The sequence below is a fragment of the Phalacrocorax carbo genome, chromosome 1, assembly GCF_963921805.1.
Source record: "Phalacrocorax carbo chromosome 1, bPhaCar2.1, whole genome shotgun sequence".
Lineage (NCBI taxonomy): Eukaryota > Metazoa > Chordata > Aves > Suliformes > Phalacrocoracidae > Phalacrocorax > Phalacrocorax carbo.
In genome coordinates, this window is record NC_087513.1 from 67,344,581 (window position 1) to 67,466,476 (window position 121,896).

The following is a 121,896-nucleotide window of genomic DNA, read 5'->3' on the forward strand; positions in this document are numbered from 1 at the left end:
ATTTTAATGCTTCAAATCATAAGTCATTGCTGGATGCAAATGAGGGGATTTCTGAATATATCTGGAAAGTTAATAAAAAGAGAAGCATGAAAAGAGATGCAAGACCCTACATTAAAGATTAGCATTAAATGTAATTGGAGAGAGAGAAAGATGTTCTATTAAAAGCCTACTGAAAATATTAGTGTATATTAAGAGTCTACTGACAAATGCTTGTCTAAATAGTGACAGCATGACATTTTAGGGCAGTCTGTTTCCAAACAGAATAATGAGGGGTGAAAGAAAAAACCCACCAAACTTTCATGAAATAATTAATTTTTATTATTGTCGCCATCAATTAGGACTCAGTCCTGCACCATTTAATTGCACTTTTGATATTGCCTCCTAGAAGCATATTTCAGAAAATAAAGTAATACGTGGTAAAGAAAAATTTGCACTGAAGAATTTTCTTTAATAAAAGCTCATTCCTGCAGAGTTAGTTTCAAGCTGGAAACAATTTTTCATCTTTTCAAATATAAAAACTAAATAACAGAAATCAATATTCCCTGGGAATGAGACTCACCTCTGTGAGAAGAAGTTAATCCAAACTCTTTGCTGTCAATGGCAAGCTCCTATTTTAGGATTTAAGTGGGTGTTCAAATGGCTGGGTTGTGTGAATAATTGATTATTTAATTCAGTTGTTGAACCAAAAAATTAAACTGTGTTTTTTTCTGAAGCCAATCCCAAACCACTGTTTTCAGTGTATTTGGTAAATAGTAAAAACTCCATAGTTCTAGGGTAAATTATTTGCTATTTGTTTGGTTGGGACCAGCTTTAGTTCTGTCCTTTTTTTCCAGGTATTTGCAGTAAAAACAAAGGACTAGGTTCATATTAGAGCTTAGGCATCACTTTCAGAGATGTTTTTCCAATTTTTACTCAACTGGAAATCTAGTGAAAAATTGAAATTCTTACCTGAAATATTTTCTTTCTGAATGAGCAGTGAAATACATGTTAGCATTTCCAGTGACATTATTACTCTTGCATTGCAATCTTTCAGATGCTTTCTATTGCTGTTAAGTATTCACGTGAAGTTATTTCATTTCAAAGCTTACCATATAAAGCTATTATAATTCCTCTGTGCTGCAGGCCAAATTTCCTGGTGGTCCTTAAAATTATGCCATATTAACTGCCTTGTAATAACTGCATACCAAGGTGCCATGTTAATTTCACAAGATTTTTCTCCAGAAACATGAATTTATTTTGCATCTGTATGATAACATCAGGTCCCTACTTAATTCTGTCTCTAAAACCTACAGATGTAGTCTTCCTTTTAATTTACAAAGCAGTAGGATATATATCTCCCACTTCAGCCTCTAATTCCCCCCTCCGTTTTAGAGAGGGGCAAGAATAATACTGTGTGCAACACATCATCTGTTTTAACAGTATCTGTGTCATTGTTTCCTGTTGTTTCAGTGCATTTATTTAATAAATATTTCTAATAGTACTTCTATGTGCTAGCTAAACTGCATAGTTAATTCTTTAAAAAAATCGTAAAGTTAAGCATCAGTAGATAACTACTCCAGGTTTTATTTTTCCCTGTTCTTGGGAGAAGAAAAAGGGCTTAGAAAAAAAGAAAACACCCTCAAAACTCACAAGTCTGGGGAGTTTCATACAAACTGAAGAGCGTGAAGGGGATGTGCCTAATGCTCCAATGGTAAAGCCTTTTCTCTGAGAAATAGGCTACATTTGTGCACCTCTGTGGCATGCGACATTGTTCTGTTGTGGTCCAGGTGATCATCCTGACCAGGAGCTGCTGAACAGAAGGACGGTAGCTGCTTGATGGTGTAGGGCTCCCCTCTGTCCCTACCAGCTTATGACTTCATCTACGATGTCCAAACAATTTGTTTAAAAATACACCAAAAGGAAGCATTTTGTCACTCTTATTGTAATGTTGTCCTCATTGTTTTAAATGTCAAAAATGTTCAGTGGTTGTATATCAACTTCACAAATAATTTTGCATTGACTGAATGTTTGTTTTGGCAAATAAACAATTTATGACAAATAATTCACTACATCCATTTCAACATGGCCTTCGGCAGTCGGTGAGCACATCCACTAAAAAGAGCCAAGAACCAAGATTTTTCAGCAGGAAGGAAGACAGGACCACAGCCCAGCTCCTAACCTCTCAGCTCAGGCTGAGCTTCAGTCAATAACAAAAGATGTGTTCTCAGATCTATACGGATCATGAATAGACCCTTGAATTTCCCATTGAATGCAGAGAATCAGGATTGAGCCCAGAAATGGCATAAGTTTGTTCAAGGGGGCCTCTCTCTCTATTTTTGTCCAAGTATTTGGCTGCCAGGCAGAGGTGCTGAGCTGGATTGCTAAAGACAAGCTAATCCTGCTCTGAATGATGAGACCGCACAGGTCTCCTCTGCCCACAGAGCCTTGGGGTACTGCTGCCTTTAAAGAGGGCGGTTGTGGATGTGTCTGTGCACGGTGTGGGGGACTTACAGGCTTGCCCTTTCCAGCATGCAGGGAAGTAGGCCAAGCACAGAGATGCCCAGGACAGGTAAGTCACACAGCATTAGGAGCAAGAAGCTGGCTCGTAAGGAAAAGGGTCAGAGGACTCGGGGGCCTTCACAAAACAGCTGCTGCATGTGGGAAAGAATATCTGAAAGGATCCAAATATAGAAATATAAAGGAAGAGAATTTTTTGGGTGTACCACAAAATGAGTAAGTAGGACTTATCAGAAAGCAAATTAAAATATAAACCAGCTACAAGAATTAAAATTCCTTAAAATTCAGACTGGCCTGGCAGTGATGGCACTAGCTCCAGTGGGGAGCAGGAGGAGCACCTACCTCTTATTGTGCTGACTGGTATTTACGGTTGAGAGCTTCTGATTTTATTTTAGGCTTTATCCCCTACAGTCATGCAAACTGTGGCACAATTCTGCACCTTGTCTCTATCACTGCAAAGTACTTCCTATCCACCACTACCCCAGAACCACTAGAAGAGCAATGTAGATGTTATGCAGGGTGAAATCTTGGCTGCCACTACAGTCAAAGGGAGTTTTACTCTCTGACTTTGAAAGCATGTAGTGAACCCTTGCCTTTAGCTCTATGTAGCTCGACTCTTAATCTTAAGAGAGGGTTTTAATTTTTCAGGAGCCCACTGAACAAACAGTCTGCTGGCTACAGCATTGCTGTTTAAGCAGGACATGTTCCAACCAGGGCTACCTACCAGTTCAGCTGAAGCAGCAAGTGACACCACTGGAAATGCCAGCAAGGATGAAGAGGGTTAATTAGCATGGTGGGTGGTAAAAACGCCAGCAGTTGCCAGAACATCATCTCCACTTGGGCTCCCAGCACAGTAACTCCCTGGGTTTATCTGAATCCGCACTAGCAGTGATGAGGTAGTTTTCCCTCCTACTCTTCTTTGGAGACCCAGCCAGCACAGGCAGGCTGTCACGTTATGAGTTCCTCCCTTCCCTCTTTGAATATATCCGTGTGGAGGCAGCAGGAGCTTGGCCTTTAGTAGGCACCATTACATTCATAGAAGGGAAGGAAATACAACAAACTAATGCCAAAACCAATATTGTTTCAGTCACATTCAGTATTTTATAGGCCTGTTTTGTCCAGTTTGGTATAATACTGTTTATGTCCTGAAATCTATGCTGTGAAGCATACAGAATGTACGTTATGGAAGAATTCCCACTGCTCCTACAACCCTAACCTCTCCATTTCCAGAAGCTCAGGACTGTACATCCATCACCTGCATGATGCACTAGTGCCAAGTTTGCATTAAGAAACGACTGGTTTTGTTTAGCTCCTCCTGCAAATTAACGTTGGTTCACGTTTTAAACTGACTAGCTTCATTCTGCAACCACCAGAGTCAAAGAATAAATATTCTGCCACATTTTTTCATGACATCAAAACCCGTGCCATATCAACAAAACATTATCTGCATCTGAGAGACTGCCAAAAGGAGGTAAATGGTAACTGCAGGCTCATGCACTGGCTGGACAGATTTTTGTGCTTGGCTTGAACCCACTGATTTCACAATGAGGCCTCATGCACCTGCTTGCCTGGAGCAGCTTATAGGATTGGGGTCAGAATTGCAGCTACCAGGGGAAGCCTCTCCCTCAACCCTGCCTCCAGTTTTTTCTTACAATTGTCATGCTTATATCATCTTTAGTAGCACTAATGCAGCCTGATCTCTCTTAAACTATGTCATACTAGTAGAAGAAAAAAAAAAAATATGCTTGTCTGCTCTCTCCTTCTGTGTACTCTCTTTTTTTTTTCTTTTAAATTTGTTAGGTATGATGACCTCTGTGAGAGTGCCAGATTTATTTTGGCAGATTTGGCTGCTAATTCATATCTACTAGGACTGAAAGACATGATATGAATTTGGGATGTCTCTCCATTAATAATCTGTTTGTTATCTTAATAAATATTTGTGAATTGTTTATCTGACACAGATGACATGTTTATTATTACAAATATGCTTATTGGTCATGATTCACATTGGCCTCTATTATTTTGGACTGTTTTCATTTCTCTGTAGGCAGCTCATGCTGTTCTATATATTCTGTCACAGCTGGTTGTGTTTTGCCTTTTTGTGCTGATCTCTGGAAAGAACACAGCATATAAGAAATTAAAAAACAATGAGAATGTTTCCAAAATCATCACTCTTCCACATCCATCCAGCAGTAATTTAAGTGTGTATGAAACAGAGCACAAACCTGAACAGATGGGAAGCTTTTAAACAAATCATAACTTAAGACATAAGCAAATAACTCTGGCTCCTTTAGCCACTCTCCTGAAACCAAGACAGAGTCAATGGAAAGATTGGCATTGTGTTTTGACCAAGCCCCAGGAACCTACGTCCTCCTGCACAGTGACATCTTTGGAGAGAGGATTCTGTTTGCTCGTGTGGCCTCAAGCCCTTGTTCAGGTAAGTGATGCTGTCCTTGTCCCTCAGTAGTGCGTGGGAAGAGTGTTAGGTAAGTACAGCTGGAGCACAGATCTGATGCTCCTGCTACAGGATGATGTGAACGCTAAAAATTCAGACAGGTTCAAGGTGAGACCAGCCAGGCTGATAGAAGAGAAAACCGCTGAGGGTTTTTTTTAATGCAAGGGTATCACCTCTGACTCAGGAAGTGTAGCTGGAAGTGTATCTTGGGAAAGTATCACTTTGTGTTGCTCCTGCTGTAATTTCTCTTTCCTCCTGTTATTTATAAGCTTTTAAAGTTTTACACAGTGGATTTCAACCTAACTTTAAAAATTTGAGTTTTGCTTTCAAGTATACTCAGCATGTCTTTATAACAAATATCCAGCCATTCTCTTCAACCTAACTTTCAAATGCTGAGCTTTCCTTTCAACCATACTCAGCACGTCCTTATAAAAATATTCAGCCATTCTCTTTGGTTTACTGAGAAGCACTTCAGATACTTCCTGCCCTCACACCTTTCTGCCTCCTTGTGCACATTCACTTCTCTTCAACAAGGTCCACATGAGTCTTGCCTGCCGACCAAACACCAGCCTTCCCCCTGCCTCAGACCTGCCCACCCCAGTGACTGACAGCCTATCCATCCTCAGTCCCCTGCCCCCTGTCACTTCTCAGCGGCCTCCCTCTGTGTCACGCCTCCCAGTTCACATCCATTGTCTCTCCCTACCATCCAGTCACTACTACTGCTTCTGGCTCCTAAGTCCTCCCTCCCTCCAGGGACAACACTCCTTATCCTTTGCCATTTTTCTCTCCACCTTCCCAAGGTGAGCACTGCAGAGAGTGCTGCAGAGGGAAGGAGTAACTGAACTGTCATCTCTGCATGGGATAGAAAGAAAGAGCAGTGCTGCTGTGAGCTTTGGGGATTTTTTTTTCTTTTTTCCCTTTTAAAAATGAATGTAGTGCTGTTTGAGAAGATACTTCTGCTCACTATCTGAAAAGGTCTGCTAGGCTGCTTTTACCTGGGAGACGGGCAAATATAGTAGCCAGGAAATCAGTGGGGAATTTCCCTCTGGCCAAGTTAAATACTGTGAGGTTTCAGCTGCCTCCCTTGTCACTAGATGGGCTTCAACCATTGCCAAAATACTGTCAGTTGTGAAGACATTCTCAAGACAGAATGGCTTGCACCCAGACCTTAACATTTTGTTAAGCTAATGTGTGCAACACAAAAACGAGACCTGTGATCTGCCACCATTTCACCTATTTCCTGCTCTTTACATCTGGGCCTCCTGAAACAGAGTGGTCTTTTGTGTCCTTTGCAAGAGGCCATGTAGACAGAGGTCCTACCATATGGAGTTGGTTGCAGGAATGTAGATGGTGGTAGCTGTCTGAAGCAATTCCACCATGTTCCTCAAAGAAGTCTGGAGCAAGTTCTGTTGGTTTTGAGTCACAGGATCCTTTTTGTCTCTTAATTTGCTCCTTAAAATTTGTCCTTTCAGACACCAAAATAGAACACAGAAGTATTTATCACAAGTCAGCATGTCTGAGCACAAGGGATCCTGTCTGTAAGCAGATTTGAAGGCAAAGGTTAACCTGGGCAGAAGCCTGACCCCATAAATAATGAGCAACATGAGATAGGAACACGTCTGAGCAGCGACCTCTTCAGCAAATATTTGGCCTGCCTCTACTTGGACCACACTGTTTATCAGCAAGTCTGAAGGATTACCTCAAAAGCCAAAAGAAAAAAAAAAAAGACTCAAGTTTTAAGGAAGCTGCATCATTTAGAGTTCAGACCATTTAGCTTACTAAAAATAATATCTGATCAGTCACCTTCAAGGAGAGAAAGGCTTTTGGGCTAAAGAGCTCTTTACCCTAGTGGAGAACAGCATAAATACTCACAGCAGGAAAGTGAAAAGGATAAATTCAAATGAGAAAATATTCCAACCTGTCAACAGTTACAGAGGTTAACTATAGTGACGAAATATCAAGGAATGAGACAAAAGCTCCACCTTTTACTGTCTTCAGAGTGGTACCAGAGGCATTTCAGGTTCAGTAGCTGTACGAGATTATATGGCGTGTAACACGTCAGGCCAGATGCGGTTATTGATTTGTCCTGCCCTTAATTTCCCTGAGAAGTCAGCATCTCCTTACCCCTGTTATGTCACGGGAGCACAGACCAAACGAGCCATGCTTTCTAGGTGAAGCAGGATGCCACGAAGGGTCTGTAATCAGAAAGTGCTCCCTCTGCTTCAGGTGAGGATTGAGTAAAGGCAGGAGGAGGCCTCTGGCACCTTCATCCTTAGTCCTGCCAGGTGGCAATGTCTGCAGACTTACCTTCTTTAAACTGGAATCTGCAACAAGGTGAAATCTCATATTGGGGCTGTTGAATAGTTAATTGCTACTGATGTGGTAAGGACAAATACCTCAGTTTCTTTCAATGTATTTTTTTTTTACCTCTTCAGTGGAACACAGCTAAGTTGACATATAAATATTTTAAACAGCTGCTCATCAGAAAAATGGCGCATCATGGCTTAGCTGAAATGTATACTGTTCATGCATGTTTTTTGTTTTCTTGACAGCATTTGATCTCTGCCACTGCAGAAAAAGCTTCTAGTTGGAGTTTGAGTTTAGACTTAACATTATTGCATTTCATCTTTTTTTTTCCTCCTTTTTTCCTGTGCATCTTATGCAAGGTCAGATCACACAAACTTGTCCCAGCTGAAAATCCCCATGTAATTCAGTGGGACTAGGCAGGTAAGATTTGGAGACTCAAGCTCATATTCCATTTTTTTCATTTTACTGCAGTATTTACAAAAGACTGAACAACTGTCAGTTCAAACAAAAACCTGACTGACTCTGAGGAAAATGTCTCTGTGTAGGTTTTGCCATCTAGAATTAATCAATTAAGTGGTCAAAGCTTAATTTCATGAAAAAGACAGGAGATAATGTAACATTTAGCAGCAGTAAAAGGGAAAGTGCATTCTGAAGGGAGACCTTGATTCCTTTAAATGTGCAGTAAATAATGCAAGGCTGCAATAGCACAGTTCAAATACAGTCAAGATTTTAAAATGTGTCAAAACTACGCATCTCAGCTAAGGCTACAATAGAGAGTTTGTACCTTTTTCCTGATGAGCACCTGTTTTAAAATACCGATCTGTCAGCTTAGCTCCACTGAAGAGAAAAAAACCACCCTGACATTGAAAGAATCTGAAGTATTTGTCCTTACCACATCTCAGCTCATTATGTTTGATTTATAGAACAAGATATTTTCCCTTTGCTTCTGATTTTGTGATATCAGTGTGAATTAACAACTCAACAGCCCCAACATGAGAGAGAGCTCTTTGTTGCAGATTTCAGTTTAAAGAACGTAGGTAGGACTGCAGGCCATGCCACCTGGCTTTTACGTGCCAGACTGAGGTAGAAGATGCCAGAGGCCTCTTCCTGCATTTGCTCAGTCCTCACCTGAAGCAGAGGGAGCACTGCTGTTGACTCCAATGCTTTCTAATTACAGACCCTCAGTGGCGTCTGACATGATTGTGGGCAACACACTTTGCTTAGTCTTAGCTTCATTTTATCCATCTGTTTAACAGGTGTAAGCAGATAGTGACTTGGCTTAGGCTCAAGATGGTGAAACGTCTCATTGATCTGAATAGTTTTGGATGAGGCGTCAAGTGAAAGAAGCCGGAGTGAAAGAAGCATTCAGGAGATGCAGATTTTTTTACCCATTCATGAATTATGCATGAGTACATTGTGATTGTCTTCATTCTATCCTCTATTTTGAAATTATTCATCTAATTCCTGCAGATTTTTTTTTTTTTTTTTTTGTCTGTAAGGCTGTTTGCATGCAGTTCTGAGAATCTCTGCTCAAGCAGCTGCTGACTTCCAGGTGGGGCTGAAAATGCCCCGTCTTCTCCCAGAAATCAGAATGGAAGGTGGCAAGACAAGACTGTGATTCTTACATCTCTTCCCTCACATCTTCTACTCTAATTCTGTCTTTTTTATATGACTTGTGTTATGCTTCCTTGTGCGCACTTTTTCAGAACTGGATGAGAATGGATCTGGTGGGAAACGCTGGGTGTGGGTGTTTCACTCAAGATTCTGCCATGGTTTTGAGAGGGAAAGGAAGAAGGGGAGAAAATGTTAGGTTAATTGGGATGGGTCGGCCAATATTAAATCTCCCTTTCCTTGAGTACTAAGGACTTGACCTCAAATAATAATAATCAATACACCAATAATTTTTGGTGTATTCAGGTGCGCTTGTACATAATTCTTCTTCTCCTAAAAGAAAGACAATAGAAATCTACGTTTTACAGAAATACAAAAAACTTTACCATAAGCACATAAGCTTATGATAACAAGATCGCAAAATCATAGCTGGGAAACTAAGCTATACGCCCTGCATCTCAAACTGGTAGCACTTTGGACATAGAATTACAGGGAGAAGGTTGTTTCCTTGCAAGGCCTGAGTGTGAAAAGTGGAGGAGAACAGGGTCAAATGCATGAAATGGGGGGAAGGCTGCCTGGAGTTGGTGTGAGGAGCCCCTGTCAAGGAGAAGGAGATGGAGTGTAACTGAGAGGAGGGAAATGCCATTTTCAATTTCCATTTGAAACAGAATTTCAAATAGAAAACATGGGAAGTCTCTACCTGTCAGAAGGCTGGAGTGATTTGTTCGCATCAAGTTTCAGTGAGCTGTTGCAAATTAAAGTGGGATTAAGACCTCTCAGAATATGTTGCAAGAACACTCTGCAGTGAAAATTTTTCTGCACATGAAACAGCTGAAGATGTTACTACCTTCCCTATCGTGCATGCTTATTAGTATACTCTTATTTATGGATTCGTTCTCCTCTGACTGCATTAAATAGCTAAATAAATATAAAATTAAATCATGTAGTATTAGACCTTTCCATTAAATCCTGAGGCTTGACTCATTTGCATTTTGTTTTGTTTTTATAATGCATGCTTATTTTAATTACTACTGCTGCACTTTATATGTAATTGTCTGTGCAATGCCCAAGCACCTTGCTAAGTGGATAAGGGAAGCACTTTATTCCATAATAACATAATGAATCCATTATTCATTATTATTTTTTCTGGAATGGACTGAAAAGAATCAGGACTCTGAAAAATACAATACCAACAAATTATCTATGGCAAAAATAATTTTAACAGAATTCATGCTTTCCTCATCTTCACCATTGTTTCCCTCTAGATATCATCTCTCCTAAAGAGATGCAGCAATCTGAAGATCGGGCTAAATGCCAAAAGTGTTTGAAGTCAGAGATCTGTCCCCCTGGCTCCCTGCATGGCCTTGGACAAGACACTTAATAACTCCGTGCCCCAATTTCCCTATTCCTGATAGCTACGATCCTAACATTCACCTTCTATGGCACACTAATGCTTGCTTCACTGATGTGCAGAGCTTTGAAAACGATGTTTGCTAGGTACTGTGGCAGCATAATCAAAGGGACACAGTGATGGCTGGATAAAGGAGGAGGCGTTCCCTAGCTATGCAGGATTCTCGCTCACGGAGTGAAAGAAGACATTCAGGTTCTTCTGATACCCTTGCAGATTCGTCCTGAATGAATACCCCATCTTCACTGAATTTTCTTATTACAGAGGATTATGCAACTCTATTACCCCTTGGAGTTTTGTAAGGAGATCCCTGCATAGTCTTTCATATTAGGCACAAAAGCATTCTGCTGCATTTTCTTTTGGCACATGCTCTCTGTTAAAACCTGGAGGGTCAGGGCTGGTCTTACCATTTTTGTCCACCAGACACCACACCCACACAGAAAATGGGTTTCTTTCTGATTCTTCTAGCCTGCTTGTTTTTAGCTTACCAATCCATGGCTGTAGGTCTCGGTTTAATTTATGACAAAGATGTATTAGTAGAAACTAGGCTAATGAGGCTGGTCAAGCAAATTAAAGGTGCAGAAAAAGTGAACAAATATATTGGGTCCTCTCTAGGCAGTAAGAAGTCACATCTTCTGATAGGTATTCAAGCACCAGACACAAGACTTCCAAGCTGGTTTGCGCCAGCCCAAATCATCCAAACCAGGATGATTTTTTCCTTTTAGCATTCCCTTATGAATACATGCCATGACCTGGCTGACTAAACCTGGATAGGCCAGTACAATGTCTATGACCCTTATTTCTTCCCTGCTTTTATCCAGCTGAGCTGCAAAGGAACATGGTGTCCACTGCAAAGACAGAACACTGTGCAGGGCTTGCCTTAAAGTTGAATCAGCCTCCTCTATTCTGCAAGATAAACAATCTCTGCCTGAAGTCTCTCCTGACAAGGACAAGGTAGCTCTATGTACGTGTGTGTGTACATGCATCCGTGAGCATACCAATAGCCATCCCTGGTTGTTTCCCAGAATATACTGATGCCAAAAGCACGTTATTTCTATTGGTGTCCCTAGACTCTGTTCCTGTGAGGCAAGACTGGAATGATGCTGCTAAGAAGTGTCTCTGAAAGGAGGCAGCATACCAGCGCAATTTCCCAAATGATCACTTCCACTCTTCCCCAAATATAGCTTAGGTGTTTTCACCTCCCCAGTCTTTCTCTGCGTGCCTTTTTTCACATTCTCCTATAACCATCTCTCTCCTTGCTAAATGCCAGTTCCTGCTCAGTCAATCCCCTGACAGGAGACGTTAATGACACACTAAGCAATGAGCTGGAGGAAGGTCTCCACTAAAACTTTCCAATATAATCATAAGTGTGGGGGATTTGAATGCTCTTGCTTCTTAGAGTTCACGCTGGGGTCTTCCCCCACCACACGGGACATACGGCAATGTTTCACAATCCCTAAAGCCATTTCTAAGTGCTTGCAGGAGAACTGTGAATAGCAGTTCTTTTTTAGGAGGAGTCTGTGAACAGCTTCTAATCCTGGTGATCCTGTTTGCATCAGTTTACATTCCCAGGGCTATCTGTGAACAGAAAAGACTGGAAATACACCTTTCAGCTCATCTGAAACAGAGATTCTCCTTTACATTGCTCGGTTCCTCACTTCAGGAAATCCTTGCTATGGTGCAGGTTTTGCTGATCTGAAAAGGCAAAATGAGAGTAGTTCTACACTGAAAATCACCTACTTAAAAACAGTTGGGTTTTTGTTCTGTGTTCAGATTCCGCCTTTTGTACGCTCAGTCGGATCTACTGACACGCTTGCCTAAAACCAGGTCTAATGGCTTGTTACGTGTCCTGGATCTTCAGCACCCACAGTGATTGGAAAGGATGCCGCTTTTTTACCCTTTACAGCAATCATCAAAATTGTTCCCGAAAGCAATTTCATTGCTCTCAGCCAGGTTACTTATTGATGAATGCACTAGAAAGCACGCAGTTAGTTTCTGAGACCCAAGGCTGTAAGTTTGTGAACTCGTAAGGCTGTGGATGAGGAAGGGCAAGGAAAGGTCTTCCCTGAGAAATGAACAAAACCCGCACAGAGTCTGACAGTGAAGGCCCTGCCTGTCACTTCTCTGGTATTACATCCACAGCCCCCAGCAAAACTCCAGAGTAAATCCTAGTTTTCTTCCCAAGAACCCAAAGGACACTAAAGACTCAAAGGAGCGACAGACTTGCAGGGAAGCAGCAGATTCCTCTAACATCCATTTTACTCGGTAACTCTTTCCCTCGGGTTCAGATTTAGCCCTGAGGCTAAAATCATGCTAACCGCCACGTCCCGGTGGGTGGAACGGGAGGGTGTTCCTGAGGGGAAGGCTGAGGCGGCGGGGTACCCTGCAGCCCCATCCTTCCCCTCAGGAACACCCTCCCGCCGGGACGGTGTCCCCCGCCCGTCCCCTCCTGCGCCTGCGCGGCCCGGCCGGAGCGGGGGGGGACGGTGGGGGTTGTAGGGGGCGGAGCCTCTGAGGCAGATCCCGCCCCTCTCCCCTTCCCCCGCCCTCGCCGTGCCCGGCGCGCGGGGGTAGGGGCAGGCGCGCGAGCCCGCGTTGGTGGCGCAACCCCCGCCGCTCTCGCCGGAGCACCGGCGGGCCGGGTAAGGGGTGTGGGGTGGTGGTGGTGGTGGTGGTGGTGGGGGGGGGGGACACGACCCCGGGCCGGCAGCCGGGGAATGGAGAGCCTGCTTGAGAACCCGATGCGCGCCGTCCTCTACCTGAAAGAGCTCACCGCCATCGTGCAGAACCAGCAGAGCCTCATCCACACCCAACGCCAGCGCATCGACGAGCTGGAGCGGCGGCTGGACGAGCTGAGCACCGAGAACCGCAACCTCCGCGGGCAGCAACCGGTCTCCGCCGAGCCTCCGGCGGTCCCCGCGGCGCCCCAAGGCCCCCCCGCCGAGCAACCCCCGCCGCCGCCGCCGCCGCCGCCGCCGGGCCAGCCCGACCCGCTCCAGCACCACCAACAGCTCCCGGCGCAGCAGCCGCAGCCGCCGGCGGCGGCGGGGGGCAAGCAGCCGGCCCCGGCGGGCCCCGGCGGCAGCGGCCGGGCTCCCGGCCACCAGCACCCCCCTCTCCAGCCCCACCAGCACCCCGCGGAGAAGGACGGCAGGGAGAAGGGCTGCTGCGCCGCTCTGCTCCAGCACAAGACCCCCCCGGCCATCGGTAAAGGCGTCCTGAGCAGGAGACCGGAGTAAGTGAGAAGGGGGAGAGGGGGGCGGGCAAGGGGTGGCGGCGGGGAAGCAGGAGCGTAACGGGCTCTTTCTGGGCCCAGATCCAAGAGGAACTGGGTTATACCCCCCTGCAGCCTTGCACAGAGAGAGGCAGTGTGTGGGTGGGTGGGGAATCCCTCCCGCGATGCATTCCCGGGGAGAGCAGGCAGTGCAAAGAGGAGCCAGGATGCTGCTTCCCAGAGGCATCTGCCTCCTAGTTCACTGCTTTTATTTTTACGTGCAAGTGCCTGTGGCCCATTTGAACCCACTCGGGCTGGTCACCCGTGCCGCTCACACGCAGCATGGTGCTCTCATTTTCTGTCATAAATAAATATGTCTTTGATCAAAGATGAGTGCGGTGTAGCTGAGGCAGGGAGAAGCTTTGCAAAGGGCAGCAGCATTGTGGCAGCTTCTCTTGCCTTAAGTCGCTGGTATCTGTCAGAAAAACCCATCATCCCTGGAACGAGCTGGGATTTTCCTGCCTTCACTGATGTAAGGGGTCTAGGGTATGCATTATACTGCACACGATGTATATATGGTCATAGAGATACAGATGCTGTACATATGTTTGACATTTAGGATGCTTATCACACTTGTGTGTGGGTTGTCTTCTTCTTTGGTTTTTGTTGTTTTTTTTTTTTCTTTTTTTGGTGAGTGGCACCTGACACGGATCCAGCTTTTCAAAAGGACAAAGTATTTTTTGCTGGTCTTTCCACTTCAGTGAAGAAAGCATGACTGCTAGTACTGAATACTGATAATGGTCTATGTGCATGCATGTATAGTAAACAAGGATGAGCATTCCGGCACTATAGGTGGTGGAAGAGGCTACTATTGAAGAGTCGCATTTTCTTGGATTACGTATCCAGTATATGCCATCAGTTCACCAGCTGGTAATTACAGCTGCACTCAGTATTGTATTGTCCTTTGTTCAGGCACTTTGAAGGCAGGGGAATGTTTTCTTGTTGAAAGCCAGAGTTAGTGAAGTTAGAAAGAGGAGCATACCTTCTGATGTGGCTTCTTTTATGTAAGAAAGAAGTTAATATAAGTAGTAAAACTAGATTGGGATTTCTTTCCTAGAATGAACTCTGGTTTTTTGGTTATAGCAATGTCCAAACAAATGAAATATGCAGCACTCTGCATAGCCCAAAACGTCTTCCTTGTCTCTTTTGATACTTTAAATAAAAGGGCCCCTTCTCCCTCGTGTTTGTCGTGAATATACAAGCATAGTTACAACACGGAGCTGGATTTTCAGCTCATGTAGGTAGAGTTACACCACTTCATAACAGCAAAGCATCTATCACGTGATTCTATGAAAATCCATGGAGAAATTCCTATTGAAAGAAATACTATTAAAGGAATATGCACGGCCAAGGTACGCTCGAATCCCAAAAGGCAGATCCATACTTCTAAAATGCTGCACCGTGAGACTCAGTTTTGCAATCACAAGTTAAAGGAAGTGAGTGGGCTACTCAGAGTTTTAATACAGGTAGTAAGAATTTGCAGGATCTGGCCCTTATTCATCATGCAATAGATGGTGTTTTCAACAGACGTAGGGCCAGATCCTGAACTCAGGTCAATTGGTGTAAATCCAGAATAGCAGAGTTTAAGTCACTGAAGTCGAAACAGTAAGAAACCCGTATAAAAATGCATAATCAACCTCATTGATTTTTCAGTAGTGAACCCCTGCAGTGAAGGCTCTGTTAGAAACATCGTATCGGCAATGTCTTTCCTTTCTTCTGAACAGAGTTTCTAACATACGTCATTACACAGATTGAAGAATCAATTTCTGTGCATAAGTCTAAATACCTCCTTCTTATCTGAGCTTTTTTTGCAGTGGGGTTTGATTGGGGGAAGAATTGTAGATTTTTTTTCTTCATACCAAAATGCACAAAAGAAGTGCATTAAGAACACAGCTGATCGCTGGTATATCATTTGATAATTTTTATATTTCACATGGATGGATGGATGGATGGATGGATGGATGGATGGATGGATGGATGGATGGATGGATGGAGTGTTTTTGTGGGAAGTCAGGGCTGCTGCTGGGGATAACAGAGCAATCCCTGCAGTGTTCTTCACTCAGGAAGATTAAAATAGGCTGCTTCTGTTTCCTTCTATAGCTTAGGCAAACCAAAACCTTTGTATAGCAAGGGAAATATGAGAGATGCAAATATATTTCACACTCCTGCAGGTTCTTTTTTTTTGTTTTTTCCTCATTGATTGTATATACTGGGTTTCATCCTCTCTCATCTCTGACTGTTAGAAGGAAATCAAAGACTGCAAAATCTAACTTAAAGGCAACTTGGATGGAGGGGGGGAACCTTTTGCCACCTATTGACAGCATGCCCAATATCCCTTATGATCCAGCTGGCCAACCTGAGAGTTGTGTTTTTGCTTTTGTGTGACAGCAGGGGACGTATACTTTAATACCTGCACAGACGAGATATCTGCACTCTCTTCCTCCCTCCCCACATCTGAACATGTTTTTCCCTCTATTATAATCCTGAAATTCAATGTTACCTAGATTTTTTTTCTCTTAGCCAAGACCATAGGAGCTGACTGTTCACTACAGAAAATGGCCACTCTAAACAGCACAGAAATGATATTTTAGCATGTCAGGATGCAGTGGCTGAAAGCAAGGGTTAAAGCAGCACCCAGGCAGTGCCTGACTGTCACTGCCCAGCAGTGGAATTTCCTCTGCCTCTCACAAAACAGGAGGTTCTGGCAGCATGTCCAAGTGTACTCGTGCTGGCCCTTTTCACCTCAGATACAGCCCAGGGATTTTGCTCATTTTTAGTCAGGATTGAGGTTTTTTTGCAGCCCAGCTCACCTCAAGCCCTGGATAGAAGTCAAGACCTGAGCTTTTGGACACATGTGACTATTCTTGTCAACTGGGGCAGAAGAAAAAAATAACTGAAGCATTTCTAAAACTGATAAGTTGTCTTTTATTTTTTTTTTTTTTAAAAGCCTACATTTTAAAAAGGGACAAAACCGAGCCCATCTCTAGAAAGGGAAGAAATCCTGAGTTATGCAGAGGCCTGCTAATTGTTGCTGCATGTTGTTGTGTGAGAAAGGTAGGACTGAGCTTACCTATGAAAGGAGAGGCAAGGAGAAAGATTTTTGCAGAGATTCTCAGCAAGAATTAGGCTGATTATTATTCCGCGGCATCTGTCTCTTTCTACCTTAGGAGTCTATTGCATAAGCACTTCACAGCTTTAAAAACAAAAAAATAAGGTCATTCGTCATGGAATGTTTTGCTTCAAAAATACAGGTTACCAAATTAGCATAGCTTAGATCACCCTCGCTAGGCGGCCTCTTGTCTTAAGGGACCATTCCAATGTATCGTCAGATCCTGTGAGTATAATTTTCCCCTTCCTTCTTTATCAGAATACTACCACCTTTGCCAATCCCCAGTACCCTTCACTGAGAGGCAGGGAAATGCCACAGGGTTGCATTTAGCAGATTAAGTCTAAATGGCCCAAATCCTGCTGTTTTTTATCAGTGAAACTCTCAGTAGGAGCTCTGCCTATGGGAAGGACTTCAGATTTTGAGCCCATGCATTAGCTGGAAAACTCACTTCAATAAATACAATTAGAATAATAGCTAATAATCTGTTATAGTTCCTTCCATCAAAAGACATGGGTGCAAGCTACGAACATTCTGCATTAAAGTGGCATCAAAGTCTTCTTTTAACCGTGTCACTAACTGTGATAACAAGGCATAGAAACACTATTTGTCTAGCGTGATATAAAGATCTAAATACTGTCTTTAAATTACTAGCCTGCGCTTGCTCTACAGGATATCCTCAAACAAAACAAACTCTAAGAACTCTTGGAAGAAATTTTCTAAAATCCCATTTTCCCAGAGGTCTTAAAGCTCATTTGGATTTGCATTGGGTTGAAAACTATTTTATTTTAATTTATTTTGTATTGGTTTAGGGTAGTATTTTTTATCCTAGTAAAGAGGCAAGTTTTAAAAGACAATGTTAGAGTCACTTAGCTGCTGTTGTGGTCTGAGGCTGTTTGCTATATTTTTGTTTAATTTCAAAAGCTCAATTATGTAACTTTAAAATGAAGATATTGCATATGCAGAGGTGCTGTTTTCCATAATTTTTCTTTTTAACTATGCATTAATGTTCTAGTCTATGGATTATCTCCAGGGTAAAGGCATTAGACAAAATTCCACTGATTTCAATGGATACTAACAATAACTGTAAATATTATGGCTTACTATTAACATATTTTGCTATATTTGCGCATTGCACCAGCAAAAAAAAAAAAAACCAAACCACCCCAGACATCCAGAACAACTCTGAATGGCTTGTGTACCTCAGATACCCATTCCTTTCACTTTGGGTGCACAAGGAATGCTACATTTGCCCTCTGCTTTCATTCTTTCAGATTTCCCCTAGCCTATTTCAGGGTTTAACTCCCTTGAGCTTTCACACACCAGAAATAGTTGCATTGGTGCTGCCCTGGGTTCTGCAAATCCCTGCTAGCAATGTACCGTTTCAGGATCAAAAGTTATTTGGAGTGCTGTAAGCTAGTTTCAGATGACAGAGGTCTGCACTGGCATAGCTACACAGATGCTAAAAGCTCTGCTTAGATGATTCTGAAATAAAGAGCATAATGAGAGGAAAAAAGGAAGTAGACTCTCTGTGACTATGTCCCATTTAAAGATATATCCATACTGGTTCCATTCACATTGTAATCAGCCTGAGACATACTTTATGACATGAACATGCCTGTGTGATGTCTACATCAGGGCCTGTAAAATCCCGGGCAGAGGAATAAGGAATTAATGATTCACAACAATATTTAAGAAATAACAGATGAAGTGAGAGAAGGTAAAGCTCTCAGCTTAGGAAGTGTTCAGCATGAAGTTCTAGGAATAAAATTGCTGAGTAAAGACGGCACGAGGAATTCCACCCACAGGGATAGCACCTCAATATGATGCTGTGTAAAGTCCCGGCCAGAGCAACACAGTGTCAAAGCTGAAAATAGTATTATGGGAAATCTCACTGGTGGGATGGGAGCATCAGGAAGTAATAACAAGGAAGGAATCTATGAGAAATACTGCCTAGCAGTGCTCTGGACGGACACTACCTGTGTATCTGTGTCCTGAGCCCAGTTAGAGCAGTACCTGGAGTAACAGAGACTCATACTACTCTTTTCACGAAAGAAGTCAAGGGCTGAAAGCAATAGAAAAAAGGTGATTTTTTTTTTAATTCGTAGATGAGGAGGGATGCAAAAGCATTATTTTGTCTTTCTGATAAGATGGTGATATTTTTACGTCACTCAGCTACATGTTCTGTTGCAGCCAGGGAGCTCTTCTCTGGTGGCAAGGGTACATTTCTTCCATACACTTTGTATTGGCCTATTTGGTGTCCCTTCCCCAGCGGATCCAAGGCAATACTCCATGAGAGGATTTTAGGAGCAATGAGCTCACATGACAACACTGTTAGCACTCAAAAGAATTCAGGCATGGCTGTTTGGAAGAGGTATAAAGGGAAAAATGTCCCAAATGAGTATGTATTAACAACGCTCTTGAGCATTTCTGCCAGGGACTCAGTGCCAGGTGACTCTTGGGCTGCCTGTCCCATTCTTTGCATCACATACAGCATGGAAGGACACCTGTTCTTCTGAGACTGCAACAAGCGACTGATACTTCTAGGTCCTTCATAAAATGATGTGCACGCAGGAGTATACAATTTATGCATAGTTCATACAGTTTATGCATGCAGCAAATGGCTACTTGTATGAGGCATAGACTGTACACATTCCCATCTACACCATACTTGAAACTATTTGCGCTTTTAGTCAGAGCAAGCCAGAGAAATCTAACCTTGGGATGCTCTTCTAGTCCTTAGATGGTGCCAGACCAGAGCCTGTCAACTAGAAGTCCGGTCTTTTATTAATTATGGCTTCTACCTACGCATTCAAAAAAGTATTCATGTGATAAAAAGAAGTACACTTCCGCACTCTAGACAAACAGATGTATTAGACTGTAGAAATTTCCCGGTTTTATTTTTTTTCTTCTGCCTTGGAATCCAAGTAGAAACAGTAAAAAAGAGCTACTGTCTCCCTACCTTAATCTTTCTGTACATCGGGTTTATTCATCTTCTGCTTTCCTGATATTTTCCCTATAAATGCCTTGTTAGGTTGCTTGTTTTCTCCTTCCTTTCCTAGTTCAGCAATGGTTTATTTCTCTTTTCCATTCTCAGTTATGAAACCTTTTATTGTTTCTCCCTTAGGAAAACATTATAGAAAGCCAGAAATATTCCTCTGTTTAACAGATGGAAAATATTTCATTTGTTATAAAATTACCTGTAGCCTGTGATCATTACTTGGTCCACATTCCATGGAACCATATAAAAGCAAATAAGGAAAAAAAAAAGAGTCATTTATGAAGACAGAGCCTGAAATGTGACCGTTTTCCCTTTCTTTTTCATACTTTTAAAAAAAACTATATATACATTTTTCCCTCAAAGAGGTGTATCTTGAAAGACACTAGTAATATTCTTGTATTAATCTATTCTGGAGTTTGTAATTTCATTTAGCTAAGCCCTAGGTGAGGAAATGAGAGTCTCGGTTATTGGATTTATTCTGCCCAATGGCTCTGTTTAAGATCTCTTAGTTAGAGCATTCGACTAATAGTCTTAAGATCGAAGTTTAATTCCTCCTAAATGTATTTTAACAGACTTGTGATGCTGGACAGTCCCTTTTGGCTCTGTGTATTTTAAGATCTGTAGCAAAGCAGTTGGAGATCTATTGTTACAGATAAGAGTAGGCAGATAGATCAGGAGCAATCCTTTTTATAAATTTCAGCATAGGAAGCAGCATAAAGCTCCTGTCATTACTTGCAATGTGTACTGCAAGGCAATATGTATATTTGCACATAGAAGAGAGAATGTATTTGCATGAGCATTTGTCTACAGTAAGTGTCTAAGAGCAAAGTTGAAACAGCACCTATTTTCTGTGCTTTTTACATACAGAAAAGCAAATCATCTGCTGGAGGAAATCAGTGTATCTTCACTGACGTCAATACAGCCATGACAATTTACATCACCTGAGGATCTGTACCAGATTTTGTGTATCTATCTGTCCTCACACACAAATACACATACATCCACCAGTGTAAATGAGCGTCGACAATAGCAATGGATAGCAACTCATTACAGAAATAACAGTGAACAATGAGAAGACCATTAACTAGCATTCTGATTCTTCATACAACAAGTTTGTAGTGTTTTATTATGGCATTTTAATATAAGGTGGTAGGAGTTTTGTTGCTGCAGGGTTATAAAGACATATTTGCTCTGTTTGATAATGTTTTTTCTTTTCTCTACCCTGTGCATGCACACTCAGTCTGCTGCTCACACAGGTATTATTTTTATTGCTTTTGCCATGATTATGCTCATTGATCAGCTGTTATTTTCAGGTACTCTGAAGTTGCACTTTCTGAGGGGGATAGAAGGGGATCAATATTTTCCATGATTAGTCACATCTAAGATGGGGACATCTTGGTGAAATCGAAGTTATTTTGTGTAAGAAAATAAAAATGGCAAACCTTATCCTTCCTGCCGTCTTCTAGTTGAAAACAAAGGGGTCTGTGAGCTGCAGAGCTAATGAATCTTGGCTTCCAGAAGATTTGTGTCACAGTTACATTTTCTGATGCCTAACAAGGTGTGAGTTCTGATCTAAGCTTCTCCTGGTGTTGAGGCTTTTACAACATCTCTCTCCAACACGGAGACTTTTCTGTGGAGTAATGGCTTCAGTTCGCTTAGCAGCCTTTCTCTCAGTGGAGAACCTACAAAGTCCTCTCTTTTACACCCCGCCAGCTATCTTCATGGAACTTGTAAAAGGTTAGTATCTCTGAGATCACTGTTACTCACTCAAACTCGGTTCAAACTCTCAGTGGGATCTGCCTTTACAAAGTAGGAACCAACATAGACACACACCCACACACACACAAGAAAGAGACAGACACACATGCATAGAAGGAAAAAGGAAAAGATCATATGGTCACAGAAAACATATTGTGCTTAGGAACGCAGGGAACAAAGACCAAGTCCTAGATAATTTTTTGATTTAGCTCATCAGTACATTAAAATGGCTGAACAGTCCACTCCAAATCTGTGACCCTTTCTTGGAGCTGGCATTCTGTGTGTAATATCCTCTTAAAAGTCTTGGAATATTAAAGTTATAAATAATTGAGAAATTACTGTAGGAATTCAGGAGGTGCCTAGGTGTAGGTTTACCATTGGCAAATGGAGTCTTGCTCCTCCTGGCTTTGTATTTAAAGTTGGTGGATCATCTTAATCCACCTGTCAACATTTACGAGAGCATGGGCTGCTGCTGAGACAGTTACTACTAGAGAAGTTAATTTATATTTGCTGAAACACACTAAAGCATCTATGTCATTCTCAAGAGTAGTAGAAAATTGACACTGAAATTATTATAGATCTTAAGGAGGCTTGGGATTTTCTTCAGGTTTTGTTGTACTTTGGATGTTTGTTCAAATTCTGACATTTCTATTAAAATTAAGGACCTTTCTGTCAATCTCTTTGTCTCTGTGATGTTGATTTCCAGGCAGTCCTCCAAAGCGGTTCATGCTATCCTGCTCCAGCAGAGGAGTTGCTCTGACAGCACCTCCTTCAGCCACAGCGTCCAGCATCTTGGCGTTGCTGTGCCTGGGGGGGCACTGCCTGCATGGAACATCCTCAGATCTGCCTCCCAGAGCCATGTGGTTTTGGTCCTGAGGTTCTTAAGGACTTTATACGTGAAAGCATTTTCCAAAAGAGAGAGCACCTCTCTTTTCTACTTCAGTTATGGAACCAAGATCAGACCTGTCTTTCCTTGCTTTTGCCCCTCTATAAGCAATACTGCTTCTGCCTCTGTTGGGCTGTTCCAGGAAAAGTTTCAGCTCTGCAGTCAGTTCAGAATTCTTACAAATGTCCTTGTCTTTCATTTACTGGTTTTTAATTTGCGAATCCATTCCCAGCAGGAGACCAGTATATTGCTTGTGTCTGCCTAGGTACTCACATAGCCCCCTTCACCATAGTAACTGAGTATCTGGATATGTCCTGAGGGACCATGCTGATATCCATGCACACTGGACCACTAACCTTTGTCTGAACTAGCAAAGAATCTGAGGAACCTCCTCCCTTTTCTCTGAGCATTCCCTGGTTCTCATGCCAAAGACCTCTCTTCAAACAGTTTTCTTCTATAATGTTTTGTGTTAATAAATCTATATCCAGTCAGACTCCTGAAGTAGATGGCCTGCACGGCTCTGATCAGTAATTTGCACTATTTTACAATCTAGGTAAGTCTAAGAGTCAGATTCTGCTACCACTTTAAATCTCAGTGGCTGAACTTACTTAACTAAGTGGCTTCAAATTTGAAGAGACATGAGTTAACGCTCATATGTAACATCTGGTGTTACGGATCTTCCTGAACCGTCTTCTGTCCCGCCACTGGAGCTAGTTAGTTTGAGTTAGCTATTAGCTTATTAGATTCTGTGCGTACTCGCCATGGCAATCATTTGGGATGGCACAGCCAAGTGCTGTAATGCTTCCCCCAAGAATTCTTTATTACTCATTTGGGAAAATACTGATCTCCATGTTAGCTGCAGCAACATCCGCTGCTGCTCCCTTGTTTCTGCCAAGAAAGGAGTTTCTCATCTTTGTCAAGCTGCATATATAAATATTGACTTCACTAGACATGCTCTGACTGGAACTATTATACCACCTTTATCACCTCATTTACCGTGGCTCTTACACAGCCAAGCAGATAGGGAATACCAGATTGCATCCTTGATGGATGAAAAGCATTGGCAAAGAGTTTCGGTCTCAGACATTTAAAGTTATTAAGCCTCCCAAAAGTAAAAAAATAAGAATCTACTTTCTTTTTAAGGGAGGGACCAGACTTCTGCCAAACTCCATTTGCTTTCAGCAGGTTATTTTACAGGTAGGCAGAAGAAAGGAAACACTGGTGACGGGGAAGACAAGAAGAAGAGGAAGAGAGGCATCTACCGTGTGTCTCTGCTAAGGGCAACCTTCAGGCTGGTTTTAGGTCTATATTAAACTACTCTTCAAATCCCAAGCATGAAAGCATGGCCAGAGTGTTGCCTCAGGACTACAGCCCAGCGGTGTGCACATCTGCATGCTCTCCAAAGCCTCTGCAGCAGCCATAAGATAAATATACCATGCTTCTGGGTTCTGCAGAGGTTGTCCATGCAGGGAGATACAAGCTGGTGGAAGACTGGACAGCAGTGGGGGAAGTTACAAGGGGGAGGGTAAAGGGCCCAGTGGAAACTATTGAATGCAGGAGGGCCAGGAGCCCCATAACCTTATCCTGCATAGGCTGTGAGGTTTTTGAATGCCTGGTTCATTTACATGTGTGACTGTAATGATACTTCAGTGTAGCTGAGGGGGAGGGAAGGAATGACAGGGGCTTATGTTCTAATTTTAGGAAGCTCCTTACTCAGGAGAAATTAATAATAAGCAGCACACACTGAACATTATCCTTACAGATACTGACTGGTTGAAGCCATCTCCCCAGCAGGCAAGTCCTGGGCTTAAGGAAGGAGCCCACTACCGTATGCCCAGAGTGTATGTGACTAGTTCTCATCACTGTGGGATGGGAGGTTTCTCAGATCGCATAAAACAATGCAGTTTAACCTGGTCAGGCAGTGTCTGGGAGATCTCCAAGGGGTACCCAGAGTGCTAGGAGGGGACAGTGGAGTATGTCTTCAGGTAACATCCTTTTCAGGGTGTCTCTGCCTGGCATTAACACCTCTTTTTTCAGATTAGATATTGAGGACCTTAGCCACCTGCGTCCCTTCACAGGATATACATGCATAGCAAATGTGTTATCCCTGTTCACATGCTGATGTAAATGTGTCATCACATTCCTCTCACTGCCTTGCTTAATTGACAACAGGCCCCATTCTTCATTTTCTTCGTCCTGTGGTTATTTTCTTTTGTGTGACAAGGGTTTGAGATGACAGCAAATCTTCACTGGGCAATTCACATCCCACTACCTCAAGCACAAATGATAATATCACTTATAAAGCATAAGGAATCAGGGCCATTTTTCTGCTGCAGTTTTTTACGAGGCTTCATTGCAGGCTGCTATGGCCAACTCTCATATCTAACACCAGAAACAGCTGCATTTCAGAGATGAGCATATATACAAAGTGACATAATGTTTTTTGAAGTGCTTTGGGAAGCAGTGCACTTATTCACAGGTGGAACTTTGTTAGTGTATGAGTGTTAACTACCAATATCTAAGAGTGCAGCAAGTAGCAGGTATGTAAGCTTTTCCTCTAGTACACCTCTAACCATGGCAAGATCTTACTGCAGGAAGAATTATATAAGTTCCTTGCAAAAATAAGTAGTAGTAGTAGTAATAATAATAATAATAATGATGATGATGATGATGTCTGTTCTGCATTATCAGTAGACCCTTCAGTGCTTACAAAGGTAGTCCTCATTTTACAGAAGGAGATGAAGACATGGATAATATTTTGCTTGAGTTCACCCAGCTACTCAAAGCTGAGAGTAAAACCTGTGTCCCAGGGCTCTGATCTGTCAAGTAAGCTACAGTGCCTTGAAAGAAGGAGACAAAGAGGGCACAAAGTGTATAATGTTACGAGGTCACTCCTATGGCATAAATAACATTGCTCTAAATCCTGAAATCTGATTCACTCCCATGATAGCTTAATATCAGGAAGACTTTTGACCAAGTAAAGATCTATAACTCGGCCAAAAGTCCTTAAAGCCATTCATGATTGGTGTCAGTTATGTACACTAGAAAGAATGAGCAGTGGAGACTGGAGATAGAATGGAATACTGATTTCGAGGAGGAATTGAGACATGGGGTTTCAGGTTGGCAGGGCTGCAAACGTGTATTGCATGCAAGTCCAGCAAGAAAATGTGTCGGAGTGAAAAAGTGGTGTAAATGTGTTGGAGTAAAAAGGTGCTAGAAACCACACAGGCATCCTGGAGAGCGTTTTGTTTCTTGCAGCAATGAACCAGTTATCAATTGCACAGAATGATGAGGGGAGGGGGGTGGTGAGAGAAGGTAGTTAAGAGCCTGTAGTCTCTGCTGTTTCGGTCTGGTTTCATGGGAGAAAGCTCAGCAAGCACATGGAAGACACAAAAAATATTCCTCTCGTGGGAGCAAAAGGAAAAGCCTCCCACAGAGGTAGGCACTGCATGTGAGCTAGGGAAGCGGAAAGTAATTATCACATCTGTGCATGTGAATAAGTTAACAGAGTACCTTCTCCAAAAACCACTGCCTAGTGAGACAGTTCCTTCTTCTCACAGCTATATTTTCGCTCCCCCTGGTCTCATATTAAATACAAAGCCATAGCAGGGTCAGTATGGGACCCAGTGAATTAACAAAATCATCATCAATAAGGGAAGATGGAAGGGAAGATTTGCCCAGTAGTTTTTTAAAAGATCTTAACATTTAATTGTTTTCTTTAGTGGTGTGGTGATGACTACAGAAAAAAAATCGGCTTTTGACTTGTGTTCTGTGCTTCAAAGAATAAGTGACAACATTCTGAACGTGGGACTAAGAAGCTTCCGGAGATAGCTTAGGAGAAGCTCTGAATAAGCAAAAAAGAAGTCATGATAGAAGGAAAGTACCAATTAGAGGCTTCTAAGCAAGAGAAAGTCTAGCTTGGGAACCTTCTGACAGTGCGCAAAAAACAAGAGCTCGGGAGGCAAGCAAAATGCTGACTGTCTACCTGTTACCCAGTTCCTGCTACACATTGAAACAAAGGCCATAGTTACGTATACTAGTAAAATCAAGCATAGCCTTCCTCAGTATCAACCATCAGACCACAGTCCATGGAGTTAAAAGATGTATCAACCTTTCTCGCCACTCCGTTTCTGAGCTGTTGTGGCAGACACAGCTTTGTTTTGAAACAAACTTTTGAGATATATTTATTGATACTAACACCGTAACAGGGGATGCTCCTATTTATACTGAAAGAGTACATTTTGTCTACTACTACTACATTCTGCTAGGTTGGGACAGCTCTGATGGCAAGAAGTCCATACAGTGGCTATGACGCCAGTAGGTTACCATGGGTCTGCCTTAAGATAAACTAGAGTGAATTTAGTGATATTTGTCTACCCTTTCTGTGGGTATATTTCCAGGTGGCAAACCCAAGTTTGCTCAGCAGAGCCGCTGTGCAAGTCCAGAACTGCATTTGTGAGGTAGGAGTTGCTGGGCAGAATTGAGATGAGTGCAAGAGGTCTTCATTTTGAGGAAGAGACATGGAGAACTGGAGGAAGTGATGTTGCAGGACTCTGATGAAGACTGAGCATTGTGCAAAGGACTAGCAGATACTGCATGTGGTGAGACAGGTGAAGGAGCAAGACTGGAATAACATGGGAAGAGTAAGACAAGATTCTAATGCATTAGCAGAGCTGCATGGACAATCCACACTGGAATAACAAGCGATCACATAGGCAGCTTTCTGCATCAGCAGCAGAGCTACATGGATTAATAGTTCTGGGCTAGCAGGGTTTGGGTGTACTGGCAGCTGCATGGGTACTCAGGACTAAACTAATGGAGGTGCTGCAGGTGAGGAGAAACTGCAGAGCCGCACAAAGGAAGCCTGCCTGCGCTCTGCTTGGCATCAAGCAGTTGCTATTAATCTTTTGCTTCCCAAGCACTGATATTAAAATAAATTATGAGGAAAAGAAAAAGTTCCTCAAATGCAGCAGGAAAGGCTCTTTAGCTTCATATTTATGAACTTAGATAGAAGAGAACTTGATATGAATCTGGAAAAGTGACATCTCGTTTTTATCCTGCCCATCATGATGATGAGTGCAAGTGTGGGTTGATTACTTGCTACAGATCCCTCCCTTTCCCTCATTCTTTGTAAAGTTCTGTTTCTCAGGGAACTCCTTTTCACTGAACAGTTCAGGCTGTTCTTTGTCCTTACAGCCTTGAGATTTCCACTAGCACCAAGCCAGAAGTTGCCTCATTTGCTAATAGGTATTCTGGTTAATAATAGCAAATCCATCCACTGAGGATATTTCTGGCCTGCTTTGCAAGACAGGAATGCTGTTTTAATAGCACAATGCTGGCACACGAGTGGGAATGCTTGCACCCATTTGCATAGCTGCATATTGTACACAGTCTATGCACCCCTGAGAACGTGTGATGCACCATGTCGCTCACTACACCACAATTAAAATGGTGGAGAGAGCATAACCATTCCATAGATAGCTGAAAATCTCCCAGTTAGAAAGACTTGCTGAATTTCCATGGCACAGGATTTCTGGGTATGTGCTCATTGGCTGTTTGGGGATTTGACTGTGACGAATCCAAACCAATTTTCTCAATCAAGTTTTTGATGTTGTTGTTTTAATTATTAATTACATAAGAATAGGTTTTCAAGAAAAGATAGATCAAGCCATCTCCCAAACAGCATTCAAACCAGTCTTTCAAAGAGATTCCTACAGAATGAACTATAGATCTAAACAAGAAAATTACTCACATATTTTGTCTGTTCCCAATGTCTTGGAGATGCTTAGTGTATTATTCCTGTTTTGTTTACTTTGGCACAAATGGAGAGAAACCATTGAAGGCAATGAAACCAGCCCAGGAGAAGCCCACAGCCACGAACAGACGTAAGTGAGGACAGAGCAGAGGTCCTTGGAGTTCTAATGGTCCTGCAGGCAACAGATGCAGATTTAATTAAACTTTTAGTAGCTGGATTGAACAGTTAATAGGGAAGCTATTTCAGCCTTGCTAGAAATATAGGCTGCATTGCTAACTCAAAAAATATCTTGAAAAAGAAAAGGAGAAGGGTAGTGCTGTAGTCAACAGTGGCTATTGTCTGTAAGAGAACAATTAGCTGTAGTAATGGACATGGCATGTGTCCCAGTGCCACAGCAGCTGTTCTGTGCACTGCTGCATATGTCAAAGTTCATTCCCATCCTGGCTCTATCACGAGTGAGACAAAGATGCATTGAGAAACACATTTTTCTTTTAATTTGCCTTTTTTTGCCCCAACAGATTCATATTTTCCAAAGAGTCAAGCATGAAGTCTTTGTTCCCCTACTTCCTCTTTTTTTTTTGTTGAATTCAGTCAAGGATATTAGAGAATCACAACCAGGAACATGGCGTGAAGCCAACACTGACAGTACTGCTTTCCTTCCACACCCGGTATCTTTGTCTTTAAAAAGTACAAAAAAATCTCAAAGAAAATCGTCATCATCATCAAAACCTTCCCAAAATAGAATAAAAGTTACCCTCATCCCCTACTTATTCTTGACACAGACTGTCAAGACCAGAAGCCCCAGGTTCCTTTCAGTAAGGATCTGACACAAAAGGAGGTAAGGCTGAATAAAAACTGTGAGGGGAAAGGAGGTGTGAAATTAAAAGTATAACATCTTATGAAAGCAGCCTTTATAAATGCTAAAGAAGCAAAAAGCAAAACATTTTATTTTGCCTTGCATTTCCCCACAAAGCATTTACAGGGGCACATGAGTGCAACACTCACACTGCTGTAATACATGCAGAGTTTTTAGTATACTTACTCAGTTGCCTTCATTTTGCCTCCTCCTTTAATGACTGAGGGTCTTGAGACAGTCTACAGGCCTTCCCAAGGAGACATAATAAAGAGAACATTGATACAAGAATTTGTTAAGGCAAACGAGTTCCAGGAGAATGATTTATGTAAAGGAACTTGTAATCACTCCAACTGCAACACTGTCTGAGAGCAGTTGTTTTTATGAAGGAAGTTAAACGCAAGAGTGACTGTTGCATAGCCCTCTCCTTCAGAAGGCTGGGTTAATTAAACATAACAAAGCAAAAAAACCAAACAGCTGGAAGGAAAAGATGAAGTAGTAGATAATGCTATCAACTGAAAAGATCTGCTGCATTTCAGAGGCACATGCCATCCAGGAGTTACAAAGCCTCAGCAAATTCTGCAAAATGGTGTTTGGTCATCAAAAGTTTCTGCTTTTGGGCCAGATGGCCTTATTGCTGTTGCATGTTGAGCAGTCTGTTCTCAGATGCCAGGACTGTTGTTTTGTGGAGAGCTAAGGGTGATGCAGCAAGTTTCCCATTCTCAAATGCACTAGTATTTTTTGATCCTGAAGATTCACAATTACCTCACAGCGTATTCTATTTCATATGGACCCCATCAGTAGAGGAGCCTACATTCGTCTCTGAGGACCAACCTCCAGATGCATCTGAATTGCAGTTCTACAAGGTTGTACAATTCCCTTTTTTCTTTCTTCCTGACTGTGTCCTCCATCTCATTCCATTATTAACAATTCGTTTTACATTTCATTGGAGCACTCCTTGGCTTGATGTAAAAGCCCTAACTTAATTAGTCACCAAAGCAGATTAGGATGCCCAAACCCCATGACAACACTCCACATCCACCTCTTGCGCTTCCCTCACACTCTGTTCCTTTCTTTTTCTTTTTTTTTTTTTTGTCTTGCTCCTTGCTTTTCTTCCATCTCCCATTGGTCAAAAACATCACATGATCAGAAAGACAGAGGATTTTTATTTTGTCTGAGGTCAAACAATAAATGTAAGTGCCATCCCCTTGATCTTTTTGAGATGCTGAGTCTTAAATACCACAGTGTCTCTGAGCCATTACAAACAAGAGAAAGGCTGAGGGAGGGGAATGAAGTGCAGGCACCTCCTAATTTCATCCTGACACACGGAGCTGTCTGAACCAGCTGTTACAAAGTCACTGATTCTAGTTCCTTGCACACAAAAGCAGCCTTGCAGTAGATATCTGGTAGCAAAAATCCACAGCGTTTTATTCTATGTGCACTGCAAGCAGCAGAACGCTTTCCAAAAGACTTGCAGCCTTTCTCAAAAGAACTAAAGAAGAAAAGCCAGAACTAGAAAAGGTCCCAGAAAGAGAGCAAAAGGAAACAAGAATACTACACATGTTTTAATTACTGTAGACGTAAAGTAATGTGTGGTAAGTCAAACTCAGTGACCCTAGAAAACAAGCCATGCTGTCTGCTGGAAGAGGGAGGATTAGAAAGTAACGATAGACTGAGGAACAGCATGAAAGGATATGACAAATGCTTTCGGATTAGAATCTCTCAGGAAAAATGAGAGTGGCACAGACTTACATACACATAATAAAACTCCTCCCTCCCCAACCATAACACCTCAGGAGCCCATGGTTTAGGACCCTAAGTCTATTTCTAAGCATTCACAGAATTTTGTTCAGAGCACTTAGCACATGAAAAGACCAACCTGTTGCATTGGACTAAGATGACCTACATCCTTCGTGTCTACATAGAGACTATGAAATTTTGGGTACTATATAAAGGAGAAAAAACCCAACCCTATGGAGATTCAAAACACCATCACTCCTCTGCTTGCTAGTGTTTCATTAGCACCTCTTGCTCTCAGCTGTGTTTTAGCTTCTAAAAGTTGAGGAGTCAGTCTAGTTATAGACATACTTTCAGAGGTTTAAAAGTTCAGCTCTGGGTTATGGAGAAAAGGTTGATAGGGAAGGACCCAAATAATTGTCTTTCCCATTTTAAGGACCATGAAGGAAAATATAGGGCTATGACACTGAACTGTTGAGTAAAGATTATTGAGGAATATCCTGCCAACCTCTAATATCTTACCTATTCTAGATAGCCACTGTTAGAATTCCAGTCAGATTTCCAGAATCAGTGTAATGTGGAACTGTACACATGTGTGAAAGTTCAGCTCATCCCTTAGTCTCTTTGCTGTTTAGTTTTCCTAAGGAAAGTCTGGCTTGCACTTCCCTTCCGTGCATGGCTGTCAGTAGTGCCCAGCCCCACAGGTCATCCACAGGTCATCGCTTTGGCACAACCATGCTATACCTTCCATTCCAAGCATGGTCTCAAGGTGCCCATGACCATTCCAATGTATTCCACTTCTGCTCTATGATCCCAATTCTATGGTCTGCTAGAGGCTTCGGTGTGCACTTCACAGAGGCTCTTACACAGCAGCGCAATTGAATTTCTATTAGTTTCAGATAGTTGCATGAACTTTAGAGGGATTCTTGGCATTCATTCCCTGCACTGAAGCACTAGCTGAAGCAGTTAAGAAATTCTCTCCCTCCATACGCAGCCTTAACAAGGCTTTTCAGAAGCATTATTCCCCTTAGAAAAAAAGAGTTTGTGAATTAAGGAGTTCAGAGGATATGTAATTGGAAGCAGTTCCATCACATAATGTCTGTAGACTGGAATTCCCTTCTTGCCCTGAGAGACATTGTACTTTGTTTCCAAGCCAGGAGACAGAACCCTTCTTTCTGAGCACTCAAACTGACCATTACCTGCCACTGAGACACAGCTGCCTCTGGGACAGGAGGCAGCAGTCCCCTGTGATCAGAATTGCCATTTCTTCCACAAGATCTGTTGTGCAGGTGTTAGGCTAACCAACTGAGACCAGGCCATTGGCTGGTGCATATGACCATAGCCCCAGTGATTTCTGTTAACCAAATGGAGTTTGACAGAAGACTCCAAGTTTAGACATGCAAGCATGGAGCAACAACAATTAAAAATCCATTTAGTTTTACTAGGAGTTCAAGTGACTTCAGCATTACACCTTGGTAAGGATGCTGAGCCTTATAGCACCATGCCATGGCACTGGTGCTACGACGACTCAGAGGGAAGACTACCACTTATTGCAGCACCCTCTTCAGTTTTTGTTGGAAGTCTTCAATCCAACTGCACACCTAGACTGACTCACTTAGCTTATTATAGCAGACATGAGTGCAGCCTGAAGAAGCATAGCTGTAGGCCACTGAGCGCTGCTAAACAGACTTTTTCAACTCGGTGAAGGAGGTCTAGCAACTGCAGCAAAAACTTGTCACAGTCTGTCTGCTTTGGAGTCAATGGGAATCTGACTTTTCTATGAATTTTATTGTCCTAAACACAAGGGTCTCACTCGAATTCTTTTTAAAGGACAGTACCGTACCCTTGCAGGTGGCAGGAATACAACACAAGCAATGCCCGGTCTTATTCCTAAAACATTTCTAACTGCCAGTCTTGAACTAGATGAGTCTCAATTTCTGCCTGTTCTCACTATTTTCACATTTTTTCTTATATGAAGGCTCACTCCTCATGCTTCAGTTTCTACTGGTGAAACTAAGCTATCAAACACAAGTGAAAGTGTGATTTTCCTTTTTGTAATCAAATCAACTGCAACGATTTAGTCAGGAGTGCAGAAAGACTAATGCAAAGTGATAAAGAATCACATAGAAGCTTATGGAGGGTCTAAAAGCAGGAGAATTACATACTCTTGTAGAAACTGAAATAATCCAGCCTGCACACTTGCTCGAGGACAGTAGAATAAGCTTAAGGAAACCAGTCATCTTTCAAGGAACATTGGTTTCTGAGGACATGCTGCAGTCATATGTGGGATCTTCAGCTTACCTGCAATCTGTAGTCAAGCAGGACAGCTCTTACATTCTATCCAAAATGGCTTAGTGATCTAAGCATTTATTTTCAAAAGGGGTTCAGTTCAAAGGCAAAGAAACTGGCTTCTCAGGAGCTTACAGTGGAGCAGCACATCTCAGATTTGAAATCTGAATGTCAGTGTTCCCATCTGCTCTCAATGAGTTAAAAAGGCTGAGTCTTCCGAAGTCACCAAGAGATTTCAGGTGCTTAGTTTCTATTAACACTCATGGAAGAGGAGCAGTTAGATCCTCCTAGACAGACTTGAATCCCTAAATGATCTTCTAGTATATATTGCAAGAGAAAGGGTTTGTTTAGATATCCCTGCCTCAAAGTTCCTCCTCACACAGCTGTGCAGTGTACTGACTGCCAAATCCTGCCTAAGAAATGGCTAGACATTAATGGAACTCTGTTTCTCTCTCCCTCAACCCCCCTTATAAAGCACTTAGGGGATTAATGGAAGTGTTAAAAAAGTTGTGTGTTCTTATTTCAAACAGCTGTTCTGCCTTAACTTTACGAAAGATATTAATAGTGCCATAGAGGGCAAGGTATCTTCACTGTCTTTTTTGCTCAGCTATGCCCCTCACACAGGTTGTGGGCTCAAGACACTTAAGTTTAGCATCAAGACATTAATTTTTATCTCTTTCACGTCTTTGCTAGCAGTCAGGTTTCTAATATTTTCCCCTCTCCAGTTCGAATGCAATCACATGTGTATCCGTGGTCACCACTACTGCATAGGAAAGAGCACATGATATGTCCCAGATCAATGAATATCATTGCAATATCTTTCTCACAGCTACTGCGTGAAAGCAAACATAATGACAGTAGATGGGGTGGGTGTGGGAGAGGAGGTGGGCGTGTCTTCACAGGTAGTTTTGAACTGTACTAACACTGTTTCACAGAGGGGTAAACATCACTTCTCAGGTGAGGTTCAGCCACCCTAAACCAAGATGGATTATGCTGCCAAACGAGGGGTAAAATACTGTGCTTAGTCCATGATGACAGACTTGTGCTACCAGAATAACTAGTCTCCAAGAGGATAGGTTCTCCATGTTAAGGAGTAGCACAGATTAGTTAGAATTCAGAAGCCCTTTCCATTGAGCACAAGCATAAGGAGTTCCTGTAATCTCTCTCTGGCACTATCTGAGAATATTTATGAACACTAAAACTGGCTAAGAAACCACCCACACATTTTCAATGTATGATACGGTCTCATGAGAACCTGTATCTTTCAATAACATGTGATGCTTAAGAATTAGCAAACTGGTTTTTGTTCCTAGATTTTCCATTGGAAGGTCATTAAAAAAAAAAAAAAAAGCAACATTTAAAAATCTTTAAGTAGTAGAAGTGTTCCCTCTGGGCCAAAAAAGCATTTCTTGTCAGGAGAACATTTGGACTCTAGCAATTTTTGACCAGTTGTTGTTTAATGAATTGCCATTCAGGCAGAAACTTGAATGTTTTGACTTCTTTTGCTTCAGCCAGAAGTGATATGGGTCACGGCATCTTTGGAGCAAGCTGTCAGAAAACGGCTCAACCATTTTGCCTCTAATTGTACCCATTAACAGATCAAGGAAACTTCCTACTCATTATTCCAAGAATAGCAACAATGCCTTTTGAAAGGGGATTAGCTGAAATTTCAAGTGTGCCAGTACTCCTCAACTCTGAAAGCTCTTCCATTGACGCCAAGCAGCAAGATTAGTCTGCAGGAGGAGGAAGCCTGCACAGCAGTGATGTGGCATTCAGAACTGATGACATAAACTGCAATGTGATGAAAGGTCCTCGCTGTTCCATATGAGTAAGCATGGTAATAGCAAGATGGCCTTCCTACTGGCAGGCTCAGCAGAAGAACTCACACCTGTGGGAATCTGCAAAGGCTAACAACCTTCTTAAATCCAAAACCAAAGACAAGGCATAATGCTAGAACAACATGGAAGGGGGGAAAAGGGCTGCTTTCCATCCTGTGTGCATTGTTTGGTCAGTTGCTTTCATGGTCTTCCCTCATACTGGAAATTCCACATAAAGGAATATGTACTGGGATCAATCACAGAGGGGGATAAACCTCATTATGTGGGGGCTGCATTTTGTTTGCCCATGTTGTTTGATAAGGAGAGAATATCCCAATTGCTTGTATAAAAATTTGTTGGTGTTTGTTCCTGTTGGCTGGCTGAGGCTTCCATTTTCTGGATCTCCATTTTATTTTTCCCTTTGCTTTCAGTATCTATTAGTGACAGTCAGTTAGTAAAAGAGATTTATTGTTGCCTGTCAGGGCACGTTGCAACTTTTCAGTCTGATTATTTTATTATATCAACCCAAGTTAAGTATCTTGCTTCTGCTGTGCTTCCCACCTCCTGATACACCTTCTGCCTGAATGGAAGCAGGCAAGGTGTGAGGACTCAAGTAGATTGTTAATGTGTGCCTTGGGGAAAGTTAACATTTTTAATGATCCCATGAAATAGTCCAAAGTTCTAGACATGTCCTTTACCTCTAGTTTTCTTTGTGCATATGTGCCATCTGCTTTTTGCTATGTAGTAGGAAAGATGGAGAATGTTTGGTTTAAGTAAGCCTGGAGACTGGAGGAAACAATCCCAATGACACCTACGCATTCTTACAGAGATCCTCTTTAGCTCAAGCAGGAGGGGATTCTTTCTCCATAAGAAGACATCAGGGGCTCCATTTCTCTACACTCAACATACAAGCAGGTGTTTAGCCAGGTGCTGCTGTGCCCATTTTTATGCTGCTGTAAGACTTTTATGAGCTTTAGTGGTGATTTCAACAAAATAGTGTTGCTTATTTGGTGTGCTGACAAATAACTGGAGGTTCTCATGAGGTTACTAAGGCTACATGTTCTCTTCTGGAGAGGAGGAGGCTGGCTAAAATACCTGTAAAGCTAGCCTATTAGTAACAACTGAGCAGCACAGGTCAGTTTCATTCCTGTTCCTGTGGTTTATTAGTCACATGAACCATTTAATTCCAGTTCATTTTGCGTTGCCTTTGCTACTTGTAATGAATGGATTGGTTTGCTCAGCCTGGAAGGACCAGGTTTATACTGTCAGGTTCAAGGCCTTTTTCTGGTTACATGAGCTCATTTGCTGTTCCAATGACAGGTTACGTAGCATCTGCAGCCCTGGCAGATCAAGGATAATACTTAATTCAGACAGGCACAGCATAGTGCTTCTGGGACAGACATACTCTTTTGGGGACACAGTTTAGGCTATGTAGAAGAGCACCAGGATTCAGATGCCATTCTTTTCAAGGAGAGGTGCCCACTTCTGTTCCTTGGGGCTACTATCCAGTAAAGGATCTTACAGTGACCTTTAGGGAAGCTCCTGACCGGGCAGAAGTGGCTTGTACTCTGTTCTCTAGAAAGTTTCTCCCTCATTTAAAGAGGCTTTTTGATCTGCAAATTATCACAAATCAGGGCAGGGGAAGCAGTATGGGAGGGCTAGATTTGACAACTACAAGCTTTAGCAGTCAAGCATAGGTAGTTTCTGTCTCTTAACCAGTATAGACATTCTTCACCCCCCAACTTGTTGAATCCCTTGTGCTGGTTTCTTCCTTTCCTGTGAAATTAATTCTTTTGGCTCCTGTTCAATATGGTGTTAAGTACCTGCTTAATCCTTTGCAATAGTTTTAGCTGCTGAATAGAGAGGAGGCTTGGGCTATTGCTTAGAAACTAGGAATGAAGTGTTAGAAAGGTAGGAGCTTCATGCTACAGACAAGCTTGCTGTGTGACACCACTGTCGCACAAACCGTATTACCTCACTTTACGTTAGCATCCCCCTGTGTGACTAGATGAGCATTACTCATTTCCCTTGCAGGGGGTAGCATGAGGTGTCTGCCAGTGGGGTTTGTAAAGAGCTTTGAGAATGCTGCCTTTGAAGGATGAACAGTTTCGCTGCAGTGAGCGCTGAATGACTGGACATGTTTGACAGCACTTTGTGGAGCAAAGAAATGAGTGGGACTATGCATTATTGTCACAAAGGGGAGACAGTTTCTGAGACAGCTTTTGAAGTTGATTCTATATATCATTTTAATGCAAGAATATATTTTAATTTTAACACAATACAAAAATTAGAGCTTCAAAAATTAGAGTAGAGGCTGAATCAGGCAGCCATACTGGAACATTCCTAGTATTGCCATAGAGCCAGCACTAAGCTTTGGATCCTGACAGCCTCTGATGGAGAGAGTCACATACTATGCTTAACAACTCCATTTTCTCTTTGAGTCAGGCTAAGTGGAACAGTTTGAAGTACAAACACTGTTTGGTGGGAGAGCTCTCAGGATGGCAGTTTTAAATTGCTTACCCACACTCTTATTTTGCCAGCATTTCAAAGCAAGCATAGTGATTAAGACATATGGGTGACAACACACCGTCCTGTCCCAACAGGTGAAAGATGGATCCTGAAAAGAGGCAAGAGTTGCCTGGGAAAGCTCAAGGAATACAAAAACAGTGCGAGTGTTCTGCTGGTCTCTGACAAAGATTAATAAAATTTTTGGTATTTAAATATGTTTTGATGATTAAATCTGTTGATGGGTATGGCATTCCAAATGCAATGGTACAATTTGCCAGTGGCAATATGAAGAAAAAAATTTGGAGGCTGAAATTCAGATCCAGATTAGCATTTTTGCAGTTAAGGTTTTTGGATTCAGAGCTCATTTGGGTGGGGAGAGAGGCATAGGTTCAAGTCCCTGCAGATTCAGAGCAAAGGTTTTTCCCTCCGGTCACTCTGGATTAGATAGAAGAGGAACATGGCTTACTCAGTCTTCCACAGGTCATATCAACAACTGGAAAAGCCCATTATGCAGGTCATACATGACAATCAGAGGTCTCCTTTTGGCTTTCTGGCACTCTCGTGAGAGCACAATGTAAGACAAGATATGAGATAACTGAAATATAGAAATCATACCTGCTGCTTTTTTCCCTTCAAATGGAATTTAGCCCTGGTGAGAAGTTCAGAATTGACATTACTAAGGTCTGAGATTTCCTGTTTACCTCAGCAAACAAGCACAGCACAGGCTGTGGTAGCTCAGGCTTCCACAGAATGCCTCAACAAATCATTGTCACCCCTCACCCAAAGAGCCACGCCGCAAGAGCATGGGAGCGTAGTATCCTTGCAGCCACCACCACTTTGCTCTTTCAAAGTGTCCTCAGCCCAAGGATCAAAGGTCTTGCCAGACATTCCTAAATGATGTGTGTAGCACCCGCAAGAGGTTCACTGATCTCAGTGAGGAGATGGGGCAGCTAAGAACTACTGCTTTTTTTTCTTAAAAGTGGAGCATGCACTGCCTTCTACTGCAAGCTGTGCCTGCTCCCAGCATCAACTTAGTGGGACACAGTAAGTCATATAGAACTTTGTAATACTGGCACGCAGACTCTGTACAGATAAGTGGGACAGTTCGCACCTCTCTTGCTGTTGCTTCAGTCTTTTTGTGGCTCGTGCTGGATCATATGTTGTGGATTATATATGAGCCACAGATTTTTCAGGACTGCATGCCTGCACCGATGTCTCTCTAAACCCATGTTCAAGCAGTATTCAGCAAGGAATCATTAGGGGCTCTTAAGTAAGGCTGACGATTCTGCTACCCGTAGAAAAATATTCCTATTTGAAAGCGTTTAGTTACAAATGTAAGAAGATTGAAGACAGAAAGGACAACATAGACTTTGCTAGGGGAGGCTGGTGTATGAGAAGCCGTATTGTTTACTGATTCTCCCTCTTGAAATGGCAATAAATGAAATTTCTCATGGAACAGACACAAGAATAAGATCTGTTCATAAGTAGGAAGAGCCTTCATTTGAATGCAGATAGTTAGCATTTGAGTCAGGACAACCCTTAAGAGCTGAATTGGCTAGGATTCACTGCATGGGACTTGAAATCAGATTATATACAAACTCAGTGGAAATACTGTTTTAGTGTGAGTTGGAGGAGATCCCAGATGAATAACAATCAGATTCCATTTCAACCCTTACTCTTGGCCAGCTGCTTCTTTTGTATGTGCTGGGAAAGATTAAAAAGTTTGGAAACAGTATTCATGTGGTGCCTTACCACAGTTCTGAGGCACTCTCTCTCACTGTTCCAGAAGTGCTAACAGTGTAATAAGACCAGGTTTTGGGGTTTAAGAGTGTGTTGATAAAGGATTGCATATAGCTATCCAGGGTACATTCTGTTTCAATCAAACCCATTCTGCTTTGAGAAAACTTCAAGGACAAAGTATGATTAGATGTAGAATTAATGCCTACACAAGCAAGTAGGTGGTCAAAGACATTACTAGCTTTATTTACCCTTTTCTGGCTGGCATATTGATAGCGGTTATTATATGCTTCCTCTGAAAAGAGTAAGAATTGCATAGAGGCCTCCAACTCCTCCCTTACATTATGTACCTTGGACTCTATAGAGATGTCTCTCTGTGCACGATTGGAAACATTTTGGTCTTCTGGAATCCTTCCAGTCTTTTTGCTTATGGGGAATCTCCTAGTACATTTATGTTTTGCTTATGTTTTATTTATGGGGTATCTTCTAATATGGTTAACCTTTGCTAGAATCTCTGATCCTGTCTCAGAACTGTTGATAAGTGAATTACATGGAAACATAACCATGGCACCTATGAGGTCCTCCAATAGAGCTGGACAAACTGATTCTAGAGTATCACAAAGAAATATCACAAAGTTCACTGAATTAATTGATTTTCACTTTATTCACACAGCTACAGAGTGAATAAAAACAAATTATAAAATGACTCAATTAATGTCATTTGCCTAGCTACTGTATAAACTGTATAAGAACAGAATCCTGCTTCTCCTGATATCAAGGGCTGACATACTCATTAAACCTGTTGATTAGATACAAGTCTCCAAATCAGATCCATCTGTGCATAGGCTATGTAAATGCCATTGATGCCAATAAATTTACAGTAGGGTTGTATTTTGCCTTAAGTCTCCTTTTAGATGATTCTTCTCTGCAAAATTCAGTATGCCATTGGTACTTCAATGTCACTGTAACACAAATTCACCCTGGCTTTGACTACTTATTTTTTTAAATAGCCTTATGTCTTGAAAACACACAAACCAGCTAGGCATTTTCAGCTATGTAATCAGTGAAAACTGACTACTCCAGACAAGATCTCGACAATGATACCTGAAACAAGCAATTGAATCATGGCATGCAGTTACACCCTGTGGCTGAAGCAGCAAAAAACCCTGATTTTTTTATCTATTAGTGCCTTTTATGCAATTCAGCACTGCTTTGCAAAGACGCTTGAGCTGTCCAATGACAGTAATCAATATGAAATCTCAATAAATGCTGGGAAAGTGTGGTCCGTTCCAAGTGCAGCCTAACCATGAGACTCCAATCTTTAACACAACCTGTTTTTCAAGGTGGGAAATTCTGTCTCTGTCTCTCTGTCCAACTAGGAACAGGTCACTTTTTGGAAGTGAATGTGACAATAGAATCCAAGTCCTGCTATCATAAGACCTGAAGAGAAAGACAGTCTTTTTTTCCACTTAAGTTATTTGAAGAGCAATACTTTGGCAAGAAAATAAAAGTTATTGCTATTCTAAGACCTCACAAGTTCCAAAATAACATCCCTCTGGAACATCCCAACATGCTTTTCCAGTGAGCCTTGTCTGTGCCTGGTCAGACCTCTAACAATATGATCTTCACTGTCTTAGTACTGTATAGTGCAGAGGCAAGCGCTACATAGGAAGAAATGTATTAAGGCAGTGGTTGTTCCTAGAATAAAATGCCTTGTAACTGAGGACATAGAAACAGGGTCTGAAATGTCTTATGCATTCCAGTTATTCTGTTAATTTATTTTGGAAAAAAAGAGATGGTGGTCTTCAACATGCCTGAAAGGGTGGAAGAATTCAATTGTTCTGCACAAACCCCAAGCAAATGCCCTCAGATTCACGGTGGCATCAATTACCCTGAGCTTGGGAATTTGGAAGATATGTTTCAAATTATGGAGTAAAGCAGAAACAGAATAAATAAAACACAGCCAAGTATGATGTTGCCTTTTACAGTCATGGACTGAAGCAGCAAAGCAGTTGATATCACAGTTAACCAGAGGATAATTTTGCAAGGAGAAGAGAAGAGGCTTTAGAAACTACCCTTTCCTTAAAGAGAGAAACTTAAAGCTTTTTATGTACTTGCTGCCCCCAATCCCCACACTCTGCCATGCTTCCTTAAAGGAGGGAGCCTGGCAACAGCAGAGGGAATTCCACAGCAGCACAATTTTAAAGGTGCTATCAATGAGAGAAACTTCTGACTTGCAAGAATCTGCCTAACTTCTTTATTTCGGTATTCAGCTTTATACAAAATGTCTGTATCTTGGGACTGTAATATACTGCTTCTTTCTACCACATACAGTCACACATCAATACTTTTAATGACCTTCTGATAGAAACTGCCTATCAGAGTGCCCCGTGACATAATCTGTAGTGACCACTGTTATTGTCCTTTTGCCAAATTATCTCTTGCTTATGATGATTCAGATCCCAGCAAGGACTGCTGTTGTATCATCCTCATCCCAGTTGTATCATCGGCATAACTGCTGCCACACAGACCAGAGTGATTAATCTGTTAGCATCAAGCTTAATTTGAAAATATGGGTAGAAGGAGAAACAAACACATCAATAAAGTATGAGTTTATATGGCTTGAGTAAGTACTGACTAGAGTGATGGTGAAAACAATCAACATTCAGCTGAGAAACAACTGTTAGAAGAGGAACAACGAGACGGGCAATAAAATGCAACGAGAATTAAGTTTAGAGTGGGCTGGGAGATCTGCTATTTGATGTAGATGTCATCTGAGAAATGTAGAGTTATCAATACAACTATTCTCATCTGGTCTGGGTATGATGTTGGCCACTGTATTGACATAATCATGACCAGAGAGGAGGCAGGGGTAAGGAAAGTCCTGAGGAGATGATGCCTTTCTAGTTAAAATAAAAGGCAAGTGTATAAAAGGTAGATCTTCCTTTCAGTGTTATTGTTGGTTTTCCAAGCACGGCAAAACAACTTTTATCTCAAAAACAGAGAGGATGTCCCTTTCTCACCGCATTAAGGTGTTTGGGCCTGTTTGCTGCAAGGATTATTCAGTATTACTTGCCCTCCACTATGAATCACTTCTGATTTTTTTTAATCAGGTGACTGCTGACTGTCTAGCAAGAATTTCAGTTTACAAATGGTCCCCAAATCACTGTCCAAAATGGCCTTGGAGGCCTGAGCCAATAGAGACCAAATAGTGGTCTGCAGCTGCAAATCAAATTCTGCCTTTCTCAAGGGCACATGGGCAGGAGCCCAGGACAGCACTCCTGCTTCTTCATACATTTCAAGAGTATTTCTGCTGTGTGAGCATGCTAGTCTCTGCTAACTGTGTAGGGAATCAGGTACTAATCCTTTAGAAGAGGAAGTAGCAGCCATGGGAAGACAGGAATTCTGGCAATCCAGAATCAAGACACAAGGCATGAGGAATCCTATCTCCCTGTAGGGTAGGAGTGGGGTGGAGCAGCAGAGCCGCATGGAAACAGCATAGAACTAGACAACCCTGGAGACAGAGTATGCCTCCTAGCACAGTGGGGTGGGGTATTTAGGCTCCATGGCACATTGATGAGCTCTACTTCATTGCTGTGAAAGAAATCCAGTTACTAATGAATCTCTGTCACAATTTGTTTGCTTTGGAGTCACCCTGAGAACAACTATTATGTGTAGCTACTCCCTGGATGCAGGGGGCTGTGTTTCAGCCACAAACAAGGCTGACCCTCCTACCCTAGGAGTATGATAATTGCCTCACCTATTTGTACCTGTGCTTAGAGAATAGAAAGATGGCTGTCCTTTCTAATCCAGAGTTCTAACTCTGCTTCTCACTGTTTGACACTTGTTGGAGTAAAATCTTATTTTGCTAGGTTGTTTTTCCTGTGAGAGGCTTCACTGTCTCTTCCCAACACCTTTTCTACAGCTCTGAGATCTCTTCATGCACTACACACTTTTTATACAGAACAGCAGCTGCCAAAAGTGGAATTTCCCCCACCACACAGCTTTCAAGGCTAAACTACAGTCTAGGCAGAATCTGTTCATCACAAGAATCAAGATTTCAACAGCTGCTAGTGGTAAAGTAACCACAGATGCAGATCTTGCCACTGCTGTCACCTCTTCCCAAGATGGGAAGTATTGTCACATCCCAGTATCTAGGGTCTGGAACCATCTCTGATGTAGCTTCACAGCTGAAGTGTGAAAGCACAAATAGCACTGCCAGCTTATGCTGAGCCACATGGTGTCAGCTTATGCTACAGTCCGTTGGCACCAGGGTACTGAAGCAAATTTGTTAAATCTCAGTTGTTAGAGGAGATTGCCCAGCTGTAAGTACCACACAGGTCAGGAGGTCTGCATCAGCCATCTTGTTTCAGGAGCAGAAACATAATCAGTCCCACAGCTCCTCACTCTGATTTCTAGTAATTGCTTTTGCAACTTTCCTGAGATATCTCTGCAGAAATCAGGCTCCTGTAGTACAGGAAAAATCTCTTAGGTTTATGTTTCTAGAACCATACCTTATATATATATTTTTTTCCAAATACAGGAAGGGAAACAAAGAACTCCAGCACATGGTGGGAAACTCAAAGCTTTATTAAGTAGAGAACAGTAATGGATTTGTAAGTCAGATGCTTTAGCACGTTAAGACTCCCCACAAGGCACAAGCTAGCTGCAATAAGGCACTGCAGAGATCCAGTAGTATAGACAGACAAAGCTCATTTCATTCAAGATGAGCAGTACATTTGGCTGCAGATGCTATATAGTTCCTATAGTCATCACTGACTGAAGCATTCCTCTTTTGGCCCAGGTATGAGTGTAAGCTGACCTTTGTATCTCAGTTCTGGGACAGGGTATGGATGAACAATTAGTGTATGCAAGGCATCAGGTTAAGAAGTGATTTCTTCTCCATTTTTGTGGTGATTTTTTCCTAGTGCTGCCGCACCAGGCAGGGAATATAAAATAATCCAACTCCTGGGACTAAGACTAACTTAAACTGTCATCATGTTGATAAATTGACTTGACAGTACATTGTATGTCCTAATGGCTTCAAATCCCAGGACTTACTGAGCAGTTAAATGGGGAAAGGGAACAACTTTCATAGCTTTTCCAAATCTTAGGATACCTCATTAATTCCACCTGCTCTTCTCCTACCTTAGCAAGGTCAGGAGTTTATAAAGTCTCAAGAAACTGTTAAGTCTCCTCTTAACCCAAACCCAAGTATCCATGATGGTCAAGTGCTGCCCTTTTCCTCTGCTCTTCCCCTTCCCACAGCAGAAGCAGCTCAGCTCTGAAGCATCAGGGAACAGCAAAATTTGGTCCTGTGTATACCACCCAGCAGCCTATGTCTGATTTTACATTCCTAATTCTCCTTGTTCCTCCCAGTTAGGAAACCACTCCACTTTCAGTTGTAGGTGTAATTGATGAAACAGCCTCAGATACCTGCAGGTCGGGTAGTTACTGGGTTTCCATAGCCAAGGCCCCCAACCAAAGGCCTGAAGCAGCCTTCTGCAAGCCAAGGCAAGCCATGATCTTTCTCACTGCATTCAGCTGCACTCCTCTGGTTACAGTGTTTTGTGTCAAGCCTCAACATACAGTGGAGTCTGAGCAGCTTAGTACTAGGCAGCAGGACTTAGCCCATATAAAAATCTTGATAATCTTTGGTGAGTATGCAGGAAAAAAGCACTACTTAAATTTAGTGCATCAGCCCAATGTGGTAGTAACAAGCTTTTAAGCTTGTCTTTAATAGCTGGTGCAATTGACTGTCATGCTACTCTAGTACCCAGCATTGAATAAAGAGCTGCCTGCAAGGGCACAGAACTGCAGTGATACAACCAGAAATTTTGGCTATGCATTTCCATGTTGGGGCAGGTCTACAGAAGACAGTGTTGCTAAGGTGCATGAAGAGCTCAGTGGTGAGCCATTTCTGTGTATGCAGCTAATTTGCATGTTTATGGGATTCTGAATTATTGAGCAGCACTCCTTCATGTAGCTTTGTGTCATTCTCCAGTGCTGAGGGACAGTTTGATTTTAGCCTCTGGAAAATTCCAGGGCATTCTTCCTGCACTAAGGGGGTTAAACGTGAGCCACTTGAGTGAGAAGCCAGTAAGAAGTCTAAGCCTGATTAAAACCAGATCTAATACTCAGTCAGAAAAAAAATCCTTTTACTGAGTCCTATTCTGACACTTATTCAAGAAGTAAAAATAATTTATTCTTTCCGAGGAAGAGACCTAAATTCCATTTATATCTCACAGTCACAGCAATTATGAAAAGGGTTGCCAATTCCACTAACACAAGCCTTAGTGTTTTGATAGTGTTCATACATATTATCCCAAAATAGGAGAGAAGAAAAAAGGTGTTTACCCTGCTAGCAGAGCATTCAGGCAAAGTGGTAGTTCTGGATCACTTTAGGAGAACTACATACTCATCCTATTAGGCTGGCAGACTATAATTATTATATGAAGAACTGGAGGGGATTTGGAGAATGCTCATCAATGTAATTAAAAGTGAGCTTTTGCCAGCTATTTCCATTTTATGTAGTTATAAATCTATTATTTGAACAAAGAAGGAAGGGCCTTTGTATAGTACAAAACAGAAGAGGTATGAAAAGATGTTTCAAAGCTACAGAAGTTTGCTATCCGCATGCATCTGCAGACATGTAATTATTCCATTACGTATATGACCTTTAAAAGAAATTATGATATTGAAGATAGTTGGAAGTGAGAGATGCTGTCTTGGAAAAGGCCACGTTATCTTAGAAATGTAGTTTTGTATTAATATACCATCGTTCTATTAAGAAATTAATCAATACAGCTTCTGTTTATGGTAATTATTTAATTGAAATTATTTCAGGAACTTACTCAAACTCCCCCTCACACATGCTTTAGATTTACATAGCAGCTTCCTAGTTCTGATATCTGAAGTATAGTTTTGGCTACAACTTACTAAACCTCTGCTCGCTCCTGGTGAGTGTTGCATGTGTCACTAGAGGATCCCCTCCACATGATTAGCTGTGTACATACACTTATAATATGAGGCTGCTCTTTTATACAGTAGCTGTTTTTCCTGAGTACCACTATTCACCCTGTTAGCAAGTCAGAGCAAATGATGTTGTGACTTGTCTATCACAATAAGTCATCAACTGTTTCTGCTATTGGCAGAGGATCTAAACAAGGCTGGTGGTGCACATTGGGCTATTGCATAGTCCAACACACAGCATTTCCTCCCATCATAGCTACTTTGCCTTCTTCCTCTTAACACTTACAAAGCACCAATCCAATTAGCAGACAGCCATGCTCTATAAGGCTGATGTTCCTCTAGAAGAGAGAAATCCAATTTAAAGGGAGTGAATGGACTCCCCATTGACATGTGATTCAAAGACATTTCAGGAGAGGCAGTACCCCCAACCCCTCTAGCAGTTGATGACAAACTCTCACCCAGGAGTTTTCTTCCTGGGAATTGCGTAGCAAGTACAATTATTTTCCTCATCCCTGTTCCTACTGTGCCTTAGGAAAGAAATTAATAGCAAGAAGAGAAGCTTCTGCATGAATCACTTTTGCTGGGCAAATATGAGAGCATGAGAAGCATCCCCCATAAACCCAAAGAGTATATAGTAATTCTATAAGAGACAGCGACATAGCTACATCAGAGATACGAGTACCCCTCTACAGAGACCTTTCAGCAATGCTAGCTTCTCCCAGGCCATCCACGTGTCCCAAATCTGAACGTTCTGTTCCATCCAAGTTGAGTACTATTTCCAAAACTCTTCAAGCTGCTGCCTTTTATTAAGTCACGGCATGTGTATGCAATGCATTACGTTTGCTGCTTTAAGGGTCAGACTTTCTTTGTACAATAGACACTTGATCTTAAGTTTCCTTCTGTGGACAATTTCTGCCACCTAGACTGACTCTGGTTATAACGAAGTTAGTCCACAGATAATTGAGAGTGAGTGTATCATCATCCATCTTAAGTAAGTTATTTCATCCCACTGTAGCTGAAGCACCAGGAGCCACAAAACTGCACAAAAAGTACTGCACCACCTAGCTTGAGAAGTGCTGGAAGTGGGTCCAAAAACTGCCTGCAGGCTTTGCTTCTGGCTGTCACCAGGAGATATCCGGCAGACTGGACCCAGAAGCCAGTATGGACTCTCACACTCCATTTGATTCCTGGACCTGTTCCAATCCTTTTTCTGCCCTTGGCCATCTCTAGCATGTATGGAAATCCAGCAGTTAGGCCAACCACTCCCTGTAGGCTTAACAAATGGATTAGATTTCCTTCAAGTGCTTCTGGGTAACAAAACGGACTTGTCAGCAGCAATTTTCACTGAATACAGTGAATCCACAGGTGACATCTTTCTAGTCTTCATCACTCTTGCTAGTGATGTCTGGAGCCTAGGTCCTTGGGTAAGGAAATTTCTGTAAAATAGCCTGTCACCAACAACAGAAAAGAGAGTGCCTATGTCTATGATGGAGCAGACCCCACTGAGCCAGAACACAAGAAGCCACAGCTCATTTTCACCATTGCCCAGACACATTGCTGACTCTGATCCTAAGCCCATGAATGCCAGCTGACACTATCCCTTCATGCTCAGACCCTCTTTAGTACACATCCACACACATTTGTCCTCTGGTCATGTTCTTTGCACTGAAACTGGTGCAAAATACACCAAATTCTTCCCAAAATCCATGCACTCACCTGCCAGTCATGCCCACACTTTTCCCCAATAATTTCTTCAAGGTAAGAGTGAGGATGTACAGGAGAAATGCCTGCCACATATATGGACTAAAGTAAGCTGAGAAACCAACTGTTCAGGAAGATATGGCATTAATATCTCCATCCCTAGAAGCAGATGGTGATGAGTGAATGGCATATTTGACATATCTGTTATAGTCACCCAACTAGTTAACCAAAAAAAGATCAGATCACAGCAGCATTGGCTTAGATCTTCCTCCTCCGACACAGGAAATTCCATTTCCTGAGCACAGTGCCTTGTGCTTATCCTTCCAAGCTGTGCTGTTCTGAAGAACCCACAATAGCTCAAAGACACACATTTGCGTCAGCGTGTCACATTGAATTTTCACTTTCCAAACAGTAGTGTATGCACATGCTGTTTTATACTACTGAGGTGAATTTGCTTTAAGATATTTTATAGGGTCTCTAAAATCAACATATACTGGTAAGAAACTGGAAATACTCTGTCAATGGGAATTCTGTCTTCATCCCATCCCCTACCACTAGAAAAACAAATTTATAGTAATGCTATACAAAGAAAGTATGACTTAAAATGAATTTGTACCAAAAAACATGATGATTAAGCAGGTGCTAAGTAGGTTTTCACAGAATCACAGAACCACAGAATGGTAGGAGTTGGAAGGGACCTCTGGAGATCATCTTGTCCAACCCCCCTGCTTGAGCAGGCACACCTAGAGCAGGGGGCACAGGAACGCATCCAGGTGGGTTTTGAATGTTTCCAGGGAAGGAGACTCCACATCCTCCCTGGGCAGCCTGTTCCACTGCTCTGTCACCCTCACAGTGAAGAAGTTTTTTCTCATATTGAGGTGGAACTTTCTGTGTTCCAACTTGTGCCCATTGCCCCTTGTCCTGTCATTGGGCACTAATGAAAAGAGCCTAGTCCCATTGTCCTGACACCCACCCTTTAGATATTTATAGGTATTGATGAAATCCCCCCTCAGTCTTCTCTTCTCCAGGCTAAACAAACCCAGGTCTCTCAGCCTTTCCTCATAAGGGAGATGCTCCAGCCTCCTGATCGTCTTCGTAGCTCTCTGCTGGACTTGCTCAAGGAGTTCCACATCCTTCTTAAACTGGGGGGCCCAAAATTGGACACAATACTCCAAATGTGGTCTCACTAGGGCTGAGTAGAGGGGGAGGATAACGTCTCTCCATCTGCTGGCCACACTCCTTTTAACGCATCCCAGGATACCGTTGGCCTCCTTGGCCACAAGGGCACATTGTTGGCTTATGGTCAGCTTGTTGTCCACAAGAACTCCCAGGTCCTTCTCAACAGAGCTGCTTTCCAGTAGTTCAGCCCCCAACCTGTACTGGTTCAAGGGGTTGTTCTTCCCCAGATGCAGGACCTTGCACTTGCTCTTGTTGAATTTCATCAGGTTACCCTCTGCCCAGTGCTCCAGCCTGTCCAGGTCCCATTGGATGGCAGCACAGCCTTCTGGTGTATCAGCCACTCCTCCCGGCTTGGTATCATCTGCAAACTTGCTGAGGTTACACTCTATCCCATCATTCAGGTCATTGATGAATATATTAAACAGGACTGGACCCAGCACAGACCCCTGGGGAACACCACTAGTGACAGGCCTCCATCCACTCTGCCCCATTGACCACAACCCTCTGAGTTCTGTTGTTCAGCCAGTTATCAATCCACCTCACTGTCCACTCATCCAACCCACACTTCTTTAGCTTGCCTGTGAGAAGGCTATGGGAGACAGTGTTGAATGCCTTTACCGAGGTCGAGATAGACAACAACCACTGCTCTCCCTTTGTCGACCCAGCCACTCACGCCATTGTAGAAGGATATCAGGTTGGTCAAGCATGATCTTCCCTTGGTGAATCCATGCTGACTACTTCTGATAACCTTCTTGTCCTCTACATGCCTGGAGATGACCTCCAGGATGAACTGCTCCATCACCTTTCCAGGGATGGAGGTGAGGCTGACTGTCCTATAGTTCCCCAGGTCCTCCTTCTTGCCCTTTTTGAAGATTGGAGTGGTATTTGCTGTCCTCCAGTCCTCGGGCACCTCTCCTGTCCTCCACGACCTTTCAAAGATGATGGAGAGTGGCTCAGCAAGAACATCCGCCCGCTCCCTCAGCACTCACGGGTGCATCCCATCGGGGCCCATGGATTTGTGAGGATCCAGTTTGCCTTGGTGACCTCTGACCCAGTCTTTCTCAACCGATGGTAAGTCTTCCTTTGTCCCAGTTTCTCCTCTCTTCTCTGGGGGCTGAGATGCCTGAGGGCCAGCCTCAGCAGTAAAGACTGAGGCAAAGAAGGCATTCAGTAACTCCGCCTTCTCTGCATCCTGCATCACCAGCGACCCTTCCTTGTTCAGCTGTGGGCCCACTGTATCCCCAGTCTTCCTTTTACTGCTGATATATTTAAAGAAGCCCTTCTTGTTATCTGTGACATGCATTGCCAGATTTAATTCCAAGTGGACCTTGGCCTTCCTTGTCGCATCTCTGCACACCCTGACAACATTCCTATATTCCTCCCAAGTGGCCAGTCCCTTTTTGCACATACTGTGAACCTTCTTTTTCCGTTTGAGTTTCTCTAGAAGCTCTTTGGTCATCCATGCAGGTCTCCTGGCTCCGCTGCCTGACTTCTTCCTCCTGGGGATGCCCCGATCTTGAGCTCGGAGGAAGTGGTTCTTGAATACTGTCCAGCTGTCTTGGACCCCGCTGCCTTCCAGAGCCCTAGCCCATGGGATTCCTCCCAGCAGGTCTTTGAAGAGGTTAAAGTTGGCCCTCTTGAAGTCCAGAGTCATAACCCGACTCATAGCCTGCTTCTACCTCGAAGTATCCTAAACTCAGCCGTCTCATGGTCTCTGCAGCCAAGGCTACCTCCAACTCTCACATCCTCAACCAGCTCTTCCTTCTTTGTTAGGATAAGGTTGAGCAACACATCTCACCTTGTTGGTTCCTCCACCACTTGCATCAAAAAGTTGTCCTCGATGCTCTGTAGGAACCTTCTGGATCATGCATGGCTCACCGTGTTGCTTTTCCAGCAAATACCAGGGTGGTTGAAGTCCCCCATGAGGACCAAGGCCTGCGATTGCGAGGCTACTACCAGCTGTCTGTAGAAGGCTTCATCAACTTCCTCTTTTTGATCAGGTGGGATGAGCTCTGGTCTTTTAATTTTCAAATTTCTAGAGAAACATAGTGGAAGAAGACATTCTTTCCAACACTCATAAGGTGTTCAAGGCAGGCCAAGTTCCACACTACAAAATGTATTTGATTTTTCATATTTGGCAGGCAAGCAGAAGGAATAGATACTCCTGGTAGGTTCTCCCCTCTTCATCCCTTCCAGCATGACTTGGGGGCATGGAGGAGGGAAGAAGGAAGAACATCTTTGAGAATGCTAAAGAAAGAGCTGTGGAATGATAGGCAATCAAGTGGACTGGAAGAAGAGCTACCATGCATCCTAGTGAGGCTTAGCATGTATGTTTATGTTACACGTTCATCCATCATGCTGACACTGCCAGGGGTTTCTTCAGCAATTTGTTTTTGTATGCAGTAGTTACATGCTGGCATATAAACATCATCTAGAAACATCTTCATTTTTTTCATACAATTAATTAGATATCTAAGCCTGTGAAGGGTTACAGGCAGAGTTAGACAGTTTCTGGACTGAAATAAGTTAAGAAAATCCTAGATCTGGATGATGTAACTGGCACTCTGCATGTAGGTATATTTTGAACGTCTACCACTGTAGGTAACAGACCAGCGTCAATGACAAGGGTGTGGAACAGATATAAAGCGGTTCTGCATAGACTATAGTGGCATATGCAAGCCCTTTACAAATACGGCACTGACCTTCCAGATAGCTAAAGGACTAAAGATAGTCACTGCCACTAGAGAGGATGTTTCTGATGAGGGAGTTGATGCAGTGATGACTTGGAGAGCAAAGTAAATGTGTAGCCATAAAACCAACAGATGTGGAGTATAGGAAGAGGCAAAGACAAAGAAGTTAGGGAGGGGGAATAAAACCAAAGTAGCCTAAAGGTGTCGGTAGGAGCTTTCTGGGTCAACGCACACAAATTCCAAATCATCTTCCTATCATCTTTTGCTCAGTTCTTCCCCCTGCTTCATTTGGTCTTTTTTTCATCCTCAGAAATCTTCCATGCAAATCTGACTCCAGAATGCTTCAGTCTTCTCTCCTCTTTTGGGATTAATAGTTGGACCTTTTTTGACTGAATACAGAAGTCTTTGGCAATTTAGAGAAAATTACAAAATCCATCCATTCCTAAGATGCATCCTGGGGACACCTGGGTTGGGATTGTTGAAGTTGCTGGGAATGTAAAATAAAGTGACAGTTTCAGTCTTGTTTCATGCCTATACTTCAGCATCTTGGCTACTCAGCCGCTTGCCCTTTAACACAGGATTTCTCGAACAGTCAGATTTGTGAATCTGGTTTGTGTAGCTGTTTTTCAGAGATAGCCAAGATCAGATATTGAAAAGGGAAGAGCAAGAAGAGTCATAGTAGATAGCCATGGGACACCCATAAAAGCCTTCTTGTAATGCTGAAAAGTTTGAGTCTTATACATTGGCTTTGGGAAGGATCTGCATTAAGTATTCTCATAGCATAGTCTTTTAAATGTCCAGTTCCTCTCTGAATCTTGACAAATTCTTGCCATCAACAGTATCCCATAAGAATGAGGAGGCCATCAGACTTACAAGGAGTTAAAGAGCTTAAATTCAAGAAATTACCTTGAATTTATTTTTAATCATGTATGGTTTCCTTACAACATAAATTCTGCCCATACTCAGTTCCCTCCAAAACACCAGTCTAATGACCTACAATCGAGATGAGTAATTAGAAAGTAATTGGGGTATTTTGGAGTGAAGAGCGAAAAACCTGGGGAGAAACAGCTAGCTGCTAGAAGGTACTCTTTTGGAAACACTGCCTCTTTCAGATCTCACTTCAACTCTCAGTTCCAGGTTGACTGGAGTCAGAAATAGATCTAGCACAGGAGGGAGATGACAGAAGGAGTAAGGCCTGCAGCTAACCTAAGCTAGGTTGTGTCACAGCTCCGCTGATAGATAGAGGCAGCACTGAGCTATACATTTTGAGGGAGTCAGAAGACATGCAATCAGCCTTTCATAAACTTAGGATTGCTAAATAGTTCCTGTTTGTGCTTCTCCAGTCCTCATCTTAGGAAAGATAACAGCCAGTAAAAATTCATCTGAGATGAATTCAGTTCTCCTTTGACTCTTTCTGCCTTTAATCTTCCCCTTCTAGGCCATGATTTTCTGTAACTCCATCTGTTCTCTTGGCAGCTATCCAAAAAAAAAATGCAAGATAGAGACAAGCAGCAAAAGACTCCAGGAAAGATGAGATTTTCAGAACTACAGACAATGACTTTTGGTCAAAGCTTCTAGTATTTCTTCAAAAGGTGGAGCTTTAAAGAGAATCCAGAAAGGCTATGTGAGTTGGACTAGTTATTTACTGATAGAACATTGCTTGAGGGTTCACCATTTGTCTTTCAGCATTGTCAGGTTTCTAAGAGCTGATGTGTGCTTGGGCCAAGGGCAAGGCTACTGAATATGCAGGCCAGTAGGGCCCAAGTACCAGGCTACAGAGGTAAGCAAGTACTGGCAGCTGGAATATCTGGTGATCTTCATTGTTCTTGTAGTGGGGACCATGCCAGTTATCCTACATAACTGACCAGGGCAGCAGTCATGGTAGGATGCAGGGGTGATGCAGAATGGTAGAAAAGCACACTCTGTATACTCATAGTGAGAGCAAGTTTCATTCTGCCTTGTTTTGGCATTTCTTGTCTTCTAAAATAATTCATGCAGAAAAACAGAGCTGCTCTTTTTCTATTGGAACAGGCCGCACTGGATATTTGTTTAATTAAATCTGACTGCTGGAGAGCAGGGAGCACCACCGTTTTCCATATGCTGTCTGGGTTGGGGGTTTGCTTTTGCAGGGGGCAGGGGAAGAAGAAAAAGGTGTTAGACTTGTTTACTGTAATACAGCTCTCAGCAGACAGGCATCTCTATTTCAGGACAGCTATCATCAGTGCTAAACTAGTGGGCACTGATGCTTAGGATGGGCAACAACACTGAATGAACATAAAGCCCCAGGCACTTGTCTGAAGGGAAGATATAACATTAAGGCAATTTTAGGAAAGTTTGCACTCATTTGGCCCTGTGATGTGCAATCTAGGTAGCTGCAGAGACTTTCAAATTTTGGAACTCAACTCTTGTACCCCTTACAACACCAGTTTTTAGGAGAAAAGAGGCTTGGATCTTTGGGATCCATAGCTGTAAAGACCAAGGCAGCATGAGTCAGGGAGCCCCAGAATAGCACAGTCCAGCTTTCTAAGAAAATAGAAAGGTAGAGCTAACTCTTGACCTGACTAGACAGCTTGTGCTAGCCAGGAGGTTTGGCACAGGCCTCTTTAAAGTTCATCACAGAGCAGGAATTGCTGTGGCCAGACAGTTAATTCACAGATAACCCCACTGAGTCTGCAGGCATCTGGCTGGAGGATACCTCTTGTCAGGAGCAATGTTGAAAGACAACTGAATAAAATTCAGTCAGTTGTTTTCTCTCAGAGGAGAGGGGGCTAAAATTTCAATTGACAGCATGGGTTACTACTTGGCCCAGTATAGCTCTCTCTGTATTTAAGATAGGTCTGGACTGTCAAATCCTTGCCTCCGGAGCATGCGTCCCAGCTAGACAGAGCAAGGCACTGACAGGCTCAGGCTGTTCCCAGTCCGTCTTTTGCATCTATGCTTGCCTTTGTCCTCTGCTGCTTCTCCACACACAACTCACATACTGCTGGCAACATTTACCTCAATAGGCCCTTCAGCATGCCTCCTCCTCTTTTTTGTACCACCCAGCTCCTCTTCACTCACCCAAAACACCTTTTTTTCTTTCTGGCTTTTTCCTTCCAAGCTTTCATTATGCTGCAGCCCAGGACATAATAATTTGTTTTGTTTTGTTTTGTTTTTTTAAGCAATAAATTGGAAACAGAACTGTTGAACAGTATCCTGACAGATGGGAGAGATCATCTCTCTTCCCAATCACCTGCCTGATCTGCCCCCAACAGTGTGCGGTTAGCTGCAGTTTCTGCAATGATTTGCAAGTCTGAGGAAGGCAAGGTAGAGGACGTAGAACAGAAGACAGAAAGGCAAAAAAGCAAGCCCTAGACCTACCCTTTTAATTGTTAGACCATTGACACCTACCTGAAGTATTTAAAAATAAAAAAAATTACAGATGATCACCCCAAAGTAATGAGTCTGAATCAACTGTCACTGGATTGAAGACATGACATGTTGCCTTTCCCCCTGATTTTCAAAGGCAAAATAAGCCTTATGCTTTCTGCTGTTTAACTCCTCAGAGGCTGCACATTCAAGTTTTATGTAGCCTTTCTGACTTATGAAGTAAGATTTGTTTAAAAACAAAATAAAAAGAAAGCACAAAAAGGAAAAAAACCCTCACCACCAAAACTCTTACACTGACTTCAGACAGATACTAAATATCTCAGGACTTACTTTAAAGCTGCAAAGGTTGACAACACTACAGGCGGATGAAATCTGGGTAGCCTCCAGCCTTTTACAACCCTGCCAGGCCCTCTTGAATCACAGCAACAAAAATAACATCTTACCTGAAGAGTTCACCCAGTTAAGAAGACAGCTGCTTTCCTAGAGCACTTACTTTAGGCTTAGAAATTATAGTAAAGCCATAAGACACTTGCCTTTTGCACCGAGGTGAGAGCTGCTTTGTCCAGATAGCAATTAATACAGCCTCTCCAGGGTGGGAACAAGTCCAACATAGCAAGTTAACCCTCTCCCAGCTATGCATGCTATGCTGCAAAGGCAAGGGTATGGATTTGCAAAATATCAGATATAGGTACGATCAAGAGGTGGAAAGAACGAGGAAAATAAACAGGGATAGTCTCCAAGGTGGAATCCAGTCCCCTGGTGTATGTCTGGGTAGCACAAAAGAGAAAGAGAAGCAAGGTGTAGAAGGAGAATGCAAATAGACCCAGAGCTCCAACTGCTCTTGGGCATTTAGGGAACTCACATTTAACAGGAATAATACGATATCCTTCCTTGCCCCCAGTCAGGGGCAAGTGTCTGCTCCTCATCACCTCCCTGGTGGCTTCTCCATGGGAGTCATGGCCTGGAGGCAGATTTCTGCCTGTGGGCACCATCAACACTTGGCAGTGGTATGGATGGTGCACAACTACTCCAAAGATCTTGGGATCTCACAGGTTCAAGAGGACTCTGGTTTGGGCAGAAAATACCCAACGTTAGTGTTAAACTCAGGTGAGAAATCATGAGAGCCAGAGTCAACAGCTGACTGTGCAGCTGCAGTGCTCAGAGCATACTGATTCTCTGAAGAGTATCTGTGAGATGTTTTTTCTTAAAACGCCCACAGGAGACTAAGCCTAAAGTCCTGTAACTTCACACCACTCTTCCTTTCCCTGTTTTCCCTTTAATTTTCTCTGTTTCTATCCTGATAATTAAAAGGCATTTAATCTATATACAAGCTTCTATTTCTCAGTGTTTTGTCTGTCTGTGTTCCTTCCTCTTCCCCTATGTTTTCCATCCCTGTTGTTTGCTTTCTTCATGTGTAATTAGGAATTGGAGCAGTGCATCTGCTGTTAAAATAAAAGGAGAGAACAGTGTAGTTCATTTAGGGAAGTGCTGAGATTAAAAATGGCTGAAATTTGGGGTGTCCATTTTGTGGCAGATTCTGTTTGGAAGCTGGTGAAGGGTCTAGAGCACAAGTCTTATAAGGAGTGGCTGAGGGAACTGGGGTTGTTTAGCCTGGAGAAAAGGAGGTTGAGGGGAGACCTTATTGCTCTATTCAGCTAATTGAAAGGAGATTGTAGTGAGGTGGGGGTCTGTCTCTTCTGCCAAGTAACAAATGAGAGGAAACAGCCTCAAGTTGCACAGGGGAGGTTTAGATTGGATACTAGAAAAAATTTCTTCACTGAAGGGGCTGTCAAGCACTGGAGCAGGCTGCCCAGGGAGGTGACTGAGTCATCAGCCCTGGAGGTATTTAAAACACATGGTTTAGTGGTGGACTTGGCAGTGTTAGGTTTATGGTTGGACTCGGCAGTGTTAGGTTTATGGTTGGACTCGATGATCTTAAGGGTCTTTTCCAACATAAATGATTCTATGATTTCAAAATATGTTGTTACTTTTGTCTGGAAGTAGGCCCTTTTTTCCCAGCTATTCCTGTAGAGATTAAATTCAGTAGGAAATGCCAATATATAATACTTCTGAAACCAACCATGCTCCTCAGAAAGAATGCTGGCTGTTGCTGAATCAGCTGAGAGCTTTGTGCATTTCCACACTGCAGCTGACAATGTCTGTGACTCCAGGGCTGCTCTGCAGAGCCGACTGCCTTGGCGCAGGTGCTCCATACCTCTTGGGCTAGCCAGCTCCCAGCACTGCTGCTCTGGGAGCTGGGCAGAACAAAGAGCTGGCTGGAAAACCTGATGGCCCCTCTCCAAGGGGTTACTTGCATGGCATGGCTGCACTAGAGATGTGGGATATGGAGGCATGGCCTTCCAGCAGGCTGCTAGGAAATCCAGGAAAAGCCCTGTCATTTGAAGAATCTTTGTGAGACCCAAAATCTTTTCACCAGATAGTTTAAATTTGATGAATCTTATGCAAACCCAAAATTTTATCAGAAAATGCCTGATGGATTCTAGCTGGAAGCAGAGTGACAAGACGTAGGAGCTGGAGTATTTGTGTGAGCCTGCTGGAACATAGACTCAAAAGTGATCCCACCACTGGCTTCAGTAAAAAGACAACGCAAGTAATTTATTGCCACCTGAGAAGTTTAAATTAGAAACAACACAGTGAGAAACAGCAATAACCAGGCTGGCAGGAGAGAAGGGATGTGAGGTGGGTAGTTACAGAAATGGAAGACCAGGAGATGAATTTGATACGTGACACAAAAATGAACTCTCTTTTCCAGAAGGTTGCATGTCACAGGCAGGGACCGAGGGCATGGGTGGAGGTCAGTGAGGTAAAGCTAACGCTTTCATCTTCCCCCTGCGGTGTTGCTCCTGCCAATCCTGTTGTTTCTAAGGAAAGATTACTTTTGAGAATGCACTGGAAGTCAAGGAAGCAGAATAACTAAGCAGATTTTTATATTAAGCGAGCTGGGAGGCTGGAAGGAGGTGGCTGGGAACAGTATCGTCATTGTAATTTAGCTATCTTTGTGGCCATGTGACAAAGGTGACAAGCTTCACATTTCAGAGTGACAGAAAGTGTTGAAGAGTCCTAGACAAATTTGGGAGAATCTGAGACCCCATGACAAGCCAGCAGACTTAGCTTTACTGCTTATGTCTGGGTCAGAAGCTGTAAAAATATTTTTAAAAGGAGATGATCCCATTCGAGCCCTTGGTCTCTGCAGTAGCACTGAGAACAGAGCTCTAAGTGTTGTTGCACTGACTTGGAGACAGGGTGATTTTATGCCATCTGAGGATTCATAATCATCCCCTGCTTCTCTTTGCCTCCTTTCATTTCCTTTTCCATTCCCCTAGTACTTTCCCCCCTTGACATTGTGTCTCTTATTAGTGACTCCTTTTCATTGATGGAGGTCAGTGTGTTCAAAATTGGCTGTTGATTTGTGCTGCCTATGACACCTCAAGATCCTCCCTGGATCTCTTTTTCAGAGGTGCTGAGCAGCTTCTACTGGGTTCCAATGCTGTGGTAAGTGCCCAACGCCCATGAAAACTGGGCTCCTTAAAAATGTTTCCATGCAAGGAACCTAAAACCAAGTCACTCAAGATTAGTGAGCAGTTTTGGAAGTTTGGTCTAGGATTTCTTCCTTTGGGTGAATTATTTTGCCCTTCTTATCTAATAAAAGCATTTTTAGCCTTTTGTTTTCCTGTTTTGCTCAGGTTTGTTACTTGTTACAGTTTTGCGTTTCTTTGCTGTGACCTACTCCTTTTGTCATGATCTCAGCTCCCCTACTTGTGGTTGTCCTGTCAGTTTTCCACAACTGTTTCTGGTAATGCCCAGTGCATATGTGCTGAAGCCATTTCTGTGCTCTAGAGAGGTTTCAGGAGAAATGTCTGCAGAGTTTATTTAGCCACTGTAAACAAAAAATCAACTTCTTTGCATTACAATGTTTAGGAAGTGTATCTAAGGAAACACATCTAAGGAGATGTATTTGTCCCAGAAGAAAGAAGAGTTAGAGACAAGCAAAACCATTTTGCATGAGATGTATGGGATCATGAGACAGATACTGAAAGAAGGAAAACTTTTTATTTGGGAGCTTTTGCCCCATTCTCTACAGCTTGACAAGTAAGGTAGGGGAATCAAATTTTCAGCCCCCTTCTCTCCTGCTTCCCACCACCTCAGAGTGCAAAACATTCATGTAGTAACAAGATTTTTCTTTCAGCATCACTGGGAGTCACTGTCCCCTTGAAACAGCCCTAGGAAAGGCATTCTCCCTTGAGTTTTCTGCTGAGTGAGCTGAATACTGACCTGCTACGGTTTTTTTTTTTCTTACAGGAATGAAACTGTTTTACACCAGTTCTGTTGCCCAGCAGCTGATGCAGAGCAGAAGCCTTCATCTCCGGACTCCTCACCAAGGTGGGAAATTGCTACCAGCAAGACCTTTTCTTTTCTATCCCCTACTTCTTTATCATCCATCACCAATCTTCCTGCCCCACACAAAACTCACATATTATACATGGCCATCCTCCTCCATCCTCCCTTATGTCCTATGTCCTCAGCACTGCTGTCCCTCTCTTTTACCTCCCGGAGATTATTGTTCATACTCTTGTGTGATTGCTCACAAACACCCTCTGGCCTCCACTCAAATACGCCCATGCACCTCCAAGAACATACTTTCAGACTCTGTTCAAACATCTACTTCCATCAACCCACATCCATGCCTGTACCTTTTCTTAGCCTTCTGCATCACTTTGACACCAACATACACATGCTTCACTCTTCTCCTTCAAATTTGTTATCCCACATTATAAGGTGCCTGGACACACACACCAGTATAGACCCGTAACCTCTGAGCTACAGCAAAAGTCACCAAACAAACCAAGGGTTCTGTCACCCTGAGGCAGGGTGGGGGACACAGTCTTACATGTGTCGAAATGGTCTGAGCTTGTTAATGAAGGACAGTTACAGATGGGTACTATTGACTATTACCAACTTATACCCAGTGCTGCCAGGTGTGGGCGCACCAGCAATTGTCATAGCTCTCCCTCATCAGTGAATGACATCAGTGCCAAGACCAAGGGGTCCAAGGAGCTTCAAAAATACTTGAGATGCACATACTGCAGATAGCTTCCATGCTCGGCCTTGTCCCTCTGTTCTTGCCATCTCCTTCTCCTCTCACAACTCCTTACATCTCCATGTCACAGACCTACTCCTTTTTCTCATGCCTCGTCACCCTTCTGTCAACAGCAACGGGTTTCTCTTTAAAGATTTCCCTCATCACACTGCTAGACTTTTACATCTGATGTTTGGCATCTGTGTAAGAAGCCTGAGCTACTTGGCTGGGCTCTGGACAGAACTGGGCAGCTGAATTGTCATAGTGAGGCTACAGCATTTTAAAAATTATATTTCTCTTGTTTGTTCTGCTCCCTAGAGCAGACTGTGGTTTCTAATTTCCTTCCAAGGAAAAGTGTGATTGCTGGACAACTGTAAAAAAACCAGGGGGTGGGGGTGGGGGTGTGTGCGCATGTGTGTGTATGTTCAAAAGTAGGGTTCAGCCACACTTGGAGGTAGGGTAAGGAAGCAGGACCCCTCCTGCTGTGTATGAAGGTGGAAGGTTAACCCCTGTGATGTCTCTGCTGAGGGCGTTTAAGCATTGATAAAGCTTGCATGACAGCCCTGTAGGACATCTGCAGCTGCACCTCTGTGGCAGATGGGTACATACTGGCAAGGAAGAGGAGAAGACTGCAGCAGTTTCTGTGGTAGGAACAGCCACCCCTCCCTTGAATTTCTGGAGAGAGAGTGTTGGTTATGTGCTTTATTTTTTCGGAACCGAGGCTCAATTTTGGAGATAGAAGTATTCTATCTTCATACCCTGATCCTTGACCCTGCCCCATTCTTGTCCCAGCCTCCACCTTATTTTTTGATAAATTCCCTCAGTGTCTAGCATTTTCTTATCCTACAATGCTGTCATGCCTACAGTGTCTTAAACTCTAGGGTCGTTTTTATCATGTTCATACTTTAGGCCTTCCTTTTGTCCCAGTGACTCCCAAAGGCCCTACCCATCCCTTAAGCCTGAGTTTCCCTGCCCTTCTTGTGCTGGGGACCACCAAATTTCTCACCTGGGGTTTGGCAGGTAAATTGAAGAGGAAGCAATCATTTGTTTCAACAATTTAACAGCTTTGTCAAGTTGCAACTAAAGATGAGTCTAAGTCACGAAAGTCAGAAGTGGAGGTGAATGACAATGACCCCTACAGCATGTTGCACCTAGGCTTCCAGTTGAGGGGCTTCTCATACTGGTCTATGCCTGTCCATTTTATGTCTTTCGTAGCTTGTCCCACTCTGCAGGCCCCTCCTGCTTTTCTTACATTTTTCCCAAGGCTTTCTCTTGTCCTCTTCATTTCCAATAACCCCCAAGCCCAGTAACAGTCCTGAATCTGTGTGTGACAAAATATTCTATGTAGAGATAGGGATGGTTGAAGCCACCACAGCTATTTGAAGGTGAGAAATAGGCACACAGAATTTTTGTTTTTTGAAACAGAGCACCTTTTTTATGTGATCTTTCTGTGTGACTGTTTCAGTCAAAAAGAGCATCCCTACTTCCCACACTGTGCCAGAAGAAAGGCAGAACACATGCAGGGCTATTAAACTCACTGGTCAGCTTTATGCTGGCCAGAAAACATCATCTAGCCTCTGCCAGGTCCTGCAATCAGCCATGGGCTTCCCTCATACTAGAAGTTACATATACAATGCAGTGAGGAAGGCAAAAAATACAGAGAGGGAAGACCCAAGGCTCACTGTGGAGCTGGTGTCCGTAGCTGATAGCTATGCTGCTCTAGAATGGCTCAATATGCTGCTGGGGCAAGCTCATCAGATCATTTACAAAGCCTGTCACCCTGCTCAAATCATGAACAGGCTCCCCATTGAACCAAGGCAGAACAAAAGTCAATCAAGACTGAAATATGTGGGTCAGACAGCCTGAATAGGCAATCAGTTCCTGGGTGAGCCAGGCATATCCCTAAATAAGCTCATCAGGGCTCCTGATGGGAGATCCTGGGACACAGGGGCTCCCTGTGCAGCTCTCCTGAGCCCTGCTGAATGGACAGCCAGTCACAAGTGGTGCTGTGGTGAATTTGATAAAGCAGCTTGGGTTTATTCTTTCTTTTCCCTCTCCATGATCAGGCATTTCCCTAAATGAGATAAATCCTGTCAGAACTGATGCCACTAATAACTATCAGCCGTCTAGTTTTAATTAGAGTTTGCTTCATTAATGTCCCAACTCCTCTCTGCACAGCAGATTAAATAATGTACTTGCAGCTCATTTACACAAACCCCCAAACTGCAGGGCTGAGCTGCAATCGTTTAATTAAACAGCCCGGCTGATCCCTACCGCTGCCTCGGCTCATCAGTCTAAGCCGATTAAAGAGAATAGGGACTAATAAAGAGCATAAACAGGGAAGTGACTCTCGTCTCTTCAAGGGACTTGGAGGCTCCAGTGGTGATTGGCTGCGTTCTCATCCTTTTCCAGGAACCTTACCTCAGCCCACACCACTTCCTTCTGGGACCTGCAAGAACGAGCCTGCTTTCAGCAGGAATCCAGCCTTATCTTGTGGGACAGAAATCCTTTGGGAGACTGAGGGAACATGGGCAGCAGGAGGGTAACACAGCAGGGAAGGTGAAGATAAAGAGAGGCATCAAGGCAGGAAGAAGGGTGACTTCCTGTCTGCAGGAGAGACCAGCAAGAGCAGCCATACAGCTCATGTGGGGCAGAAGGAGAAGGAAACACAGGGTACAACAGTAGAATGCTGGCTGTCAGGAACGCTCTGGGACAGAAGTTTGTCTCCTCTCGTGGTTCGTGGTGGTCATTGTTCTTGTGTGGTCTTCCCTAACGTTTGTCCTGCAAGATTTCTGACACTTTGCTATCCCTCCAGCTAAAAATTCTTTGGCTTCACCTGGGTGGGAATGGTTAGGAACATGTCAGTGTTTAACCACTCAGTAGAAGCCAACTCGATGAGGTGGTTACGATCATTCCCACTCGTATTGTTCTGCTTTGCTTCACTGACTGCCACAAGCAGTGCTAGCCCCCTTCTCTTTTCCAACATGTGAATTTCTTGTGGGAGGGTACAGCTCCAATGAGTTTAGCAATGTGAATTTTCCCCCCTGGCTGCTTAGCTGGGTCACACCAGCAATCAGCAAGACTGGTGCTGTAGACCATGAATATTAGGAGACAGATTTAATCCCAGAATCTGCCCCCAAGAAGCTCACAGCCAAAGTACAGTACGAGGTGATGGCAGCAGCAGGAAGATTCCTGTTGCTGAACTCTTAGTGCATCCCCATTTCAAAGTACAGTGTAAATCCTGGACATGGACCACCATTGTCTCCACTGGCTTCATGACCATAACCCATCTTGCGGTTGGGCTTCCACTGGGGATGCCAAAGATCAGGTTGAGGGGAATGAGGAGACTCCATGGATGGCAGTAGGAGCTAACCCTGTTCCTTTTCTGAGGTGCTGATTAGAGTCTGATTTAGCCAAATCCTATAATTTCATAAAGCAACTGCTCTTTTTCTTGCTGGCTTCTGCCTGTTAGCGGCAGGGTTTCATTCTAGGGATCTGAATAGCCTAGTAATTGCATTTCCCACTTCTCCCAGTCTCACACAGTGGAGACTGGCATCCCAGAACAATGACCTTAAAATGTGTCCAGCAGCAGCCCAGCTCTAACAGGATTACATAGCATTTTCCTTTGTGTGAGGTAATAGGGCTGAGATGAGAAAAATTTGTTTCTATTAGAGTAATGAGAGGAAATGATGGAGTCACAATTGGAGGAAAGAGTATATTCATCCAGTTGCCTTTCATAGGCTTTTCGAAGCCTGCCTCTGGATTGCCTGCAGTGCTGAATAGGAAATCAGCAGAAAATCACCTCTGCTCCGCTCCAGTGATGGGAAAAGTTCTGCATAAAACTTTAAGTGCCTGGGGCAGGTCCGCTTTGGCAATGAACATGGGGATAATGCCGGAGGGCTGAAGGATCATGTCACAAAGGAGACTGGATGGGATCCAGGTACATTTGTGTGAAGGGCACGATCAGATGCCAGGTGGCACTTTGGGAAGGGAGGATGTTCCACCTGCATTTGTGGGAGAGAGAAAGTCCTTCCTCACTGGAAGAAGTGCAGATGAAACCTGACCTGCTTTTAAGGCAAAGGAGACAAAGAGCCCTCCCAGGAATAGCAGAGGTTGGGGATCTGAACAGAGTCTTCTGGAAGGGTTTGGATGTGTACTGAGCAGAAGGGCTAGGGTCTGAAACATCTATGGAAACATCCATAGAAAAGTTGGGCAAGCTCTGCTGATATTTTTCCGTAATATTTCCTCATTTTCTGGTAGGGAGACTGCTGCTTAGATCAGGGTTGAAACAGGATTAGTGCAACTGGCAAGTGTTTACTTCATGATTATGGGCCAATTAAATTGTAACTCAATATAGTTTAGACTTCAAACAGCTGTGTACTCATTTCTAAAGTGCCTGCTGGATTAGTCACCGTCACAGATTGGTTGCTGCCTGGCATCACAGCGCCAATTAGTGGTAAGGAGACATGTAAGCCATTGGCTACATCTCCAAGCCAGCCTTTCTTGCAGTTCTGGTGAAATTCTCTCTTGCCCCACTTCTGACTTACCAAAGCACTCAAATGGAAATATGTGTTCTTGCTGGAAGAAGTCTTTTGTGCTTGTCGTGGTTCAGCCCCAGCCAGCAACTAAGCACCACACAGCTGCTCGCTCACTCCCCTCCGGTGGGATGAGGGAGAGAATCAGAAGAGTAAAAGTGAGAAAACTCATGGGTTGAGATAAAGACAGTTTAATAGGTAAAGGAAAAGCTGCGTGTGGAAGCGAAGCAAAACAAGGAATTTATTCACTACTTCCCATTGGCAGGCAGGTGTTCAGCCATCTCCAGGAAAGCAGGGCTCCATCACACGTAACAATTACTTGGGAAGACAAACGCCATCACTCCTCCTTCTTCCCACACCTTATATGCTGAGCATGATGTCATATGGTATGGAGTATCCCTTCAGTCAGTTGGGGTCAGCTGTCCCGGCTGTGTCCCCTCCCAGCTTCTTGTGAACCCAGCAGAGCATGAGGAGCTGAAAAAGTCCTTGACCAGTGTAAGTGCTATTGGCAACAACTAAAACATCTCTGCATTATCACCACTGTTCCCAGCACAAATACAAAACACAGCCCCTTTAACTCTATCCCAGCTGAAACCAGGACAGTGCTCATTGCTCCATTTTTGCATGTGGGAGGGTGAAGAGTGGATAGACAGATTTTGTATAGTTCTTTGAAATCAAACCTTCAAACATCTTTCTTCCCAGCTCTCTGAGCTGCATAAAAGTATCCCACACCCTAAGCACCCGTGGTTAAAAAACAAAATCTGATTTCATTTACTTCTGGAGATCTGCTGCCTCTGACTCTTCATGTCTCTCTACCTGAATTCTCTGTTTCCATTGAACATGTGTTTGTTCTTTGTCCTATGAAGTCATGCTGGAAGACATTGGCACGAAAGAGCCATGAATATTATCCACTGCACAGTTATAGCATCATGTCCCTCTTTGGATCCCTACTGTTGTAGTCCAGAAGCATGTCTCCTCCCACTACAGCTCTCACTTTGCCCTTGGGTCACTCTAGGTCCTGACAAATCCACAAGACTTTGTTTGGATTGTGAATGCAATACCCCTTAAGGCTGAGGCCCACAAAGTTGATGAGAACTGAACCACTCTCCAAGTCAATTCTCTTTTTAGACACCACTGAAGCATCTTAATAAAAAGGAGGTGGGGAATGATGATTTTCCACGAGTATCTATCACTCTTTAAGCATTACAGAAAACCAATTGAGCTACCCAGCATTATGTCCAAACTTGTAAAAGATTGACCTTGCCTGACAGAAAGAATGAAAATCCAGTTCATGAATTGGGAAGTTCTGGCTTCGGATTGCTGGCAGGATATTTGATATATGATCTGGAGGTTAGTGCTTCCTCTCAGCTCAGAGGTACCCAGTGGCTCTGGCCCAGGTCTGAAACATGATAATGATTCTAGTCTATATCAAATCAGATCTATAACCTACTGCACAAAACAGCATAACAACTCTGACTAATTGGCCCCCAGCTGGCAGTGTCAAGTGCAAACTCCTACAATTAGTGGACCATGGAGGCTGAATCCTTCTCTAATTCTTAATGAAGAACACTCCAGGTCAGGCTTATAGCACCTGGACATGCCAGTGGAGAGCAAGCCTCTACACCCATGGTCTGTGCCTTGTGTGCTCTGAGGACAAACAACTTCATATACAAGCTCTTCAGCCTGACTTCTTTCATTTATGCTAAAGTCCTCTGCAGCACAGTTTTTGAAAACACACAGAAGTTTGAGCAACATTGCTGCTTTGCTAGCACATCCTGTTTGTGCTTTTTTCCTTATTTCTTTTCCTTACTGAGGTCACAGACATGAAAAGAGGAATTTTTCTGCTCCTTAGCAGCTCATCTGCTTCTTATTCTTTCCTCCCTGTAGACTTAATAATCCAGTTCAAGATATTATGATTGGAGGTTGTGAGGGTGCTGCAAACAGGCAGGGATGGGTCAGCGAAGTTCACATAAATATTCCCCTGGCTCACAGTTGTCAGAGTTTTGATTTTAGAATGACCTGGGGATGAGGGTGAGGAGTAATATCTAGACCCAGATTTGAACTCCTCTTAAACCTGGGAGTGAGTAGATACCTTGCTTTTTATGAGTGTTTTGTACAGTCAGAACTAGCGTCTTTAATTGCTTTGCAGGAGCCTAGGTCCAGAACCACAAAGGTGTTTAGCGCATGTAGGTTTGGGGGAAATAGGGAAACACAATTACAAGCAAAAAAAATGTTTTAGAGAACATCCTTAACACCATAGTTACCAACAACCTTGGGAATCTCTTGCAGGGAGGTATAGTTGGCAATTCTTCTGGTACTATGACCTGGGAGGAATGGCTCTTTCTGGAAGCATCCAAAGAAACAGGAGGTGAGTTTCAGATGCAGTGTCTCAGTCCTGTAAAGGAGATCCACCAGAACAGTTTGGCACTATCTCCCACACAGGCATTTCTCTGCTCCTTCTCTACAACAGCTGGTGCAGCCACTTTCAGGCAAATTGGGAGAACATGAGGCTGGGGAAGTAAAGTAAGGAATAGATGGGCTCCTCCACGGGAAAAAAAAATCTCTGGCAGAAACTGGAGTCTCCCTGTCATTTTGGTTGTTTTGTTTGCCTCTATCAACACCTTTCTTCAGGAAGAAGGAAGATGGCAGGAGAGAGGCTTAAGAAAACCCATCTGAAGTATCGTCTTTTGAAACTGCAAAGATACCCATCAGACACAGTTTCTGAGGGCCTGAAGCTGTATCCAGCCATTGACTGGCCACATGTTCTTCCAGTCCTTCCTCTTCTTTTGTTACTTCTGTTGCTTACAGGGATCCTGTCCTAGAGGAATTCAGACTTGGATTCAGTTAACCTTCTCTCACATGTGACAGTGCTTGCCATTTCTTGGGCTGCAGCAGCAGTAACGTCAGTGAAATAGAATCAGTCATAGCCAACCTTACAGTTGTGGGAGCCGCTTTCAACAGCTATTGAGATCAGTTAGTTGCTGTAATACTAGGTGATTCACTCATGGCATGCAGGTGATCCTCATGTTCTCTCTCCTGTATTGCAAAGAATTCCCTGCGCACAACATTGCAGCTTCTTGGTACCAGTGGAATGCAACATAAACACCTGCTGTATCCTGTGTTTTCTGTGTGATAATGCCACAGAGACGCATGGGAAGAGGCTATGACAGCTTTGGAAATAGTCCTGTGTCTAGCACTGGAAAATGGATGCAGGCAGTTGATTAAGTAATAGCAGATGGACTGTGGTGGAGCTCACACCATTCATTCTAATCCTCTACTGATACCATCTGACCTGATCTGCATTAGTCAAGATGCACCCACCTGCAAAATTGGGTCATTCCAGATCTTTTGTACACTAAGGTGTGTGCTGTTGAACTTGACAGGTGGTTTCTGTGGACCCTCTGCTCACACACTTGTTCATGGCTTACATGACAGAGAGAGATAACGCAAAGAGATTGAAAAAAGAGCCAATGAGAAAGAAAGGGAGACAGACTCACCCCAACAAAGACAACAGTGCTACTGTAAGGGAAATGGATGGCAAATATGCTATACAGAGAAGGAGAAGGAGCAGGAAAAGCAGGAAGTTAAAAATAGCGTAAATTAAAGACGAAACTGGAGGGAACAAGAACATATGAACAAATGAGCAGGTCCCTTGGCTGGAATACTCCTGTTCATGCCAGCATTCTTTGGCAGTGACAGAAATGAGGCTGTGGCCTTTTATTACACATTTTCTTGCAGTGTGATGTCAATCCAAAGGCCTTTTGTCTTTTCTGTGCTCTGCAATGCTAACTCACTTTTATGCACATTCATCTTCTGACCACCCCCATGGGACAGGCTCTGTGCTCAAATAAAATAAGCTATCCTTTTGGAAAAATGGGTCTGTGCTCCAGAGTTCCTTCTTATGCATGTGGCCCTGGCAGGCTTTCATATGTTTCAGGAAGAACTGAAGGGTCTGAGATGCTGAAGAGGAGCACACTGTACAGCTGCTCAGGTCACTCTACTTGGGCTCTGCAAACAGCTAGATAGCTGAGGGAGAGAGTATAAAGATGTTGGGAGATTTTAGGGACCATCACCTGGCTTGTTCAAAAACTGCAGAAGAGCTGGAAACCACTCCATCTTCTGTGAGGAAACATCATCCTGAAGAAAAGCATCAAGACATGAACAGGAGCACTGAGCTCAGTGAGATTTTTCTTTTGAGACTGAGGAACCTCACTCTGGCCACACCATTTGGAATTGTCTTCTAGTAACTTTTAACCACCGCCGGTTGGCACCTTGTTTCTTTCAACACACAGATTGTACCATCATCGCATGTATTTGCCTAGTGACTAGAGCCATGTGTCACCTTTGTCATGTCACACATTGTTATGTTTCTGCTTTCCTGTAAATGGGTTATGATGCTCTTATTATTGCCTGTGTATCTGGGTTGACTGCAATGTCTGTCATTCCGTCTTTTGGGGAAAGAGGGAAGATGGGGATAGGCTACCCTATGTACATATTGCTGGTACTCTTTTGCACATATCTTCTGGCGTGACTGGCAAAATATGACAGATGCCTGTAATTTCGCAGAAAACACTAATGCGAGAGTGCTAGATCAAGATGCACAAAAATGGATGATGCAGAATTACATTGTGAAACATATTGCTGTGCTGTTACAGCACAATTGGATCTGATAAGCATGTTACAGATTGTCTTAAAATATAGCATATTGGGCTAGATCCTCCATTGACTTTGGTGTAGTCCACTGGCATAATCCCATTTAGCACCAGCCATAGTTCTGCTCAACAGCACAGTAGAGTTGATTGTGTCAAGGCAAACTCCTATTTTTATTAATGATCTTGCCCAAAAGGTCCATGTCTGTGTATGAAGTGTAGGGATTGGAATCATTTTACTTCCTCATAGGGAAGAAAGGTTTAAGTGGCCCTAGGGGAATCTGAGCTTGTATGACCAAATGCATAAGCTGCTAAGTCATCCTGGTTTCCAAATGGGAATGAAGAAAGATAGAAAAGGGAATAAGGCCTCAAGGAAGAGAAGTGACATGAAGTGGATCAGAATGTGAATGAAGCAGCAGTGACAAAAAAGGTTAGAACTTGGAAAAGTAGAGCTTTGTGCCTGCCGCACAAGGCTGTGGGGATGGTCACTGGATTGGGGAAAGGAGGGAGGAATGCTAACCATGCTGTTTCTATCTTGGTCTTCAGCCATAGGCCAACCCAAAATGCTAGATCTGAACACACTGGAAAAGTCTGGATCATACCTAATTTCTGAAAGATGGTGAATGGTGTTTGGACTGTCTGTACTGAGGATGGTGATTTGAGGCTGTGTTACTCTTTACGTTGAGGAGGACCAGACTTCCTTCTCCTTGGTTTGGTACAAGCAGTGGCCTTCTACTGGGCTGCAGCGATCACAAGTGATGAAATAGCTGAGCTACTTGAGAAAAGAAATAAAATTTATCTGGGTTACACAAAGATCTTCCTGTGAAGCAGCTCACTCACTGCCTTCAGTAATCAATTACCCTGATCCCTTAGGAAGAAACCCAGAGGTGCAGTCCAACCCAAGGTCTGTCACAACAGGTGGAAAAAGAAGACCACAGAAGCCTTTGCTTAGGTCTATAAATGCCAAGAGTTGTGTTCCTCACCCAGCTCACAGGTAGCTAGAATAGGAGAGCCATGGACTGAGGATATATGTAAGGTTTCCTTGCCATGTAGAGGCTCTGCTGCCTCCCAGCCCTGAATTCGTCTCATTTTAGCAGTGAAATTCGATCTTCTGCATGATTGCACCGGCAGGCTTTTGTCAGCGAATTCAGTGATGTTCAAACCTGCCTCAGGGATGAGAAGCCAAGAGATCTGAGTAGAAGTGGCAGAAAGGCTGCTGCTGAGAAGCCAAGTTTCTCTTTCCTGGGGTGCTGAGCAGGCAGTTACACTAATGCAGAATGCCATCTGTTTTTTCCTTCTCTAAAAGGTCGTGTTTACCAAACATTGCAGAGGCAAGAGAGGTGAGGGTTAAAGCAAAAGTAATTAAACCCTGCAGAGCAGGGCCACCCTATGCCTTCACTGTCCATTTGGTGCTTTTCACACCTCAGTGATAAGCACAGGTGCCCTGTTTGACACAGCCACAGGTAACCCCCTCTGCAGTAACAGGCTGTGTGACCTCCTCCTAGTCTAACCTGCAGAGACATCACAGCAACCAGTGTGGGGCACCAAGCACCAAGGTGTGGCCTGCAGCTGAGAAAGACGCTGTACTTCCTGAGCTGAGCTCTGTGCTCCTGCAGCTGGTGAAATAGGAAGCAGGGCTGGGAAGGGAGGAGGAAAGAGGGTGTTCCAGAGAGGTGGCTCAAGTGTCATTCTGAGGTGTCACCCAGACACACATAGGAACTATAAGAAAAAAACTGTGTGACACCCACACCACCCAGCACAGCCGAGGTCCAGCCTTGCACCATAAACACCGCTTCTCATTCAGTGGGAGTTGCCTTAGCTGTTCCTCTGGAGGAGTCTCTCTGTCTCCATGAAAAAGCAGAGATCCTAGTCCTCAAGTGGCTGAAGTTAATCAAGGAGAACCTGGCCCTCAGACAGGCAGCCAGCCCAGACTGACACCTGGACAATCATCTTTGCACCACGAGGGCATGGGGTGCATCAGAAAAGTTTAGTTCCTGTAGTACTGCTCTGTAGCAAAAGGCACAACACAACAATGTGGGAAATACACACTGCGTGGGGATCATGTTTAAATACCAAATCCAAAATGGAGACCATGACTTTGGCATGTTGGACCCTGTGGGAAATGAGGCATTTGCTAGTATTACTGCATTTTCTGTCTGCTTAATATGCATCTCACCAAAACCACTTTAAGTAATGTTGAAAAGATGTTGCCTGATTCAGTCTGTGCTAAAGGACATTAAATTTAATTGATTTCCAATATATTTACCATACTGTACTGTCAAATCTATTTTACAGGTGTGTGTGCCAGCCTTTTTATGAAACAAGTAATATATTTTGGGATGGGTAATGAGCTTGGCTAATTATCATTAATTCCTCTTGGGTAAAACTAGTGTGAGAAGATGGCCTGATGCCACTGCTTTGCAAGGTGTTACGTGAATGTAGACAAAATCAGAATTTTGTTCCTATATTTGTCTGTGTTGGGGGAGACTGTCTAAGAAAGCTGCAGCTCGGCTGGCAGGGGATGATTTGCCAAGATCAAGTTCCAAGTTCCCTGCTTCTCTGGCAGGAGAGACTTTTGCCTTCCATCATTTTCAACATGCTCCGAGAGAGCATTGCCTCCAAGTCACCCTAAAACCTGAACTTAAAAGCAAATCAGAAGCAATTCTTTTGTGCTTATACCCCCAGCCTGTCAGAAATTTCTGAGCCTTGAAAAGATCCCATAATATATTACCAAGCCTGTCTCAGCCATTTTTTTCACTGAATTCTGATCAACCCATTTACCATATGTTATGGGTGTCCTCAGGGAACATTGAAATGAAATAAACTGAAAAGGCACTTTGGACCCTGCTAACTCAGCAATTGCTTTTCCTCCCCCTCCCCCCCGAGCAGGGAGGGGAGAGAGGACAGTAGAAATGCTGAAATGTCTTAAGACAGAAAGAGAACACAGGTTCTTGCAGACTTGGGGTCTGGACTCCATTCTCTTGGCATTAGTTAGTGACCTCTTTTTTCTAATTTTCCATATGCCACTTTCTAAGGGTTTTGTATTCTGACATCTCTGAACTTTTGAAGTCTCATATGGCTATCAGCCCATGAAAATACTAATTGCTTACTGCACTTTAGAGCAGCATATATACGATAACCAATTGATCCTCATAAGGAGCTCTGTGAAATGAATTAATAATTTTTTGTGATCCTTCACAACTAGTCCATGTAGTCTTCGCCTCAGTTACAGGTCACAATCCTGCACACTGACCTTGAATACCATGAAGGCGCCATTTGGTAAGTTACAGATGGGAAAGAGCAATGTGGTCTTGTCCTGGAACGACACAGAGACAGAAAGGGAAGGTGAGATCAGCCTCTGTAGTACTTTTGTAACACCTCACACCCATAGCTTCCTCCTATCCAATTAGCTAGATCTTTTTGCATAACCACTGTACCTGCCAACAGGGCATCTGAGCATCCTCTTCTTGAGTGACTGGTTTCTTACACGGCTGTCCAAGTCCAGAAGAACCATTGCTATTTTTGTTACTCCGTTCTTGCTCTTATTTATCTGCAATAATTTTTCTTCTTGTAGAAGAGAAGAAGCAAAGAGATGAGTTTTGTGGCTTGACCACATAGGAGCTGTGTAGCTATGGAGTGATCAGTGAGAAAGCTCAGTTTTAATTTCTTACAGGACTAACATTACTGTCCTTGAAAAGAGTAGCTCTCCTGGCCCTAGAGCCCTGTTTAGTCACTCAGGTACCCTGCAAACACCTTTCTGAGTGCTCTGAAAATTACTCTCAGACCATGAACTGATTATGGTATTTGGCAGCAAGGCAATGGGATGTAACGTCTGAAGCATCCAACTTCTGTGTTCCTGCCTACAGATCTAGTTTGAAATTGTCTTGAAATATTTTTGGGGAAGAGGCTGCATTTCTTTCTCAAGTCATCAGGTGGGGGAATGTTTAAGCCTCACAGTCAAGATCTAACAGATAACCATGGTTCAGCTCCGCAGCTGGCAGGTAGAAGCACAGATCCTTGCCCAGCTGGAAAGGTGTGTTTCCGGCAGCAAGGAGATGGTGAGACATCTGCAAGGAAGTGCACCATCCTGATGCTGTAGGAACTGAAAAGCTGCCAAATCCCTCCCAGGACAGAGTATGATACAACAGCTCTGTACAGACAAGGGGAGCTGATACTACTAGGAATGGGTGGACGGGCTTCTCCGGTTTGATAATTTAGTATCACTGATTTGGTCCTTAGTTTTCCAAGATACCAGGAAGGGAGAAAAAAGGAAGTAATAAAAAACCCTCTATATAATACTCTTTTTCCTCTATCAACTCCCCACATCTTTCCTTCAGTGTACTCCTTATAGAAAATCTTCCCGAGAAATCTGCACATAGAAGCTAAATATCAGAAGTCTCGCTTATCCACGCGAGATAAAATATTTATGGGTGCCCAGCTGTATTGACTCAGTGAGAGCTTTTTCACCATCCTGCTTTCTTGAAACAAACACTAGGATTCAGCCCAGAACCCCAATATCCCTGTTTTGAAATGCTAGACTAGCTATAGTATTTCATATAAGCCCTGAGTCAGACTGTCTGTAGTCACCATCTTTGTTAACAAAACTGGTTTCTGTCTGCAGCACGCATATGCAAGTCAGCAGTGCAAAAGTAGCAGGAGATAGCTGAAACATGAGAGATGTTTTCTACAGCAGATGAAATCTATTTGTAATAATGACTAAGCTAGTTGCTATGGGTCATAAAAGTCATGTAGGAACATCTAGGAAGAACAGAACAGCTAAATTTGTAGTCTTCCTTTTTTACCTGATTGCAAGTGATTTACAATAATATTACAACTTTCAATCAAACAGAATTCAAAGACATTACAAACCTTCCCTACCTGATTGCATGACTAGCAGTAAATTGCCTCATTTATCATGCAAGAGTAGCTGTAAAAACTGTGAAAGATGGTGGTATATGATACTTTAGGACAGCAAGTAAAGAACACTGATTATAGTTGAAACTGCAGGGGTGATGCTGGGATACAGGACTAAATTGACCTAGCTGGAGTTTGGCCAGGGCATTAGGATTCACACCTTAGACGCTGCATGGGATTTTTAATCATTATACCTGGTTAGAAAAATTTGCTTATCCAAGAAACAGAATGTGCAATAGTTCCATTCCCTTCCTTCATCCCATGGCCAGGGAGGCTGATTGCTCACTGGCCTGGGGAAGCAAGTGGATCCCCATAATTTACTTATAAACATTTTTTTGCCAGATATCTTCCATGCTGTAGTGTCTATCCTTGCCATACTTACTTTTCTTACTGTTTCATTTTTTTGTTACTATGATTACAATAGCTCCTGAGCCTTCACTTATTAACAAAGACTGTGCTCTACCAATGCAAATCAACTGTGTCACTCGGGACAGAAGGAAAAAATGAAAATTGTTAAAGCTTTAGCCTATATTTCACTGCAGCATCACTTTTGATCTTTAGCAGTGTGTTTTGTCTCTCATATGGGGCTTCATCTGTTGCCTCTGGATGACAGAAAATAGGCCTCCCCACAACACTTCCTCAGAAACAGGCTCAAGATGGGAGTAAACCTGGAAGGAATACAGGGTGGTAAGCGGAACCATAGGGCTGTAATGCTAACATTCAGGCTGCTAAGCAAACTCTGTCTTTATCCCTTTTTTACATTGCTTGTAAGTCACTGAAGTTTACCAGCTGAAGCCTAAATTTCCCAGGTTTGGTCTCTTGCCTAAACCTTGAAGTAGGTTTGTCTTTTCCTTTTTTCCGAGATTTGTCCCCTCACTAAGTAAAAGTGGTTCAGCCATATTTTTTTTTCCACAAAAGAACGTGTAGAAACTATTCCCACTTCAGCAAGAGTATTTGCTATTGCTTCCTGAACAGCACAATAGCCAAACCAACAACGGGTTAAACAGTTTATATTTAGCATAAAAACATCTAGCTGAAAAATGCCTTTGAGTGCTTCAGTGGCATCCGATTTTGATTTGACTGAGTTTTGACCCTCAGAAAATTCCATGCATAAGCACAATACTTTCTGAATGGGTGTATTCACTGGGCCTAGAGCATGCATGGAGGAGGAAGGCATGGATGTACATGTACGTGTGCTTAGCTAACATCCATATCCTGGCACAGTCTCTTTAGGGTCTTCAGTTATGCACTGTGAGGGGGAGCACTGAGCTTGGTGGTTCTTCTCACACATATGTGAATGAATGTGTGCACTTAGTGCTTGCAGTCTTAGCGCTCTTGTGGCTTGAGGAACATCCTAAATGCCTAATGAGTTTAAAGGGGGCTTCTGAGCATTTTGGATTGGTCCAACACCCTCTGCCTCATTGGCCAGGGTAAGAATGAGGTTCAGTGGGAGTACTTAGCGTCAGACACATCCAAGTGATCAAAAGGGTAGGTCCATGGTGATGAGGCAGGTCCAGGGTCAAGCTGGGGAATCAGTCTGCAGGTCACAGTCAAGTGGGTCTATGGCCATGAAGAGGGGAAGGCTGTGGCGGAGCTGGAGACCAGCACTCTTACAGTGTTGCTGGGGCAGGGACTGATGGCCCTGGGGTGGGCTGAAAAGGGGGAATTGTGCAGGGAATATTTGTGGTGGCCCCAGGTGAGGCTGGTCAGGCTGTTAAGGTCTATTAGTGCACTAACTGCCCTAAAAAAGCTTTCCAGAGAGCCTGGGGAATCTTCATGTCTGGAGGTATTGAAGAGTTGACTGGAGAAGGCCCAGATCAACCTTTTCTGTCTTTGAAAATGGCCCTGCTTTGAGCAGGGAGTTGGAATAGAGGCCTCCAGCCTTCCCTGCTAACCTAGGTTATTCTGTGATTCTACAAAGCCTGCTGGTTTTTCTTCTATATTAGCAGTGCATGCAGGATATCCTGTCACTGTGAATGTTATTCAATCAGACTTTAAACTGTGTGTGACAGAAAACCAAATAGGTAGCATACACTGGAGGTGATGTACAGCCTTACAGAGCAACAGGCCCAAATGCTGCAAACTCTTATGCACACACTTCACATTCTACCACGAGCAGTCAGTGGAGGCCATCAGAAAAATAGAGTTAAGCATATGTGCAAGTGTGTTTAGAGGACCATCACATCAGGGAATATTTGCTGGCTTTTAGAGCCCATTCATGCTCCAAGGGAAGTCAACTAGCTCTCTAGTCTACTGCCTCAGGCCCTGATCTGCCCTAAAGAAAGTCTGCGTAGCACACTGTGCACTGTGGCCTTGACTCAGCAGAGCAATTTGGGTTACGTGGCTTGCTGAATCAGAGCATAAGTATCTGGCTGAAATTGCTTTGTAGGGCACAGTTCGGTTCCCACTGAAATACTTGTGAGGCTTTTGGCACACACTTCAATGAAAATATGATCAAATCTACGTTCACCTGGTCGTCACTTGAGCTGAGGATAAAAATTATGGCTCTGCTCAATGGTTAAAATGAGAATGGATAGCACAGAGGCTGCCAATAAAAATGTTACAGTGAGAGCTGTAAGGGAAAAGTCTTTTATTAGTAGAATCGTAGAATCATTAAGGTTGGAAAAGACCTCTAGGATCATCAAGGCCAACCGTCAACCCAAAACCACCATGTCTCCTAAACCATGCCCTGAAGTGCCACATCTACACATTTTTTTAACACCTCCAGGGATGGTGACTCTGCCACCTCTCTGGGCAGCCTGTTCCAATGCCTGACCACTCTTTCAGTAATGAAATTTTTCATAATATCCAATCTAAACCTCCCCTGACACACTTTGAGGCCATTTCCTCTCGACCTATCACTAGTTACTTGGGAAAAGAGACCGACACCCACCTCACTACATTAAGGTCTCCCCTCAGCGTCCTTCTCCAGACCAAACAACCCCAGTTCCCTCAGCTGCTCCTCGTCAGATGTGCTCTCCAGACCCTTCACCAGCTTTACTGCCCTTCTCTGGATACGCTCCAACACCTCAATGTCCTTCTTGTAGTGAGGGACCCAAAACTGAACACAGTGTTCAAGGTGCGGCCTCACCAGTGCCGAGGACAGGGGCACAATCACTTCCCTACTCCTGCTGGCCACACTTCCTGATACAAGCCAGGATGCTGCTGGCCTAAACATTTCCTGCATTGGATGGACACAGAAAAAGAGTTAAAAATAGGTACATACTTTACATGTACATCTTTAGGTATAGAAAAAAGATTGTTCAATTATAGAGTATAAGAAATATAACAAGGAAAGATTTTATAAGGTGTACAACCTAAAAGGACAGTTTTATGCCTCATTTTAATGGCAGCATTTCCTGATTGAGGAGTATGCAAGTATGTCATTTTAATATGCTTTGACAAAGCTGGTTATATAGCATTTATGTAAAAGACTGGTTTCTTCTCAGAATTTATTTTTTAAGTCTTAGCTGGTGACTACATGCATGTGTATAAAAGAAGAAACTTTCTACCTTTAAATCCCTCATCTTTCTTAGTTCTGAAGTTGTGGTACTGTCTTTGGCTCATCAGATTTGGAGACTTTTTAGAAACTGAGGAAATATTTCTACAGTTGATTGTTAAATCTGCTGAACAGAAGACCTGCCATTGGAGGGAATAAACTTCCTTTTAAAGTACTACTAAGTACACAAAAGCACTCTGAGGCTTAGGAGGCAAAGCCTATTTACAGTTACAAGTCTCGGGCTCTTAAATGCTTACAGCACTTTTGAAAATGAGACTTGAATGCTTCTAAGTAATTTGGACACTACAGAAAAGAATATCTAATTTTCCTGATTTTGCTCTGATATCAACACCAATCATAAAATGATTTGTTATCTAGATGACAGCAGAACTGGTCATATGTGGAGCAAAAGCAAGAGAAAGAAATATGATTCAGAAGTGAATTAAATAATTTAATGGTGTTTAAATATGGGAGGCAGTACACAGCCTTTGTTTCAATGGAATTAAATGCATTGGTTCTGTAGATGTTACTCTCAGCTAAATACTCATCCCCTGGAAACCAGTGGAGCCGTATCTGATGTACACAGTGCAGTAGAACCCAGAGGCCATGCAGACTGTCCTGCACACTCTTGGAAATGATAAATTATTTCTCTGTAGCCACTGGAAAGAGGCTAATGTAACAGCAAATATACACTCCCATGGTTCAAACAGTCCCCCAGAATACCAAAATCTTGTTTGAAACTGGATGATTTTTTAAAATATTTGGCAGGAGAGGTTAACAACAGACTTTCTCAGCACTTCAATGGATCAGACATATGCTAATCTCATCCTGTCTGGAGTAACATGTCAGCTCTCTTAGACTGCACTGTTGTCAGGCCCTGGTTTCACACAATTACTGCTATGGCTGACAGGAGAAAAGGGTGTTTTCCCTTCTTCACAAGATCTCAGTGGCACAGCAATCTGTCCCGTGGGTCAGAAGGAAAAGACTTCTTTCTTGGAAGCTCTGCAGTCTGCTATGGCTGTATTGCAGACATGCTTTAAAGTCAGAGTCTCAGGACTGGCTGACTCTGTTGCATCTTTATACTCTCAGCTCTCCAAGAGTTCCTCTGAAAACTCTGCAACATTCAGCTGCCCCTGCACCGTTTCCCACATGCCCTTAGAAACTCCAGGGGAAAACTGGATCCTTGGGATCCAGGCTCCATGCCAGATGGGACTCTGGGATGCACAGGATAATGCTGAGCAATAGGTGGCAAGGGCACGGCTAGGGCACAGGGGTGACTGCCAGCTGCTAGCTGCTCCAGGGAGCAGGAGAGGTGTCCATAGGCCATGACACTCTCCTTGGCCCCTCACCTCCAACTGCAGCACCTCAAGCAGAGGCATCCAAGCAGCTCCAGGAGTTGCAGGACTGCTTCATACAGTGTGTGCAGCACAGGTGCCTACTCTTAGGGAGGGAGGGATCAGAGCTTTGGCTGCATCAACCTAAGGTCCTGATCCATCACTGATAGAGACCCCTCACAGCCCAGGCTCCCTAAACATTTAAAATGCAGCTCAGTGAATGAGTATAGTGAACAACAATAAGCATAATCATAAACAAAATATAATAAAAACAAATAAAAAAAGCGAAACGTTGCGTTTTGTTCACAGTGACGATCCCAGCGGTTCCACAAGCAAGAAAGCCGTGTGTGAAACGGAGGATCCGAAGGAGGCCGGCAGACAGAGTGGCCAGGAAGGCAGGTCCGACACCCTGACGCTAAAAGCCCAGCATGCGGAGCTCCAAGAAGAGCAGGCAGCGGGGTGTTCCCCTCTGGTGCAGAAGGCGAGCCTCCACCACACGGGCTCCCCAGTGAGAGTGCAGCGCAGCAAAGGGACGGCCTCGTGTTCCCATGCAGCTGCCTCCGATTATGAGCTCTCCCTTGACCTAAAGAATAAACAGGTACAGAGGCATCCTCCTTAGGCTGTGGGAGATGGGGATGGGGTGGGTGGGAATGCATTCACACTGTGGTGGGACGTCTTTCAACAAACACTTAAGCCTTTTGTTCACCTTGAGCTTTTGCCCTGCCCGAACAGGCCTGGCCCTTTGGCTACATGGCGCTGATGGAGGAAATAGCTTCCCCACTTCTGACTGCTACACCCTTTCACTCAAACCTGCTGGACTCTGCTCCTCATTGCCTGGGTTCTGTGGTCCAAAATGGACCCAGATACTCAGTTGTGACTGTAGGCTTAGAGATGGGTTGTGGGCAGCCAAGAGCTGCGTCATCCAGAGATACTGACTTGCTCACAAACGTGTGGTGCCTGTAGGTCTCCCAGGAACTGACTCTCCCAAAAAAACTCCCTCATGGGAGAGGTGTCCAAAAGCCACCTTGGCCTCCTGGATCATGGTGGGCAGGCCCCCAATGCGCTTCCAACTTAGCCTCTTCAAATCACGAGCTTTATGGGGAAGTGGGGTTTATTCAATGAGTGTCCTGCACAGTATCTACCACGATGTTTGTGTACTGCTACCATAACTGCCTTCAATCCAGTGATGGACGCTGAAGAGACAGGCAGGTTTACCAGGATGAGAGAAAATTATTCAATTCTTGAAGTTGCAAGCCTTCCCTCCCGTGCCTGAGGCTACATCGTAGCTCCAGAGCACAAGTCTACCCATCTCTAGCTGCATGTCCTGATGGGATCCCAGCAGGGGATAGCAGGACAGGGACTAATAGCAGCTGGCCTCCTCACTCAAAGGCAATGAGGTGGAACATACCCGCCCTGCCAGCATCTCTGCAGATTACAGCCCAGGAGAGTTGTTGTGCAAAACAAAACCTAAAGAATAATTACTGACTTTTCTCTGGGATGGCAGCTCAACCAGAAGCTGTTTGATATGCAGACTCTGCAGTATGTGAGATGAGGAAGACAAGCAAGCACTAGTGACAGTGTCCGGATTACGTTTAGTGGGAGAATTCAGTGGGAGCTCTTCTATTGCAGATGAAGGGTCTCAGCTAATGAAGTTCCCACAGAAGAAGCTGCTGCTTCTCGGACATCTCTCTACCACCTCCCTCAAGGCATTGCTGCTGTCCCTAAACATATATGTCAGATCAATGGCCCAATAAATTCCTGAGCAGAAAAGAGACCTTGGCTCTTTAGCTCTGTCTTTCTCAAAATACTGCATACTCAACGTGGACAGAATTTTTGCTTCACACCAGAAAAAGAAACAAGAGAGACTAATTAACTGGGTTCACAAACTAATGTGACATATCCTCAGGGTAGGCCAGATCTTGGCTGCTATGTATGGGCTTAGCCTCCTCAATGTCCTAAAGCTGTTCTGATTTGTCCTGGGGAGTGTCTGTCCTGTATTATTTTAGGTTTAAGGTCATGTTGTCCTATCACTGTTCTTGCAGCAGAGGCCAGACCTGCCCTGGATGCATGTGAGAGAGAGAGACATGTTAGCTGATCATTTGTTAAATTCTGGTGCTTCACAGTACTTACCTTGCAGGGACCTAGCCTATCTCATAGGTGAAAGCACTTTTCTTACAGCAAAGGTGGCTTACAGTATCCATGTTCCTCCAGCCTGATGGACGTCCTCAGTGGATTGCCTCCAGCTCTGGAAGGGGAGGTTTTCAGGGACTGAAGAGTATTAATTCTTCCAGTCTTGCACTCCTGTATGTGTTTTCATAGATATTCCTATAAACTTACTTGACAGGTAGTTGTCTTGAATAGGAATAAGAGTGATAAGACCCTCACAGCACTGTCCCAGTAGTTCCCTCATCGTAGCACAAATTGTAATACATTAATAGAGCTTAGAGTAAGAAAAACAGGTGGAAGGAGTCATTTTTAGTCTCATGGTGCAGTTGAAGTCACATTTAGCTTTTGGAAGAGGACTGAATGCTGGTAAGGAAAGAGGGTGGCATATGGCTGCTTCTGCAGGGCTTGGAGGTGCAGGTCATCTACCAGTCATTGCCCCTCAGCATCACACTAGAGAGTTGTGAGTGTGGTCATGGCTCTCCTTGCTCTCTATCCCATAAAACAGAGCATGCTGACAGTACACGGAGCAGAAGTACACTATGTTGGGAGGTTGGAAAGGAAACTCAAGTGCTAAAGTTCTCCTATGTTTAGGCTTTATTGTAATGTTGGGAAAACGGAGGGGACTGCAGGAGAGAGGAGCATGCTTTCAGTCATACATTCTCTTCTGTTGTGCTGAAGGGTGGCAGAAAACCCATGTACGAAGGAAAATGTCCCATTAACACATGGCCCTTATAGAAATGCCCTTCCATTGTGAAAGGTTGGTGGGAGGGAGTGGTATTAAGAATGGGTGGTAGAGAACATGTATGCTCTGCATGTCTTTTAAAAATTTTTTTACAATGCATGCATTGCCTTGAATGACCCAGGTTCTGTCACTGAGCCTGGTTCTCTTCTTGCTAACGTGGTGGCATTTTGCCATGCTCAGTGGCAATCTGGGTGGAAAACCAGTGCTAACTGAGAATAAGATCAGGCCCGTTCTCTCCTGGCAGATTTATGAATTTATGCTTATGGGCAGCAAAGCCATGGAGTGTGCACCTCAGATGTTTGGCCATATCTAAGCTTGGCACTTTGGTTTGCCTTAGGCAAGCTGCCTTCACGTGCAATCCCTCATGGCAACAGATATTTCCCAGCCATTTCTAATTCAGCCACAAGGCCTGAATTTCTCAGACTGAGTGTTCATATTGAGACCCAGAAATGTATTAAGCTAATTATTCTTTGAAATCCCCCCGCCCCCCCTCCTGCTTTTCCTTTCCTTTGGCGCCAGCTGTCAGATCATTCCCCAGAGAAGAGTAGCTTTAAGTAGGCAATTACTTGTGATTCATAGGGTTTATTAGGAGTGAGAGAAGGCCAATCATGTCTGGCCTTTCTCGCCTCTCAAATGGGAAGAGAAGGTTCCTCCAGCAAGCCAGACATACATCTCCATTACCTGTGACTGGTGTGGAGCTAATGGATGCCCTTTCCTCCTCTCCAGAGGAAGAAAACAGGCCAACAGCTCTGTGAAATCCTTAATTCCTCTGGAGTACCAGTTAGCTCGACCTGATAGCAAATGTGAATGCCTCAGACATCAGTAAACAGTAAATGGCTGGGCTACATCAAGGAGAGAGAGAGACAGAGACCCACTCCTACTAAGCAAGGGTGGGGAGGGCACTTCTCTATGGGGATGCTGCTTCTGGCTTTGTCAGTGTTCTCAAGCTTCCTTTGGACCAGTCCTGGTCCTTGTTATCCCAGCTGCAAGACACTATACGACTCCCCTTCATTTGGGTAGGGATGGATGGCAGTGGACCACATGCAGAATCCATCTTTGCACACCTGATATGAGCTGGAGAACAGACTAGGTTGGGAGTCCTCTCACTTTGCATCTTCTGGTCCTTAATGCCTTAGCCCTTCAGGAGGACTGAGATAATGGACTGCAAAAAGCTGGTGATGTTTTATCAGGTACTGACAGCTTGCACCGTTCATTTAGACTTTTAGACGTATCTCTCCTTTTAGCAGTTATTAAAGTCTGCCTTTTTGGGAACTGTCCTTGCATGAGATAAACTGGCCTTTTACTTCAGATCAGCAATGACATCTTGTCTTGGCCTCTAATAAGATCAGAGCATATGAATTTCATGTTTTCAGAATGCCTGTCACCTCCTTGGAAACCTCAGGTAATTAAAAGACTCTTGCTTCTGCCTTATTTTGCATCTTACTATTATTCGGTCCCTCAGATAGCTGTGTCTGTCCCTCCCGTTTGTTCCTCTTTCCCTCTCAACACAATTAGATCTACATTTTGATTAACCAGACCATTATATTAAGTGCTCACGGTCAGTTGTCAGCAATAACTGTCTGGGTTGGGCCTGTGCAGGTTATTGGTTTAATTTGCATTTTTCTGCATAAGCCTTCTTCCTGAAGGGAAGGGCCAAGGAATAACTCACTCTCTTTCCAAGGGGGCCAGCTTTGAAGAGATGTGACAAGAGTAGCTGGTTTTATGGTGGGATTTAAGGTGGTCATTTTGGAAAGAAGGACAAAGAACCCCAGCAAAACCCTTTTGCTTGCTACCCAGAATCTCTTCTTGTCCCTGTATTCCACTTTCCTGCCACATCAAACTCTGGGCATAAGCAGAGACCTTGTTTATCCAAAAAGCCTACTGACAGGTCTTGTGGTAAATAAACCTGAAACCATGATCATTGTGTGGGTGATTTTTAGCACCAGTTCTGCACTCCCTTTCTGGGAGGGCAGCAGGGCAAGTACTCAGCCAATGTTTTTTACATTGGGGTAAGCAGAACTTCAAGCCAGCTGCCTCTACAACTGCAGTGGCCAAACCCATTGCTAAACAAATTGCTAGTATTTCTCAGTGCTGAGCTTTGATGCTTGCTTTGGACAGATGTGAATTCAAGGGCAAGGCAAACAGAAAACAGAAGTCTACCTTATGTTTGAGCACAAGGCAAGGGTTCATTTCCAGCAAGAGAAATACAAAAGGATGTGTATCCCCCTGCTACTGCTACCTGTTACTGCTTGGGGTGCCAGTGGGCAAGGCCTTCAGTACTTATTCCAGCAGCCAGGATACCAGTGAAGGGACAGAATGGCTGGGGTCATATCCTGTCATTTCCCAAGGTCATATCATCTTCCCCTACTTCCAGAGGAGTTAGTATTGGAAGGAATGAGGTGATTTACACTTCTCATAGCTGTCGTTCCAGGCCTTCGCTTGAAACTAGATCACTCACTGAGTTTTATCTGAAAATTACATAGTGTTACAAAAAAGGAAAATAAGAAGGAAGCAGATGACATGACATGACTCTGCAAGCTGAGGCTCATGCCTCAGTCTCACCTTGACTACAAAAACAGTTTTCACTTAAACTCAGATCTTCTGTGAGCTCAGTCCTTTATCCTGTGAGTACTGGGCCAGCAAGGCATGGGGAGGGGCAAGTGGTATCTGTCTGGCAATAAGGATGCAGTCAGTAAAACTCATCTTTTGGATCTGCTAATGAGCTCATGCTCACCACATGAACGATGTAGTGACTCCTCCTTTAGTTTAGGACTGATTCCACCAACACTCCCAGTCCTGCAGTTCACCCTTTTTTGGCTTTTCCACATGTGCACACACATTTAAACACTACAGTCTGCACCTGCGCTCTGCCCTGTGAAGTGCCAACAGGGTAAAGTTTAGCTCATAGTTCAGCCAAAACCTCAGTGAAGGAAATTCTAGTTCACCCTTCTTTTTTCTTCAATCCCACCATCTACCATCATCTTCACACTGTTCTCCTTGTCCTCCATTAGTTACTCACTAGAACCGTGTCACCTAACATTCTCCTATAGCATGTTAGTGAAGGCTCAGCTGCAGAGGAAGAGTGAGGGGATCACCAGGAAGTATAAATACTAGGCTATGAAATAGAAATTACCATACATACTTGCTTTGTTGAAGCCTGTTGAAATGCCACTTAGCTGTGTGTGTATGTATTTAAATGTGTGTTTGTTGTTACCAGCTCAGGAGGGAATAATTCCTCTTGCTACATGTTCTTAATATCTTGTCTTAACATCTAAAATCAGAATTTTTTACCTTTCAAAACCAAGAGTCTTTCTTTCCTTGGGTAGTTTTCATTTCACTTCTGGCTGACATCTGAAAAACTCAGATATCAGAAAGGAAGACACTTTGGGATTCAGAGTGCTTTATAAAAGAGACTGAACAAACTCAGCTTCCACTGACTTCTGTGGAAACTGATGTTTCTCATTAGCTCCTATGATCAAGCCAGTATTTTCTGCATTTAAAAATGAGCTTTTCTTTCCGTTTTCTGAATGATTTCTCCTTTCCCTGAGAGTATTTCCTAAGGTGACTAAGGAGGGGAGGAGCATTAGTAACACTCTGAGACAAGGGATGATGCTTGACATTACCAGAGCACTACTGAGCAGGAAGACACATCTGGAACACTATTTGTAGTATGAGCTTGCCCTGAAGGCCATCAGAAGTGGGTCTGCAAAGGAAGGGCACCTCCAGGCTCCAGCTTGTATGGCTGGCATTCTAGGAAGAGGCATGATCATGTTATAGCCGTGAGGACGCTCACAGTACTGATGCTGGCTAAGCTATGCCCAAAGAGGGACCTTCCATTGAAATCAAGGGCACAGCAGTGCAGGAAGAAGCTAATTCAGTGTTAGAAGTTCTTCTCAGAGTCATTACAGACTAATCACTGTAGGAACTCAGGTCACAGAAAGCCATCAGAAGTCAATTAACAAAAAATAACCTCTCCTGTTTATATGTCTTTCAGATCGAAATGCTAGAGCACAAATACGGAGGTCACCTGGTATCTCGCAGGGCAGCCTGCACCATCCAGACTGCTTTCCGGCAGTACCAGCTCAGTAAGAACTTTGAGAAGATCCGCAACTCACTGCTGGAGAGCCGCATGCCACGCCGTATTTCTCTGAGGAAAGTCCGGGTCCAGAACTCAGAGAGCTTCTCCGCTGAGAAAGCCCTGGTGGAGGGGTACAACTTTGTGGGCATCCCATTGGTGAGGTCTCCATCTTTGCCAGCCACCATCAGTGGGGCACTGACCGAGCTGGAGGACTCCTTCACAGAACAAGTTCAGTCCCTGGCCAAATCTATTGATGATGCCCTCAGCACCTGGAGCCTGAAGACCATGTGCTCACTGCAAGATGGGGGCTCATACCAGATAAGGGAGACCTTCAGTGCCAGCTCAATGCAGCCAAACCAAGACTTAGAAACTGAGCTGCAGGACAAGGAGAAAGAGGAAGGGCTCCTGCCAGATACCTTACCCAAGAGCAGCAGCACTCTTATGATGGCTTTTCGAGATGTCACAGTCCAGATTGACAACAAGAACATCTCTGTCTCATCGTCTACCTCGGTGTCCATGGCAAATTGCCTCAGCAGCAATGCCCAGGCTGGGCTCTCTCAAGCTGCCAAGGCTGAAGAAAGTGCAGGAGAAGGGGAGGGCGGAGCCAGTGAACCACCGGCTGCCCCAGAGAGCTTACCTGAGTCCAGAGCTCTCCAGAACAGCCACACTTTCACTGAGGTGAATGTCAGTACTAATGTCACGGGAGACAGCAGTGCTGAGCCTGGGCAGATGGCAGTGCAGAAGCTCCAGTTTGATGCTAGCAACGAGACAGGGCAAAGCAAAGGCTCTGAGTCTGAGAATGCAGACAACTTGGAGCAGCTGAGCAGCAGCAGCACCTCCACTTCAGCCAAGTCAGCCTCTGAGGTATCCTCGAAAGAAGCACTGCAGGCCATGATCCTCAGTCTCCCAAGGTACCACTGCGAGAACCCAGCAAGCTGCAAGTCCCCCACACTTTCCACAGATACCATGAGGAAGCGTCTCTACCGCATTGGGCTAAACCTCTTTAATATGTAAGTGAATCTTCCTCTTTCATGTTTCCCAGCGTATTTCATGCCTCAAGGAACAGGAGATGGCAGACTCTTGGTCTAGATCCATCTCTGGGGAAGTTCTTTCATATTCAAGGGCATGACCCTCTGGGTATGCAATGCAGACCACGGGTTGGCTGCCCAGAAGCTTTTTCCCTAAAGTCCTCCAAGTGCTGTCCTGATCTTCTGCCCAACAGAGGAACAAGCCCAGTGCCCCATGAGTGGTGCACATGCTCTCCTGAATTCTGAACCTTCAGTCCCAGTTGCTGTCCATTTGGCATCCACCAGCTGAGCCTGGGATCTAGGCTCCTGCTCCACTCTGTTGCAAAGGAACAAGCGTAGCTGGGGATGTAAACCCAACCCTGGTTACTTTACATGGGGCATTTCCAAGTAAATAGAGAGAAAGAGAGAAAGGTAGAGCTGAGCTTAGCTAGCCCAGTATGAGTGCTCTGGCTGTCATTTTCCTTCTGGCATTTGGGTAGATTTTTACCTGACAGACCAGGTTTAGTCATCTGAGTCTCTCACACATCTAAGTCTGATATCCTATGAAAAGGCTGTAGGTGTGAAAGCAAAAGCAGAGCAGCCCAGAGATTACTGTCAGAAGAGGTTAACTCTAGGGGTCACACACAGTCTATTTTGGATTGGCAGAAAGCAGCTGAGTTCCTATAAGGAGCTTTAGATTTGCTCTTTGCCTTTTGATGAGACTTTTCTCATCAAAGCAAGCCATGAGAAATATTGGGGTTTGCTCCATCATCACACTCTCATCTTTTGCTGTCTTGGTTTCCATTTGAGTCCCCTAATGAAGGTGCTGGGGATCTAGTGCACCCATACTAGAAGAATGATTTGCCACACATTAGTGTGGGCTTTTGGTCAGAGCAAGGACTACAGATTATGCAGTCATAGGTAGAAGTTTTTCACAGACAAGGGGGCAATGCCCAGGATTTATATATGTGTAGTATGGAGGTTGTGGACTCCAGGAGGCAGGAACCTGGAGGAGGTGTTTTTAGGGCTGGGCTTGGAGCACATCCAGAACAGAAGTGGTGTTAGAGCAGACAGATTTGGGACTCTTACAGAACTGAGGAAGACATTTTACTAGCTCTGAGATTAGGTTGCGAACAGGTGGGTCCATGTGTATACATCAAAGACAGGCTCTGGGCACACACAGATTTGCCTGGTGAACACAAGCAGGCTGTAATGAGAGAAGGTAGGCACCAGACACAGGTGGGGGGTTGATTATGATAGAGATAGTTCCAGATCCACACAGATGTTCTGGTGTTTGTGTTGGGATAGGTGTACTTCTGGAGTGGAACATGGGGCTCATCTCTCCGCTACTAAGCGTTTCAGTATTCTCAGCCATGCTTGGCAGGAGTTCCTCCACCCAATGTGTTTTCCTTTAGTTCTTGCACAGTTGACATGAGCACTGATGTGAAGATAAAGCAGGAGTGAAAATTATTTTTCCCAGCCTCCCCTCCTCCCCCAATCTGCCTGGCACATATTCATGTGACAGATCAGCAGCGCCAAGTCTGTTTTGGGGAAGCAGCTCTGCCATCCTCCTTCATTCAGTGACCTGGGTTCACTGCATCTTGCAGGTCCCTGTGGGATAGAAGACTTACCGTGGAGCTCTGAAACACAACTTTGTAGCCAGGCCTCCCCTGCTCCCTTGAAACTAGCTGCTGAAACTATGTGCGGTAACCTGTAAGGCTCAGTTTTCTTGACAAAATGTTGCAGGACAGGGAGGGTGAGAACTGACCTGTTAGCTCTGTGGAGTGAAGCCTTTTTTGTTCTATGAGTGGGACCTAAGGGACACATGGGTCCCCTTGTGACACTGTAGTGTACCTCAATCCAAGGGGCTGGGAAGGCCATTCAGCTTTCTGCAGTTATTTGGTTGTTGGTCTCCCTACCAATTTCTGTCAAGGAGCCAGTTTACCATTGTAGCATTTGCAATGCGGGCACCAACCCACAGGGCATGGAGCTGAGGCCACGCGTGCCTGAGTGCACATCCTTTTTGCTGACCACTCCCCTGGACCAAGAGCTGAAAGCCTGCAGTTGCTAGCACCATCTGCCATAGTTCGGAGCAGTTCCCTGGGAGCACATTGATGCTGTGCTGCTGTGGCACTTTCCCCATCTCCACTCCACAGTGAGGGGGTGGAATCCCTGGAACGGAGAGTGCTTCATTATGCAGCACTGCTGTAATAACTCAGCGTGTGTGGGCAGCTGGCTGCGTGGGCAGAGGGAAAGCCAGCAGGACGTGAGGAATCCCGCAGCATTTGCTGGCCATGCTTAACACCCCTGCAACACTAAAGCAAAGAGCAGGAATCAGGCTCAGGAGAGATGGCAGGGGAGTTGTCTGCTGCACATCTGGGTAAAAGCCACATGCTGCAGTACATGGGATACATCTGCAGGTGTTCAGTGGCAGAGATGCTGTATTGCTGTCAGGATTTTGTGGAGAACAAATTAAATACTGGGAAAAACTGATAAAAGACTGCTATTAGTGGAAGAATAGCGTGTGCATGTATATTTGAGTTATTGTCTAGACAGTGCAGGAGGACTGTGCTGTTTTATCCTACATTCTCTTGTGTTGCGTGTGCCATCTCTACTGAAATCTCTATATCCATGCCACTGTGTGAGCTGCATTTTTCTGGCCACATTCAGCTCCCAGAACCTCTGGAGTGAATCCAAAGTCAGTCCAGTGGCTTTGCAGTCACACCAGCGTGGCTGAGATCATCCTCGTGCTGTGATCACCATACTGTCCCTTGCCAAATACCGAAGTGTGCAGGTAGAGGTGCATTTTATGAATCTCTGTTGCTTAGCTTGACTTTAGCCCTACCCATATGACCTTTGTCCTTAGCAGAGAACTTTGCCTATGCTCTTCAAAGGTGAACCAGGAGATCTGTGTGATAATACAGATGGTGCACTGTTGCTTCTCCCTGGAGGAGGCCTGGGTTTTTCAATATCCGATCTTGCAGCTCTCCTGTTCATAAATTTAACGGGCTGACTTGTTCTCCCAGCCACTCTCCCTGGGGATGCCACACTGCCCAGGATATTTTCTTTGTGACATTACAGACTAAGGATAACTATTTCAAGCCCATCTACTTTTTGTATACCAATGAGGCCCCTGTAAGGAGAAGGCCGTTATCCCAAATGCTGATCCCCTTATAGCTAGACATATGTTGCTCACCCACATCCTTCACCACCTGACAGTGTCACAGTCTGTGCCTGTGCATATCACACATTCACGTGCTCTGAGATCTCATCCTATCCTTTCCTCACCCCAGGGAACTGCCTGAGCAAATTCATTCCTTGAGCCTTGACAAAGATCCCTGAATTTGGGTTAATGGTTTAAGTATGTCAGCCTTTCATGAAGAAGCTACCCTCTTACCTCACCCCACTCACCAGTTCAGAGAACCAAAGGAATGTGGAAATCTTCCTGGCACTGTACTAATTCCCCTCAGCAAGGATGCATCATGACAGATACCCTTTGGTGGGGCAGACTGAAATATAGGAAGAAAAACTCCTGCACAATACACGGACACACTCATTCCTGTCTCTACTGTGGGACAGGCACCACATAGGCTCACAGCCACTCCCAGGATACACAGAAGCATGCAGGCTTATAGGAGACATGAGGAGAAAGCCAGGTGTGCAGGTGCTGATGAACAAGTACAGTACAGGAGCAATCTGCATATACAGAACAGACACACACAAACGTGTGCTTGTTGAGACACACACTAAAAGCTGCGTGTGCAGGCACAGACACCGGCACACTAATAAGCAGAAAATCACTCCCATGACCAGGCAATCAGGCCCACTCAGCACCAGACCTGTTCTCAGAAAGGCATTCATGGCCACAGAGGGAGAAAAACCCTCTGTCTGGGAGCTGCATGCAGCTCTCTCCTAGCTTTGACAAGGCATTCTCCAGGTGCGTGCTGTCATCCACCCACACACAGAGATTTCTGCCTGAGGGGGTAAATCAATAGAGAAGGGAAGAACAACACAGCTAATGGTGGGGGAAGTGGAGGAAGAGATAAGGGAATCTGAGCATGGGATTTCTGTTCAAGCAGCCAACACCAGGCTCAGGTGAGGAAAGCAGAAAGTGCCACTCAACTCTGAGCACTAAAAATGTATGGAAAAGAGAATTATTTTTTTACAGAAAAAGTGCCGACCTTTCATTATCCCCGTTTGTGTCTTGAGCCTCATTGGCCCAAAGTCCATGGCGGTAACATCTCCTAAGTCTCTTCACAGCCACATTGTTCCCTTTGCCTTTGTCTGCCCTACAGAAGGTACAACCCCAGCTCCCCTAAAGCAAAGGGTTACGTGCCCAGCTCTCACCCTTGGTCCCTGGAGACAGCTCTCTGTAGGGTGCATTTAGAGCAGCTGAATGTACTGATATTTCCTGTGCTGTCTGTGTGGGACACATGGGACACACAGTCTAATCGTGTCCTCACAGGGACCCTAAACAAACCAAGCTGGGGCAGGGACGATACAAGAGCCTTTGTTCTGGAGCAGACAGACGGCAGAAGAGAGTCACTGATGAGGCTAATATCGTGTAGCAGGATCCTTTGTAGCAGTGGGATGGCACTTGTGATCCTAGGTGACAGCAGATGCCACAAGTGACACAGCAGATCCCATGGCATCTGTCTTCAGCGGCAACTGGTGGGCACTCCCCACAGTCACTTCCCTGCCCCCAGCAGTCCCATCCCTGCCACACACACATGGACTCATAGGAGCCCATGCACCTACTGAGTGCTGCGTTGCTGCAAGCCCTGACATGAGCCAGAGGCAATAATGCCTCAAAAAGATCATGCAAACTCACCATGTCTCTGTCCTTCCCTTTCAGAAACCCAGACAAAGGGATCCAGTTCCTGATCTCCCGAGGCTTCATCCCGGACACCCCCATTGGGGTGGCACATTTCCTGCTCCAGCGGAAGGGCCTGAGCCGCCAGATGATTGGGGAATTCCTGGGCAACAGCAAGAAGCAGTTCAACAGGGACGTCCTGGAGTAAGTGTGGAAACCTCTTCCCCTTCTCCCTGCACTGTAAAGGAGTTGCCAGCCCAGTCTGCCCTGGCTGCACCAGCAAGCACCCTGTCCTCCATGCACCCCATCCCCAGTCTGCGGGAACTTCACCATTCCCACTCCCTATCAGGCACCTCTCAATGCATTTCCCAGCAATGTGTTTCCCCCCTAATATCAGCAGCCCTTTTGTTTCAGTCTCTCCTCAGAGGGCCTGCGATCACCTAGCAGGAGCTCAGCACTATCAAGTGGTAGGACTAGTGATGCTGGGAGGTTTTGTGGCTGTGAAACTCTGTGACTGGGGTCTCACCCCACCCAGATAAAGTACCTCTGATGCTTTCTGGGAAGTACTGAGAGGTGGAGGCGGAAAAATATCTGCTCCTTACTGTGAGACCAGCAGGGAGCAGCAAATGCTGGCTTCACACCTGGTTCTCTTTCTGTCCAGTTTTGAGATGGGTGGTCTTTTCAGTTTGTCCAACAGCACTACGGGGATAATGAGGTCCTGTTTGTGGTAATGAAGAGGCCTTCATGAAGAAAAATTCTCCTAAGGTTTTATCATTACCACTGCAGTTACAGAGGACTGAGGAACACCCCTACTCCAGAAACACCAACAAGCTGAGCTGTCCCTTTTCTGAACATGATCTCAGGTTTCCTCCCTGCCTGTGTTCAGTGGCTGCCTTTGCTGGATTGTTCCCTTCAATTCTCTCACCTAGACCCTCTCCCAGTCACACAAGCCATGCAATTCTCAGTCTACACCTCTTTACTCTTTCAAGTCTTGCAATTTGAGCTGCAAAACCCTGTGAATACCTGAGACTTATACTACCTCAGCGCTTGCCTATTGCTCTGCCTTCCTCATTGTAACCATTGCTAGCTTGTCAGCCCCCTGTGTTGCAGGAGCAGGGTCTAAAGTGTCGGGAAGGAAAGCATCTTTCCTGTTGTTCTGGGTGTTGTCCAAGATGACAAGCTTTCTTGCAAAGATAGGCCTGGGGAACTAAGATGAGCCTTCGTTTCCTGCTTTGTCTTGAGCTACTTCAGATGAGGGAAAAGGAGAAAGCACAGCTCTCTGTAGGCTAAAAAGGGGACATCAGAAAAAGGAGACACCACCTCTCCCACCCTGAGAACTGCTCAGTGAAAGCAGGGTGAGTTTGAACCAGAGTGTGAACGTGAGGGCTGCCTGCCATGCCAGGTGATGTGACCTGTGTAGTCAGGGGCAACCAGCTCATTCAGAGACCTGTTTCAAGGGATGACCAACACTCAGCTGGGTCTTTCTTTTATTAGGCAGAAACAGAGTTCTTAGTGAGAGCTGCCTTTCCATTAGGCAGGAAGTCCTTTGCACTGGATCCTTTATTATATTCTCCCATTCTCCAAAATGTTCTCTATCTCCCTTGAATTTTGCAGTGGTTTCTCTTGAACCAAGCCAAACAGAAACCCTAAATCCAATACACACAGCACTTCTACTCCAGGGAAAGACTGGAGGATGCCAGTTCAAGAGCCAAATTTGGGTCCAAATTTCAAAATTAATCTCTGCTGCAATTGCTGCTGCTTAATGCTACAGGTACCTCACCTTTGGTCCACCTCTTTTTTTAATATACTATATGGGTATTGATTTGGCCAGCAACAAGACGCATGTTCTCTCCTGTCTCTTCATGCTGAGAGCTACAATTAAAAGTAATTGCCTCTTTTTCTCCAGCAAGCAATGTGTGGGCTGCTTCCCCTGACAGATACTCTGCTGAAGTCCAAATCTAGCCTCTGCACAGACAAGGAAACATCACAATAGCAATAAGCTGGCAGTTCCTTGTAGTCCTAAATTTGGCATAATCCCCGCAAACCACCATATTCTTCTGCCTCACATGTGATTACAAACTCTGTGTCAGCAGCTCCTGGGGACAGTCCCTATTGCAAAGCTGGGTGTCTCCTTCCCAGCCTCAATGCCCAGGAGATGCTATGTTGTGTTTGCCTGTCTTTGCATTTTGCAGGAGGGCCATTAAGGCAGGCGGCCCTATTCCGTCATGCTCATTACTTTCAGTTTCCACTGCACCTTTCAATGTAGCACTCCAAATGTTCAATGAAAGAGTGACCCTGCCATCCTATTTACAGATGTAGAAAGCAAGGCTCAAAGACGGTAACTGAGCTGTTGAGTCTGTGTGTACATGGATGTATCTTGGACATGGACTGTGTGTACACAGACATATATCAAGCAACAGAATCTGGATCTGGGGTTCAAACCTGTGTCTGATCTCTCCAGGCAACATATGATGTTCTTGCTCTAACAATCTGTGCTGTCATCCCCTCTTCACAATAAATTGCTGATTCATCTTCCTTAAAGGCAAAGATAAAAGTAGTCATAAAATATACACAGAATGTTCTAAAATAGGAAGGAAAAACCACACACATTCAGCTGGTTGTAGATGTGCTGTTTGCAGGTACTTTCACTCTCTTCCTGTGTCAGTTCTGAGCTTGGAGATAGCAATGGTTGGTAGATTTTGCAAGCAAATTTTCATCAACTGCTTGTGAGAGCTGGCTGGGCAATGGCTGCACACCCAGCGGTGTGACATGCATGGAAAGAAGGCATTGCCAGGAGAAACTCTGGCCCACGAATATCATAGTGGATATTTTTCGGGTCCATGCTGCAGGAAGAGGAGGGCTGGTAGTCTAGTATAGTGTGCTGGCATTTCCAGCGCACTATAGCTCAAGGGCTAGTCACAACTTCTGAGCTGTTTGTGTGGGAGCAAGAGGAAGCTCAAAGACCTTTTGGCATTCTCATCCAACTCCAATAAAACTAGCTCAGGAACACCGGCACAGACTGGGAGAAGGGACTCTGCAAGGGCTGTCTCACAGTCCCCACATCTACCCACACATAGCAAGCCAGTGTTAGGATACATGGTATTCCCTGGAGAGCACGTGGCAGACAGGGTAGCTCCTACAGTAGCTTCTGCACAATTTGTCCAATTCCACAGTAATTTTTGTGGCTCAAGTGGGCAGAAGAAGAACAGGCACTGCTAGTCCTGGCAAGCTTAAATGCCCAAGCAGGGTGGCCATGAGCAGGCAGTAGTTGTTGAATAGGCACCAACCACCTGCAGTGAGCAAGCCTGTATGCAGGGGGAGATGTCTCCACTCTTTCACATCCCAGACCTGGCCCTGGAGCCTTCCTGGCCCATCCTCTCCCTCCTGAAAGCAATTTCAATTATTTATGCCACTTGCTGTGTTAGTTTAGCTCTCACTCGATGTGAAAACTTGTGTTAGAATTGTGTATTGTAAGCATTGTTTCTATTGCAGTGAGGTTGAATTAACCTAACTGCATAAATAAATAATAGGACAGCTTTTAAAACATCTGCAAAAGTGTTAGCCTCCCTTGTGCGCTTGGAGGTGGGGCAGAGCTGCCCAGGTTACAAACTCCAGACTCAGCTGTAAGTCCAGCCGTAAGTCTATAGTCTGCAAATTTCTCTTGGCTTCCATAGGTATTGAAGCTGTGCTGGCTGACAAACAAGCCAGCCACTGCCTGTTCCTGGTGTCAGGCGACAGGGCTCAGGAGTGCACAGTGGCATTTGGCACTGTGAAGGTAATCCCTCTTTACTGCCCACCTAGTAAATGCAAAACTCCAGAAAAGTGCCATGCTGGTTGCAAAGCCTCTTATGTACATGGATGGGGGTGGGGGGTGGGGGGTGGTGAGTGAGGGTAAGCATAGTATGAGTTTTGAGCACTTTGGTATGCTATTTTACCTTCCCACACCTGCATGCCTAGTGTCTAAATGTCCCTATTCTACCTTTCATCTTCCTACTCTATCTTTCAACCTTTGACTGATTTTCTTGGAACCTAGAAAAGGTGTCTGGATAACTCACAAGTAATTATACATGCTTATATATATTAAAAATGTATGTATTATACATATATATATAGCCAGAGGAATGAGGCAGAGAGCAGGGGATTTTCAACAGTATCTGACTGTAATTGGCACGCATCCTTTAACAGCACTAAACTGCTCAGGTCTATCTGTTTAGGGAGACGCAGTATGTCATTTTCTCTTGCAGAAAAGGCATCAATCTTTAAAAGTACGATTTTTCTCACCTATTGTTAGCCACCACCAAGTTTAGTGTCTTCCATCAATTTATTAATTCCTTTAGTCAACAGAGAGACACAGGTCTCTCAAGAGTGTGTTTTTTCTCCGTGTGGTAGTTTAGGCTGGATATTTAGCTTTTAGGCATTTTATGATACAGAGGATAAATCACATCTGGAACCAGTTTTGAGCATCCCACAGTAACAACTACTCACTGTGATCCAGCATCCCACAGCAAGATCCAGCCACTTCTGGGAATCTGCTTCCACAACCTGTCCTGCAGCCAGCTGGGAGGAGTCACTGGGGACCTACCCCAGGGTTTCAATGTCTACCAGTCCAGGGAATACAGCTGTAGAGAGGTAGCCTGGGCCATTAAGGCAGTGTTCTGGTACCGAGCAGTTATTATCAAATCTACTTGGCATGTACTGCAGAAAGTAATTTTGTTACTTTGGAAAAGTCAGGCCCAAGGCATTGACACCTATTTTTAATATGAGACACATTGTCTCGTTGTTGCATCTTTTCTTCATTCCTTTCCAGAGTATTACATACTCAGATGTATTGTTTATTTCTTTTTGTGCACCCTTCATTCTGTGTGTGTTTGGTCCTTTGTTCTCCTTCATTCATACTTCCCTTCATGTTAGTTCATTCTTCCCCTCTACCTGTTTCTGACTCAGGAACTGCTTCCATTTATAGCTCATTCACGAACAAGATAATGTGAGTGATGCCATGAATAGGCTGTGGATGGAGTCGGCTGTGCTGCTTGTACTGGATGGTTTGTATTCAGTTTGTGGGACTTGGAAGTGAAGAATTGGCTGTCCTGGTGCATTTGCTTTCAGAGGAGAATGGGACAGGGATTCAGGCAGAGGAGACATTGTGGTGAGTCAGGGGCTGGTTGGTGTTAGACTGTAAGATGCTGTTAGACACACTCTCCCTGTGGGTGAGCAGCTCTTCTGCCTGTCAAGTGTGTATTGTCTTTTCTTTCTTTCATGGGAAGTCAGGGAGAGAAAAGCTGCTCTCAGGAGTGTGAGGAACTGGGAGCCCAGCAAAGAGTCTGCCTCTCAGAGAAGTGTTAGATTCCTCTTGGACTGTCAGAGTGAACTTGACAGGTTATCCCAAACTAGCCTCCTTTCCCCTTCTCACTGCGGACATCACAGAGGAACAATAGGGGACTTGCATTACAGGCAGGTTTGAGCAGTACAGTGCTTACAGCTTGTGCTGTGGAGCAATAGATAATGATGTGATGGAAACAGGACAGAGAGAAGAATGTGTTAGGCAGTTCTGACCTCCTGCTGCATGCAGAGCTGTGGCACAGATCAAACTTGTGAACAAGAGCAGCTTTCCCATGCCAGGCTTGCAAAGGCTAAAGGTGCAGCTTGAACCTGCCTAGGTGCCCAGCTGTGGTGCAAGGCATGGTACACTAAGCAATTTCTTGCTTACGAAGGAGTGGATGCCCAAGTGAGTAGCCATGTGAGCTACCAACAACTTTGGGAGGGCATGTAGGTATGACTCAGCCCCAGAAAAAAACAAGCAATACATGTAGTGCAGCATCCTGCAGAAAGGGAAGACTGGTGTGGGCCGTGGTCTCCATTTTAGAGACTACCCTCCCACAGGGAGGGCATGGAGGGCAGGACTGGGACACATGACTGTGCCTGCTGCTGCAAGGAATCAGTGACTTCCGATCACTCTTCTTTCTGTGAGCCTCAGTTAACACGTGCTTGGCAGCCTCCCCTCATGGAGCTGAGCTCTTCCTCTGCAGTCCACCCTAAGCCTGGTTCATCTTCAGAAAGCTCATAGGGTTAGGGAAGCTAAGAAGAGGGAAGTTTTTTATTAATATCTTTGTGCCTTGTGGTTTTAAACTTTCTACCTGGCTGCCTCCCCTCTTGCTCCCTCTCTGAGCATGGGCTGCAGGTTCATTACAAACACTTTTAGTTGCAGCCCAGCTCCTGCTGTATTGCCACCTGAGTGGAAAAGCTAGAAAATAGGTCATTACACTTGGGTGAGCAGATCCCAGCCCCACACCATACAGCTGCTTCCTGCCTTCACTGAACCCTTTCACCACAAGGGTTTTTTTGCCATGCTTAGCCCTGTGCTAAATCCTCGCAGATCTGATGCCACTATGTCCACCCCCTTTTGGGGTCGTCATGCCCTGCAGCCTAGGAGGCAGTGTGGCTACCACAGAGGTAACAGCTGAGCAAAATGATCCAACCAGGAGACCACCCTTTGGTCCTGTCACCTGTCACCTGGTGTGCAATTCTCCACAGTTGTGAGGTGCCTGTCTGTCGAGTGCCTCAGGACAGACCAAGCTCCCCACGTATACAGGTGGCACAGGAGCCCTTAAACTCCATCACCTTGTTTATGAGGCAGGGTGTCAGCACTTTTCCTGCTCACTTCAGCAAAATTATCCAAACATCCGAAGTCCTGTCCCTGCAGGTACTGGGCTAAATGCATCTCTGGATGCACTGCGAGCTCAATTCACGTGTCTCGTTGCAAGTCCGTGGGGAGGAAGGAGTTGAAACAGGAGGAGATTTTATAAAGTGATTACTCTGCCCCTGCTTCGTTATCCTTCAGGCCTCCTGGTGGTCCTGGAATAGGCATCTCACAGGCATTCTGCTGTTTGTGGAAAAATGAACTCGGCACTCGTTTTGGCACATGCACATAAGCTGCTGGTTTATTCCTGGGATGCAGAGCGCCATACGCTCTCAGTTCAACCTTTGTCTCGTACACTGGCAAATCCAGATCTGGGGAGAGACACCCCCCCATGCATGTGATTGCACTGCCTTTTACATTGTAGCTCTGGAGGATGATGAGATCTATGTACTTTTTGCAGTATACTTGCCAGTATATCCTATGTCACCTTCCAGGGTCTCTACCTTGGAAAGAAAAGACCTCCATGCTCTGGTTTCACAAAGAAAAGTTGCATTGCGTTTCAGGGGAGCTCCGACATAGGCACGACAGTGCATTTGGAAAGTTAACAGGAGTCTGTACAGGAATCTGAGGTCAGACAAGGCAGCAAAACTTGTAGCCGCCTAGAAGAGGAGCAGGAACATGGCAGCCCCATAGCACAAAGCTCTTTCGCTCTTTGAAGGGACTTGGCTGTGTCAAGTCTGCTCACAAAAATATCAGACACCTATGATCCACCATTCTTTCTGTCTGTCTAGCAGCAGAAAGTAGCAGCATACCTGATGACTAGGAGCTATTCCTCAGGCCTTTGGCACAGGTCTTGTCAGATAAATCAAATGCCAGCTCAGGCTTACTTTGCTGGGGTCAAACTTTTTCCCAACCTTTCCTTTCTGCTTGGTCAGCTTTTCTCAGGAACCAGGATAGGGAGCACTCTCCTTTAGGCTAAGAGGCGAATGGAAGGAACTCCCAGGAGTTCATCTTATAACTTACAAAGTAAACCTGCATCTGTCAGTACATGAAAGAAACTCTCAAAGGATAAGCTGAGCATAACTCATGTAGCAATACCTGCTTGAGTTTGAAAAGAGCTATAAACAACTGCCTTGTCCTAATAAAGGCTAGATGCTTTCTGTATCAAGGGCAATGACTTTATTATTTGAGATTTGTACATGAAGGGGAGGACATGTTAGAGCAGCCTGTATGGAGGGGAAAAGATTGATCAATGAGGGAGAGAGCAAAAGATACATGATTTAATGCTGGTGGATTGGGGATACTAGTGAGACCAACAGGTCTCACTGGTGCATGCAAGGACTCTGCTTTTATGCATCTGGAAGCAGAAAATAACAGTAAAATCATTGGGGTCACAGCTGAGAAACATCACACATTGGAAAGGATTAAAAAATAATAACAAAAGTCCAACTGCAGAGGTGGTTGCAGCTGTGAACACGATAACGACTAACCAGAGAAAAACTGCCCTTACTATCAAAGATAAATTCCAAGAAGCAGAATGCCTTGATTTCAGCCCAAGGGACATGAGAGTATAAGTGTGAGAAAAATAAAAATAACGAAGGAAGGAGGCAGTGGAGGAAGTTTTTGCTGTTTCCAGAAACCGTTTGTGAATGTTTCTGCAGTCCACCTGTTGAAGAGGGGAAAAAAGATTTCATGTAAGTTTTCCTATGAGATCAGCCCCATTGATTCTCTGCCCTTGCTCCTTGCCAGTTGTTCCTACATTTTGATTATATAGGGTCTGTGCAGGGAAAGAGCCCACATTTCCTAGTTGAGGTTGTAATGACTCCAACCTTAGAAGATACTGAACATTCTATATTCAGCCAGCGCTCTTGATAAGTTATTCTGTGGGTGTTGCTCCACTTAAGCAATGATATCTCAACCCTTGAATCAATAGGGGAATGGAAGAATGGATAGATGTGTCTGAGTATTTGAACCCTGTCCCTCACCCATTTGGGACATGATGCAATAGACTTTTATTATAGCAAGGCTGCACATGGCAGTCAACAGCCTAGCTCACAAAACACTTCCCAACAGCCTACAGCAATCTGCAGCACTATAGAAAACAAGATGAACAGACGCATCTCCAGTTTATCACAGAAAGGAAGAAGAAGAAACTGATGACAGCACACCCCTTTATTAGCAGAGGTTTGTTTGGTAAAATTTCCAGATAATCCTAGGAAATGGAAGGATTTAGAAGAGAGCTAATCCCCTCCCCCTCTATTTTCCCTGTGCCACTCCTCATACAGTTCCAGACAACCTGTCTTGGGGAAAATTTCCTCTTAACCTTAAATTTGGGGTCAGTTTATCCTTTGCAACATGAGAATGCAAACCAAACAATACAGAGGATGAAATAAAGGGGCGGGGGGAGGGGGAGATAGAATTAGCATCCAAGGTATATAGAAGCAGAGAGTATGAAGTCCTTGAATTTTTAATACACTTGTAATGTCAAGGTATGACTGAAGACTAGTAAATTAGTAACTTTGTATTTAAGGAAGGCTTAAAGAAGATGGAATTTTGGCACCTGTGAATTTCTTGTTCTGTCAGATAGAATGTCAGGTTTGAGTATTTATTTATGGGAAAGAATAATGGGAGACAGGAAGGGAAAAGGTACATACCAAAGACAGTGGAGACTAGATTAATTTAATGTCTGTCTTTGTTAAAATAACTGGTTTTCTAGACAAGGGACATGCAGAAGGTAATACTAGACTTCAGCAAAGCATTTGACATGAGAAATTGTTAGATGAGAGTGGAGAGAGAGAAATTAGCAGAGGAATCATAAATGGGGGAGAGAACTGGCTGATGCAGGCATTAGTGCCTACATACTCTGCTGAAGTGGGAAGATGGGCCTAAGGGAGGTTATGAGCAGAGTTTTCTGAGTCTAGTCTTTTGATTAATGCTTGCAGTAATGACCTGGACACAAAAGGTAGGAATATGCTAACAAAATGTGCTGAAGCTGCATGGGGAGGGTGGTGTCATTACAAATAACTAAAATATCATGCAGTAAGAATAAGAACAACTAGATTATTTGACTAATACAGACAGCAAGAACTGTATTAGTAGGTTTTGGAGGCTAACACTAGGACTTTTATAAGCTGAGAATGCTTTAGTGGGAAACAAGAGAGGCAGCATCCCCTTCTTTGGGTGTCTAAATTGGCTGTGGATTACCAGTGTGCAATGCATAAGTGTGAAAGGAAAAGGGATACCAGATGTATGAGGGGAAGGATTTCCAGCAGATAACAGGGAAGCACAGCACTGAAGTATGGTAGAAATGGAAAAGATTGTGTGAAATGGGTAGAAATGTATAAAATGAATAGGGCTTCAGAGAGAATGAATTATTGGGGACTCCTGGTGTTTGACTACACGGGCAGAGTTTTACCCAGCCTTGATGTTACAAGCCAGCTGATGTTGCAATGATATTTCTGTCCCAACAGCTTCCATTTCCTATTTTCTCTGAGCTGGCTCTGGTCTTTAAAGACATAATGAATGTTGTTGCTGCAGTGGTTGAGTGGGGTTGAAGAGTGGTGAAGAAGGTACAGGTTGCAAATGAGGATGAATACTGGACAGAGTGGAAGGTGGGGAGAGGACAAGAGCAGGAACAGCCCAGTGAATAGAGATAAGGATGGATAAGAGGGTAGTGAACAAGTGCATGTGCTGAGAGAAAGGGAGGAATTGTCAATGTATGAAGGATTACCAGATGATAGGAAAGGCAGAAGTAGACAGATCTGTATACATATAGATATTGATATAGATATAGGTGTCTAAATATCTATGTTAATATAGGTGTCTAGATACCTGTATCTATATAGATACAGATAAATATCAATATATATGTACACTTTCTCTGTATATGTACATGTAAATATATATGCTGTATACGGTATGATATGAGATATATGTATCATGGTGTATATATACACACATGTGTGTGTGGGTATATATATACACATGGTTAGGCACAAGAATTGCTCACCTGCTGTAGAATGCAGGAATCACTTGTCTACTTGTCTGAAATTACTGCCCATTTTAAGCATGATCTGGGCAGATGTAGTGATGTCTCAGGGCCTCTCCCATGGTATTTCCCTTGGGGACTGAGCCTTGGCACCACAGCGAAGGAGCCTGCCTGGCATCCCCTGCAGCAGGATGTGCTGATGAAGGCTGTGTCCCCCTCCCACAGCTGCGTGGTGGATGAGATGGACTTCTCAGGCATGGAACTGGATGAAGCCCTGCGGAAATTCCAGGCCCACATCCGTGTGCAGGGGGAGGCACAGAAGGTCGAGCGGCTAATTGAGGCTTTCAGGTAAGAGAATGAGCCCTGCAGCTGCACTGCTGCAACCAGGTAGAAGCACAGAACACACCCAAGGCAGAAAACATGCAGCAGCCATGGAGTGAATGGCCAGGGACCTCCCTTCCAAAGAGGGTGATCATGGAGGGGCTTCTGAAGCACAGAGTCCTCTGTGCCACTGCTGCAGCAGAGCCATGTCCTTGTCATGTGTTCAGTGGCATGAAGGGCACAAAGGGCCAGAGTGGGGCCAGTCCTGACATGTCTGCCAGCAAGGGACTCCCTGTTCATTGGTAACTCACAGGAAGTGCAGCACTGGTGCTTGCAGGGGTGCTGGGTTGCTCCCTTGGTGCATCTAAGCCTTTGCCCTTAGCAAGGCAGGCTGGAGTAGGCACCTCCTATATTATCCTTACATAGTGACGGCAGCCTGAGTGGTCCTCTCTAGACTCACTTGCTCTTTTGGTTCCTGATGATGAGAAGGCTGAAGTTTCAGTGGCCTGCTTCAGCCATTGGTGGGTAAATATGTCTTCAGAGAGCAGTCAGTTCCTTCTCATTTGTATGAGAGTTGGACTGAAAGGAGGAAATTGATCCACTTGTGATGAAGCCATTGCCACCCTGGAGCAGAGGACTCCCATGTTCCATGTTAAGTGTGTGCATCCCTCCTGCTGCAGCCAGAGGTACTGCATGTGTAACCCAGATGTGGTCCAGCAGTTTCACAACCCGGACACCATCTTCATCTTGGCTTTTGCAATCATCCTCCTCAATACGGACATGTACAGCCCCAACATAAAGCCTGACAGGAAGATGATGCTGGAGGACTTCATTCGCAATCTGAGAGGTGAGGGTCCTGCTTTCATTTTTTTTTGCCCTTTTGCTGCTCTAAATTCTGCCTAGGTGAAGGCAGGGAATATCTAGTGGAGCTGCCTTTCTTCAGGGCTGCTGCTGCTCCCTGTGAGTCAGTTGTGGAGGGCCCTTTGAAGTGTCTCCTAGGGTGCTGGGGAAAGGGAAAATCTAAGCTTTGTCTTCTGCAGAAAGCTGTCCAGGTTTCTCAGAAACCAACCATTTTCCTTGAGAGATGGTTTCATCTTTTAATAGATCTCACTGCTTGGAAGCAGTCTTTTGTATTACATTTTCCTATTGTTCAGCTCCATCCTTCTTAGAGTCTGCTGGATTGTGCTAAACAAGCCCTTCCCCTCCTTGCTGCTTTGAATATATGAACAGATTTTCCTTCTATTCAGGATAAATCTTCCCCTTCTTAACTGCTTGCAATTACTTATAGTAACTGTAGGCCTGACAGAGTTCATGCATACATTACCTCTTCACAATTTCTGATACATCAGTTCCCCAAATCAAGTTTCTTCTGTTTTTCAAGGTCAGTCCTTCCCATCTTGGTAATAGGTTGCTAAAAGCACTTTTTCAGATTTAGTCACAACATACTCACATATAGAGCCACTGCCTGCTCCTAATTTTCAGATCTGCTAATGCAGCTTAGTATTGTTTGGCCTTTTTGACAACATCATGTCTAGACAAATTCTTGTCTAATTTCCCAGCCATGTTCACTCCTAGGTCATCCTAGGTTAACCTTCTTCCAAGTTTCTCTTACTGCACATCTGCAATACAGATGAAGCTCCCTCAAAGTTTTTCCAGTGTCAATTCCTGTCTAGATTTTGAACTTCTGTGGGTTCCTTTGACTAGTTTCTTTGTCCTGCCTGCTGTTCAGAAAGTAGTGTCTCAGCCTCCCGCACCTCCCCCAATTTGTCATCTACTTCAGACTGGTATAATGTGATCCTGAGGCCCTCTTTCAAGTTATTTCCTGAGATATTGCATAGGGATGATACCTGCCATCATCCCCTTTGGTATCACAGCTGAAAGCACTAACTCAAAAGGTTTTTTTAATGTTAACTTACAATTAGAGTTGCTTGAAAATCTGTCAGTTCACATCACAATTAACTCAGCCAATATGAGGATCACTTACATCCAGTATGTAACGCACCACAGCTCACTAGAGTGAGTGAATGTCACCCCATTACAGACAAGGGCAGACAGTTCATTCCAGACTCGCCTGCAGACCAATCCCCAGGTCAATAGCTTCACCAGCCTGTGTTTGAAAAAGACAAGAGTATTCAGGCTACATTTGCAAGGGTGTGGCTGAGGGAGCCAGGAGATGACATTGCCTCTCCATTCCTCACCTGCATCGCTCAGGGTAGTACATCCTGAGACCAGGGAGCTGGAGGGAAAACAGAGAAAATCGATATAAAATGACTGAAGGAATTCAGTTTAGAGGAAAGAGTGGCAGTTTAATTTGCAGTATTTGGCTCAGGGAAGGGTGAAATAAAACTTTTCTGCCAGTTTCTGCAAGGGTCAGACAGCAAAATTTGGACAGTTAGTTATCTAAGGAGACGTAAAAGAGGAAAGGGACAGGGCTGAGACAGAGATGTCACAGACAGAGTAACAGGAAAGTGTTACTCCTAGAAGATATCACAGAAGGAAAATGGTGGAGGCCACCAAGCCTTCTGTTTAGGAGAACTGACACTTGCATGGGCAGAAGGAGCAGCAGTGTCCCATCATAGGTCTCCTCCACATCTAACACTTCTGATGATATGAAATCAATGCAGGGGTTGCTGCTGAGGGGCCCAAGATATATGAATGTGAAATTGTGGCTGTAAAACCTTAGGGAACACATGGAAAGGAGCCACCATGCAGAGAAAAGGAATAAGGAAATCTGCATTTGCCTTAGAGATGTCAATCTTTCCTGCTGCTGCATTAGATGTGTTAGAGCAAGAAAGAAGACAGCCTAAAGCAAAGTATTGCTCTTTCCCTTCAGCCTTCCCAGCACATTGCACAGTGCAGAGGCAGTAGTTGCCTGTCAGGGACCACTGGTTCTTCCCTTTACTTTTCTGCCTGCCTAGCCTGCCCAACATTTTCTGTGTTTGGCAGGGGTAGATGACGGTGCTGACATCCCACGGGAGCTGGTGGTGGGGATCTACGAGAGGATCCAGCAGAAAGAGCTAAAATCCAATGAGGACCATGTAACCTATGTCACCAAAGTGGAGAAGTCCATAGTTGGAATGAAAACGGTGAGCATCCATAACCCTGCTGGCACCCTGTCAACCCTCTCACCCCTACGTCCCTCATTGGCCCTCTTTTCTGCCTTTTCCCTCTAAGCCCCTACTCCTCCTCTGTCTCCTTGCTTTGTCTTGATTAATTCACTCCTTTTCCTCCAAACATGTTTTTCCTTGCTATCTCATTCTTTCCTAATTTTGGGGGATCTCCTTGGCCAGCCTTTACAGTATCTGGTACGGTAGCTGTTTGCCCAATAATCTCATTGCAGGTCCTGCCTGCCAATGCTCCAGTGATAGCCCTGCAGTGTTTCAAACTTCCAGGTCTTGTGAGGGTGTAGGAAGTGGTAGGCAAAGATATAGAAAACAATTTCACCCATCTGTCTCTAATGAGTTCCCTAAGGATTGCTGGTGTTAAGAGACTATCAAATGCAGAGACAGCTTCTTTAGGGGTAACTGATCTGTAACGCAGAAACATACATACTGTTTACCCAAAATGAGCAGAAAGATTTCTCAAAGCCCAGGAAACCTGCAGATGTCCAGTGGGGTGACTGGAAGCCAGAGGTATATGAAGATAGACTGTGTGAGCAAGAAGGTTGCCTATAGCCTGTCCCACTCCTCTGATTTATCCAGACCACAAAGACGTAGCGCTCTCTGCTATTGCTCCAGCAGGAAAAAAGATGGTGAGGAGTGGTGATGAGGTGGTGATGATCTGAGTGGGCAGAGTGGGCAGAATTGGCTTGTACTACTGTCACTGGGCAAAGTTGTGCACTCTGAGGGAGGGGGAGACCCACAATGGTGCCTCCCTCAGCCCCTGCATGCTCTTGTGGGTCTTCTGCAGGTTCTGTCTGTGCCCCATCGCCGGCTGGTCTGCTGCAGCCGCTTGTATGAAGTGACTGATGTGAACAAAGTGCAGAAGCAGGCAGCTCATCAGAGGGAAGTTTTTCTCTTCAATGACCTGCTGGTGGTGAGTGTGCTCTGGCAATTAGGGACCGCAGTGACAAAACTCACCCTGATTTCTATAAAGAAATCTAAAACCAGTCCACAATGTCGATTTCCCACCTCTCCTAAGGACAGACCATCCCCTGGTCCATCAACATTGTAAGATGCAGCACTGGATCCTTCACTGTTAAAAACCTACCAAATTTAAAACTCCTCTAACCCTTGAAAAACAAACTGTCACATCCTGCAGCCATCCAAGCAATGTCATTGCTCTCTCACATGCCTTTGCCAGCAGGGAGGCTCATTTCATGAAAGGATGGTTCATTTCTTTGTCTGTTTGTACCGTAGCAGACAGAGCCCTCCCATGCACTTTAAATCTTCCCTGCCAGACACTTTAAAACCATTGCCTTCTAACATTGCAAAGGCTGCAGGGGAGTAGATATTACTTGCTGGAGCCCCAAATGTGTATAGTACCTTTAAAAGTGTCCTGCCCCAGCTACTTGCAACTGAGTTCAGACAGGTACAAGGGAGGGCAGAGGTACACTGACACTGGAAGGATGCCAAACAAGATGGAAGTTCTGCTAAATTTAATGGCAAAATGAAACTGTTGATGTTGCAAATATAAGACTAAAATCAAGCCCTTTTGTAGGAACAGAGGTCAAGAGAGCTTTCCCCATCGCATCATCTGCACCCGTTTGTACAGTTGTGAACCTGGGGAGAGGGTCTGCTCCTTGCTATCCCTCTACTCCATGGGATAAGTCAGATCCATAAGAACTAGTGCTGAGGGAGCAAGGGCAGCGCAGTAATCACATATGCTTTTGTCCCCAGCTCTAAGGTATTTCTGACAGGCTTCCCTTCGCCTTTTGATCTGGCACTCGGGTGAAAAGAATTACTCTTGCAAAGTCAGAAATGTGGGCATCAAAAATCCAGCACCCCTGGGAGACAGAGAGCTGAATGGGCCACAGGGCTATGCCTACAGAATTTCAGAAGTGTTGTTACAAGTGCAGCACGCCAGGCAGCTTTTTGGGCAAAGAGCCTGTCAGTCACCAAGTGCTACTCCCATGTACAATTAACAGAGCTTGCAAAAAGCTTTTTTGCTTTGAGCAGTTTGCATTGTTCTTGCCTTCCTGTTCCCCAGCACCCTGCCTAATGATGAATCTCTCCCTCCAACAGATCCTCAAGCTTTGCCCCAAGAAGAAAAGTTCCTCAACGTACACATTTTGCAAGTCCGTTGGCCTGCTAGGGATGCAGTTCCATCTCTTTGAGAATGAATGTAAGTTCATTGCTCCTTGGTTGCCTGGATGGGTTTGGCAGGGAAAAGGAGAAGCAGGGAGGGGGCTGTGTCACCCAGTGTGAGTTTGCATCACAAGAGAGATACCATCAGGGTTAATAGTGGAGGGGAGAAAACTGAGGCTTGGTGCTGAGAAAATCACTGTGCAGGTACAGTGTGAGGTGAAGAGGCTCCTGGTACCTCTTGCTAGGTCTAAGCACCTACAGAAAGGCTGAACTTAAGCTCATTGAAGGATCTGGCTTATCACGGTGGCAGAGAGACCACTACTGGGGAGGAATTAGGGAATCAATCCCCAGATACATCTCACTGAGCTCTCAGGAGCCAACTGGAGGTGGAGAACGTCATTGGCAAAACTGCTGCTGCCAGCTTTAGCCCCTCTCCCCTCATGGCCAAAGCCACAACTCCCACTTGTACCTTTGACACTGATAAAGGCTCAAATGCTGCATCTGCCTCCCAGCACTGTGCCGTGCTGTGCCATGCGGAAAGCTTCCCAAGACAGAAGCAGAGGCCTTGGAACAGCACCCACCAAAATGTGGCAAGAGGCCAGCCCTAGTCAGCCTGACCTTGATGGTCTGGGAATAGAGCCATGATGTGTCATGATTGAGGCTGGTTGTGTGGTGGAGGAGTTCCAGAAACAGGCAGGCTTCCTGCTGGCACAGGCAGAGGGGCTGCACAGCAGTCCCAGGCAAGCATGGCTGATATCCACTGGGGTTCTTGTGAACACCTGCAGAACATGCTGCAAGGAATGAAGACTGTAGCAGCAGTGTGGCTATACTAACTTTTTTACCTCGTCCCTCTACCCTGTTGGCAACATGAGTCACTCTCAACACCCTGTCCTCTGCAGCACACAGAGGCTTTTACATCCCTGTATGTACAAAAGAGTAATTCATAATTGAGCATCCCCAGGAGGCACCATCAGGGCTGGGATCAGCTTTCAGGGGTATTGTGACTACCCTGGGAGTGTTCAAGGATCTTCTGGCAAAGGCATCCTGTTGTGTATCCGCTGCAGAGACAGAAAAGCAGATATCCTAAAGAGATTGTGATCTGAACAGATGAGGCAGACATAGGGTAGAACAAGGGGTCTGGGACACAAATAGGGGCAGCTGAGGGCTGGCAGCAAATAGCAGGTTGGTCCTTTGACTTGTTTGCTTAAGATTGATAAAGGAAGAGGGAGGGGAAGGCAGGCAGATGCAGGAGCAGTGGAGGAGAAGAGAAAGCAGGTCAGGGGAAGAAAGAAATTAAATGTCAAGAAAAGTGAGAGGGAAGGAGAAAAGACATTGAAACCACTGGCCATTGAGCAAAAGGTAGAGAAAGTCCAGTCACAAGTGTAACAAGTTCTCTGCACACCCTCATTCTCCCGCTTCTTTTGGCTGAATCTCCAGCCACTAATTTCTTGCACCCAACCTGATATTCAAAATACAAGACCTTTTGTTGTGATATTTTCACTCTCTGTCCTTTAATTTACATTCCCCTGTGTTTTGCATGTTGGAGAACACTAAGCAGAGACCTACAAACCCTCATCTTTCTCTTTACCGTTCTCTCTGCAGAGGACAATGAGCTCCTCAGCCATGCTGCGCTAACAGCCCTGCCATGTTCTCTGCTGATGGAAGTAGAGACTGGGGACAAGTGCTGCCACTGCAGATGTTAATGGCTGTTCTGGCTTTAACTCCAGGAGCCAACCTCTCTGCTGCATCTCCCAAAGATGTGTGTTCTCGGCCCCTTATATATACTGTCTACTCCTCCACAGATTCAGAAGGCCTTTACAGTCCTACCTCTGTGCTCAGGTTCCCAGAGCCAATGTTGCACTAAGTGTACCTAAGAGCTAGAGTTCTCTGGTTTTGGCAGCACTGTGGTGCTGGCAGCACTTGCCTTGCTGCTGCAACTCAGCCATTCTGTTCCCTTGCAGGTCTGCAATGCTGCAGGTACCCACAGTTTGCTGTGTGACAAATTCATGTTGGAAACATTCTGTCCTGCAGAGGTACCAAAGCAGTCAACTACTCCAGCAAGAATGCCTAACACCTCTTTATTTTGTTGACACATCTTCTTTACAGATTACCCCCATGGCATCACACTGGTGACTCCAATTTCAGGCTCAGAGAAGAAACAGGTACTACACTTCTGTGCTCTGGGTGCTGAGGAAATGCAGAAGTTTGTGGAAGATCTTAAAGAGTCAATAGCAGAAGTGACAGAGCTGGAGCAGATACGAATTGAATGTAAGGGCCTCTAATACAATTCACACTCCAATGCCATCACACTGCATGTGTCTACAAGGGATAAAGGGTAAAAGAAATGGGTTCTTCAGGAAGAGGGGGAAAGAGGATGAGTAGCACAAGTCTGCACAGGATTGCTCTTGTGTTCACCTAAAGGGTGAAAATACAGTCAGGCTCTGTGACCACCCACCAGCAGGAGAAATGGAAGAGCTTAACTACTTAAGATGCTTGTAAGACAGGGTGTATGATACAGTGGCCTGGAATAGTGAAGCTTAGACTGTCAGACCCAGAAGACTCTTCTCCATCCCATACTTATTCGACTATGCAAATATGATCTGTAGGTAGCTGGGAAGTACAGTACAGGTCTGGTAGCCTTAGCAGAGTTGTCCTTTACCCCAGAAATGTCTAGGGGACAAGCAGTCTGCATTCTTCCCCATGTGGCTTGTCTTACACAGATTAGAAGTCCATGTAGCCTTTGATGGCCTTTCCATGTAAAAACTGATAAGCCAAAGTAGGTGGTCCCCTCCTGTGCATCAATAACCTATTCTGTGTAAATGGAAGTCATTTACACAGAAGGTCGTTTGGACATATACAAGTTCCTCCACATGTCAAGTCCTCTCCAGTTTCTGTTTTTTTCTTGGCTCTTTCTCTCTCTCCCTTCTTGGAATTCTCTTGTCATTTTCTTACATTAACTCTCCTTGCTGACTTCCCATATTGCTCCTTCAATATGCTGTTGTCCTTCCCTCCATCCCTCTCCTCATTCACTTCTGTATGCCTGTCTTGCAGGGGAGCTGGAGAAACAGCAAGGAGCAAAGACTCTCTCACTAAGGACCAATGGAGCCCAGATGGAGCTGCAGTCTAAGCAAGGCTCTCCAACAGGTAAGAGGACACCCAGCTTCTCTTGGTCAAGCAGTGCTGCCTTTGCAAATGAGTTTTCATTGATTCCTGTGAGAATAACTGCAAAAAGAAATTATTAGTTTTGTATCCTGTAGCCTTGGGTAAATAGTGGAAATATGAGAACATATGCATTCTTCAAATACCCTGGAAAAGCCATTAAAGTCTCATTACCCAGGCTGTAGCTGCAATATCTAGCAAACAGGCATTATTGACGGAGCATAGGTAACTGCTGGAGAACCTGGCCCATTTTTTCTTCCCTGAACTGATGCAACACAGTAGCTGCATATCAACTCCCTCCCGCCTCTTCACCAGCACTTTGGACCAGCCTCTTTGTATCAAAGGCTTTGTGTCCATTCATGCCTTGGCTTGTATACCAGCAAAAATAAAGCGCAGAGGTGAGTGGCTACCAACTCACTAGAATGTCACTGAGATCAGGACCTAAGGATAGGACCCCAAAGGGGCCTCCCGCTACCTCACTAAGTGGCTATCAGGTTGAAGAGGGTCTGGATTTGTTCATACAGTCAGGAGTCTTGTTTGTCCCTGTACCTCTCCCTTCAGCTTTCCCGTCCACAGTATGAGGGCCAGCTCTTGACTAAAGGTACAGACCTCATGAGTGAGATCTTTTGTTTTATTTCAAAGGCAAGAAGGATTTGGGGGAGAAGGTCTCGGACAGCACAGTGGAGGTAAGTAGAGTGCAGAGCAGCTGAGGTAAGTAATTCTCTCTCACTTCAGCTCTTCTCACATTCTCTGTTGTTTCTTTTCTCAGGTTTTAATCAATGCCTCCCCAGCCAGACTGACAATTTTACCAATTTCCAGAGATACAATTAAAAGTTACTGCTAGGACGGGTAATACAACTTTCAAATCCAAACTAAACTTCAAAGCATTTTCAATCCGTTTTTATAACTGTAACATCCCTCATGGACCAAGCTCCCAAACGCTGTAGACTAACCCACCCCACTGCTTACGGGGAGACTGAGAACCCCACTAAAGACTTCCCTGACATGCTAACTCCATGCAGCATCACATGCAAATTCCCCACAGCCCAGCTTTCCTGCACAATCTCTGCAGCCCTGTCTCTCCATCTCCCCTTGAAGGGGACTAGGCATGGCCTTTGTATACCAGAGACTTTCCTACAGCTTCACCTTCCTGGGTAGGGAGCTTGGCTATCCTGTGTAGATCTGTCTTTGCAGGGATGTCTAGCATCCAGTGGGTTGCCTGTTTCTTCACAGACACCCATACTCCTACTGCCTGTGAGGAAACAGGAAAATGCGATCTTCACACTGAAAATCTTATCTACTACTTCCTACTCTCTCCCTGCCTGGAATATCTCCATTGTCCTGAATCAGCCCTTTTCCAGGGTAGTTCTTTCCCCTCTTGTCATAGTATATTTACTTGAAGAGTTCAACTTCTCTGTGGGGAGTGGGTGCTGCTTCTTTTCCCTGAAGAGCACCCCATTTTCCTGCAGACACTCCCTTCCTGGGGAAAGTGCCTCTCCCAGCTAATATCCTCTTCCTGTTGGGAGGAGTGTTTCCTTGTTGAGAATGACTTCCATGTATCTTAATGTCATTAGCACTTCATGGCCCAGTTTTTTCTAGGGGATGTTTCACTGCCTGAATAAATATCAACACAATATTATGTCCTGCTGTGCAGTGAGTCTGGGCAACCTCCATGCCTGAGTAGGGAAAGACAGCTTATCCTTTTTCCAGCATGGTGGGAAGCTTGGCCACTCCACACCTTCTCCTTCCCTGTTGCTGACGCTGCTGCCCAACATCCCAGACCATCAGGGCACTCCCACTCTCCCATCTGCCCATCTGTACCCCTGCCTAGCTGGAAGTGCCATGCCAAACTGCAAGCATTTTTTTCCTACCCAGGGTTTGTCACTTGACTAACATTCTGTTTTAAGCCTGCAACTTTGCTCTGGTTTGGGGTCTCCATCAGCCCATGTCCTTGCCAGGAGGAGCTATAACTTCATCCGCTGTTTGGTAAAGCACTGTTTTCCTGCTGTGCTTCCCCGCCTAGAGACCCCCAGTCCAGGCCAGCTCCTCCTTTTCAAACTGGACTCAGTGAGCTCCTTTATTTGACTCCATTATCAGCATCTCTCTGTGGGGACCCTGATGACCTCCTGCTTCCCTTCCCCCTTCAGCTGCCCAAGTAATACTCTGCTAGCAGAGGAGCATTTCCATTTCTTTAAGATTATCTAATCTGCTGCCATTTCATCATGAATTTCTTTTATCATTGTATGAGCTAGACGGGCATTTTTTCTTTCTTTTTTCTTTTTTTTGAAAATCATTTCCTTTCACTGACAAACCATCAAATGGATCAGAGGGAGCTGCCTTTTGCTAGAGTATGTCAGATTTCTGCTTTTTCCTTTGTAAACAGATTAGCCGGTCATGTGGTGTACCTTCCTACTCAGAAAGGCAGGGAGCTGGGAAAGGCTTGAGTCTCTCTGTCTCTCTCTATCTCAGATTCAGATACCGTCATTTTGCTGAAATGTACAACCTCGATTATCTGAAACCTTGCTGTGTGGTTCCCCTTCCCTTTTTGCTGGTGGGGATAAGAGCATGACCTCCAAGGTCTGTTCATTACCATGAGAATTCACGGATGCCTCCACTCGTAGAGTTGACTTGCGTTCCCTGTGCCGTTTGGATAATCAAAGTTGCACTGCATTTGGGAACGCTGGCCCTGCTGCCTTTGACGTGATGGAAAGGACAGGGGCACTTAGGCCTAGATGGGGACGATGGAGCTATTGGGGGGGTTGCGCCTGTTCTGTTTTTTTGAGGGGAGAGGGGTTTAATGCATGTGAGGCTGGCTGGTGGCAGGGGTTCAGGGCAGCCAGTAGCAGCAGATGGGAAAAGTCTTGTAACATTTAATGCTTCTTTGGCTGTTTCTAAACTAGGTGTCAATTCACAACAGGCTTCAAACGTACCAGCACAACTCCGCCCTGGGGCCCGAGAGTGGAATGCAGCCCAGCACGCGTCTTAACATGCCACGGGAGCGGCTGGAGACAGCACTGGTGCCCTCGCACCCCGCCTCGGCGGGGACACTTGTACAGTGCCAGCAGATTGTCAAAGTCATTGTCTTGGACAAGCCGTGCCTCGCTCGAATGGAGCCGGCCCTCAACCAGACTCTGACACGCTACGTCACCTCTGATTCCTGCACCTCCACCCCCTGGCGCGGTGTGGGCAGTGGGCTTCCCGGGACCCCCATGAAGCTGGTCCATCAGCCTCCCCTCCCACCACCACCACCTCCCTACAACCACCCCCACCAGTATTGCCCCCCCAGCTCCCTGCTTCAGAGGCGCAGGTACTCCAGTGGCTCACGCAGCCTCGTGTAGCCACACCACCAGCACCAAAACAGCACAGACTTCCCCGCTTCCCTTCCCCACCACCTCCCAGGGACCCTTTCTGCCTACAGAGATCTAGTTTGTGATTTATTTTTTAGTAAAAGAAGAAGAAAAGAAAAAAAAAAAAAGCTGACTGACCTAACTCTTACCCTGTCTCCCCTCAAGATGATGCTAATTGTGAGGAGCCATCTATAGAAACTGCCAACCTACATGCTCACACATCCTCACACCCTGCCAGCCCAGCTGGCCTCCTGTGCTCGTGCCATCCCCATGTAGCACTTTGCTGCCCTGTTCCTGAGAGGCTTGATGACCTGCTGCTTTATAGGCACTGTGTCTTCCGGTTGCTACTCCTCAACCTCCTTCCCTGCCTTGCATTTACCTGGCCATAGGTTTGTACCCACCCCAAAACTTCGCCAGCCTCAGAGAGAAATGGACTCACCCGTGCCAAGGACCAACCTTGGGGCACTCCCGGGGGTGGAGTTTCCCCTGCCATTGCTGCTGCTGCCTGCTAAGCTGAAGCTGAGAACTTGTACCACTTGCCATGCTTTCTCCTCATCGCTCTTCAAATATTATCTCCTTGCAGCAGCCGGTTCCATGTGAGGGAGCGCACGAGTGAAAGAAAGCTCAAGAGGAGGAGAGACTGTCCTGAGCTGCAGTACAACGCAAAGATGGCCTCACTCTGTATACCAAAACTCTCTGTTGTTATATTGGAGCATTGTACCAGAGACCTCTGCTGAGACCTAGCAGACCTCATCACATGTAAATACACCTGTATGGTAGCGTATGTATGGTGCATGCTTGCTAAAGGAAACACCGAGCAGTTCTGAGGGAGCAGAAGGGAGGGATTAAGCCCAGGGATCTTCCTGGAATGGATGAGTACTTTTCCAAAGAGATGGCACCAAGAAGCGCCCTCCCACCTCAACACACGCGCGCGCGCGCACACACACACACACACACACACACACACACACACAAAGATTGTCTTCTCTAGCATAAAACAGACCCACCTCTGCTGTCCTCCTTCTAGCTGGTTTTGTGTTTCCTGCTTTTTTATATTCTGAAAGCAAAGCCAAGTGTTACATTCACCTTCTGGGGTGGATGATCCCTTCACCTAGGCTCTTCCTGCTCTGTTAGAGGAAAGGGGCTTTTTGGGGACTACCCATGTGAGGTCCCATCTGTATCTCTTTCCTGGCTCTCCTCTTGCCTCCATCAGCCCTTCCTATAGGACAGCTGCCAAGATACCAGGCTCCAGGGCCTCTCCTCCTCTCTCCCTCCCTATCCCAGCTTCAAAGTGAGGGGAGGGGAAGATCCTGAGATAGAGGTGACAGCTCAACTCCTCTGCTTTACTGGGGACATTGATGTGAAGAAAGGCGGCATTAAAAATGGGCTATGGATATATTTTTAGAAAAAAAAAATCTCTTTGAGCAGTAGGGAGGGGAAGGTATTAATTAGCTTACCGGCTTTGGTCTCACTCACTCACTCTGTCTCCCTTCAAGGCTTAAGAAGATCAAATTTAGGGTTTTAAAATAGGACAGAATGCCTTTTAGGGCCTTTATTTTTATTTTCTTTTAGGAAGGAAAGAAAGAAATGCCCGTCCTTCCTATGCGAGGCTGAGACATGAGCACTGGGTGCTGATGACACAGCCATTGGGTGAGGAGTGGCAGGAGTTGTTGGCAGTGGTGGGGAAGTGCAAAATGTAAGGGAAAGACGGACAGTGAAGATAGATGCAGGAAACACTTTTTACCTTGTGCGGTAAAGGCCACACAGCAATTTCCTTAGGGATTGTGCCAGTATGCTCAGCTCTGGGGCTATTGCCAGTGACAAAAACCACAGTGCATCAGGGACTGGCTCCCCTGAGTGCTCTTTGGATGTCTGCTGGATCTGTTGAAATGTTCAGATGAAAGAGTTCACGTATTTGACCTGGACATAAGCCCAGCTGGGGTTAGGGAAGTGGAGAGGAGTTGGGGTTGAATGCCTCCAGGGCAGGATCCTGCTTACTTCCAGGTACCCTTATTTCTGAGGCTGACCCATGCACCCAGGTGTGCCAACAGGTCTAAGTTGTTTGCTTAGCTATCTGGAGCAGGGCACTAGGCTACTGCTTCTCTACGCAATAGCAGATGTACTGACCAGGAGCCAACAGTCAAAGCCTCAGGGAGGACTGTGGAAGCATAAGACAGAAAAGGTTGTAAGAAAACGCTGAATAGAAGGCCAGTCTCCCTCCAGACCAGAGGAGCTTCCTTCTAGCCAGCCCCCAGCGCAGTGAGGATGCTCTACATCTCAAAGCTGGGCCCAGGGAGAGGCCCTCACCCCAAGCCAGGGCTCAGCCTCTCACCCTGCAGCCAGCTGACAGCTGGCCCTGATCTGCTGCTCCAGGGTGACACCCTGCCACCTCACAGCAGCCAGGATCTCATCCGACCTGCCCACAGCCTACTGGGAAAGCATATGTGTGGCACCTGCCATTGGCCGGTCAGTGTAGTGCGTGGCTGCCATTTTATTTTTACTCACTGCAGTGGTGAAAAGGGGTGGTATCCAGGAGGCAGTGTCACTGCCCTCCTTCTCAGTGGTTACTTCACTGTCTAAGAGGATTGGCAGTACTTGTTTGTTTTTTCCCAGAGTGCAGTGAGCCACTGGAGGTCTCTGTGTGTGTTAAAATAAATAAATTAGATTTCACTTGACATTTAACATGAAGTGACAACAACAAAAACCTTAAGGTACTTGATGAAATAATTTTTTTAGATAAAATATTTATAACAATGTCTATGAAGTTCCTACAAGAGAGGTTTGCTGCTTTAATAATTGATTGGGAGAGCTACAAAAATGTAAAGAAATAAGGAAGCTTCCATGAGACTCCCTTCTTCATGCCGGATGAAGGATGGAAGCAAGTTAACTGAAGTGTCAAGGAACCTGAGGCACAGCAGTCTCTCAGGGAGAGTTGGCTCCATTTCCCTGACCTTGCAAAGGCTAATGCTGGCCTTGAGCTTTGGACAAAGAAGCAAATGTAGATAACTCTTGCTATCTCCTAGTCTGCTGGCTACAACATCTTCTGTCAGGTTTAGCTGGAGAGACACCAAACCACTCTATTCCAGGTTGTCATGGAACAGGTTGCTCTAAAATCTACTGTGTAGCTGAGCCCTTCGGCCTTCACTTCAAAATACAGATTTTTTTTTTCCTTTGAAGGTTGGTATCGAAGGATGACAAGCACTTTAAAGCATGTCTACACCTCATCTGATCTATTGTATTGTCTGCTCCCACAGCCCTCCCACACGCAAGCAAGACACAGACTCAGTGCAGCTGTAGTACTGTGAACAGACACCCTTGCACAGAGACTGATCGTTGATGGAGTGCAGGCTAGAAGGAGCATGTCAGTGACAACCTAATGAAGGACAACATGTGTGCCACAGCTCACCTAGAGGGACCAGCCCGAAGAAAAATCACCAGCTCTTGACAGCAGCGATTCTGATTGTGAACCTAGCACAATCTTCCAGGTGGTGGGATCAGGCAGGAAGCTGCTGCAGAGATTAGATTGACCCAAATGAACCAGTGGCTTTCTGCTGCCGAATTCATATCCTTCAGTAATAAAGGAGGAGGGGAGAGAGAAAAAAGAAACCCAGTAAAAAGCATTCTGCAGTGGGTGTTGGGTACTCAGTGGCCAAACGGGAAGGTGGCTCTGCTGGAAGGTGGCAGAGAGCAAGGGGTTACTGAGGTCTACAGAGCTGCATTACACAAACTGTCAGGCTCTGTCTGTTCTCTCTTGCTCATGCTGGTGCAGGTCCAGTGAAATTAATCTGTTCACACCAGTAGCAAAGGGATGGAAAAATGCACCAGGAGAATCATGCTTAGTGCAAACAATTTGGGTTTAATGCAGTGTTTGTCCTCTGCTGTAGTACTTTTAATGCCATAATCTGGGCCACTGTAGTAGCAACACTTAGGGTTTTCTGCAAGACCTGTAGATGAAAGGTGTGGGTATGGTCCACAACCAGAATTTCAATACTCAGACTTCTTCACAAAAAATGTACCACCAGGTTTGGAAGCATCTGAGCTGTAAGAGTTTGAGTTTTGTTGCATGTTTTTCAGAAAGCTCAACCTGCAACTCTCTGCAGGTGTTTGTGAGGTTTCCAAAGCAAATCTGAGCCCTAAATCAAGGACACTGCTGCTTGGCAGGGTGTCTGCTCTGAAATGCGAGTTGCTGAGCAAGCTCCCCCATCTCCTGCTCCACCAGCTGCCTCACTGTGCTAGTGTAGGCTCCAGGGACTGCCAGCAGTGTTTTGTGAGCTAGAGCTGTCCTTGTCCTGCCCGCTCTTTCACAGCCATGCCTGGGACAGCAGCTTTGAAGTCACCCAGCTCTTCAACACTAGTCACGACCCCATCTGAATGTGTCTTTTTAAAAAACTAACAAGAGAAGTGTTACCTGTGTGTAGGCTTTTGAAAGCACCTGTCTGTCTGTACCTGTTTCCTGCTGTAAATATCACCAAGAAAAGCTTCCTTTGGGAAAAGTGGTGTGGTCACACCTAGCAAAGAGTCCAAATGGCTAATATTTTGTAACAAAATAACAAAAATAGATCAGAGGTATTTTATCTGTTCAATTAATAGAGTTTTAGAAATTATATTGAGATATGTCACTTGTGCTCTAATGTCTTCTTTGCCTCAGCCCTCCCTTCTACATCCCTGGGCTGCAGCGGTGTGCGCAGGCACACGGGCGACACACCAAGGCAGTGCTCCCAAGGAGTGCTGAGCATCGTGGCCTCTTGCTGGCCTCAGGGGCAGCCTGCTGCGTCTACCACTGATTTTCCATCAAATTCAGCAGGAGCTAGTTCAATGCTCAGGCTCTCTGAGGATCAGATCCAGAGAAAACCAGAAGGAAATAATCTTGTCCAAGAGATGGCAACTCAATGTGAAATTCCCCCCTACAGTGAGGCAGAGAGAAAAGCGGGGCAGGGCGGGGAAGCAAAGCCCTTCCGTGCTGCAGCTCCTTCCTTTCCATGGTGCTGGCACGCAGCAGAGCCAGCCCCAAACCTACTGCTCACATCTGTGTAGCTCTGCACCTCTGGGGAAGGAGGCCCACGCACCCATGCAAAGCACATGCTGCTGCGTGTGCACGCTGCGGCAAGGAGAGCAACTTCACGAGCCGCATGTGCCAATGCATGTGTTGGACGCCAGCTGGCCGCAGAGAAACTCATGCACCCAGAGACATCAGCACATACTGTGTGTTAATGCACACACCATCTGCCAACGTGTAGGACTATATGGCAGATAACATGTAGGCACCTCTACTATCCACACAGCTGAACATGCTGTACAAAAATATCAGGCATATGCAGCCATGCACTGCCTGAGCAGGACAGCTGTGCTGGCTGCAGTTATCATCGCAGCACCTCTCACAAGCTACGTAGGCTCAGGCTGGGTTAACATTTGGATGGGAGGCACGTAAGGAAAATGACATTTCCCATGCAAATCAGCTAAACATGCATATTTACACAAAGCATAACCCCGAGGTTAATGAAACTGACCTTTGTGGAGTTCTGCACAGGAATGAGAGAGACGATCAGAGGCAAACACGTGCACACAAAGCAAGCTCTCCTGTGCAATGGATCAGGGAAGGCAACCTGCATCTTTGCAGCTGAGTTGAACAGATGCTGCATTCAGACTGCACCTGCTAAAACTGTCTATAGGTTGCAAATTCTTTGCTGGCTTCAAAGAATCCCTTAGACGCCCAGGCCCACGATGGGAGGACAGAAATCCCTCTGAGACACAGACAGGAAACTTCCAAGTAATTCTGAGGCTTCTGTTTATGTTTTTGTGTGCCACGGATATATTATAAATCAGCCCATCCCAAACAGTCATTTTCTAAGATGTTTTGAAACAGGAGATTATTGGAGAAGTTTCTGCCTGATGTTTAGATCACACACCTGGCTGTAAAGATGAAAGCAATAAAAACAGATTGTCTATATGTGAAATACTCCTAACTTGCTCCAATGTGCAGATACTATTAATCGGAAGATGGCAGGTCCCTTTGGGATAGTATGTAGACACTTATAGGTGGTGCTGGTACAAAGAGATTACAATCCAAAAAGCATATACCACAACTGTCACATTGCATCTGTACACTGTTATATCTATACGGTACACATAATGTGCAATAATATATATAGGGCATTCGGAGTTGATCAAAATATGCCGCTCTTTTCCACAGAGAATTTTGAGATGCAATTTTTCTCTGAAACTTTTAAGATGGACTTTAAATTAAGTACATCCCTCAAGTGCTTTGCTGTAAGCAGGATCCACTCAACCCCTGTCAAGCAAGATACAGAAGACTTGCCACTGAACTCAAGACTACCCAGCCTGCTGTCTCCCGCTTCATAGGCGTTGCCCTTGGCGTCAGATACCCGCCCCAAGGCCAACACAAATTGTGGAGCCCTCGGGGAGCAGTGTGGTGGCAGGAAGGTTACCACAAACCCAAAGCTGCCGTGTCACAGTCCCTTATCAGGGACAGGGAGGGGACAGCGCCTGCAGTGTCACTGTTGTGCACGGGGCGCGATGGACCCCTTTCCACCTCATCTGGGGGACTCTGGGAAGACTGTGCTGGTGCCTGAGGGGTACCTGGGGACAGCTGATCACAGACTTGGTATCCACCATTCCCCACAGGTTCAGGTTTCCTGTCATCAGAAAACCCCAGCTGCTGGGGGAGAGATGCCCCTGTGTAAGTCACTTCCCAGATCCTGAGCCTAGCAACCCAGAGTCACACGTATACTCCTGCCTCACCTAAGAAAGGTGGCTGAAAATATGCAGGTACCTCAAGGATGAGGGTGACTCGTGAGTAGGGCTGTGGGATTTAACCAGTTTAGGAATTCTGTTACACTTGTCTGGCCTTGGAGCATCTTTTTGCAGCTAATGAGTGCAACTGAGGTTAAAAGCAGACCAAGGAGCTGTGTTTTCTGCCTTAATCCATACAATCCATGAGCTGGAGTTGTTCTCGAGCATGTAGGGTAGGATCTCATTTTATGCAACACCCATGTTCTAGCCTTGGGGTCTGACAATATGGCATAGTCATCAGTGACTTCTTGAAAACAAGAGTACTGTCTTCCTAAGCCTTCCTTCTCATAAAGGGTAGAGCCTCCCAAAAAATATCAAGTCCATTTTTTAAAAAAAAGGGGGAGTGGAATGGAGAGGGAAGGGTCTTTCTCCACAGGACTGTAGGGCCAAGGCTGCAGCAGCAAGAACACTTTAAATGCCTTACAGAGAAATGTGCCCATCCTGATATTCCATATACACCTTCCCATTCCCTCCCATTATGGAAGGCTTGATTTTTCAGTATGTTTCAGCTCTTCATCTCAAATGTGCAGAAGCCTCATGCTGACTACTCATAGGCTTGCTGATCAAACAGGACTCACACGGTGCCAGCAACAGGAGCAATTGCTACTCCTCCACTCGCCCAGCTGCACGCTCAGGATTTCCCT

General features: G+C 44.6%; 1 protein-coding gene across 4 annotated transcripts; it reads left to right on the plus strand.

Moving 5' to 3' along the window:
* The first annotated feature begins 12,972 nt into the window (after positions 1-12,972).
* Positions 12,973-119,061, plus strand: IQSEC3 (IQ motif and Sec7 domain ArfGEF 3). 4 transcript variants are annotated; one of them, XM_064458065.1, is made up of 15 exons: positions 12,973-13,512; positions 59,230-59,310; positions 79,248-79,536; positions 85,841-86,934; positions 91,787-91,948; positions 102,595-102,717; positions 103,371-103,537; positions 105,637-105,776; positions 106,600-106,725; positions 107,874-107,973; positions 110,043-110,204; positions 110,988-111,080; positions 111,738-111,781; positions 111,865-111,944; positions 113,996-114,082. In XM_064458065.1, the coding sequence occupies exons 1-14, from the start codon at positions 12,995-12,997 to the stop codon at positions 111,937-111,939; spliced, it is 3,174 nt and encodes a 1,057-aa protein (XP_064314135.1). In that variant the 5' UTR covers positions 12,973-12,994; the 3' UTR covers positions 111,940-111,944; positions 113,996-114,082. The 4 variants fall into 4 exon arrangements, with proteins under 4 accessions (XP_064314135.1, XP_064314142.1, XP_064314128.1 ...); XM_064458072.1 differs by having other exon boundaries at positions 114,013-114,072; XM_064458058.1 differs by lacking the exon at positions 111,865-111,944 and having other exon boundaries at positions 113,996-119,061.
* Positions 119,062-121,896: the final 2,835 nt, after the last annotated feature.

Bases quoted from the DNA above. Each gene is read 5' to 3' on its own strand.
- IQSEC3 (XM_064458058.1), top strand. From the start codon at position 12,995: ATGGAGAGCCTGCTTGAGAACCCGATGCGCGCCGTCCTCTACCTGAAA. The intron at 86,935-91,786 runs GTAAGTGAATCT...CTTCCCTTTCAG, and splicing joins GGGCTAAACCTCTTTAATAT to AAACCCAGACAAAGGGATCC. The intron at 111,782-113,995 runs GTAAGTAGAGTG...TTTCTAAACTAG, and splicing joins TCTCGGACAGCACAGTGGAG to GTGTCAATTCACAACAGGCT.